Consider the following 144179-nt stretch of genomic DNA (forward strand, 5'->3'; position numbering starts at 1 on the left):
AGGAAAAGGAAAAGGTCTGAGAGTCACTGTTATAGAGGATTTCTGAAACTATGTTGAAGAATGTGTCACTCACAGGCAGCGCCTAGTCACTGAAGAGTTTTGAGCAGGGAGGTGCGAGATTAGAGGCAGGCTTTGGGAAGAGTTATCTGGCAATTTGTGGGTTGATAGACAATGAAGGGGGTGTGAAGATAGAAGAGTCAGGGCTGTAAGAGTGCAGTCAGAGCAGTGAGATGGTGGGGCCAGATAGGGGAAGCAAGCAAAGGCTATAGCAGAAGTCACGAGACAGGCAATTGGTGGGACTCCCGGGCTCTGGAGAGGAAAATGACCAGCGTGTTCCCTACTTGACCAAGAGAGTGGTTATGCCATTAACAGAAATTAGGACGCCAGGACAAGGGCGTGCTGTGACTTGAAGATTTGACATGTTCACCTTGAGATGAAATAGTGAATTTGACCAACAGATAGTTGGAAATGTGAGCTTGGAGTTGGAGAGAGGTCCGTTCTTGCTGGGCACGTGGAGTTGAGTGATGTTTGAGACTGTGGGAGATTCTGGGAGAGATAGAGATTGGGAAGGCACAATAGGGGAAGGAGGCACCAGTCCTAAAGATGAGGGAGAACTCAGAGTTTGCAGTGTCTCCAAAGCCAGGAGGGATGCACCTGAAGGAATGATGGCACCCAGAACGCCTGTGGTTGGAGGCTGAGAGAGTTTCAGTGGTTTAGAGATGAATCAGGAACCTTCCGTGCAATTTTACCGGAGTGGTGACTGTGAGTCAGATCACAAGGGGCTGAGGAGTGAGTGTGGGCTGAGAAAGTCTAAAGAGAAGTTTGGCAGCAAGAGAACAGAGTAAGAGAAGGTGCTAACCTGCCCGGAGAATGGATCAACTCTCCCAGGATGAAGACATTCAGAGAAAGAACAGACATCCCAGATACACTCGCTGTTAGGAGTCAGGAGGAGAAAGCCTGGGAAAGAAGAAAGGATTGATTAGTGTCTAGAAAATGAAAGTGGCTAGAATGTGAGGAAAAAAGAATGGGTAACTGTCAGGGACAGCAGAAGTGAGGGACACCTGGACGGGGGAGATCGGGTCACAGCGTACGCCAGGATTCTATTCCTGCCCTTCCCCCCAAACCCCCCCCCCCCCCACACACACACAGCTTATATGTGCAGAAACCTTTTACAACAGTAAACTTTTAAGAGCAATTTCCTCTGAAAAGTAGAACTTAGGGAGATTTTATTTTTGTATATTCCTCTGTATTATTGGAAAGTTTTTTTATTTTTAGTCATAAGGCTGTAATTTTTATAGTTAAAAATATTCATCATTTTTAACAATCTGTGCCAAGGCCACAATTTTGAACAATCTATACCTGAGAATGAAGAAGGAAAGAAGGTGTCTCTCACTTGCTATGCTATATATTCATACTTTAGAATGTCTTAATGTGTATTAACTTCTTTTATAATTTACAGAGTTTAAGGATTTCAGAATATTGTCACAAAGAGGAAAAACAGTTGTATTCTGTGGTGTTCAAAGTTTGGTCCTGGGCGTGAGGATACAAAGTCCCTGCCATTGGTGAGGAGAGATGGGACATAATGCAAAATAGTTTCTAAATTCCAGCTGCACAGAGAAGCAGCCTCGTGGGACTGACTATAAGGCTACTGGAACTGATAAGAAAAAAAGGAATTTGAAACTTTCAACAACAGTTGTCAGTAGGCTTCTGGAGAAGCCAGGATTTAGACGTTCAGGAAACCCTGGGTGCTGACGCAAAGGAGGCATTAGCGTCAAGAACTCATCTGAAATCATTGTTGGGACAAAATGTTATGGAAAAGCCGTTAGGGCCTGGCTGGTGTGGCTCAGTGGTTGAGTGTAGACCTATGAAATCCGGGTCAGGGCGTGGGCTCAATTGATGTTTCTCTCTCTCTCTCGCTCTCCCTTCCTCTCTGAAATCAATAAAAGTATATTTTTAAAAAGAAAGAAAGAAAAGTGGTTAGGAGTGTGTGCTCTGGAGCCATAGTGCTGCCTCTGAGGCCTGGCTCCATCTCATTTGTGTTGGGTCGTCCTAGACAAATTACTTAACCTTAAATGGGGGTAAGCATAGTATTTCCACACATGTTTTCACGAGAATTATAAACATTTAGTAGTGTGCCTGGCGTATGGTCTGCACTCCATAAATATTAGTGTAGTGTGTATTACTACTCATCAGATTGCATCTATATCTATTATATTTTAAAATATAAATGCAGTAACCATGGACCTCTAAGAAGTCAATTAATATTTACAGCCTACTCTGTATTGTGTATGCTAATGGTACAATAACATATCATGAATATATAAATTCGTTACCACTAAACACTTACTGAGAATACAGTGCTTGCACATGTGCCAGAAAATGAGTATTATCCTTTCCTTAAATGCTAGATGGCAAGCAAAATATAAAAAGATACATGACAATGCAGGTCAGCGTATGCCACATTCCAAAAACATGATCTGGACCAAAGTGGTTCTGGAATTTGAAGGTTGGGGAAGTCACTGAGGACAGAAACAATTAGGAAAGACATTGCAGAGATAAGATTTGAATGGACTTGAAGAATAAGTAGGACTTAAGTAAGTTAGGAGAGGAAAAGGCATCTTGGGGAGGAATGAATATGGTTTAAATGTAACATGGTGTCTGATATGTCTCCTGGACCAGCCAAAGGACATTAGTAGTTAAAACTGGTGTTTAGTTAACAGTAATGTGTTGATGTTGTTTCTTCTTAATTTTGACCAATGTACTATGATAATGAAAGAGGTTAACATAGGAGAAACTAGGTGAGGAGTCTATAGGAACTCTGTACTACCCTTCCCGGGTTTTCTGTAAATCTAAAATGATTCCAAATCAAAGCTTACCTTTAAAAAGGTAAACAAATATAACGGACGCTCAGAATGTGGTTAGGGAAATAGTGGTAACTTAAGAGGAACAGGGTGGGGTAAGGCCTAGGCTGCAGAAGACTTTGAGTGCCTGCATAGGACTGAGCCTCAAAGTCTTCGATGTTACCATCTGCATTGGCTTGTGTTGGCTCAACTCCGCACTCCCTAGAAAGCAACACAAATAACACACTAACATTTCCCCTCTAACACTTTCCTCAGTTATTAAAACACTAATGCTCGGTAAAACGACAAGCTGTTAGGAGGGGAGACACAAGCGATCTAATGAACCCTCCCTTCCTCACCCCAGCCCAAGAGCATTCAAGTCCTGAATAATGATTATCACTCGGCCTCGCTCAAAAGCATAGTCTTGGGAGCAGACCTTTCTTCACGAAAAGTTGGTGCCGGAACGGGGCGCCACTGCCACTGTCCAGCCAGGAACAGTTCCGTGGAGGATGTTTCTTGTTTGTAGAGAAGCGTTTAAAACGCCCTCCAAGTTATGAACATTTCAAGGCAACCAGGCAGTCCTTGCTGTGAAAGTTTGTGTGTGGATTTAGTTGACGGTGCACAAAATAGGCCGGTGTGTGTTTGTTGCTTAGCAACATCTGCCTTATCCCTTTCTGTGCAACAGGAAGATCCCTTGTTGGGAAGTGGATGTGGTCCGAAGGCAGGGAAGATGCCAGGTGGATGGAACCCAGCTTCAAGGGGGAGACTCCTCCAGTGTGATGGGAGGCTGGGGCTGGGTCCTTCCTTAGCTACAGCCCAACGGGCGCTGTTCTAAGCATTAGGACAAATGGCTGAGCTCGGGAGTGTGATCTAAAAGAGATGGGGCCTCAGAGGTGGGGGGTGGGTTGGGGAGGGGGGGTCGGGGCACTGCTGGCTGATGGGAAGAAAAGAGCTGAATCAATAGGAGTATCCTGGCAGCCACAAACAAATGTCCTGACATCAGAATGTGTAGGACCCACCTGTAACCTCCTGTGGCAGAGATCCCAGCCACAGCATTCGTGAGCTGGCCACACTTCCTGGCTTTCTCTCCTCGCTCTGGCTTTTTGCAGCAGGACCAGCTCCTGAATGGAATAAGTCCCCAGTGTTCCTGCCCAAGTAGGGGGTCTAGGGGAGGCCTTGGGGAGTAAGTTGTGTAAGTAAAAGTGAGGCGATTGTGTTTGTTCTCCAAGCTGGTAAAGTGGATGATTCCAAATACACTATTGACCTGAATTTCTACAAAGTGAGTCATTTCCCTTATGGCATTTCTTAAAATTTCTTAAATGTTTTCTCACAACACCTGCAGACAGCCCAGTGTTTCTGGGACTATGAGAAGCAAAGCACACAGCCTATCTATGAGAAAAATGGACTGTCTTTGCATGTAATATAATCAGAGCTTTGAGAACAGGAAATCCGTGTGCGCTAATCTGATCCTTGACACTTCTTGTTCCTTACGTTCCAGCATGCCGCTGTCTGAAGTCACCTCGCAGGACATTTGCAGGAGTGACGAGGTTGGCCAGTCCATGAAAGCAAGAGTTGCGCATTGCTTCCTGATGTGTAAGGGGGCCTGGTGGGTGCTCAGTAAATATTTATTGAATAAACAAATGAATCTAGTGCGCTAAGGGACATGACGGTATCCAAACACTACAATGTAGGAGTGAAGATTGATGAAGGTTCATTTCTGTCTATTGAAAACACAATTAGGGAGGGAGACGTTTCCTGGGAGAGGCTTGCAGAGAGGAAGGAACACATTAATACAAATGCACTGGGGAGAAAGCTTGTGTGATGCAGAGCTTCACTATAGGACCCTTTAAGCTACATTGAGCCAAAGAACATTTGCTGACTGATGGGGATCCCTACCTAGAGGAAACCGAGAGCTTCTAAGAAAGGGAAGGCAGTCTCGATTTTCTGGGCCTGGTGCTGGATATTCCAGCACGTTAACAGTGACAGGCATAGGAGATAACATTGTTCCCCCTTTTTATTGAATTTCTTGGGGTGACGTTGGTTAATAAAATGACATAGGTTTCAGGTGTACAATTCTATGCTACATCATCTGTGTATTGTGTTGTGTGTTCACCATCCCAAGTCAAGTCTCTTTCCAAGGGAGCCATCGTCTTAAGACCTATTTCAGATTATACCTTTTCCTGCCTTGTGGGTTAGTTGACTTTGTATAATGCATGTCCAGGAAGTAAGCAGGTCTTCAAAGAAAATAGTTTTGTCTGTGAGGGGTGTGCACTTTCTCCCCCATTTGCGTGGGTTTTCTCTGGGGACTCTGGTTTCCTCCCACATCCCAGAGACGTGCAGCTCAGGGGAACTGGCGTGTCTACATCATTCCAGCCTGAGTGAATGTGGGTGTGGGTGCACCTTGGGATGGAAGGGCATCCTGTCCACATTGAAGGCTGCCTGCCTTGCGCCCTGAGCTGCCGGGAGAGGCTCCAGCCACCTAGACCCTGACCTGGAAGAAGTAGCCTGCAAAAGAATTCTCTCACTTGTTTCTATGCATCTTTCCTAAATGTAGGTATAGCTCACACTTATTTCAATGTTTAATATTAGGAGTTTGGTGATGTTTTTGTGAACAGAAGTATGCTGTGGAAACTTAATTCTTCATATCAATTAGCCTAAGGTAAAATTGGTTTTGTTATGTGTCGCTTGAAGTCATAGTTTCCAAGAACCTATTGAAGACCTTAAGTAAGGACTTACTGTCACAGAGAATTTGGGGAAAGGAGTCTTCTGCTCTTCTCTCTATAATTTTAGGGGCCACCCTGTCAGGAAGGCTTGAGGTCTCTAGACTAAGTGAGCAGAGACTACAGAAAACCCGCGGAGATGGTACAGAGTTCCTATATACCCCTCCCCTAGTTCCTCCTTATGTTAATCTCTTTCATTATCATGGCACACTTGTCATCAGTAAGTTGGTTCCTGAGTGTTCTGAAATTATTCCAGTAGCATGTGCATTGATTTTTCTCATCAACATTATAACAAAATGACAAGTTGGTCCACAGTAATCCTATGCATTGGTTGCTCCAGACCAGGCTGCTGTTATTTCTCCAAAAGGCCTGGTTTCTTTTCACGGGAAATGGTATTTACAGACCACAATCTGGATGTTGAAGGTGTTCATTAGTAATTGTTTCTAGGACTTTCCCCTCAAAAGAGTCAGAGAATATGTATTTTTAGATAAAATACTTCATGAGTTCACACTGATATTCCCATTTCAAAATGAAAACTAAAGCATCTTTAGTTAAATTACTAATTTCATTGCTTTTTTCTTTTTGTGAAAATCATGGTTTGCAGCAAAGTTAAAATAATTACTTTTATTATATGTTTTAATGATAATTTCAGAGTAAAAATGGCAAACATTACCAATTATATTAAATACTGAAAATAGTTAAAGATGTATTTAGTTTTCTGTCCTTAAATTATATCCCAGTAGGAATTTACAGTCAGATTACTGTAAATTTAGAGTCATTTGAAATAATTCCTCTCTGTGTATTTGTCAGTCTTGATTTATAGTTAGGTTCACCTGTTTCATTTTTATTTTAATTTTTATTGATTTTTAAAAAATTACTTTTGCTTCATAATTAGGTAAAACATTTCCATGGTTCCAAAGTCAAATCCATAAACATGGTCTAGTATGAGAACTCTAGCTTCATCCCTGTTTTCTCCACCTTATTCTCTCTCTTCGTCTATGTGTAACTTTTTTTAAAGTTTTGGCTTATCCTCTCAGTATTATTTTGTTATAAACAAATATATATATATAGGTAGATATTCATATATATTCATTTTCTTAAAATAGATAACATACCTAATCCTCCACCTTACTCTTTTTATTTAACAAAACATCCTAGAGATTACTCCCTGCAGCATATAGAAAACAGTCCTGATTCCTTATTACAGCTCCAAAGTACCCCATTACGTTAATTCAACCAGTCCTCTTGAAAAGTATATTTAGGTTGTTTCCAGTCTTTTACAAAGCTGAAGTTTTTGAAAATGAGAGAATGACTGGTAGTGTCCAGTGAACCTAAACTAGTCAATAGAAGACAGAGATCAGTGGATTTGGCAACATGAAGGTCAATGAAATCCTAACCAGGGCTCAGTTGTATATACCCAACTTATCCAGCAGTATACAGTGATGCTAGCGAAGCCAGAATCCTTTCACTGTTATGCTATAAACAGGAATCAGATTATAGTTGGTTATGGGGTGAATGTGACAAAAAAAAAATGGAGACAACAGGAGGTATAAACTAGTCTTTCAGGAAGCATGGGTGAGAAGAAACACAGAACTATAACTAGAGAAATTTGGGAGCAAGAGGAGTTTCATTTTTGTGGCTCTGTTTTATATGTTGAATGTGTAGATGTGTTTTTAGGATGAACGCTATTAGAGCATGTTTATTGTTTGGGGGAAGGAGCTATAAAGAGAAAAGGTTTAAATGGGAGGAAAAGAAGGTGTTGCTGGCAGAGAAATTCTGTAATTCTTCATGTTTGAAGAGAAGACTCTTGAGGTTTTTGAAAGTATGGTTGGAAAATATAAACATGTGACAAGCATCTTTAAAAAAAATTCATTTCCTGAAATGTACAGACTGTCAAGTTACCACTAAGAGGCAGCTTTCACTGGCTTGGTTCTTGTCCTCTTGGAGCTGATAATAAACGAAGATTTATTTCACCACAGCTTTCTATTCTCCTTGGTCTGTCACTGTCACTAACCTCCAGTCCCAGCCACAAGCTTCTCTTTGCCTCCTGTGTAGTGGTCTTTTAACTGGCCTACCTGCTTCCACTCTTGAACCTTCTGTAGCTCCCACTTTTCTACAGAGAAGCCAGGACAACACGGCTTAAATCCTGTCTTTCCCCTGCTTTAAATCATTCAGTGACATCCTATTGCAGTTAGAAAAACTCCAAGTCCTTGTGAAGATCTAAAATGATGATCTTCTCCAGCCTCCATCTCATTGTCCACATCTCAGCTCTAAGTTCCTCCCTCAGGGAGGCCCACTCTGGCTACCCTATCTGAAACAGAACCCTGCCCGTTCCCTAAAATTATGGTCTACCACAGAGCCGGTCTATTGCCCTCATAGCTTAAACGATCACACCTTAACTTGTTGTGTGTTCCTTTGTTCATTGTTTGTCTCCCCAATTAAAATATATCCCAATTGAAAGTGAAAGTAGTACCCTGCCCTCTGTGCCTTCAACTGTGCCCAGCATACAGTAGGCACTCAGTATGCATTTGCTGACAGGATTAATATTATTCGTTGACTTTTGCCAGGACCTTCTGTAGTAATCTCCCCATTTTTTTTTTTTTTTTACCTATTATTTTCTCTCTGGTTTTACACAAAGCGTGGCTTTGTGGGTTAATACAACTGCAGAATCTTTGAAGTGGGCAAAATTTGAGTTTAAGCTCCTTAAAAAGAAAATGCAAACGTTAGGGAGCCTTATTCAGGCAAAATGGAGTATCCCTGGGTTAACTGGAAAAAAAACCTGATCACCTTGCCTCAAGTGGAAAAGTGCAACATTAGCCTTTCTTCTGAAAGATGAGCTAACGGGGTGCATGCTGATGCGGAGCGGAAGAATCCTTCGGGAAACCAGAAGAAGGGCATTCTCTGAGAGGGAACGACCCAACTACAAGGAAATTGCAGCCGGTGGCTGTCCCACTATGCTAGTGCCTGAGAATGTCTACTTCGGAGGTAAAATATTGGCAAGCCAATTTGGCCACAGGTCTAAAGGCTAAGTATTGCAAGCCACTTTATATGTCATAAAGATCCTATTTTGAGTTCCAGCTCTCTGATTTCTGGGTTTGGTTCTTTCTCTCCATACTCAGGAGAGGAAGCAGGTGTTAGTTATGGACCACCCTCCAAAAATATCCTGAACAGAGACAGTGCTCAAATGCGGTTGCTTCTGTGGGATACCCAAGCCTTATAGATTGATCGCTCTTTGATCATTGTTGTTTTTCAAATAAGATTGCTCATCGCAGCTGCTACAGTTGGGTAACATAGGCTAATGCATATTGTACAAAGAAAGGTTCTTAAAAAAATATTTTGGACAAAAAATAGATTTACTATTTTTATTTACACAGTGGGCTTCAAAGGTGACAAAAGAATTCCTGTCATGCAAGATACCATCAAAAGAAATGAAAGGAAAATTTAATGCAAAATTTCAAAGCTTCTTTTTGTCAGTCTTGTCTGTTAATCATAAAAGAAAAAGAAAAATCCAACTCTAATTTATATGAGACTTTGTTTCTGGTGCTCATTTCTAAGTGCCCTACGTTCTATTCTGGAGGCAAAACTTCCCAGGTGGGGTCATGTTCACAAGCCCGTGATATTTGCTTCTTGGTTTCTGGCTCAGCTCCGAAAATCATTCCTCTTTTTAGGGGTGGGGAGTAGAAGAAGTCAGCAGTGTTTATTGAGTGTACACTATTACAGATGTCGCCTTTGCCTGCCTTCTTACTGCCTCCCTTCAAACCAAAGGAAAGCCATTCTTTGTCCCTATCAGTGCTGTGTTTTTAAGTACCTGTTTGTGTTCAAAATGAAACCTAAAAATACTTACCTAAGGCGTTTCCTCCTTATGAGTGAAAACCCACTGATTCCTCCTTTATAACCAGGAGGGGGAAATGTTCTACTCTCCTCATTCTCCAGGAATAAATTTTGGAAGAAGAAATTACTGTAAAGGATTTTTCGTGCCTCAGGAAAGTTCTACCTTAACTTAGAAGAGCTGGCCTGTCTTAGCAGCAGCTTAGTATTTCAGTTACTATTACAGCCTCAGACAGAATGCGGAGGCTGCTTCTGCACGGCGGACTCTCACCAGAACAGGCTATTTTTACGTGGAACTTTTTTGAGTTCCTGAACAAAACGTTACAGCAGTTTTGTGACATTCCTAATTGAACGCCCCCAAAAAACAACTTGTAAAGAGAAAGAACTCATGGGCATGGATGACTCATGGCGATTGCAGGGTGGGGTCAGGGGGGACAGTGGAGGTAGAAGAGGGTATCGGGGGTATAAATGGTGATGGGAAAAATAAAATAAAGAAAAACAAAAAACTACTTGTATATTCTCTGGGGAAATACTAAAACCTAATATACATACTAAGACCTAACATCTTTATGGAATAAAGAGAGGGGGATTATTAATATGCCAAGTACTTCAAAAGATTACTTACCTCAGCTCCTAAGCCTCAAGCATTGCAGTCAAAGATAAATGACAAATATAACAAGGAAAACAAAAAGCCTCCTGTGGCAGGGACTCCTAGTTACCTACCCAGTACTCAGTGGTGTGCTGGTGCTTAACTGGCTAAAAAAAAAAAAAAAGAAAAGAAAAGAAAAGGCCTTAACTTGCGGTGTTTGCCAATATTTTGTGGTGTAAACACTCCCACTATGACCAATTTCAGACTATTGATATGTTTAACAACCACCTTGTAAAAAACCTAAAAATTTAACCATCAGCTCTCACAAACCAGAGCGAGCCATTTGGAGCACATCGCTGCATCCATCCTCCCCTTCTCATCATTAGCAGGAATTCCATTCTGTTGCATTGGCAATTTTCTAACGTTAAAAACAAAAATCATGGCATTTTCCATCCACTCTTGCAAATAGGACAGGCCATAAGACAGTGTTTAATGATGTGCTAGCAGTAGGCAGATAGAGGTCATGGTGGTGGTGATGGCCTGCCATAGATGGTGGTGGCAGTGGTGTGTTCCTTAAAGGGGCTTCAGACTCAGTTCATGCCTTTGTCCTGATCACACACACCCCCTTTTTTTTCTGGCTTGGAAGGCAGATGTGATGACTGGAGCTACAGCAGCCATTTTATAATCAACAATGAGGGAGAAGCCAAGGAAATCACAGAGATCTTGGCCTTAACATCTTTGAGTTGCCTCACCATTCCTGGAATTCCTGTTTTTGATCTCTGTTTTTAAGAGATGAAATAAATTCCTGTTTTGCTTAAGCCACAATCATTTAGGTTTTGTGTTAAAGGCTGACAAAGCCAGTCTTTCAACTTGGGCAAGCTTGCCAATGGGTGCAGGTCTAGTGGAGAGAAATTGCTACCACAAGCAAAATTGTTTAAGAATATTTTTAAAAATTGATTTGAGAGAGAGAGAAAGAGAGAGAGAGAGAGAGAGAGAGAGAGAGAGATTTGCTATTCCACTTATGCATCTGTTGGTTATTCTTGTATGTACTCTGACTGGGGATCAAACACGCAACTTTGGCGTATCGGGACTATGTTGCTGGGCAAGACAAATAATTTGTTTCTGGAATTTACATATAGTTATTAAAACTTTTAAAGACTGAACAGTCCACTAATATTTTGTCAGTGTGAGTCTACCTAAATACTTGACCTTGGAGGCAGAAATTGTATGCTCAGCACAGCACTATGAGCTTTCAGTGAAAAGAGTTTGGGCAACTTTACTGAACACATACAATGTTCCGGAAGCCATGCTAGGCTCTTCAGAGGGATCCTACTTGCTGGGTGCTCTTGGGAAATTTCCTACACGTCTTGGTGCTTCAGTTTCCTTATTTATAAAATGGAGATAACATAACTATCGCCTAGAACTGTTTGGAAGGATAAAGTAGTGCTCAAAACAATGCCTGGAAAATAGCAATCACTGAATACATATTAGTTATTATTCTCATCGTCATTATTATTTTCATTATTATTCCCCACAATCCCTGTTCGATAGGCACTGATGTTACTAGCAGGTGAGGGTAATGGCATCTATCTCCTACGGAGACTCTGAGACCAGAAAGAGAAGATGCCTCTCATATGTTTAGCATTGTACCAGGTAAATGCACAGTAAGCTCTTGCTACTGTGAGCTTGATACATATTATTATGAGCTTGATCCATGACAGCACTCCAATGAGGCTTTTGTAGAGAGACTTGTGCCAAAATATTGTATGGGTGAAAAGAAAAAAGCTAGGTTTTTGTGGGAAGAAAGGCTAGTCATTATGCATCTATCTTTGTAAATGAGCTTATAGGGTTTGATGATGATATAGGGTGTACCCCCAAAATGTATACAGACACTTTGAATAATTATAAAGACATTGCTTATTAAAATACATTTCATTTTCAAAATTGAGCTATCAGCTGTTAAAGTTTGTACACATTTTGGGGGACATCCTGTGATAATCAATGGGTCAAGCCATGAGTGCTGTGACATGCCATAGGTACAAATGCAGTGTATAGGGCGCGGCAAGAGGAAGGGAGCCAGAAGGCCTCAGGGATGAGGCTTCAGGATGGAGAAGAGACAACTCTGGATTCAGAGATTTTTGAATTGGACCTGATTCTTCCACTTAGCAGTTTTTTTGACCTTGGGCAAATTACTTAACTTTTCTAGGCCTCATCTCCGTCATTTGTTAAAGTGAGAATTTTGAGCTCGACAAAACCACACATCCCAGCTTGAAGACATATTTTTGTTGGTTTGTTTTCTATCTGGGAGATGATGTTGGTTGGGTCTTAAAGAACAGATAGGACTTTGAAAATTGGAGAGGGCAGGATCCTATACCAAGTGTGAATAAAGGATACAATATTGAAATGCTTTGGGGGAATATTGCTGCAAATTTGCCAGTGTTTGTGTGGAAGCATGAAGGAGACCAGGAGAGAATGTGGGTTGCATTATACTTGAGGGACCTTGGGTACCAGGAACTTGTCTTCTACCCATCTCAGCCATCCAGCTTTCTCTGGTCACACCACTGGATCTTGGCATGACCCCAAACTGTCCCAGCTCCATAATTTCAATTTCAAGCATGCTATTCTCAGTCTGTTCCCCAGCTTTTGGGAGTGGTTCCCAACTCCAGCAATTATATATATATATATTTAATTGTTGGTTGATTCTTGTATGTGCTCTGATTTCAGAGAGGAAGGGAGAGGGAGAGAGAGATGGAAACATCAATGATGAGACAGAATCATTGATCAGCTGCCTCCTGTACATCCCCTACTGGGGATGGAGACCGCAATCTGGGCATGTGCCCTTGACCAGAATTGAACCCAGGACCCTTCAGTCCGCAGGCTGACACTCTATCCACTGAGCCAAACCAGCTAGGGTTTTGGACCCTACTGGGACCTTCAATCCATTGATCCCATCACCTTTCCATCATCCTCCACTCCTTTCTGTTCTCACCTCCTTTCTTATCACAGTCCCCCACCGTCACTCTCTTGCTTACACCCTCTGCTCTGTAACACTCTTTTTCTCTATCACGCCCTCCTGCAAAACCCAGCCCTGGTTAAACCCAGCTTTACCCCCAATGGCTGCGGACTCTGGAGAAAAATCCACAACTATGCTGACTGGTCTTGCTCTACATTCATGACCACTAACCTCAAATAGACATTTAAAAGCACTGCCTGGCAGGCTGACCATGCTTCCAAAGTTCATATGCTCTCAAACTCTCCCAGAAGAAAACTGCTTCATATCTGCTCCTCTCTCTTCCAGCTTCCAGTATCTCTTCCACCCTCTCCATTCTCAGGGGGTCTGTGGCTATGTCACCAAGATTGAGCTATCTTGGTGCCTCATGGCCCCGTGGCCCCGCCCCCGCCCACTGGTCATTCCGGAAGGTCGTTCTGCCATCTGGTCTAATTAGCATATTAGCTCTTTATTATATAGGATAGGAATTTTGGGGTTTCATTATAATCTTTATTTTTATTTATTTATTTTTTATCTTCACTCAAGGATATGTGAATTTTAGAGAGAGAGGAAGGAGAGAGAACCATCAATGTGAGAGAAACATTGATCAGTTGCTTCCTGTAGGTGCTCCAAGGATCAAACCCAAAACCTAGGTATATGCCCTGACTGGGAATCAAACCTGCAACCTTTTGGTGTACAGGACGATGCTTCAACCAACTGAGCCACTCAGCCAGGACTCGGTTCCATAATAATCTTATGGGACTACCTGTTGTATATGCAGTTCCTGTTGACAGAAATGTCCTTATGTGATACATGGCTGTATTTATTCATTATTTGTCTTCCGTGATGAAAGCAGGGATTTTTATCTGTTTTGTTTGCCACCATAGCCCCTATGACTTAAACAGTGCTTGATTCATTCATCCAACAGGTATTTGACGAGCTCCTATAGGTGGCAGATACTGCTCTAGGCACTGAGATATGGCAATGAATGGAACAGACCCAGAGTCCTGCTCTTGTGGCTAAGTAGCTAGGTACTGATAAGTGAAACATCCATGCGGAGCAGGGAAAGAGGATATGAAGTGTTTAGGTTTTGGAGGGGTGTGTGGGGTGTGTGTCAATTGTAGATAGAGTGACTAGAGTAGTGCTCATTGAGAGGAACACTGAGTGAAGACCTGAGAGAGGAAAGGCACAGGGGCCATGTGAGCGTCTGTGAGAAGGGCTTGCGGGGAGGAAACAGCTAGTGCCAAGGTCCGGCAGTGGCAGTGTGCACAGGTTGTCCCAGGCCCTGTGAAGAGGCCAGGGTGGCTGTGGAAGTGAGCAAGGGAGACAGTTGGAGGCCAGGGCAGAGTGGTAAAGCAGGGAAGATCATGTAGGGCCCTGTGGGCATTGTAAGAACTTGTATTTTGAGTGAAATGGGGAGCCAAGGGAAGATTTTATTGTTTTGATACATGATATTAATATACAACCCACTTTCAAGTTTTCACAATTGCTCCAATAATGTCCTTTTGTTTTTTAAGAAGTCCAGTTTTCTATTACTATTTAAAGAAATAGCCCAGCCAGCATGGCTCAGTGGTGGAGCATTGACCTATGAACCAGGAGGTCACTGTTCAATTCCCATTTAGGGCACATGCCCAGGTTGTGGACTCAATCCCGTGTGGGGAGTGCAGGAGGCAGACAATTAATGATTCTTTATCATCATTGATGTTTCTATCTCTCTTTCCCTCTCCTTTCCTCTCTGAAATCAATAAAAATATATTTATTTTAAAAAAGAAATAACTTGTACAAGGGGCAAGATCAAATTTCATAGCATTTGGAGTGTTAATAATTATCATTTGGGGCTAACAGGATTGCACTAAAAAAGATCATCTATTGGTTTAAAAATTAACAGTTGTATAATGTTATTTTATAGTTTTCCCTCTCAATTCATGATCCACTCAAGGATCATACAGTGCATTTAGATGTCATGCCTTATTTATTTATTTTTTTAAAATATTTTTTTATTGATTTCAGAGAGGAAAGGAGAGAGAGAGAGAGAGAGAGAGAGAGAGAGAGAGAGAGAGAGAGAGAGAGAGAGAGAGAGAGAGACATCAATGATGAGAAAGAATCATTGATCCTCTGCCTCCTGTATGCCCCGCACACTGGGGATCCAACCTGCAACGCAGGCATTTGCCCTGACTGGGAACTGAACTGTGACTTCTTGGTTCAGAGGTAGACACTCAACCACTGAGCCATGCTGGCCAGACTGGCATGCCTTTTCTTTTTCTTTTTTTAAATATATTTTTATTGATTTCAGAGAGGAAGGGAGAGGAAGAAAGAGATAGAAACATCAATGATGAGAAAGAATCACTGACTGGCTGCCTCCTGCACATCCCCCACTGTGGGTCGAGCCTGAAACCCAGGTTTGTGCACTTTGCTGGAATCGAACCTGGGACCCTTCATTCCGCAGGCTGACGCTCTATCCACTGAGCCAAACCAGCTGGGGCTGGCATGCCTTTTTAAAAAATAGCTTTATTGAACTAAAATTCACATACCATATAATTCACCCATGTGAAGTGTCTGATTCAGTGGTTTTCAGTATATCCACAGAATTATGCAACCATCATCACAAACTAATTTTAGAACATTTTTGTTACCCCCCAAAAGAAACCACTATCTTACTTCCCCCATCCCCGCAAACATAGGCGACCACCATTCTTTCTGTCTCTACAGATTTGCCTGTTCTGGATTTTGTATATACAGCAAGTGAAAGTATACAATTTCTGGCATCTTTCACTTAGCATAAGCTTTTTAAGGTTTATACAGGTAGCATGTGTCAGTACTTCATTCCTTTTTATGACTGAATAGTCTTCCATTGTATGGAGATAGCACCTTCTATTTATTAAGGGAGTGTTCTGACCAGAGGCGTGACCTGATCTGAGTGGCATTTAACAAGGTTCACTCCAGCTGTTGTTGGAAGGAGCAGTGAATGATGAACTGTGTTAAATGTTGCTTTTAGGGAAAATAAGATGAGGCCTAAGAGTTGGCTAGTAAGTGCTCAAATAGTTTAATGAAGGAATTAGCATAGATATTCTGATCTATAATTTATAAACAGTATTTGTGTTTTATGGGATTTGTTGCATTTTCTTCCGATAATTAAACATGGAAAGCAGAAATATTAATAAAGTAGCCAATAAATAAGAATTTCAAATGTAATGTGGACATGGAAACATATATGAACAACTGGAGAGTACCATTAATTTACAGATGTCTGATATTTTCTTTGTTTGGGTGGTAATGATTCTTTTGGTTCATGTAAAATTTATTCCTCAGAATAATATTTCGTCTCTAAACATAACTCAACATTATGGTAACTATCCAAGATTTCATGCCAGCTTCCAGAGAGCTGGCCAAGAGAAAAATCAAGTCTTAACAAAAAGATATTTTCAGTGTCTATGCTGACCAGGTAGGTGAGAGTTAGTTTGTTTTTAATGGGGAGGAGGGTATCATCGAAAAGACTGTAGAAATCGGATCAAAAATTTAGAGTGCTATTGTGGCATCTGTCATTAATTGGAGCAACGAGGTTACTTACTGGAATCATTAGATCCCCCGATATGGCACAGAACACATGTATGGATTCAGGGTTTGGCATAAGCACATGCAACAATTACGAGGCTGTCCAACTCTGGATGTGTGCACCTTCTGGGACTTGCAAATCACTGGGGAATAGGTGAGGGGCAATGAAAACTAGACAGAAAAAGGCGACTCTGGAAAGATCATTGCCATCCATGCGCTTCACGTTTACTGTAGGTTCCGCTGGGCGCGGTGGACCTGTGGATGAGCATTTCAGAAAATAAACACTGACAAAGAACTTCCCTGGCAGATAATGCGCCAAATCCGCTGGCGGGGACTAAAGGAGGCAGCGGGGTGGGGGGGGAGGGAGGGGGAGAGTCAGAACGCGCCGAAGAGTTAATTCTTGGACTCCATGGGGCGGGGGCCGCTCCCCCCGCGGTCCGCGCTCGGGGCGGCGCGGCCAAGAATTTGGAGAGGATCCCTGGTCGCGCGGTGGCGGCGGCGCGCGGGTGCGCGTGTGAGCAAGCGGGCGGGCGGGCGAGTGCGCAGGGTATTGGCAGCCGAGGAGTGGAGGCTGGGCGGCTCCGACTCCCTGACGCCAGCGCGACCAGATCAATCCAGGCTCCGGGAGCGAGCGGGCAGGCGGGAGGAGGAAGGAGAAGCCGAGCGGCTCAGCCCGGGCCGAGGCGCGGGGAGGGACCCTGCGAGCTCAGCGCGGGGCAGCACCCCGCCGCCCGGACCGGGGCCCTGGGACCCCGCTCGCTCGGCCACTCGTGCGCCCGCGAGGACGGGCGCGCCGCCAACCCGGTAAAACGAAACAGACCCGAACCCAACTTTCTCCTCTGTCGCGTCCCCGCCCTCTCCCTTCAGCGCCCTGGACTTCCAGCGCCGCCGCCGCCTCCACTCGGGTGCGGGCCCGCAGGGCTGCCGCTGTCCCCGGGGCCGGGCGCGGGCCGCTGCGGGGAGGGGGCTCTTGCCCGCGTGGGGCGGATCGGGGTCCCCCCCCCCCCCCACCGTGATGGCGCCGCCGGGCCGCTCGGAGGAGCGAACCTGCCACCTTCTCCTCCGTTCGCTCCAGCCAGCCGGCAGGGCTCTGCCAGGATTCCCTTCGCGTCTTTGTTGGGTCTGTGGTGGGGAAGCCGCGATCCACGGCCAGAGCCTCGCCCCTGGCCCTGCTCGCGGCGGGACCTCCCGGCCCCCCTCCCCTCCGCCCGCTCCCCGTTTCTCTTTCCCTTTCTGCAGCCCGGCCGAGGCCGTCCGCGCGGCCCGCTGGCCCATTGTGTCCCGCGCTGGCTCGGGCCACCCTTTGGGGAGCTGGAGGGCGGCCGCCGGCGCTGCCCTTTGGGCGCTCGGAGCCGGTCTCGCCCGGGGGGCGGGGGGACACCGGTGCCCTGGGTCCCTCGGCACCCCACATCGGTTTCCTTCTCTGCCCCAACGAGCCTTTTGGGGGTCGAGGTCAAGGAAAGTTCGTCCCGAAATTCCCTCTAATTTATTCAAAGGTTTGGCGGCGGCGGCGCGTAATTTTTTTTTCTCTTCCGCCTACACCCCGTGCGCCTCCAAGTGTCGTCTCATTCCTTTCCCTTGACCGGATTCGATTGCCTCACTGCAAGTGTATTTGTGAGTTCGCCGTTGGACAACTGCTCATTTACTCCGTTCGCTGGCTTTGGGAGGGTTTCTCGGGGTTGTTTCTGTAGACGGTGGGGGTGGTGGGGGTGAGACGCCGGGAGATGTGGGCTTGTTTTTCTAGCTGCTTACTGAATATGAAGGCTGAGGGGAGAGCGTTTCCTTGATGTCCTTAGGAAGGGAGTGGGGACAGATGCCTACCGGATCTCACAACTGCAGTAGCTGCGGCTTTTGTTTATTTGGAAGCGCAAACGATTTTTAAATACACTGCGCGAGACAGCCGGCAAGGCGCTGGCTTCCCTTCTGGAAACGAGGCGCGTCTCAGCACCATCTCCCGAGAAAGCATCGTTTTCGTGAGTGCTGCGGCACCGGCCTTTCCATTGTATCGGAACTTTCAAAGTAGGTGGAATGATTCAGAAGTTGCACGATTTCTGTATGTCTTTCCTGTTGCGGACAAATGGCAGAATGCCTTTATTTCCGAACATTTCTCGCTCCAGCTGCCTGCCTGGCGTGGGTAACATGCCTACCGCATTCAGGAGCACAAGGAGAAAACTGTTCTCTGGCCAGGTTGATTTTTCACCTTGCTGCTAATTACCACTTTGCCTTTTATTGGAGGTAGGTGAGCTGTGGTGCCACCACCATTGGGAAAGAGTCTAGGCGGAAGCAGTGTTCACTGCCCCAGCATTTTCAATTAGTAGAAATATTGTGCATCCAGTGTTATTGACATGTAGGTGCCAGGCCTAAATATGTTGTCCTGATTTAAGTGTTTGTCCTCCCCCGCCCTCCCTCGGTCCCATTCGCAGTTATTTGATATTTCTGTGCAGGTGGTGTACATTTGTGTAATATTGCAATTCTTGGGAAACTGTAACCAGGGTGGAGAGAGATGATTTTCTAGAAGTGGGTGATGCCAGGGCCTCTAGGGGATCCAGGCTAGATCGAGTTTCTCCTGAAGGTGGGGATTTGTCCTTGCTTCAGTTTTGACCCCTCCAACCCTAGGTATGTAACCAAATCCACTTTTCTTTTTTTGCAGTATCCTTTGGTTTTATACCCTTGAAGGACTGATGACTTTTTGCATTAGAGAAATGACAGTTTTAGGCAATTAAAAATGTTAACCTCTTACACCTCTTGAAACTTAATTTTGTTCTGCTAAGTTCATTAAAGCATTAGGAAGAAGTAAGTCGCATTTCCCCCGAATACACTTAATAGTTAAAAAGTAAATTTCAGGTTGTAATTTTGATTTCTAGTAATGCTGGGTTAAAGATAAAACTTAACTTGGTTGGATTGGGAAAAGAATGAACTTGAATGTAATTAGACCAGTATATTTAAGCTGCAGTCGCCTACATAATCAGGGCCAAGTTGTGTGTGTGTATAAAAGATCTCATTTGTGTAGTCTTACAAGGCTAATGGAGGCATCATTGAAGCTTTATAAATAATGTAAGTTGTGTATAATGTAGAGTCCCCAGAGGCAGCAGAGAAAGCATCATTACCAGCCTTTTCAACCTGCTCGAGATCTTAAATTGATTTACAGCACTGAACTGGTGCAAAATGATACATCAGGATGACATGGGGTCAGCCTGTAAAAGTCTATGATGTCAGCCTATTAGTTCAGTCATCATAATTAAACCATATTACAGGGGCAGCTAAGCAGGAGTCTGGTGTTATGCTTCAGATATGGGTGGTACATGGATTTTTGTTCAGAGTGGAAAGGCTGAACCAGCCAGGAATGCTGGTGTTTTGGAAAGAGGGGAAGGCTTACAGAGCTCTGAATTTCTGACAAATGCAGGGGTGCTCAGTCTGCATCGTGTAAGTAGCTTTTCGTTCGCTGGTGGAGAAGCAGGTGCCGTGGAGGTGCTGATGTTGGGACCTTGGCAGCTCCCATCCCTCTCCTGAATCATGCTGCATGTGTGCTTGAATTTAAGTTGGCCTTTGGGACCTTCTAAAATATCAGAGGACCACATACTTACTGAGTTGCTCTCTGTTGATGTATCAGCTGACATGTTATTTCTTTAACTAGTCATAGGGACTCGGTCTCCACTGAAAACAAAAGATATTTGAATTGAACATATGAACAAATCAGGAAAAGACCCTCGCTTTTTTTTCTTAGATTTTTGGCAATCCTTATTCAGTTTATGGGTCCTCTCGGTCTGTGCTGCCCAATAAGGTAGCCTTAGCCACATGTGGGTACTTAAATTGAAATTAATTAAAGTTAAGTAAAAATAAATACTGATCTTCTGAGTAGCACTTTATTTCAAGTGCTCAATAGCCCCATGTGGCCAGTGGCTACCATATTGGATGATACCTATATAGAACATTTCCATCATGGCAGAAGGTTCCATTGGACAGTGCTGGTCTGGGACTTCACTTCTCTTCTTCCTCCTCCTGTACGCATCTTTCAATTACTTCTGTGTGTGTCACTTCTGCTGATGAGTTTGTGGGGTCAAAAGGAGAAAGAGACATGTCAGTTTTTGCTACTTGTTTGGATGAACCAGTTGCAGCTACTGGATAAAATGAGGTAAACTTTTCTGTGGATTACATTTATCATTCATGTCCTGGGTTCTTCTTTGATTTAGAGCTTTGGGGAGGAGAAATAATTATAGCTATTTTTTTTCTGACTTTTTCCTGTTTTCTTGTTTTTAAAACTCCTATCATTTAAGTCTCAAAACTTGACTAAGTACGGATGTACAGAAAAGAAAAACTGAGTTCAGAATGATTCACTGTCTTGCCTCAGGCTCCATAGCTAGTGATGATGATATGAACAAGGCAGTCTGACTCTAGGGCCTCCCAAATAATCCTTGTTCTGCTGGACTTCATTACTCCAGTATAGATATGACTTTGCTTTTATTTTTAGGCCTTTAGACAAATTTTGTGCTTTTCTTGGCTATCTCCTTTTAAGTGTTTGGAAGAAAGGAAACAATGTTAATCCGTATGGAAGCAGATCATAATTGGAAGAGTAAATCTGATGTAAAAACCAAATGAGTTTTATTTCTGCTTTTCTAGATCATTCCTGCCACTTTCCCCTTGTGTTTTTTCTTGTATAATCACAAGCTGATGGTACTGAAGAAGAAAGTTCTAGTAGTTCAGTTTATCTCATCAATATTTTCCTTCCCTTAGCTGGTAAACACTGCACTTTGAGATACAAATAGTTCATTGCAAACTCCTTTGGGAAAAAAATTTTTTTTTTTATATGTAATGTCTACTTTTATGTAGTTTTACAGTTCAGTTGTTCTTAACTATTTTTTTTTTTTTTTTTTTTTTTGGTTAGGGCTGTTTAAGAATCTGATGAAATCAGGGGACCTTTTATACCTTTTCACTCCCATCTTCTAATCCAAAAATGCTTGTATGCTCTGGTAAGCTTGTGTGTACACTTAAGTACACAAATTGCATGACATTTCAGGTGAAGGACATCATGGGACTGTTGTGCCAAGTGCATTCATAAACATTCAGATTTGTAATTTCCTTTATAGAGAATAGAGCTATTTAGTGTTAAAAGCTGCTTTGAGGATTTTCTAATCCAGTTGGTTCATATCAGGTTGAGCAACCTAGGCTCAGAGAAGATAGCTGATTTACCTAAAAGTCACCCATGTAGTGATCAGAAGAAGGGAAAGCCAGGTTCTGGATCACTCTACTTGTTAAGTTCTTACTTGTCTATTTGTTTTTTCTTTCTTTCTTTTGTTTTTTTTTTAATATATTTTTCATTGACTTCAGAGAGGAAGGGAGAGGGAGAGAGAGACAGAAACATCAATGATGAGAATCATTAATCAGCTGCCTCCTGCACGCCCCCACTCTGGGGATTGAGCCTGCAACCCGGGCACGTGCCCTTGGCCGGAATCGAACCCGGGACCCTTCAGTCCGCAGGCAGAGGCCCTATCCACTGAGCCACGCTGGCTAGGGCTATTTGTTCTTACCATACTCACTGTTCCTGCAGCTTTGTTCTGAGCATATCCAGTGTATCGTCATCTGGGGAGGGGAGAAAGAAGAATTTTTTGGTATGTTGACTTTTTGTACATAGCATTGTTTGAGCTGAGTAGGAATCAAGTCTGACAACCTCAGAGAGGTTTTTTTTTGTTTGTTTTTTGTTTTTCCTATTTTGGAGATGGACAAGGAAAGTCCTGCATCTGATTTAATCAGCAGGGCCTTACCAGAAGATGGGTGATTCCAGATTTGTACAAAATTCCTATTAAGCCAGGCAGTTCATATACATCTCCTGTTTTAACTAAAAAATAAATCACATTCTTAACCGAGAGCTAAAAGTTTGGGATTTTTAGGGAGGAGCTATGGGGTACTAGGGAGAGAATTGGAAAGATCTGAGGAGAAAAAGGATAATATAAATATAAAAAGGTAGAGAAGTTTGATATTAAATTATAGAATGACATTGAGGCTGATGAAGTGTTCTCTGTAATTGTACTTCTACATATGGTTTTTTTCTTTTTCTTTTTTTTTTTTTAAACTTACTATTACCGATTTCTGATAGTGGATAACAACTCAGGAACAGCCAGATGGAAGAAATGCGTAGGGCTAGGTCTGGAGGAAGGGGTGCAGAGCTCCTGTGCCCTCTCCAGGTACGCCACTGTCACCGCACCTGCATGTGGTCAGCAACCAGGAAGCCCTGGTTTTACTCACTGCTCCCAAGATTAGCAGAGCATGCTTTGTTAACAGATGGAGGCATCTCCATTTTGCCCCACACTGAAACCTCTTGACTCTCTTTTTTAAAAATATTTTTTTATTGATTTCAGAGAGAAAGAGATAGAAACATCAACGATGAGAGAGACTCACTGATCGGTTGCCTCCTGCACACCCCACAGTGGGGATCAAACCCACAGCCCAGGCATGTACGCTGACTGGGAATCGAACCGTAACCTCCTGGTTCGTAAGTCAATGCTCAACCACTGAGCCACCCCGGCCGGTCCCTCTTGACTCTAAATTCCTTTTCTGCGATTACCTGGCAGGGCAACTTTTAGTCTAATCTGGTGATCTGTCATTGGATTTGCCACAAAAACGCCTGAAATATTTTTAATACTTACTCTGGAGCAACTTGCTTAAAAAAGAAAATAGCTAAGGTAGTTAACATGAATGTACTTAAAATCTAAATTTAAATCTTCATTTTGGTGTACCTTATTAAGATGGTGTACAGCTAGTCCTATAGTCAAAAATATAGCCTTTCCAGCCACTGCTTGCTGACTTGCAGAAATGAGCAGGCCCTGTGGAAGAGTCATTGGCATAAGGGAAGCTATCTTTCAGATGGGAAAAATCAAAACGTTCATAAATAGTTCAACTCCAGTGACTACATCAGATTGGTAAGAAGGTACTAAAAACTGCAGTATTTTAGCAATTTAACATCTTTGTAATAGTTGTTCTAAGCTAAAATCAGAACTTTAGGGATGATTCCCTCTTGAAAATAAAGCATCAAACCCTCTACGATTCACGGGAACCCCTACCTGGCGATTCTCTTCTCTGCTTAGTTTCTCATGTTCAGATATAGAGCCTTATTCCCTTGTAAGAATCCAGGGCTGTGGTGTGGTAGATTGGTTTCTTAACTAATTTTCTTGACAACAAGCTTAAATTTATGGGAACACACACAGCAGCTGATTATGCATCTGTATGCTTTTGTGTTCAAAATGCAAATAAATACAATGTCATATTTGGGAAGAGGATAGAGGAGTCTAACTTTTGATTAAAAATGTATTTATATACATAATTTTGAATGCTTATTTGTAGTTTCCTCTTAATTTTAGGGCAGCTGTTCTATAGATATTTTTTTCCTACAATCTCAGATAGTTAGGGTATAGTTACTCAAACTATTCATTCATTTTCCTGTCGCCTATCTTTTGTGGTTTCTTTGCAGTGTTCTTTTGCAAAGTGGAAGTATTTCAGACCTTTATAGCTTTTTTTCTTTCAGTTTCAAACACCACAAGAGAAAAGGGAACTAATTATCTTTTAAGTGTTATCATTAGGCATTAAAATCAAATCATTATTTAGTTAGCTAAATGCAAGATCTTTTGTTTAATTAGAAAGAATGTGTCATTTTAATGGAAGAGGGATTTTAAAATATGCTCATTTAGTAATTTTGATGCAGCATTTCATAAGTATATGCTTCATTATTCAATGAATATTAGTTCTGAGTGGCTCAGTCATTGGTGAGAAGACACACAAAATGGAAAATTTAAATGCAACAACACTGCAAAAGTTGTGGCAAGGTAATAAATATAGAGGTAAGTTTTACAGACAACTCAAGTGAGGACCACAGCCACTAGCCACACGGGGCTGTTGAGCACTTAAAATGTGGCTAGTGCAACTGAGAACTGCATTTCAAATGTTAATTAACTTACATTTAAATAGCCACCTGTGGCTATCCTATGGGACAGCACAGATCTAGACTCGCAGGGGTGGGCAAACTTTTTGACTCGAGGGCCACAATGGGTTCTTAAACTGGACCGGAGGGCCGGAACAAAAGCATGGATGGAGTGTTTGTGTGAACTAATATAAATTCAAAGTAAACATCATTACATAAAAGGGTACGGTCTTTTTTTTTTTTTTTTTTTTTTTTTTTTTAGTTTTATTCATTTCAAACGGGCCCGCGGGCCGGAGTTTGCCCACGGCTGAGAGGCTGGTGAGCAGCAGCTCTACCTGACCACAGTAGGTATTCCTGATGGGGCCCAGTGCAGTGCAGTGGGAGAGAGATTCAGAAAAGTTAAATTGGGGTGAGAATTTTCGGGCCTTCGAGTGCCAGGATAAGGGCACATTGGAAATCACTGAAGGTGTTTGAACATGCAGTTTGGATTAGAGGGGGTAGAGCCCATAATGCCAGGAGATGAAGAAGAAAGCTATTTGAGTTATCCATCTGATGAGGTGGGTTTTGTGAGTAAAAATGCACTTGCTGGTTATTTGGCTACAGAGTAATGGGAGGGAGAGGAGGCAGAGATTATTCTTAAGTTTCCACCCTGAGTAGCTGTAAAATTGATAAAGCCTTTACTTAAGGACAGGGAAGAACTACTTGTAGAAGGAATATAGTTTGTGTGAATGATAAATTAGAATTGACGGGTTGCATTTAAGGTGGGGTATCCAGGTATTCTATAGGCAGGTTGGAGATACAAACTAAGCTGAAGCTTAGGGAAGGGTTCAGAACATTAAGTACAGATTGTTGGAAATGATGGTTGAACTTCCAAGGTGTTTTGAGAGAATCGTGAACAGAAACAAAGAACTGGTAGGTTGACTCTGCCATTGAAACCCACAATTGGGAATTAGGAGGAGGGGATGGTATGTTTGAAGTAGACAAAAGAAGGAACTGTGTGAAAGGTATGGGGTCAGAGGAAGCTGGGGGAAGAGGGATCCCAGAACTAGGGTCAGAGGGGAAGTGTCTCATGGTTCATGGTGAAGGAGAAACGGTCGGGTAATCACGTGAATGCCGTTGAGGAGAATAGACTTAGTATTCTAGGAAATGAGAACTAGATTCTGAAAATTCCCTTGAGTGACTTATGTTTCAAAATAGATGGGACCTCTTGATACTTGAAGGTTGAGGGAAAGAAGTTAATGGATAGAAAACAAAGATTGGTGGAGTTGGTGATCTTGAGCACAGGGGATGAAATATTAGCCATGGTAAGGAGGGAGAGTTGTCTGAGAAAGAAGCAGGATGGGGTCTCAGTTGAGAGGAAAGCAGATGGTGGAGCTCATGCCAGCTTGTGCTCCTTTTCCCAGCAGTGTGGAAGGCAGCCCCCTCACTGGGACTGTGAGGTGTGGGACTCAGCAGATGGTAGTGGAAGCTTAGAATAATGGAGAAGTTTTGGGAGAACCCTTGTAGGTGGTATGCCAGGAGATCTATGGAGAACTCAAAGTCTGAACAGTAGGGGGAAACCTGGGAAAAAACTTGATGTGGCTGTAGGGAGGACTAGGTAATTGTTGCGTCTAGGTGGCTCCATAGTAAGATTGGAGGGAAATGTTGGTAGAGTTGATTCTGGCCTAGAGATAGCAAATCGGTTAAGAAATGAGGCTCTAGAATCTGGATGTTTGGGTTTAAGTCCAAGCCCCAACACTTCCTTGCTTTTTTATAACTTTGGGAAAGCTACTTACCATTAGTGTTTGTGCCTCACTTTTCCTCATCTGGAAAAGAGAGGTGATAGCCTCAGGATTGATTGCGAATGAAACGAGTTATACTTTCATATTTCACTTAATCTAAGATGCTGCCAATTGTGAGACATTATTTCATGTGCTACTGAGGAAAAAGCTGTCAATTAGACATGACATATCTTTGATGATCAGTTTCCTGGTTTTGGAGGTGAAAATGGGAGGAGCATCTCAGTCGTTGAAATACCGACTACACAAAGGATGTAGCATGGGACGTGGCATGTAATAAACACTCAGAAAATGTTAGCTCTTTCTAAAAATCACTGTGATTTTAGAGTCCAGAATGTTAGTGACAGCAGTATTGAATCCAGTCTAGATCAGCGGGGTCACAGGTTATACGGAGTCGAATAGACTAAACGAATTGAGAAGGGTGAAGCAATGGGAATGCCGGTAACGAAATTGTGAAATACCAAGTTTGGGAATTTGTAGATGGAACATTTCCCTGACAATCGTAGGTAAAGGTTTTTAAGAGAAGTGTAGAAATTGAATGAATGCCTGTTAATGATTTTTAAGTTATTTAAATTGCCAAGAGCTTTAAAAAGTAAGTATACTGAGTTTACCAATGGCTTTTCTTATAGCATTCATTAGTGTTAAAAAATTTTTTTTTTTTCATTCGAGTAATATATGCTCAGTGCAGAAAGATCCTGGCATGGATTCTTGTCATAGTGTCAGAAGGAAAGAGGGATTGGTTTGTGCCATTTCCAGAGGTGGGGAGGTATTAATAGCCGGTTGTAGAGCCCTTCTACACGTGGCTCCCAAGGCAGAAACCATAGAGGAAAAACTTATGCATTTGACAGCATTTATGTGACCACAAATGACAAAGTGCACAGTCACAAATACAGTCTTTCAGGTAACAAATTTGCAGCAAGTTACTGTTCTTGGTAAGAAACTTTTTAAGTGAATAGGAAATACCACTCTTTGAGAAAAACTGGTAAAAGACATGAACAAGCGATTCACAAACAAACAAAATGCAAGCTGCTAATAACCATAAAATGTGCTGCTGTGTCCTGCTCCGGACTCTTCGGTGTGCTACTCTTTGTGGACCAGGAAGTCGCAGTCTGGGAAAACTGGGCTGTCAGGTGTGTGCGGTTTCTTAGTCAGCTTGCACGAACCATGAACCTGGGAGACACCAGTGCTTAACAGAGCACGTGGGAACGGCCTCCTCCTCCTGCCTGACTTGCAGTATTGGCGTTTCTTTATAGTGACATCTCCTCATTCATGAGACACAGTGTTGGTCATGGAATGTGGATTTGATGGTTGAGATGGATTCGTTTATAAGGTATTAAAATAAAGTGAGAAAAGTTCTCCCATGAAGTAAAACCACTTATAAAGGGGGGGGGGGGATTTAAAGAGTTAGGCATCAGCATTTAATTTGCTAGATTTTCTCTTAAGAATAATGGTTAGGCTTGTGGGGGTTAGAAAGGCTTTGCATGTGCTGCAATCAACAGCTGGTTGATGGTGGGACCCTTACCTAAGTTACGAACACTCCATCTTCCCTCGGCACTGAGTTCTTGCCCTGCCACTAGACAGATTTGAATTTGTCAGCATCTTCTGCCTCACCATCTTATTTCTTGTAAATGATCTGCAAATATCTCAAAGTTGGGGGGAAAGGGGCTTTTAAATCGCATCTACAAGATCAGCACTTGGCCTGTTACCACCCCTTCCAGCCCCCCATTCTTAAGTCCTTTCTGAAGGATTGACTGGAGTAGGGCCCCTAAACTGGGATGCATTGGTCAGAGCTGTTCCTCAAACTCTTTCAGTTGAGTTGGAGAGAGAGGATGAACGTCGGGGAAAGTTGGTCTTAATTTGATCAGAGAGAGTAATTTTTCATGAAGGGGAATAAGAGTAAGGCAGTGCGTGCTGCTGGAGAAAGCAGACATTTAGCCTTGTGAAAGCTCAGGACGGTTGATTGTATAGGGCTTGCCAGCTCATCCAGTGCAGCTTCCTGTTTTGCTTATTGTCCGTTGCTGGCTTTGCCGTCTGGTATAATTAATAACAGCCTCTTCTTTATTTTTCCCGTTGCTCATGTTTGTGTGCTCAGGACTTCTGTTACGTCTGTTCAAGCTTGAGGGAGTGTTGGATTGGTTTTAAATGTTTTTGTCTTAACTGTGAACCAAATGAACTTACTTAAATGACTGGCACCCAGGCTGTATTTATTTACACCAAAGAGTCTGGTCATGTTGCCCAGGTTGGGATGTTGCTTTGTATTGCGAGAGAGCCTCCTCTCAAAACGGTGCATCCCCCCTGTGGGGGTTCTGCCTTTGGTTGAGCTGATATGAATCCCGTTCAGCAGGTGTTTCATGCCTTCCTACTGTGCGCCCCGCACTGGGCTCTGTTTTGGGAGGGACAGAGAAATGTATGTCAGTTTCCGCCCGGAAGAAGCACTCTTGCTCCTAAGGGGAGACTGCGATGATATGAAAAGTTAAATGAGAAGCCATTGTTATTAATGTTATATCATCTCAGCTGGAGGGCATTTCTCTTATAATGGGGATAGTCTTTCAAAATCAAGGGATGGGGAAAGGAATCTGATGTGGTTGGTAGAGATCTTGCTTCCTGCCTGTTTCTACATTAGTTAATTCTTTCAGCAGGTTTTTGAGTGTCTGTATTTATAATTGTACTTCTGTTCATAGTGTATCTCTCATACAGCTTGATAAAGTTGGGATACGGGGCCATAAGTGTGGGACTTGCACTATGGATCTTGTACCTTTGAGGGACAATACAAACCTGCTTGTCTCATCCAGCGTCAGTTTTAATGGCTTTTATTACACTTACCTCATTAATTCTTTGGACTGAGTTCCGTGAAGGCATATGGACAGTGTGTTTATGATCTTTGTGTTAGTACAGTGGTTCTCACCTGTTGGCACATAGAAGTACATGAACAACCACCTCAGAAATGACTGGGCCTGTCCCTAGGGAACCCTCTACAAGGGTTACAGTGGAGAGCTTTTTTTCTTTTCTCATTCTTTCTCTCTCTCTCTCTCTCCCTGATGGAGAGCTTTTTAAAAAGTACCACGAGAAGTCTCATGTATAGCAGTATTATGAATATTTCCATACCAAAAAAAAAAAAAAAAAAAAAAAGAATATAGCCCTGACACCCAATAGGTATTTGCTGAGTAAACTTTTTTCATTTTGATGTTTTTTAAAACATACCAGGAAAAGTGGTATGTTGTAAGGTCACTGTGGTTATGCACTAGGTCTTTTATACCCAGACATACTAGTGATGTTTGAGGGTTAGCTGATTTGCTCTCCCACTTTTTTTTCTTGGAGGAGAAAAGAGATGGGAAGAACAGATTCGTGTGTTTGACGTGTTTTCCTTGTTGTAGAAATCAGCAATTCCTTGTGTCTTGGAGTCTAGAAGTGAAGTTAAACAAAAGCTCTTGGTGCCCGAGGCACTTAGATTACAAGGAAAAGAAGAGGGAAAGGGGGAGAGCAGAGCAGTGGTCCATCGGGCAATATGAATTAGTGGTCATCACAGCGGGGGGCAGGCAGGGCGTTTCTCCAGCCTCAGTGGGTAGAGGCCAGGGCGATGCTGAGGTTGAGAAAGCCTGGAGTAGAGGGTGACAAGGGGGTCTAGAGGTAGATAGGACATAGAAGTGGCAGCGTCACTGACTTGTTTCTGCCACACCACTGCACCCAGATCTCTCGAATTGAGAGTACTATTTTTTTTTTTTGCCATTATTTGTAGAAAGCATTGAGGTTGCCAGCTATATCGGAGCCATTAAAGTGAATATTTAAATATTTTACTTGTAATAAACATGATACTTGAAGGAGTTCTTTAACTTTTCTCTATCTCTACATTTGCTTCAAAAAAAAAATAAATGAGGCAGTAATTTTTGTTTTGCTTTTTTTATGTTTTCATAAGGGACCCTAAGAATAATCAGTGGGAATGTAATAAGGAAAGTGGATTTCTTAAAAGGAGCTTAATTTTAATGTCCCATGACTCATCATAAGAAAAGAATATTAAGAATATTATGAGCTGTTGGTGTGAAGTAATGGTGTCATTTTCCATATATCTTGTTGAGGTATAGCTTAATACTTCTTATCTGTAGTCTAGGCTCTTTAGATGAAAATGAACTTAATTTTGTCATTGCTGCCCTGATAAAACTCTTGGTTTTTCTGTGTTCTAGGAAAGTGTGTGTAAATTAAGAAGGAAAACAACAATGAAAAAATAAATAAGTTTGGAAGGGAAGGAATTGGATGGATTAAAATAAAACCATAAACCCTGATTCGGTAGCTCAGTTGGTTAGAGCATCATCCTGCTACACAAAGGTTGCAGGTTTGATCCCTAGTCAGAGTATTTACAAGAATCAACCCATTAATGCATGAGTAAGTGGAACAACAAATCAATGTTTCTCTCTCACAAAAATAATTTTAAAAAATCAATAAATAAAAATTTAAAAAGAAATAAAACCATAAAGAAATCCTTGCTTGTTACCCCCTCTGCTCTATGCATGAGACAGAGGAGGAGGTTATTTAGGGGAAACTGGGTGGTCGAGGGGTTGCCTTGGCAAGCTCCTTAACCTTTCTGCACCCAGTTTCATCATCTCGGAAATAGTCTTTACCTCCTAGGATTCTTATGAGGATTAAGAGAGTTAATAGGTATAAAGTGCTCAGAACAGAGCCTGGTGCTTCGTGGTGGTGGTAGTGGTGGTAATGACATGAGAATGATACGTGATTCTCTCTGAACACTAGAGTTGTTGGAAAATTGATGGAGACCACGGGTGAGCTGTTAGGTGAGGTCTCCCATAGAACCACCTGCATGAGAACGCTCTCCCTTTGAAGTTGGCGGTGATGGTGATGGCAATTTGTTGGGTCTTCAAACTGGGATGTGTCAGGTGTTCAGTAAAGGCTCATTTGCATATAGCCTGAATTTCCAGAGGAAGATAGAGTGACTTTTATGATAAAATATGTTTGTAAGTTTTTATAATAAAATCATTACTTTTAACTGCCATCCACTTATAGATTTTCCACAGAAATATTTGAGTCTTGAACAGGTATTTTTTTTTTAATTTATTGTGTTCTCATGCATATAATAGTTTTATTATTAGTGTTAGCAAAATGTGATAAGGAATTGAAAGCTTCCTCTGATAAAGCAAAATATATTCCAAAAGCCATGGCTAATTTTTATGAAGGCTGCTTTGGATTATCCATTCCATAGTTCACACCCATTGATGCAACTGGTCGGTGGTTGAACTCATTTGGATTTCCATTGCACAGCAGGTATCTCAGACCCCAGGATGCAGGGGAGAGGTCGTTATGGCAAAGAAAATGGCACAGGCTGTTGGCCACTCCCCCTGCACGTATGTCTTTCCTTAAACAGCCTGAACACGTCATGCGGCTCCTATCACAGTCAGCTGTACAGTATGGTTCTCCCGTCCCTCCCCCACACCCTTTATAGCTGTGTCCTTGGTGGTGTGGGAGGTATATCGTACTCATTTTCTTTCCACTGCACCTTTCTGTTGGTGGGAAGCACAGTAAGAACTGTTCAGTCACATGGTGAATTAGTGGAGACGAAAGCTGTCTTAGTAGCTGAACATGTAACGGAGGACTGGGGTTCTGGAGTCTTCTAGGAGCACTCTGTTAGGGTTCTCCATTCTGCTGGTAAGTCAGTCACTGGAGCGGTGAGTGGCCATCACGGGGCTGAGCAAGTGATCTGAGGCAGCCAGGGCCTGGAGTGATGGTGCAGGTCTCGCCGGATTCTGTAGGCGACGCTCACTTGTGTCCACAGCATTATGTTCCTAACCCGGTGAGAGAAGTCGCCATTGCCGCTTCCCGCTCTCGCTGTAGGAGCTCTCACAGTTCTGGAGGAGGCTGCCCCTCTCTGTTCAGTTTCTGCGCTGAGGTGGCCAAGTGGACGTGGGGAAGGCCAGTCCAGTGTTCGGCAGCTTGAAAACAGGATGCCATTGATTGTCATGTGGAGGAGAGTGGAACCTGGCTGATCTCAGTGTTTGTTTCAGTGATTATGTAAACTTTGATTTTCAGGCGTTATTTTATTTTTTCTAAGTAACAGATTTCTGTACTGGGGAAGGGACAGGACCAAACTGCTCCTGAGATATTTGAATAGCACAGAACATTTGTTGGGGGTAAGATTCGTGCACTGAAAAATGTGAAGGATGTTTGAATTGTTAACGGAAATTTACTTTCTGTTAATGTCACGGCATTTTGTAAAATTGAATTTTATTATCATGTTCCTGAGTTGCTTAATAAAAAAGTACATCCCCAGCCATATCATATTCACTCAGAATTAGGTCATATATTCCAACCCTGTGTACATAAATAAATTATGGCGTTCTGTACAGAAACAATTTCAGTTATTTTTTTCTTTATAAAATGATGTCTTTCTGCCTCTTGGTCATAATATTGCCTTTTGGAGCCCTGTAGACTAAATCTCTTACCAATGTTTAGTTTTTATTATTGGGGTTTTAACATTGAAAACGGTAATTGATTATTTTAAAAAAACAGTCAGCTCTCTTACACTCCCCTCCTATCTCACTCCCAAAGGTAACTGCGTGTTCAGTTTTGTTTATTTCCTTCCAGGCCTTTAAAGATGCACATATATTGTACATGTGCAGGTTTTGTTTCTATTTGTAAAATGAGATCATATGATATATGTTGTTCTGCAATTAAAAAACACTGAACAGCCCTGGCTGGTTTGGCTCAGTGGATAGAGCATCAGCCTGTGGACTGAAGGGTCCTGCGTTTGATTCTGTCAAGGGCACATGCCTGCAGTGCATGCTTAATCCCCAGTGGGGAGCATGTAGGAGGCAGCCAGTCAGTGATTCTCTCTCATCATTGATGGTTCTCTCTCTCTCTGTCTCTCTCTCTCTCTCTTCCCCTTCCTCTCTGAAATCAATTAACCCCCCCCCCCCCAAACAAACAAACAAAAGACACTGAACAATTATGGTATGGTTTTCTTTCCATGTTAGACATGAAAGTCTGTCTTCTTTTTTCCTTTTTTTTTTAACAGTTACATCATGGTTGGATGTACCATTCTGTGTTGTTAGACAATCTGGGTTATCTGGGCTGTGCATAATCTTAAGCATAGATGAAGCTGATCTGAGGCTGCCGCTTCCCTTGTAGCTCCTGGTCCTGCCTGTTTTCTTCTCACCTCATACTGTGCGGCTTGGAGGTGTGGGGATCCTCCTCATTGCCACCCCAAACCATCCTCCCGCCAGCCTCTGTGAAAACACCCAGCTTGGAGTATCTGTCAGCTTATACCACTCCCTTCCCTTCACGTTCTGCCTCACTCCCATCCTTCACCCTCATTCCTACTAGATTTTAGCTTCTAGTTGTTACTCCCTTCATGCTGTTCCTCTCATCGCTCTTGGTCTACTTCCTCCGTGACCTTTGATCCCACCTCAGATACTCAGTCCCACAGTCCTTCTAAAAATTAAACCGATTTCTCCAAGTTTATGGTTAATTCTTTTATTGATTTACGTAAGCAGGAAAGTGTATTTGTTCATGGCTCTGCCTTCAGAATACCTCCAGCGTCTGACCCCTTCTGCTGTCACAATCCAAACCCTGATCATCTCAAACTGCAACAATTGCTGCAGCTTCCGAACTGGTCTCCCTGCTGCTTCCTGCTTCCATCCTTTCCGCCTGTTCCCAACCCAGCAAGCCCTGCAGTCCTGTTAAACTGTCAGCCAGGGCATGACTTCCATCTCTCCTCACATCTCCCAGCGGCTTCCATCTCAATTTAGAGGGAAAGCTAACAAGTCCCTGCGGTTCCTATGTCTGCTCCCCTCACCTCTCCGACCTCACCTCCCACGTCTCTCTCCTCACTGTGTTGAGTCCCATTGGGCTCCTTGCTGTTGGAACAGGTCGCCACATTACTGCCTCCGGGCCTTTGCACTCGCACGTCCCCACGTCCAGCTGCCTGCCCTGTGCTTCCCCAGAGATCCGCGTGTCTCCCCCCCCCCCCCCCCCCCCCCCGCAGGCTTCCATTCGAATGTCACCTTCTCAGTGAGGCCTTCCATCACCCTTGGAATGTAGGTCTCCTGAAGGCATGGACTTCCTAAAAATGACTGCTTTTGTCTCTTTTGTTCAGTGCTCTGTCCCAGTGCTTTGCATAGTGTCGGGCGCAATATCAGTGTCTGTCAAGTGCATTGAATGACTGTAGTGCTTATCCGTTTTTCTTTTTATCGTTTTTTAAAAAATGAAGTTAGAACTTCACTGAACAGATAAAAACTAAAGACAGAAACTTTTTTTTGTGGGGTATTTTTTTGTATATACAAAATGTTAAAATCAGCTTTCTTATTTGTGAAACTGCTCTCAATAAAATGTCACCTTTTTCAGCTTGTTAAAATTTTCAAAGCAGTTTCACATATTTATATTTAACCTACCCAGTGGGGTAGGTAGTGGAGTCAGCATTTTGTGGAAAAGCAAATGGGGGCTCAGAGAAGAGTTCTTTTGCTCACAGTACAGCTGCTAAGTGGAAAGCTGCCATTGCAACCTGCTCCTGATTCTGAGGGAAGGACTCTTGTTTCCTCATTTAGGAACATCTTAAAACGACAGAAACACGGCAGGGGTTTTATTTTGAAAGTCTGGAGAAAGGAGCTCTGATTTCTTATTCCGGATTTAGCCTGCCTTTTGTTCCCATGTTGAAAGTACGTAAAATAAATGGTTAACTTTAAAATTCCTGACAATGACAGATCAACAAGTTTTATTTCTCTCACCTGTGGAGGAAGTGGCCTCCACCCAGTTTTACTGAATTAGGAGGGAAGTGATTTTTTCAAGTGATAAAAAAGAAATAAAATTCCATGCTCTTCCCAGAGGAGGAGTTCAACAATTGGGAGAATGGTGTGAGACCATATGTTGGTTTGTAAAAGGATATAACTTGTAAAGATGTTTCCTTTGATGCCTGTGATGAATATGGATGTGTTTCCCTTCTAAAGGGTCCAGATTAAATTATTCAATTAGCTCTGCACTGAAGGATCTAAATATAGGGAGAGGGTTCAGGCTGTCCTGCCTCGTGAATGTCCGCTCACCCCTACAGATGTGCAAGTTTGTTGTCATAAACAGCACCTGTGAGTTCAGTGGAACAAGAGAAAAATGTTCCAAAAAATGAAACAGTAATTTTTTTTTTTTTAAATAACGGATAGTTTTTTCCGCCTGTTCCATTTTTCCTGTGAATTTGGCATGTGCATTTTTTTTTTTTTAAAAAAAAACCTGATGAATAGGCATTAATATCTATTCTGGTTTAAAATGTAGATCAACCACTTGCTAGAACATGGCCTCAAGAAAGTTACTTAACCTCTGAACTCAGGTTTATTAAGTAAAGTCGAGATAACGATACATACCTTAGAGAACTCCTGTAAGGAGTCAGTAAGATGTTTGTAAAAACAATCAGTATAATGCTTGTGTAAGTAATAGCTCAATTAAACTAATTTCACTCGCTTGCTAATGATGAACCATTCATAACTGGCCACTCAATGGAAATTTACCACATTTAGCATTCTTTGTCATCTGTAGCATTGCTGTGCTATGATAACAATGACTCAAAGAGAAGTCTTTTTTCTTAGAGACAACCACTGTAGACGTCTCCCCTCTTGTAGTCAATGCAATTAAATTCTAAAATGCCTCCGGTCTTCCGTGTCCTATGTTTGAGGAGTGAGCACTTGCGGGTCAGTGACTCAGCAGTGTTTGAGATGACTAGAGGAGAAGTTTGTCAAGGTGAGGTACTTGGGAGCTGGCTCTCTCGAAGGCCACCCTGTGCTAAAGGACAGTTTCCCGTGACAAGGCTGAATTTAAGAAAGGGGATTCAGTGGGACTAAGGAATGCCATACAACTTTTGGAAGAAGTGGCAAGGAGATAGAGAAAGAAGCCAAGTTTGTGTGCTGACGTTGACAGGAAGAAAACTTTTAAGCGCCTTCAGTCTCCTTAAGTAAATAGCCAGTTCGCCAATGAAACATAACAGAACTGACACTTGCTGGTCTATATGGAATCTCTCTGACTAAGAAATTGGCCAGTTGGCCTACACACAGCCCAGTTTTATCAGGATGGACGGACAGACTTGTGTATGCAGAGCAGGACACGAAAGCATTCCTGTCCTAAAGAATTTTCTAACACAATGAAGATATACTGAGTAGCATACTTGGCACTCCTCAACTATACTCCTAAACTGTAAGCCACATACAGGTCTGACCTTGCAGACTCCTGTAATCGTGGCATCCCTTGCTGCGTTTTCATCAAGGGAGCGCTACTTTTGAAATCATTTGACTGAAATGTCACAGCTAGTGATGAACGGACATGTGGTAGGTAAGCTAGCATTCAGGGTCTGCGGTACTCCCTTTCTTTTGGATCCCCGAGATTCCCATTCACTTAACACTCTGTTGAGACACCACATGGCAGCTCTTGCTAGCATGTCACTCAGTCACACCTGAGAGGCTGGGAGCTGTGTGTAAAGGCAACAGTACCTGCCTAATTGCATCACTCAAAAGGCTTTCAAGTGGCTTGTCCTCCCTCCCACCTTCAACCCCCCATCTCTCCAGATTTGGGAAATTACTCTCTGAAAAAAATAAACATGTTCATGAGAAAATGGCAAACTAGTTATTGTGCCAGCAATCACATGTTTAGAAAGTTGGGAAATGTTTGGAAGTAACCAAAACAAGGCTTGATAGTAAGGGGTTCCGTGAGGTGAAATTTGACTCTAGGTGTTGTTGACAGCAGGGCTTTGCTGATGCTTTGATTTGAAACCCAGGGGAGTTCTGTGATCCCCAGAGGATCTTCACATTGCTTTCTCGCGTAGGAAGATTGTTTAAGTACGTTTTCTTTTTCTGAGGGCTCTGTTGAAGTAGAGTTCCTTTTAGTCCAGCTGCCAAGCAGTGCAGTAGGTTGTTTCACAAGTGCTTTGGAATCTGTGAAAGAAATGGAGAGAGATTTTATCTATTCTCACTTTTTTTTCTTGTTCTAAGTCCTCCACCCCTTATTTTGGTTGGTGATGGGCTACCTTTGGTTATTTTGGACTACTTTTCACCCGTCTGAAATGGAGAAATGTCGAAAGTCAAGAGCCAACTGCTCTTTTAAAACAGGAAACAGAAACAGAGGCGCTTCACCTGTTTTCTCCTACAATACCAATATTTCAAAAGCAGGCTAGTTACCAGTTGGGGTAACTGGGGGAAAGAAACATTTGAATATTGTTGAAACCAAATCAGAGAGCATTGTTACTTTGGGGTGTTTTCTGAGACTGAAATAGAGAAAACCCATCTCTGTTTTTATGTTCATTGTAATGGCATTATCCTGTGTAGCAAAAGTTAACTTTTTTTTTTTTCTGTCTGCCTTTAGTGTCAATATGTATCATTTTCCTTAAGGATCTGTAAAATAAGTAACCTTTCATGCTTTTATTAGGAACTGTTTCGTGTTGGTACCATTTTTAGTTGTACTCTTAATAGTCCATTTTGGAATAATGAAAAATTACATTACAGATCTTCTCCCATGTTCATCTTTTTCTCCCTTTGTTGATGTTTTAATTTAGCTATGCATGCTCATCAGGCCTTGAATCCTATCTAAACTTGGATGTTAGGATAGATTACACATACCTTTTCATAATACTAATTCATATCGCCACCAATCACTTTATGCAACACGTCTTTTCCATCTCCTTAGCATTCCCTATAGTGATGTGTTGTAGATATAAAAATGCTAAACTACAAAAATCATATGGTTTGCTTATGATTTCTCTGATGCCCTGCTGTAGCTCTTCTTTGGAAACTCAAATCTTACTTTTTCTGTTTATTCATAAGATTATCTGTTTAAGCCCTAGCCGGTTTGGCTCAGTGGATATAGAGCATCCGCCTGTGGACCGAAGGGTCCTGGGTTCGATTTTGATTCTGATTCCAGTCGAGGGCACATACCTTAGTTGCAGGCTCCTCCCCCATCTGGGCCCTGGTTGGGACGAGTGCAGGAGGCAACCAATCAATGTGTCTCTCTCACATTGATATTTCTCTCTGTCTTTCCCTCTCTCTAAAAGTCAATGGAAAAATATCTTTGGGTGAGGATAAAAAAAAAAAAAAAAAAAAAAGAACCAAGGTCATCTGTTTAAGAAGAAAGCTAGTGGTATGAGTCAGGAAGTGTGCACCGGTTTATTTGCTTACTTGGAAAAATACTCGCTTCCCCCAAAAAAGGATAAAATATTTTTATAGAAAGATAATTTTATAAAATTGTCTTTTTTTCTTAAACGACTCATCCAAATGTAACCATTTTCAAAGTAAAGTTAATCAATACCTTGTGATTTTAGTTCCTTGGTTCTTTTGATGTTTATGCTTTGAAGTTTCACCTTTAGAATTAAGATAATGAACCAAAGAACAAGAAATGAATTTTAAAAAGTGAGTTGCTTGTGTCATTGAAAATAGATCATTTACCTTCTATTTTCAAGGTAGTAGGATTCTGATTTTTTTCACCCCAGTCACTTTTTGGAGCATATATTTTATGTTAATTTTTATTGAATAATCTAATTATTCTTTCAATATTTAATGGGATCACTTGAATCCCATGCCAGTGCAAGATATGTAAAGTGGCACTGGTCTGAAGCTACAGAGGACATTGGGTCATTATCTGTCTCCTCTCCTTCTCATCCTTTTATTAACGGTACTTGGTTTGTAACACTTGGTGGTGGCTAATCTCCTACCCGTCGGCCCCCCCCCCCCGCTCCCCACACCTTCTTAAAAAAATATATCTTCAGATACAGATCAAAGTAATTTCCTTTTAAAACTTACCGTGGAAATTGGGATCCGAACGATAAGAAGTGGCAGAGGGTGTGTTTTGTTGATAGTCACACAGTCAGATAATTACGAGTGTCTTCACTGGAAGAGGGAAGATAAAGAAATGCCCATGGTGGTCCAGTTGGCTACTTAGGTTTCCTTTAAATATAAAGCGAGTTGCATGGCAGTTAAAAGCTTGTTAAATTTTTTTGCTTTTTTTCCTTTTAACATTAAGGAACACCACATAAGTTGCAAAATTAAATATCCAAGTCAAAAGGCGTATTTTTCTCACTTGGCTTCTGGCAGGGCTCAGAGAAACCCTTCTCAGGAATAGGACCCACAGGGAAGGGCTCCAAATTGAGAACCCTGTTTTAAACTCCCATTTTCATTACTTCTGAAACCAGATCGCACTACAGGTCCAGCCTGACATGGAAGTAGAGATTGTGTGTGGCCTGAGCTCCTGAAATTGAGTTTTGTTGATTTGTAATTAGCAAATTACATATAGAAGCTTTAAACATTTATTTTAAAGTTATAGTTTTTCATTAAAGAGTGTTTGGAAAGTTTAGAAAAGTAAGAGAGAGAGAGAGAGTACTAACCTTGCATACCCAGCCACTGTTCATATTTTGGTGTATCTGCATAGTAGTTTATGTTATAGATATCACTGTGTTCTGCTTAAGGGTTTTCCCCAGTTATTATGTAGTTTTTATAAGCATAATTTTAAAGGGTTATATAACAGTTTATTGAATGAATTGTACTATAGCTTACATAACTATGTTCCAATTATTAGATACTTCTTTTTCCCCCCATAATAAATAATGCTCTGATGAAAACCTTTGTACAAAAACTTTTTACCTTTTCTAGTTCAGAATATTTCAGACTAAGTTTCTAAAAGTGAAACAAAGATCTCCATATTTTATGGAGGCTTCTGGGGGGTTCTTTACTAGATTAATGGTTTTTTCTTTTTCTTTTCATTTTTTTGTCAGTGTGAAATGTTTGTATTTGGAGAAGCGGGAAGGAAATCTCTGTTTGCTGACTCATGTTTTTATTTTGCACTTTAAACTGATAAGGCCACTTAACTTTTGACATAAACTAAAGCAGGAAGTACAAAAAGGGGCAGAAAAAAATGAGTTGTCTTGCCAAGGACAGAGTATCATGGACTTATTTGAATTCCTACTGGGAGGTAGATGACCTGTTTGACTTGTATATATTAGAAAAGTGCTTAACTCAGAAACACACAAATTAGTGATCAGCCTGCATTTTGGGTCATCTGTGCATTTATATGCAAAGGGTATGATCTTGGCCCTTTGATTTTTGTGAGTGACATCAAGACATTCACCCCCTAACTGGCCCCTGCGGTACTTTGAAGCAGTATGTTTTGTTTCTGTTTTTTGTCTTGTCTCTGTATGGAGATTTCCGGTATTGAGGATATCACCTTAGCTGTCTTTCTAAAGCATAGATCTAGTCATGTCGATGCTCTTATTTAAAACCGTCCACTAGTCTACAGAATGAGATGTATCACAGGCCCTTCACAAGTCTTAACCCTGCCCTTCTTATCAGTCTTGTATTATCTCCCACCATCTTGAACCCTAGCATTTCTATTGTGTGTCTGTTAAAACTAGCAATTTAGAAAAGTGGTTAGCCCTAGCCGGTTTGGCTCAGTGGTTAGAGTGTCAGCCTGTGGACCGAAGGGTCCCGGATTCGATTTTGGTCAAGGGCACGGTCAAGGGCACATACCTGGGTTGCAGGCTCCTCCCCGGCCCGGGTCCTGGTCAGGGCTCATGTAGGAGGCAACCAATCGATGTGTTTCAATCACATCGATGTTTCTCTTTGTCTTTCCCTCTCTCTTCCACTCTCGCTAAAAACTAATGGAAAAATATCCTCGGGTGAGGATTAACAACAAAAGCGTGGTTACTAAAAGAAATTGAGGCTGCCGAGCCAGACGCATGGGTTCAAACTCTGACTCTGCCTTACGGCTGTGTACATAAACAACCTCGGGCAAGTCATACAACTTTCTGCATTCCCCTTTCCCTAGCTGTAAAATTAGTGGTCACAACAAACCCTCCAAACTAGTTAATAGATGTGAAGTGCTTGGAACACATTCTGTCCGGTAATGATTGCTCAAAATGTCAGCTTTGTTGTTTCACAGAATTCTACCCATCCTTTAAGGCCGGTCTATTCCTTCCTCGTTGACGAACTTCCTGAAATCCTGGAATTAATTGTTCTCTCTTTTTTTCCTGCTTTTCTATGTTATTGGTGCCTCTTTTGGAGCTTTCACCGCATAGCATCATAGTTAGGCACTGGCTCTTGCATTAGAATGTGAGCTCCCTGGGTGTGTAGACATCTGTGCCTCTGTCCTCGGAGAAGCGCCGTGCTCAGTACAGCGATATTGGGTGAATGTCAATTTGAAGTTAAAACACGGGTCTGAAATGGGGGTTCTTAATCCCCTGCCACCCCCGAACACATGTATTAGTGTAACAAACCCTTCAGTGATAGAGCTTCAAGTAACCTCGAGTGATTTTCCAATAACTCATCCCCTCTACTTAAAAATCATTGGCTAAACTATAAAGAAGCAGTTTTTGGAATAAAAGAAAATAACATATAGAACAAGAAGAAATATATTCCCTTCATACATTGTGACTTGAGGACTAGACAGAAGTTGTCTTTCTTGTTCTTTTGCAAAGCTAACTTTTAGTATATGATCATGTCAGTAGGTACACTCTGACCAAGTGTGACTTTTGATAATAGCATCATTTTGTTTCCTGTTAAATGAAAATAATACCAGCATGAAAAGAACTGGTAAATTTGGGTAAAAATCTTTACTTTAAAAAAGGAAACTACTGACTGCCACAGCCTATTCAATAATATTCATATTAGGTAATATTTATTCATATTAAATATTGAATAAAGTTGAAGCCCCACACTTGGCCTTCTGATTTCTCCAGGGAGCTAAACATTTGTTTAGAATCTGCTGTGTGCCAGGCACTGTGCTGGACTCCAAAGATAGGAAGACAGAAGATTGAATTCCTTATTTTATAATGAGAAAGATGTGTAAATGACCACAGAGTAGCTATGGACATGCACAGTGTGCTGTGAAAGCTGTTCATAATCATTATCTTTTTTAATTTCGAGGATCAGTAATGATTTTCCCCTTTTATTTGTTATTGATAATAAATGCCTTCTCTTTTATTAACCAATTTTTCTAGAGGTTTATTCAATTTTATTAGTCTTTTCAAAGAACCAACTTTGATTTTATAGGTTTTCTCTATTCTTTTTTTTTTTTTAATAACTACTGTCATTTCCTTCTACTTTCTTTGGATTTAATTTAATGTTTTTTCTTGTGGTGGATACATAGAACATTGGTTTTCAACTTTATCTTTCTTTTCCAATATTTGCATTTAAGAGTATACATTTCCCTTTAAGCATGGTTTGAGCCATATCCTACAGGTTTTGATTTATCATATTTTCATAATCATTAAGTTAAAAAGGGTTTCTAATTTAGAACTGAGGTTTCTTTTTGACCCATGGATTATTTAAAAGCATAATTATTTTCGATAACAACATTTTGTTACTGATTTCTTAGTTATGCTATGATCAAAGGACTCATTCTGTATGGTTTTGCTCTGTATGGAGATTTGTTTTATGGCTCATTATATGGTCATTTTGGTTAAATATTCCATGTGTATTTGAAGGTATTTTGCACTCTACAGTTCTTGGATACAATGATATACTCATATGAATTGGATCAAGTTTTTAAACACGTTGTTAATCTTCTGTTATCTATTGATTTTTGTTTGCTTGTGTTATCAGTTACTGTGTTAATCTTCCACTAGCTTGTGGGTTCTCTTTATTATTTTCATTCTGTCAGTTTCTGCTTTATGTATTTTGAGACTGTTACTATGTGCATAAAAATTTGATATGTTCATGGTGTCGGGATTGTGATATATTCATGGTAGATTAACTCATTTAACATTATGAAATGTCCCTTTTTATCTCTGATTATGCTTCTATTTTGAAGCCTATTTTGTCTGATTGGCTAGCTTTGCCAGCATTTTGGTAAGAATAACCATCCTTCCTATCAACCTTTCTTCACCCTTATATTTAATCTGTGTCTCTCATAAGTACACTGTGGTTAAGAGAAGCTCCCCATCCTCACCCCCATCTTTTACTTACATATTTAATCTGTTTATATTTAAGTAATTGCTGATACTTTGGAGATTAGATCTAAATTGTATTGTTATTTATTTGTCCCATCCACTATTTGCTTCTTTTTTCCCCTTATATTCTTTGTATTAGTCATATTTTAAAAAATAATTTACATATTTTAAAACTACTATTACCTTTTTATAGTTTTTAAATTATTCCTTCAGTGGTTGCTTTATTATGACATGACTAAAACATATCAATAATAATTTAATTCTTTACTGTAGCCTGGGTAATAGAGGGAGCTTAGAACACCAACCTCATTTAGCTCTTTCTGCTTTTTTTGGGTTATGCATCTTAATTGTATGTTTTAAACACCAAAGCGATTCCTACTATTGTTTTGTGACATCAGTATTCATTTAGACTTACCCTTACTTACCCTTCTGGAACTCTTCATTCTTTCCGGCAGTTCCTTGTTTCTTTCTAGGAACTTTTTCCTTCTGCCTGAGGAATTCCTGCTGGAAGCCAGTTTTCTCAGATTTTGTTTGTTGGAAAACATCTTTATTTCACAATCATTTCTTTGCATGATTTTTTCTACTAAGTATAGAATTCTGAGTTATCAGCTCTTTATTTACATTTGGCATGCTAAGGATGTTATTTCATTGTATTTATCCTTTTGGGGATTTATAGGGCTTCATGAATCTGTGGCTAGATGTCTGTTGTCAGTTTTGGTAAAGCCTTGTCCATTATCTACAAATATAGCCTCTGTCACTCTTCTCTTTTCTCATCACCTTGATCCATTTTAGTATTAAGATGATTCTAAGCTATGTTTTAGTATAAAAACTGGTCCATGTCATTTTTGCCCTTATGGGTCTGAACTAAAAGCCTAGTGCACTCACCAGGCCTTCTTAGCAGGCCCTCAACTCCATTTTTTTTTTTTTTTTTTTGTCTCCACCATAAGATTACTGAAATCTCTGCTTGGGTCTTTAGCCTCTTTCAAAATGGCTACTAGGCCTCTTGCTATTCATAGCATAGGCTTTGCAAATGCCTTGAAAAGAAAAGCAATGAAGAATGCTCAGCTCACTTCATTGCTTTTTCCTTTTCTCCAATATCTTGGCCACTATGGTCCTGAGTACCTTGGTTGCTTTTTAAAAAATATATATTTTTATTGGTTTCAGAGAGGAAGGGAGAGGGTGAGAGTAACATCAATGATGAGTGAGAATCATGAATTGGCTGCCTCCTGCACGCTCCCCGCTGGGGATCAAGCCGGAAACCCCACCATGTGCCCCCACCAAAACCAAACCATGACCTCCTGGTTCATAGGTCAACACTTAACCATTGGGCAATACCGGTTGGCACCTTGGTTGATTTTTCATGCCATTAAAAACCAGGCCCCCACCCTAGTTTGTTTGCATTTTATACAGCTTTTAGAGTAATCTTTGGGAGGAGGTTGGTTGGATACATGCTACTGCACCTTAGCCAGAGTTTGTGTAAAGTTATCCTCTTTAATCTTTCTCACCGTTTGTGCTTACGTCTGGTTAAAGGTAACTAGAAAGTTTAAATGAGACAACTTCACTTAAAGAATTTGGTAAAGTATGTGTTCATGTGCATCATTCTGTTCATGGCCATAGAAAGCAAATTTGAAAAAGTGTGAAATAAATTTCTTACCTTACATATCCTGTGGCCAATAGACATAGGCTTGTTCATTGAATAAGTACCCTAAATTGTTGCTACATTTATGTGGTAAAAATATAACTACCTCTCCTTTTAGCATTAAAAATACTTGAACAAATGAAAACCTTTGTTTTTGTTGATTCAGGTGTGTCTTAAAATACACTTTTAGTGCTATAAATGAATCTAAATATAAAACATTATAATATCTGATGAGAACTTGAACTGTTTTGTACTAAGGTGTCTATTGCTTCTGTATCAGAAATCATGTAAACGGTAACACACTACTTTTTTAATGTATTTATTTATTTATTTATTTTAAAATATATTTTTATTAATTTCAGAGAGTAAGGGAAAGGGAGAGAGAGACAGAAACATCAACGATCAGAGAGAATCATTGATTGGCTGCCTCCTGCATGACCCCTACTGGAGATCGAGCCCACAACCCGGGCATGTGCAGGAATCGAACCATGACCTCCTAGTTCATAGGTCGATGCTCAACCACTGAGCCACACCGGCCTGGCAGTAACACACTACTTTTAAAACTGTGTCTCAGTTTATTCATCTGTAAAATGACAGTGCTTTTATTAGCTAGCTGAAAGGATTATTTAAAGGATTAAATGCTGTGTGTTAGTCTGCTTGAGTTGCCATAACAAAGTGCAGCAAGTCCTTGAATGACGTCATTTTGTTCAACGTTTTGTTATAACGTTGATGAGATGCCATACAAATTCTTGTTTGTATCAGTTAGCCTATGGTAAAAATCGGATTCCTTATACATTGTTTTGCTTAAAGTCGCAGAACGTATCGAGAACATTGCATGAGGCCTTACTGTACTATAGATTGTGTGGTTTAAACAACAGACATTTATTTGTCACAGTTCTGAAAGCTAGGAAGTCCAAGATCAAGGTCCCAGCCAGTTTGGTTTCTGGTTTTCTCTTCTGGGCTTGCAGATGGCTGCCTGCTCTCTGTGTCCTTACATGGCCTTCCCTCGGTGCATGGGGAGAGAGAGAGAAAGAAATACCCTCCCTTCTTCCTGTAAAGCCACCATTCCTATCAGATATTACCCCACCCTCATCATCTCATTTAACCTTCATTATTTCCTTAGCGGCTCCCTCTCCAAATATAGTGATGTTGGGGGTTAGGGTTTTAACATGAGTTTTAGGAGAGACATAGTTCAGTTCATATCATACTATAATAGATAAAAGCACTTAAAATCATACCTGGCCCATAGTAATTCTTTAATAACTTGTGGCTTGTGGTAGAGATGATTTTCAACATTTTTTTTTCTTTTCCCTTTTCCAGGTACTGACTCTGGGTTACCTTTTGAAACACTAGGAATGGTCCTTCCTACTTTTCAGCACCTCAAGACTAAGAAGCTAAGGAGAGTCCTATGTAAATAAAGGGAAAGCCCTCCTCTGGTCCTTTTGCATTTGGAGGCTCCTGTATCTTACCATAAACAAGGAGTGTCTGACTGGTGCCATCACCATGAACGTGACAAGTTTATTTTCCTTCACAAGTCCGGCCGTGAAGAGACTTCTCGGGTGGAAGCAGGGCGACGAAGAAGAGAAATGGGCAGAGAAAGCGGTGGATGCTTTGGTGAAAAAACTGAAGAAAAAGAAGGGGGCCATGGAGGAACTGGAAAAGGCCTTGAGCTGCCCGGGGCAGCCCAGCAACTGCGTCACCATCCCCCGCTCCCTGGACGGCAGGCTGCAGGTTTCCCACCGCAAGGGACTGCCTCACGTCATTTACTGCCGAGTGTGGCGCTGGCCCGACCTGCAGAGCCACCATGAACTGAAACCACTGGAATGCTGCGAGTTTCCTTTCGGCTCCAAGCAGAAGGAGGTGTGCATCAATCCCTACCACTATAAGAGAGTGGAGAGCCCCGGTAAGCGAGTCTTTTCAGTGTTGATGCGTGTAGCAGATTCGTGTGGTTTAAAACGTCAAAATAATTCCTCTTCAGTGGAATTTTGCTATGACATATTCCCTGTAGAGGATGTGTATGAATTATGTTCTGCAGTGGAATCATTTGATGCGATTACTTTATAAGATATTTCTAGTTTTTTACGTCTTACCTTTTAGGGGGGTCTATAGTGAAAGATACGCTACTTTAAAATTTGTACGGTTTTGCTCTCAAATTAGAGTCCGCATTGTGGACATTTGCTCCAATTGGAAAGTGATTAGGCAATCTTAAGCACTTAGGTATCTCATTGTCAGATTGGAACCGATTTTGTTGATGGATGAATGGTTACCAAGAGTTCCCAAATGAGTCTGTGCCTTAGAGTCACATGACCCCCCCTCCCAGAAATTCTGGCTCTTGTATAGCCTGGTAATCCATGTTTTTAACAAGGTGGTGCTGATGTAGTTTATTAGATTGTGTTTGCTAGGTCATGTCATAACATGGTTCTCAAGTAAAAGGCATTCTTTTTTTTTTAATGTAGTATTTAAGACATACAAACAGAGTTTAAAGACTGGGGAATAATATAATAAACATCTCTGTACCTATCACCCAGTTTAAGAAATAAGAGATTATAAATAAAACTGAAATTACAGTTTATACCTCTCTGATCCCATTCTCTTCAGTAACTACTATTCTGAATTTGATAAAATTTTATGGTTAGCACTAGAGGCCTGATGCACGAAATTCTTGCGAGGGGTGCGGCCCTCGCAGCCACATCAGCTGCCCTGGCTTCGTCCAGAAGGTTGCCCGGAAGGTCGTCTGGACAGTCGTTCCACTGTTCGGCCATCCGATCTAATTAGCATATTACACTTTTATTATTATAGATTCCTGTTCATGCTTTTTAAGTATAAGTAACAGTATTAGTACATATGAATTCATCTTGATACCTATTTTGTATACTTACGATTATCTATACTAATAAAAGCATAATATGCTAATTAGACTGGGCAGCCAAATGACCTTCCGGATGAAGCCAGGGCTGTGAGGGCCAAGGCAGCCGGGCCTGCAAAGGCCTACTCTTGCACAAATTTCATGCATAAGGCCTCTAGTTCTATAATGATATTGGAGGATCCTTCTACAATTTATTATATTCATTCACCATTATGTTTTTATGACTTCTATTTTATACACTGTAAGATTACTCTTTGAGTTCTGTGAAAAATCCCCTGGAGATTTTATTGGAATTTCACTGATTTCATTTGGGGCGGGACTGACATAGTCACACCTTGTGCATAATCTTTTCTAAAGTTATATAGGTCTTTTTAAAAATTTTCTCCATAAAGTTCTTGTACATCTTTTCTTAGATTTATTTCTAATCACTGTTTGGGTTCTATTGTACCTTTTTATAAGTTATATTTTGTTATAGTTGCTCTTGTTGGAACTGCACTTGCTTTTTACCAACAACCTTACTGGAATTCCCCTTATTCTAATATAAACATACTACTTACTGCTTGTTATACCTGCTGTGATGTTAATTTAAAAAAACCAACAATACACACACACAAAACTCAACTCAAAGAAACATGGTCTTCTTTTAGCTAGAAATTGAGATGGAGCAAAGAGTTTTGGAGAGTAAAAAATAGTGTATAAGTAGTACAGTCATGTGCCGCATAACAGTGTTTTGGTCAACAATAGACCACCAATATGACACTGGTCTCATAAGATTTTAATGGAGCAAAAAAATTCCTGCCACCTGGTGAGAACTCCACTGTCATTTCACTATCAAAGTGGTGTGTTTCCCTCCAAACATCACTCTTTGACCCAACCATTGTATCAAGGAGTTACATAAGCTTTTAAGGCCTACAACCTGAGGAGGACCTGTGTCCAGGCTGTTGCTAAAACCGAAGGGAACACTGAGAAGACACTGATGCAATTCTGGAAAGATTACATCTATGATGTTCAAGGTTTGCTTAAGAACCTTGCTTGGGTTTAGGGTGATGTCACCCAGGAGTCTATGAATGGCATCTGGAGGAAAGACACTCAGGAGGTTCATTCATGACTTCAGAGGATTTGCCCAGGATGAGGTAGTTGCAGAAATCAACAAGGCTGTGGCTGAGATGGTAAACAGACAACCTGAATGTGGGTGTGGATGAGGGTGACATTGAGGAGCTCCTGGAGGAATGGCTAATGAGGAGTTGTTGGAAGTGGAATAGGAATGCATAGCTGAAGAAGAAGCAAGAAAAAAGAAGAACCCCCAAGGAAACTCACAGTGAAGGGTTTAGCAGATGCTTTTGCAGACCTCAGCAGGTGCCTTAAAAGGCTCCTTAAGAGATTTGTACTCGAACACCGAAAGGTTTGGATGGTGCATTATCTGGTTACAAGAACATCTGTGATGAAGAAAAGAAACAAACCAAACCATCATGGACATATTTCTGGAAAGAGCGACACCTTCATGAGAAGAGCGACAGCCGGGTCCTTCAGGAGGTGTTCCAGAAGAAGGCACCGTTATCGTAGGAGAAGACAGTTCTATGGGTGTTACTGTCCCCGAAGCCCTTCCAGTGGGACAAGGTGTGGAGGTGGAAGACGGTGATGTAGGTGATCCTGACCTTGTGTTGGCATAGGCTAATGTGTGTGTTTTTGTCTTTAACTACAAAGTTTAGAAAGTAAAAAAAAAAAATTTCTTTAATTCTAAAAATAAAGCTTATAGAATAAAGACATATATCAAGAAAATATTTTTGTACAGCTGTATAATGTGTTCTGTTTTAAGCTAAATGTTGTTTCAAGGGTTGAAAAGAAAAAAATTAAAATGTTTATAAAGTAAAAAGTTATAGTAAGCTATGTTTTATTTATTATTGAAAAAAGGAAAGTTTTAAAAATAAATTTAGTGTAGCCTTCGTGTACAGCATTTATAAAGTCTTCAGTAGGGGATAGCAATGTCTTAGGCCTTCCCATTCACTCACCACCCACTGAGAGCAACTTGCAGTCCTGCAAGCTCCATCCAAGGTACATGCCCTATACAGGTGTATCATTCTTTATCTTTTCCACTACAGTGGGGCCTTGACTTACGAGTGTCCCGACTAACAAGTTTTTTGAGATACCAGCTGTCTCTCAGCTGATTTTTTGCATTGAGTTGATAGAGTAATTTGAGTTAACGAGCTCCTTAACGAGCTCGGTCTCGGAACGAATTTAAACTCGTAAGTCAAGGCCCCACTGTATGTTTTTACTGTACCTTTTCTATGTTTGGATTCAGACATAGTTACCGCTGTGTTACAATTGCCTACAGTATTTTTTACAGTAACATGACGTATAGACCGTAGGCTGGACCCCGTAGCCTAGGTGTGCAGTGGGCTGTCCCATCTAGGGCTGTGTAATTCAGCGGTTCTCAACCTGTGGGTCGCACCCCTGTGGCGGTCGAACGACCCTCTCACAGGGGTCGCCTAAGACCATCCTGCATATCAGATATTTACATTACGATTCATGACAGTAGCAACATTACAATTATGAAGTAGCAACGAACATAATTTTATGGTTGGGTCACAACATGAGGAACTGTATTTAAAGGGCCAGAAGGTTGAGAGCCACTGGTGTAAGTTCACTCTGTGATGCTCACACAATGACAGGATCTCCTAACGATGCATTTCTCGGAACGTAGACCCGCCAAGAAGTGAGACGTAACTGTGTGTACAAATAAGATTATTTAAGCGCGTGATCTTAAGAGTCTCTCTTTCTGCAAGTGTTTGGACAGTTTATAGGAAAGAGAAAGTTCATGCAGCTTCTGAAGACGATGGCCCTGCTGCTGATGTAACAGGTGACTCTTTCCTTGGACGTTGAGTAGCCTTAGAATCAAGGCTGCTCATTAGTGGTCGGGGTGAGTGTGGGTTTTCTTTTCCTTTACCAAAGGAAATGCTGACAGCGGTTAAGGAAGTCATCTGACTGTGGTTGTGAGGAGACCATTCCGCTGCTATCTGCTGCTACTAAAATGGCTTCACGGAGACTTCCTGTCGTTAAGCTTTTTTCTTTTCTTTTTTATGTGTTTCACATGGTTCTTGAAAATTATCTTCTGTCCTTTGAACTTCATTAACTTGAAAGGCCATGTTGAACCTGAGCTTGAAATTCTGAGATTTCCATTTTGATCTTTAAAGTAACACCCTGCAGTTAGCATCCAGGTGCTTTCATTTTCAGCGTAATGGCTCCCAGCTGCTGGAAGAATGAAATGCACCTAAAATCCTCTTCACCTGTTGCCGGAATGTGGGTTTCTGACTCTGGCTGCTTCGGTCATTATGTCATTTGTCACTCGGTGAATTTTACCTCGAAGAGGAAGTCTTTACATTACAGGAAAGGAGGAGGAATTGGTGGCTGCCAGGGGCTGAGGAGGGGAGTGGGTGTGGCTGTCAAGGGCACCAGGAGAGATCCTTGGGTTGCTGGACATTCTCCGTGTCTTGATTGTAATCAGTGTCAGTATTCTGATCCTGAGGTTGTTCTGTAGTTTTGCAAGGTGTTGTCATTGGAAGAGGCTGGGTAAAGGGTAGGCCGGATTTCTCTGTATTATGTCGTACAGCTGCATGTGAATCCACAATTATCTCAACTTAAAAAGTAGTGATTCGGGCCCTGACCAGTTTGGCTCAGTGGATAGAGCATCAGCCTGCAGACTGAAGGGTCCCAGGTTTGATTCTGGTCAAGGGCATGTACCTTGGTTGTGGGCACATCCCCAGTAGGGGTTGTGCAGGAGGCAGCTGATTGATGTTTCTCTCTCATCAATGTTTCTAACTCTTTATCCCTCTCCCTTCCTCTCTGTAAAAAATCAATAAAATATATATATATTTTAAAAAAGTAGTGATTCGGGCCGTACCCGGTTTGGCTCAGTGGATAGAGCGTCGGCCTTCGGAGTGAAGGGTCCCAGGTTCGATTCAGGTCAAGGGCATGTACCTTGGTTGCAGGCACATCCCCAGTAGGGGTTGTGCAGGAGACAGCTGATCGATGTTTCTAACTCTTTATCCCTCTCCCTTCCTCTCTGTAAAAAAAATCAATAAAATATATTTTTTAAAAAAGTAGTGATTCGGGAAGAAGCAGGTAGTTTAGCTCTTGACTCCGACAGTCACACCCCTGCTTTTCCTCCCGACAGCGTTGTGCTTGGACATGCAGCAGAGGTGCTCTGTGCATACTTCATATTTTCACGCACAGAATATTAAAAAGACATGACGTACTCAAGGATCGAGATGTAGTGCAGTTAATATTTTTAAAAATCAAAAGTCAATATCTTTTCTAAAAAATGTGTTTCTTTTATATTGGAATGTTTTTACTTGAAGCAGCGGTGACAGAAACTTCTATCTTATCCAGGTGATTGGGTTTTCTTTTTTCTGTGTTGGTTTTTAAGTCTTGCGTTAGTGCATCCATTTGGAGAAGTATTCGTTTATCTGAGTGGTGCTATCTAGGAGTCTGATAACTGAAGTTGTAATTCAGATACCAAGATAGGATCACTACAAGTGCTTTGAAGATTTGGGGTTAATTAGCAACAATTTTAACTATTAAAATAAAACATTAAGATATGTGTATTCAGGGTTCTCCAGAGAAACAGAATCAATAGGATACAGATACAGATACAGATATAGATACAGATACAGATACAGATACAGATACAGATACAGATACAGATACAGATACAGATAGATCAGAGGAGGTTTATTATAGGCTTTGGCTCACATGAGCATTGGGCTGAGGCATCTCACGACCTGCTGTCTGCAGACTGGAGAACCAGGAAAAGCTGGTGGTGTCACTCCCAGTCCTAGTCCAAGGCCTGAGACCCAGGAGCACCCGTGTCCCAGGGCCGGAGAAGATACCTCAGTTCAAGCAAAAAGAAAAAGCAAATTTGCCCTTTCTTTGCCTTTGCATGATGCCCACCTGCATTAATGAGGGCAGCCTCTCTACTCGGTCTGCAATTCAAAGACCCTTCACAGACACGTCCAGAAATAGCATGTACCATCCATCTAGGCATCCCTTAGCCCAGTCGAGGTGACACACACAGTTAGCTATCACTCTGTGTTCGTCTACATCTAAATTTCTCTTCAAACATTTATGGCACACATACTACTCCTCAGGAACTGAGTCCACCCAAGAACGACTGGCATGTAATAACAGCACAGTGTGCCAAGCTGTAGAATAGAAGCACGGACAGGGGGTGCAGCGAGATCTGACAAGCCTGAGAGTGGCCGCTCAGAAAGCTCACTCAGCTCACACATCTGGGCATTGTGTTCCAGTCTCCGTGGTGGTGCAGACATACAGGTATGTTTCATTGCACAGAGGATTTAGATCAGTTTATAAGAAGATATACAATAAGGTAGAAAGTAGTACTAATAAAGTAGACCAGGGAAAACAGATTAAAATGGAAAGTCAAGGCTAGGAGGAAATTGAGCACATGTGTGTTCCATAAGTTACTGTGGTGCGGATATACTGCTGTGGGTAGTAACTATACTTTTCTAGTCCTAGTCTGGATGGTTCTCTAAGCCTCTTGGTGAGGGAGGTGTGTATGACATTGGGATGAAGGAAGAATGTTTTAAAAGCTCTTAAGAGGTACAGATCCAGGCATGGTACCTGTGGGTGGGTGGTGGGGTAGAGCCACAGAGGCTGTTTGCAGAAGCTTCCTCGGGAGGGACTCCTGGGGTGCGGAGAGTGTCCCACCTGAGCACTGACTCTCGCTCAGTCCATCAGCGCTCCAGTCTCCATCCCGGTGGAAGTTCTGTTTTGACACAGTATTTAGTAGCTACTTCTGTCTCTTATCCAAGCTCAACACTCAGCCAAGTGGGCATGGAGTTTAGATGGTGAATTGTTCTCCTAGATACTATCATTGGTGTTTGGCTTGTGTTTGATAATTTCATCATTGTCATTTACAATAATACTAGAACAGATGAGGTAATATAATCATGAGTAGGATTTTATATGCAAGTATGTATGTATGTATGGATATATATATATATATATATATATATATTTAATATGAGTTTTGTGTGTGTTTTTTTTAACATTTTATTGATTTCAGAGAGGAAAGGAGAGGGACAGAGAGATAGAGACATCAATGATGAGAGAGAATCATTGGTGGGCTGCTTCCCACATGCCCCACACTGGGGATCGAGCCTGCAACCCAGGCATGTGCCCTGACCAGAGGTGGAACCATGACCTCCTGGTTTATAGGTCAACAATCAACCACTGAGCCACACCAGCCGGGCTATACCCAGATTTTTTAGTGGATTCCATATTTTAAACCTAAGGCAGAATGTGAAGTTTATTCTGATTTTTTAGTACATTATTTGGGGCATTGGTTTTGTGTGTTTTTATTAATAGATGAACAGATGGAAAGTTTTAGCAGCCACTAATTGTTATTTTTACATAAATTACATACATGGAAGCGGACATCTAGACAGTTATGTGATTTGTTTCTGGGTTGACATTTTCTTTTGCTAAATCTACTCCAATTTGAAATTTTAAGACTGTTTGCTACAGATTATACTAAGCATCTTTCTCCTACTTTTGCTTTCCTGACCTTTATCCTCTGTTTCATTCGTTTTTCTGTCTCTGCAACATTAGGTGGGCAAGAGCAGCTATTTTCAGATTTTGCTGGTTTATTTAAAGTTCAGCACTCTTCCATCCACCACTGCTGGTTTATAGCACCAAAGGAACCACAGCCCGTGTTAGAAGCAGCACACACACACACACACACACACACACACACAATGATGGAAAAGAACAATTTTGAAAACCATAGAAAAGTATTTGTCATGATAAATGAAAGAAATGGTGTATACACTGATTGCACTTATGTGAAAATTAAAGAAAAAGCCTGGCTAATACTTCCAAGTCCGCCTTTGGGTGAGATAATATTGAGACCTATGAGTCGTGCTTTAGGGCTTATTTTGCCCAGAGGTGGGTCATCCTCAGCCAGTGAGTTCTGGTCGGGTCGGGAACGTTTCATGTGGCCGGAGTGAAAGAGCCACAGGCGACTTGCCCGTGCTGACAGCGCCCGTGCTCTTGATGGACACTTGGGAAGGTGAGAGAAATGGAAGGCGAGGTGGGCTGATGCGGGGGCCTCGGGCTGAGGATCTCGGATGTCCTCGCAGCCTCCTTGGTACTAGGTATCAAAGGGCTCATGGAAAAGACTGGAGATGTCTTTCTCTGAAATGTATGTCCACCCCCTTGTCTTTTCCCATTTCAAAACGCGTATGTTCCTGTGAAAGACTCGGCATCAGGCCTCTGCCCTGATATTTGGGAAAATCAGATTCCTTTAGGGAGGGGTCAGGGGAGCAAAGAGAGGAGATTGATTGCAAAGAGCTGAGCTCACGGACTGTGGGCAGCTGTAGGGTCCCATGAGCCCTGCGTTAATAGTCTCAAAAGGCCTGAAGAGTGCTCTTGAGAGTTAAAAAGCCCAAATGTTGTTAATTTGCCAGCTTGGCTGTGGATTCCTGTAGTTCTTAGATGCTGGTTTGGGGGTTAGTTTGAGAAGCTGCAGACTCCCATTTCCCTGCCTTTAGCCTGTCTGGGCCTCCACAGTGTCCACATTGTCAACAGGGATCTTCCCGGTGCGGGGGCGAGGGTGGGAAGATGGGAGAGCAGCACTCACCTGCGTCTCACCCCTTCCCCTTGCATCAGCGGGACTTCTCCATCCCTGTGACCTTCAGCCCTGGCCTGCAGTGCCCCTCGGTGCAGGTCTGCCTTTCCTAACGCTGCTAGGGCTGCCGCGGGTTATGCAACCAGAAGTCAGTAACTTCCCTGATAAAAGATCTAGAGTCTGGAGACACGGACTGTGTGTAAATACAAAGATCCAAGTCAACAAAGGGCTGTCTGGCAATTTCCCCCCTCCAGTTCTTCGAACGGTTGTTTTATGCTCCGGAATCTTAGCACACCTTGACAATGGAAGGTCCGGTTTACGCTCTACCACACCACTGCCTCATCTCTAAAACAGCTCTCTGAGGCATGCTGCTGTTCTCCATTCTTCACTCTTCCGCACGAAAAAGCCATTTCTGGTCTAAGGAGTAAGTGGTCTGGCTCATGTGGCCGCATCACTGTCGCCTGACCATCTGCCTGCTTGGCTGTCCGGAATCTTCCGTCACAATAAGGCAGGAAGAGAGCCTGTGCTGCTTATAAGTGATATTGGGGCAACTTCTTGTAAACTAAAAGTAAACATATATAGGACAACCAAGTGGAATCGCCTTGTATGTTTTTTCCTTTGTTTCCCTGTAATTTCCCTAAATCACATCAAGCTAGCGCTGTAGCAGATTCAGCAGGATTTTTTTCCTTTGAGCTTCCCTAAAGTTTACCCAAGGCCTAGTGGTGTGCGAGACAGGTATTTATGTAAAGATCAAGTGAGGCAGCAGTTGTGGGTAAATGCTGTTGAAATATGTAAGCTGTAGCTTTTACTTAGGAAAAAAAGAACAGCTAATTTAAAAATGAGTTGTTTTGAAGAGAGAAAGCTGATGGGAGCTTGTCATAAGGACTCGGGGGTGAGCCCCTGGCTAAGTCAGACAGTTGAGCCGCACAGTAATCAAGGACAGAAATGAATTAGAAACCCTTGGGGGTAACAGTAGGACTCCATGCTGATAGTAAGTAAATGGGGACGGGCGAGGAGGGCTCTCGCTCACTGTAGAATGCTGTTTGCCGACTGGTGAATGTGGAGCTTTTAGGAAATTCAGGACAAATAAAAATATTTAAAGGAGATACATATTTCTCTTTGGTCTGGAAAATCTCAGGTCAGAAGGCCTGGATTAAAATTTTGGCACTCGATATCTTTGACCTTGGGCCAGTTTCTTGTCCTCGTTGAGCTTGTGTTTCCTACCCTGTGACACGGGGGGAGAACATATCTACCGCCCAGGGTTGTGGCAGGGATTACATGGTAGAGGTACCCACAGGACCATTGCTGTGCAGCGAGGTTGTCACACAACTTGTCGCTGGAGAGGCTAGAATTCAACTTCAAGTCTAACTTCAAAATTCATGCTCTAACCCCACACTGTGCTGCTTCCCTTTAATCAATTTTTTTTCTCTTTCCCAAAGGGGCAGGGTACCCATAGTTTTTAGTAGGGGAGCATGTGATCAGAAATGCATGAATTTGGGGTTGATCATGGTAAATTGAGAGTGTCCACACCTGTGCTTCGAGTTTTCACGGAGCCTTGATTTATTTCCCGTTGGTCAAACTTTATCATTGACAACTAGTGTCTATTTCACGGAATATTTTTAACAGAGTCAAATTTGAATTCCAAATGGGAACTAATTACATTCAACTGCATTTAGAAGTTAAGCCATGCTGCCAGGTGTGACTCCTGGGGATGGTTATTTCCATAAAAGTAGTCTTAGTGTAATAGTAACCATCCCGCTGTGCTTACTATAGCCAAGGAACTTGTTAAAACATACCTGTGTGACATTGAGAGAGACTGCATAGCACAGTGGTTAAAGCACCTAGGTTCTGAAGCCAAGCTGCCGGGGTTTGAATCCTGTCTCCGATGGTTACATATACATAGGGGAGTCACTTCACCTCTACACCTCAGCATCCACTTCTATAAAATGGAGGTAATGACAGTGCCTTTGTCACTGTTGTTAGGAGGATTAAGGGGGGTAATATTTACTACAGCACTAGGCATATAGTATAAGCACTATATAAATGTTAAATTAAAAAATCTGAGAAAATACTATTCCATTTTACTAGTGAGAGGTGAGGTTTAAAGAATAAATTGAAAATGTGCCCAAATGAGCAAAGGATACGCAGTATGACACTAGCAGATGGAAGCTACGAGAAGCTTGAAAAGGCTGGGTGAGAGTGGGGTGAGATTGGGGCAGGAATCTGGACGGGGTCGTAGAGGATGGACTGTGGGTGTGTAGCTCACAGACAAGAGCTGTTTCAAGGAAACCTTCCGTAGGGTGCACAAAGAAGGAATCTGGCCTGGAATGATCTAGGACGTCGGGCTCTCAGAAGTTGAGTTTGATTTAGATTCTCTTTGACGTAAATTTCATGGCTTTCTTAAAGCTTCAAGATGCTGTTGTTAGTGAATACAATTTATTTCTCTGCTTATATTTAAATTGTGTTCATATGTTTGTCTTCTATTCATGTATTTGTGCTCAAGAGTAATGGATGTTTGCCTAGAAAAAAAATACTACAAAGTTGCTACATTTAGGCAAAACTATCTTAATTTTTAAAAGATGCCTCCCACCGAAAGAAAACCCAATCAAAAAAGTGGAAGAGAACTTTATAAACAACTTCCACAATCTCTTCCCAGTTTTGTAGCACTGAGTAATGTAGTCTGGTGGTTATGACCTTGCTTCAAACTCTGGCCCTCAGGGTAGCAGCTGTGTAACGGTGGCTGTGCTGCTGAGCTGGGCTGAGTCAGCTTCCTCCTGTGTTGCGAGGGTTCAGCCATCTCTTGGAAACTCCATGTGGGGAGGGACAGTGGTTGTCCCTCTGCGGTGCCCTGCACAGCGCCTCGCCCGCAGTTCGTGTTCCATGGGTGTATGTGTCATGCTCAGTGAACTTTATCTAATACTAGAGGCCTGGTGCATGCAATTTGTGCACTCAGTGGGGGGCGGGGGTCCCCTCAACCCAGTCTGCACCCTCTCACAGTCTGGGAGCCCTCGGGGGATGTCCGACTGCCAGCTTAGGCCCGCTCCCCATGGGCAGTTGGATATCCTTAGCTCTGCCGCGGAGGTGGGAGAGGCTCCTGCCACCGCCAGATTATGAGAGGGCTCAGGCCAGGCCAAGGGACCCACCAGTGCACGATTGGGGTTAGGAAGGGATGTGGGAGATTGGCCAGCTGGGGAGGGACCAAGGGAGGGCTCCAGGGCGTGTCCGGCCCATCTCGCCCAGACCCAATTGGCCAGACCCCAGCAGCAAGCTAACCTACCGGTCAGAGCGTGTGCCCCATGGTGGTCAGTGCACGTCATAGCGAGCGGTTGAGCGGCCTTAGCATATCATTAGCATATGACATTTTGATTGAACGAACAACTGGACACTTAGCATAATAGGCTTTTATTACATAGGATTATTTCAGATCTCCCTGCCATCGCCTCACCACCAATAAGAAAACAAAAAGATCAAGTGACACCACTTAGGGATATATATTTTTAATTTAACCTCCATTAAAGGTTCTGAGAATCTTAGTGTAAAATTTTTCTGATATATCCTGAGATCGGATTTTTACTTCCTACATATGCTGTATGTGATGCTGTTAACATCTAAGTGGTCTTGTCCGCTCCGTCACTTCGTACTTAAAATGTTTCTGTGCTTGTCACTGGACACATATTGTCTAGGGCCATCTGTCTGGTATCAATATTACACTGGGCACAGCTGCTTTGCCCGCTTGTGCCATTCCCCCTTCAACCTGTCTTCAAATGAGAACTGCTGCCGCTGGACTGGCGGTCGGGCCATTCTTGATTAGCCCCGGCCACCTTTCCACTCTTAGGTGACCTCAGTGGTGTGTCCTGAGACCCAGTCGAGACACAGTCGGCACTGAACTCCGAATGCGGTGGAGCTGCAGATGCAGGCGCGGCAGCATTATCATCAGCCAGGAGACTTGCACAGCGGGCAGGGAGGGCCCTGGAGTTCAAGTCCCTTGCTTTTGTGTGTGAGGAAGTTGAGACTCTGAGAAGTCAAGTGATTTGCTCAAAGTCACAGAAGTAATGATTATCATAGCCAGGACCAGAACTTGGGTGTCTGGACTCCTCACCTAAATGCCTGTTCCGAGTCTTCAGAACTAAAAGGTGTTCCTGTGCCCCTGGGTAGCAGATAGCTCTTTTCCATGACATCTGTGTCGACAGACGCAGGCAAGGACCTGGCAGCGTTGCTATAGAACTCTCTTCTGTGTTCAAAGAAAGTGTGTCCATAAACATTTGGTGGGTCACTTGTGGGCCTTAGTCTGGTTGCTGCACAGCTTTACCACTGACAACGTGGGTGTTGGGCGTTGGGGTTGGAACGTGTGGACTTCCTATTTCCTCGGTTACATATTTACTGACAACGTGGTGATCCAGTTTCAGACCGTACTTCCCAATCTCAAAAAAGCTCCCCGGTCTAGAGGGTGTACGGGACGCCCTCCAGGACCTAGAGGGTGTATGGATGCTCTCCAAAGCTCAGCCCCTCTTTCCAATTTTAGCTGTTTCTTTTTCATTCCTCCTCCTTGTGCCTTGGCAACGCAGAAAAGCCGAGTCCAACAGCAGAATCACAAATGTCTCCTGAAACTCGCTTCCTGAAACGAAAATATCTCCTGAAACTTTCTTAGTTTGTTTTTTTTCTAACCAAAAAGGGGTTTTATGTATTTATTTTTTTAACCGAAAGAGATGCATAAACACTTTGAAAAGCAGAGGTGCCTCACTGAGTAAAGGCAGAAATCTGATTTCCCCCTCCTGAGAGGTCAAGAAAAGAAAGGAAGAATGCTTTTCCTCCTTCTAAAGGCATGCAGCAATTGGAGATTTTCAAGGGACTGAGGGAGGGTGGTGAAATCCCCGAGGAGGAGCCTTTTCTCTTCCAGAATACCTCTGCGGAGGGGGTGTGGAGCTAGCGTAGGGTTTTTACCAGGATTAGAACTCCCCAAAATATAGGAGCAACACACACAGTCTGATTTTAAAATGATTCAGATAAAAAAGAAACGTACAGGCGTAAAGAAAGCCTTCTAATATTGGCTGCTTCTTTCAAAGGAGATTCTTTGCATTCAAATGAACCAGTGGGAGCCGCCCTCAAAGGGAAGCCGCAGCCACAGTCCTTCTGTGACGCTGCCAAGCAGGAGTGGCCCTATTCAGGGCTCTGAAGACAAGGGCCCCGGGAGACACCGCGCTCCCAGATTTCTGTTTCCATAAAATGGAAATAGCCTGACACACGGAAAGAAAAGATTAAGAGGAAGGCATTCCTCACCCTGTCTTCCTGTTTCTGACCTGAGTCAGGCCTAGAGTTTGCAAATCCTCATTCCATTTTTTAAAAATAGTTATTACACTATTATTAACCGTATTCCCTATGCTGTACTGTGCCAGGCCCTTGCCTGTGTTCATCGACACAGACCTAATGGAAAATAGCCAGCTGCTACCCTGTGGTACCTAAATGCTCATTCTTGGAGCTGGATCGTCACCCTCCCACCACCACCACCACCCCGCCCCAAGAAATAAGAATCCCATGTAGATGTGTTTAAACGTGGATAATTAGTCTGGATGCTTATTCTTTCCTTGGCCACCAGTAGAAAACAGATTTCTTAATGATCTCTTCCCTGAAATACTGCTGAAGGGAAAGGAACAAACACTGGGTGGGGTGGAGAGAAATGTCTAGACGAGCAGCTGCCTTGTCCTGTAGGTGCCGCACAGGTGAGAGGAGCCTGGGCTTCTTATTTGAGAGCAGCTTGTGTGTGTGATGTGGGGGGCACGGGGGACTTACCCCTGCCTCACCAGCTTCTGGGTACCTCTTCCACAGTAATGCTTCTTTCGAGGGCTGGCAGCTGCCCCAGACCCCAGGCTCATCTCTTCCCTCTTCTGAAATGACTTCATTATTGTTTGTAGTTTGAAGAGCCATAGTATTTATTGTTCAAACCAGGACACCTTTGAGCACGACAAGGGTCACCTGTGAATAATTCCATCAGAGAACAGGTGCACATTGGGACTGTCCCAGGCAAACCAGAACATAGAGACACCCTACTTAGAGAAGTTGTCAGACGGCACAGATCAGATTTGATAATGATTCACTTATTATCCATCATCAGGGAGTTAGGTGCTTATCATAACTGAGCTTATTAAATTAGAGTTTTCTCCTTTAAATGGAGTGACCTTAACTTTAATTTGTCCAGAGACATTCTGGAATTTGTTCTATTCATCCATCTCTTAAGCAGGCCATATAGAACAGAGTGTAGCATTCCTAGACACCTTGAGTCTTTGAGACCGTAGGACACCACGGTTGAGAGCGCGCATTGCCTTCCCAACTCTTGAAACTTTCTATGTGACTTCAGGTGAGTACCCCTCAGCACTCTTATTTGCAAAGTGGTGTGATGTGTTAAGCATGGTTCCAGGCTTATAGCAAATAATTGTAATCGTGTCCATGTGAATTTTGTGTAATACAGTGATCCCCTAAAATCAACCTGGTATGTTTTTCCTTGCTTCCACATAAATCCTCTTAGTTCTAGAGTTTAGCTTGATATCTTATCTGTCTCCCTCCTTGCCATCATCCGCCACTTTTTACTGCAGTTTTCTGAGAATTGTGACACTGAGTAAATAGGAAATCCACACATCCCAACCAGTGTGCCATAATTGCATACCCAAAGCCATGGGTAACATGGACCGTCTTCCTGGAGTGTCAGTTTTACTTGATTGTAAGTTATGTAAAGTATTTTTGTATTTGAGAAGTAGAGAGGAGTAGAGCATAACCGTAAAATGTATGTGACTTTGGTGAGATAGAGAGAAATTTCAGTGCCATTCCATAATTCCAGGGGAGCCGCTGGGACCCCCTGATTAGTGTCTTCTCCTCTGTCACTGACGTTTACTTGGGTGGAAAATGTTGAGAAATACTGGGGACATGTCTCTCGGAAAGACTGTGTATCTTTCTGTTCTGCTTACTAACTCTTAACGGGGCCATATGACACCCTGTATGTCTCCAGTGTTATCTCCACTTTAACACCAGGCTTTCTGCAGCTCTTTCCCTTCAGTATCTTCGGTTGGTTTTCACTGTGAGAGCTGACGTATCTGTGCCAAGAACCGGAATTCCTTTCCTGGATGAGGATTCTGAGTTGGGAGATGTACATTTAGAGCCCCCAAGGTAGAGCTAGTGGGAAAAACCGTTTTAGTTGGGGAACGTACTGTGGAGAGCTCAGAGGAAGAACCTTGCAGACGGGATTGGAAAAGGAATAGATAATAGGACATTTTAGCCATTTAAAAAAATCGGTAAAGGACCATTTTAAATTGCCTCTTTACATTCCTTTTTTGAATGTTTTATTAAGGTAATGCTTGGCATAGAATACACTACACATTTTTAAAACGTCCAGTGTAGCCGAAACCGGTTTGGCTCAGTGGATAGAGCATCGGCCTGCGGACTGAAAGGTCGCAGGTTCGATTCCGGTCAAGGGCATGTACCTGGGTTGCAGACATATCCCCAGTAGGAGATGTGCAGGAGGCAGCTGATCGATGTTTCTCTCTCATGGATGTTTCTAACTCTCTATCTCTCTCCCTTCCTCTCTGTAAAAAATCAATAAAATATAAAAAAAAAACAACAACAACAAAAAAAACGTCCAGTGTAGTTAGTGTTGGTGTATACCTCTGAAAACATCACCATAACCTAGATCATGGACATACTCATCACCCACACAAGTTCACTCCTGCACCTTTGTAGTCTCTCCCTCCAGCCCTTGGCCTCTTCCCCAGGAAACTACTGGTCTGTTTTGTGTCACCATACATTGGTTTGCATGTGCATGAAATCATATAGCTTGCACTCTTTGTCAGCCTTCTTGCAGCATGTTACCTGGAGCTTCATTCATGTTGTGTGAATCAATATTTCATTCCTTTTTGTTGCTGAGTAGTGTTCTATTGAATGGATATGTAACGGGATTACAAGTGGATACTTCCTTAAACGCACACACACACACACACACACACACACACACACACACACCCTTAGTCTTATAGTCCTAAAGTCAGCTTTTTTTTTTTTTTTTTAATTTTTTTATTGAAGTTATTGGGCTGATATTGGTTAATAAAATTGCATAGGTTTCAGGAGTAAAATTCTATAATACATCATCTGTATATTGTATTGTGTGTTCATCACCCCAAGTCAAGTCTCCTTCTGTCACCCTTTCTCTCTCCTATTAAAGTCAGCTTCTTAATGGGAAAACAGTAGAGGCATTTTCACCAAGGTTAAGAATAAGTCAAGGAAGTTAACTATCTTTACTACTTTTTAACATTATATTGGCAGTACTCACCAATGCAATTAGACAAGAGAAAACAACTGAAACGGGAAAATTAAAACTGTATTTGTTGGTGACATGATCATTTATCTTGAGAGCTCTCTAATGAATCAAAGGTAAAACTAACTCAGACAACAAAAGAAGTCACCCAGGCAGTAGGAAATAAAAAGCTAACAGAAATATCATAAATATCAATAACCATATATGTCATTACCAATTAGAAGATATAATGGAAGAGAAAACCCCATTTAAAATAGCAGCAGAAAAGATAAAACATTTAAGAATAAATTTGAGAAATTTAAAACCTATGGTCAGTGTTATATATTGAATTGTGACCCTCCCCCTCCCCCCAATTTATATATTGGAGCCCCAGTCATAAGTACCTCAGAGTGTGACTGTATTCGGAGGTAGGGCCTTTAAAAAGTTAAAATTAGGCCATTGGAGTGAGCTCTAATCCAAGCCGACCGGTGTTCTTATTAGAAGAGCAGATTCGGACATACAGAGAGACACTAGGGGAAAAAGCTCTATGAGGACACAGCAGAAAGCGCTCATCTGCAAGCCAAGAGGAGAGGCCTCAGGAGAAACCTTGACCTCGGAACTCCAGCCTCCAGAACTTTGAGTAAATAAATTTCTGTTGTTTAAGCGCTCGGTCTGTGGTATTTTGTTACGGCAGCCCTCACAACCTCATACAGACCAGAACTATAGAACACTCCTGAAATACACAGAAGTCGTCTTGAGCAGACCTTCCTAGTTCTTGACTAGGACACTTCAACATAATCAAGACATTCATTCTTAGTAAGGTAATGTATAAATATAATATGTTCCCAATTAAAGTACCAATAATACCTTTTTTTTCTGAAAGTAGACAAAGTGATAAGTAAAGTTCATATGGAAAAGTAAGCATGCAGCATTGAAAACGACGAACTGTGAGAGGGGACTAGCCCTGTCTATATTAAAACATACTATAAAGCCGCTGTAATTAAAACAGAGCGGTACTGGGGCACAGACTAGAATAGAACGGAATGGAATGCCTAAAAATAGACCCTAACATGTATGGAACTTTATGAGAAAAGTGGTATCTCCAGTCACTGGGACAAAGATGGGCTTTTTAATGGTGTTGGGGCAACTGGCTAGCCATTTGGAAAAAGATGAAATTAGATCTGTTCCTCCTACTATAAATAAAACTGCACTCCAAATGGATCAGAGCTCTAAGTAAAATAAGAAACTTTATATGCACTCCAAGAATACATGGGTGAATTCCTCCTTACGATCTGGGTGTAGGAGTGAGCTTTCTATGAATCAAAACCCACATACAGTAAAATAAATTATTGATAAATTTGCAGCCCAAAAATAAACTTGCACAGAAGCAAAATCAAGACAGGTTTTGATAAAGTATTTGTGACATATAAATATATCATGGGTTGACATCTCTAATATATATTTTTAAATGAAAAATTACCCCAAAATGGGCAAAGGACACAAGCTGACAATTCACACACACACACACACACACACACACACACACACACACACACACGATATTAAAATGTCCTCTGAACTATCAACTTTCACCATATTAAGAGAAATGTAAATTAAAATTGCACTAAAATACCATTTGTCACCCATCAGAGTGTCCAAAAAAAATCAAAAGCTTGACAACATAGTCTGTTCTGGAAGCTGTGGGGAAAAAGTCATCCTCATATGTTGCTGGTGGCAATGCAAAATGCTGCCACCCTAATAAGGGGTACTCGACAGTAGCAAAATAATACCTGCATTTACCCTTTCACCCAGGATTTCCATGTCTAGGAATTTATCCTGGAGCTACACCTTGCACAGTACAATATATATGTGCTGGCTTATTCGTTGCAGTATTATATCTGATGGTAAAATATTGTAAAATATGTAAATGCCCAGCCATGGGAGATTGGTTGAATAAACGATGGTGTTATTAGCTGTAAAGACAAATGAGGAAGATCTTTATAAATTAAAGTGAAGTTAATTCTAGGATATAGTGAAAAAAAGCATAGTAGGCTGACTTTCATTTTTAGGAATAAAAATGAAATAAGAGAGCATATATTTATCCTGGCTGGTGTGCTCAGTGGTTGGAGTGTTGGCCCGCACACCAAAAGGTCTTGAGTTTGATTACCGGTCAAGGGCACACACCCGGGTTGCAGGCTTAATCCATGGCCCCAATGGGGGGCACATGCGAGAGGAAGCCAATTGATGTGTTTCACATTGATGTTTCTCTCCCCCCCCCCCCTTCTTCCCTTCCACTCTCTCTAAAAATCAGTGGGGAAAAATGGCCTCAGGTGAGGATTAGCAACAAAAAAAGTAAAAGAAAGAAAGCATATATTTACGTATTTTATTTTTTTAAAGGAAGGATAAATCAGAAAAAAATGAAATTGATTATCCTTTGAGGAGGTTAGGTGGAGGGACTAAGTAAATAATTGTAATATATATGCATAATAAGATGCTATACACACCATGGGTGGGTTTCACAGACATAATGCTGAACCAAAGAAGCTAGATACATGAGTCTGTATGATTTCATTTATATGAAGATTTGTGCATTTTAGGGTAGATGTGTGATACATCAATACATTTTTTAAGTTTATTAAAAGATACCTGTACCTATGTCAGCAGTGGCAAAATCATCTCAATAGTCAGAGGTGAGGAAAAACGTTATTTTTCTTGTCAAGTTCATCGGATGCTAATTTATTGTAGCTGGTAGCGCACTTCTCCCAGTGATTAGCAAAAGCTGGTCAGGCTCACCAGCAATGTCCACTAAGGATAGCACTGTGCCTGGGAGCCAGACCACTGCACACCACACAGCAGTTACCGGAACACTGTGCAGAGTATCAGTTTGGGGTGCAGGTGTGTGTGTGTGTGTGTGTGTGTGTGTGTGTGTGTGTGTGTGTGTGTGTTGGGGGTTAGGGGTCCTCTGAAGGGTTAAAATGGAGAATTGATTCAAATTGCTGTCTGGTGCTACCTTTGTAGGGAGGGGTACAGAGGCCATATTTGCCCCCTTTTAAAGGTACCAATCAGAAATGAGGCAATAGCTAGATGACCAAACAAGGCAAGTTGTAAAGTGGTAACTTACCATAAGCTGCAGCAGCTAAAAGAAAAAGAGAATGTTTGATTGCATAAACAATTTAAAGGCAGTGGACTATTTCATAGCATGAGTTTATTTTGGAATATAGATTTCTTTTGGTGTAGGGTGAGCCTTTAAGACTGTTGGAAATTTTTTGTTCAACAAAACAAAGTAGATTACACTTCAGGTGGCTATTGAAAGGTAAAAGGTGGACTTATTCTTTTAATGACTTGGTTTGGGCAGATTCCATCACTGTGCTTAAAAGAAAATACATTTATTTATTATATTAACAGGGTTTGTTTCTAAGGGGTCCAATAGTAGGGACATCACATTGCTACAGGATTATGTAAAATTTAAGATACAGCGTATGAGAAACTTTTAACATTTTTCAGCTCATGAATAAGTGATGATCCAAGTGTTAAGAGCACTTTTTTTCCCCTTGTAGAAATGTTAGAAATTATGGATAAATTCCCTGGATAGCCCTCAAAAATCTACTTAATTCCTAAAGCCTCTAAGTATTGTTTCATTGGGAAAATAAATTCTGAATCCTAACTCCCAGCAACAATAACAGATTTTAAATGTCTTCCTCTCTCCTCCCATACAGTTTACCAAATGGGTTGTTTTTGTCTTTCTAGCCAAGGCCACGGAACAGCAGGGATTCCAAGGGCCTTTGTTACTGGGGAGAGCCATCTGGTGACCCTGGCAGGAAGCTAGGCTCTAACCCTGGTGAGGGCTCTGTTTGCCAGCCCTTCCCCTGGACTCTCCTTGTACTTGTAGGGGCTCTGCTGCTGGAGATTTCCGACCATGCTAATTATTAACTCCTTAGGCTCCTCACACACAGAGCTTTGAGGCATGGCTTGTTTTCTTTCCTTCTCTACTTATACAAACGGTTTTGGCCTTAAGTATTCACCTAGCAAAATGTGGATTGTATAAAATGTCTTTTTTTTTTTTTTAACCTACCAGGTAGTAAATAGGATGACTGATAAGTGGGTAAATACACTAAGATCCTTAGAGAAAAGATGTTCCCAAGGTACAGTCATGTTCCTCAGAACACTCTTGGTCAACAACAGACCACACATATCCTATATAAGAAAAGGCTAATATGCGCATCAGCCGAACGGTGGAACAACCACTCAACACAGGAGCTGTCCCCTGGTGGTCAATGTGCTCCCACGGGGGGGGGGGGGGGGGGGCGCTCAGCTGGGAGCCTCTCCTGTCTCCGTCTCCATAGCAGTGCTAAGGATGTCCGACATCCCCCAAGGGCTCCTGGACTGCGGGAGGGTGCAGGCCGGGCTGAGGGACCGCTTGCCCCCCCCAAACCCCCCTCCCCCCCGCATGAATTTCGTGCACTGGGCCTCTAGTGTAAGATTATAATGGAGATGAAAACTTCCTGTCGCCTAGTAACATCATAGTGGTTGTGATGCGGTAGCAAAACGCATTCCTCACATGTTTGTAATGACGCTGGTGTAAACAAACCTACTGGGCTGCCGGTCATATTAACGCGCATGCCATTACAGTGTTCCCTGCTATTAAGTGGCATGTGACTATGACTAGGATAGGGGCGGGCAAACTTTTTGACTCGAGGGCCACAGTGGGTTCTTAGACTGGACTGGAGGGCCAGGACAAAAGCATGGATGGAGTGTTCGTGTGAACTAATATAAATTCAAAGTAAACATCATTACATAAAAGGGTACGGTCTTTTTTTTTTTTTTTAGTTTTATTCATTTCAAACAGGCCATAGTTTGCCCACGGCTGAACTAGGAGGACACAACTTAAAGTCTGTCCCACAAAATATCCTATTTTGTCCAATTAACTGTCTTCATTGGCATTTGGATTTATACTGTTCACTGTATTTACCCTCTCACCTTTATTCACTTCCTTTTGGTTTAAAGTGAGTTGGGTCCATTTAAAACATGTATGGTGAATAATTCATATCATTAATAGGTATTATTAACTCTTAAATGTCAAATCTTATCAGCCAGGGATATAAAGTGGACTCGTCAGTGATGACATATGTATGCTCTTAACTGTGCTTTGGTTTTTAGTAAATGAAACAGTTGAGAATAGGGGAGCCATACCTTGTTAACCCACAGGGATGTATTTTGCAGACTTTCCCCGACAGCCTGTCACTGCCGCTCATCTTCACCATAAGTCTCCAGTGATTCTAAAGGGACAGTATTTCTTTTTTTAGCGCATTTGTTCCTGAGTGAAAAATGGCTTTTCATTTGGATGGCGCTTTCGAGTGGGCAGCAGGGCAGGGTTCAGATAATTTGTTACGTACAGGTTATGCTACAACTTTATCGCGATGTTGTTATCGATTTCCATCATTCTCATTTTCGTCTTTTTCTTTTTTTTCCAGTTCTTCCTCCAGTGCTGGTCCCGAGACACAGTGAATATAACCCTCAGCACAGCCTCTTAGCCCAGTTCCGCAACTTAGGACAAAATGAGCCTCACATGCCACTCAACGCCACTTTTCCGGATTCTTTCCAGCAGCCCAACAGCCACCCGTTCCCTCACTCCCCCAACAGCAGCTACCCCAACTCTCCTGGAAGCAGCAGTAGCACCTACCCTCATTCTCCCACCAGCTCTGACCCAGGAAGCCCTTTTCAGATGCCAGGTAGGTTGCACTGTTGGGGGCTGTTCTGTGGGCAGTTCCCACAGTGTTATCACAGTGTGGGGAGAAGCTGGTGTGCCTGGAGGGAGAGGGTGTCCGCTCTGGTACATGGCCCTGTGCTCCAGGGCTCAGGACCCGACTGGTTGAAAGAAGACCTCATCGCTAAGTCATAGGCACATGTCTTGTTTTATTTGTCAGGCACAGATGCTCAAATAAGTTTTGTGTTTTTATTCTGAAGGGCTTCGAAACAGCTGCGTCTTCCTGGGCGTGGCATCATTGTTAACAGTCTTTGCTCTTGATAAAAGAAAGAGAAAAATAGTGTGTTGCACACATTTGCTTTAGGGGAAACACAGGCTCCATCAGCATCATTTCATACGTGGAATAAAAACCCCTGCTGCAAGTGCAGCCTCAGAAAAGATATTTCCTGAGGGATCACAGTCCCCTTCTTAATTAAATTCATTTAAGGGGTGATGTAATCCCAAGAAACATATACTTTAACAACAAAGGAATTGCAACAGATGTACTGGAAACCATCTGCTTGTTTAACTTAGCAAAGACAGAAAACAATTATCCTCCTTTTTCAGACTTAACTGATGGTGTAATATTTATCAGAATAGATGATTAATTAGGACATTTTGTTTGTCAAGTTAATAGGTTAATAAGCCAGCACCTCAGAGACCAAAAATGATTAGTAACGAATTTCTTGCCAGTAGACCTCAAGAAACATAGTCGAAATAAAGATATACTTGTCATCTGCATACTTAACCTCTATGAACGAGTGGGCAAGCATGTTCATTGGGCCACTGAAATGTTTTTTTTTTTTTTAAGTAAATTTGAATTCGACATCAGCGCGGGTATGTCCTCAAAAATTGAAAAGTGGTCCACACTTAATATTGCTGTCTGGAGTTTATGTATCTATTGCTTCCTTTTATTTTAAGCCTGGTTACTTTGCATTGTTTTGCTTGGTTTTCAATGCAAAACTGTTTCAGATGAGGGTGGGAGATTGACTAGTTTAAAAAATCAAGCTAATAGCATCTGGTGACTTCTATCCACTCCCTTTCAGACCCTTTGTGTGTGGTGAACAGGATAATAGGGAGGAGATAACTTCAGAAGGCTTTTGAGCAGTGGCAAACCGGGGTGGGCCCAAGGGTGAAAAACTGGAAGGTTATTGCTTGGATGTACACTTCTTCCCCGGCTGCCGAGGGACGGAGGCTCAGGCCCAGCAGGGGAAATGTGAAGAAGAGGAGGTGGAGGAGGCACTTGTGGGGACGGTGGGCACCACCGGTGGCGTCTGGTCCCTCTCAGTGGTGCTGATGCAGTGGGTTGCCCATGAAGTGTCACCTGTGTGTTTGGAGAAATGTGTTGTCTTTGGTCTTGGGGGAGGCTCTTTGTCTTCCTTCCTGACTGGAAGTGAAGCCAAGTCAGTGTTCCAGGTGCAGGGAAGAAGCCGAATTAAAAGAAGCTGGAGAAGGGTGAAAAAGGCAGCCGGATAAGGTCCCCACAGCCCTGTCTTTGTGCTCCGAGCCCTTGCTCGTTAACAGCTGGACCGTGGGAAGTCACTGGGTGCTGTGATTCAACCTTGGAACAGTCAGTCTTGGGAAATCGCTGCGGAACTCTAGTGGAGCCCAGTTAGTATTTGCATTTGAGGGTTGCCCGAGTGGTCTAGGGGACCTACCTAAGTTAGCGTGGGTCCCTAGGGTGAGACTTTGTTCCCTGCTCTGCCCCGTGTGCTCCATGGGCTCACGCTAGCCAGGGAGTAACTTGTTTTGGGGAAAACCATGCTCTTTGTTTAAGAATACAGAATACCTGTGTGATGGTCTTTGTTTCCGAAATCAATATTGTTTGCTGCCTCTTATTTGCCAGTTGGCTATGACTTTCCAGAGGAAACATATATGTAAATTCTGAAATAAAAGATAGCTGTGATAAACGGATTTGTTTCCTCTTCCGCTATTAGGGGTTTTAAAATTAGTGATTATTTGAGGGGGTGGGAGAAGGTGGTCCTGACAGGTCGCCTAAAGTCTTGAAAAATTAAGTTCAGTCAGAAAGTTGAGTAATGAAACTCAGTGGTGATTCCCACGGGCCCACAGGTTGCATGTAGGAGACCCTGAAGCCCCTTTCGCTGAGAAGTCCTCTAGAGCCTTCAGAGGTTTCCATCTACCAGTGCGAAGGAAAGGCAGAGGCCCGCTCAGCGTGGGTTGTACCCAAGGTGGTTTAAATGCTCGTCCGAGTGTGTTCCAATGGCACCATCCCAGACTGGCAGACCACTTCCGGGACTGGCACTCAGTGCTTTTCCTCCCCCTGAGTTTTGACTAAAATTGTGTAAGATCACGAGATGGTAGCAATCCTCAGAAAGTGCACAGCAGTCCAGTGTCCGGAGCCTCCAGTCTTCGGAAAGGGTGGTGGGAACAGCAACTTAATCTCTCACGAATTTCAGGACAGAAGAGGATATATATGTTTTAAGTGTGTGTGTTTATTAAGGATTTAAAAATTATGGGTTTTTTTTGTTTGTTTGTTTCTTTTCTTTTTTTACTTTGTAGCTGATACGCCCCCACCTGCTTACCTGCCCCCTGAAGACCCCATGACCCAGGATGGCTCTCAGCCAATGGACACAAACATGATGGCTCCTTCACTGCCCCCCGAAATCAACAGAGGAGGTAAAGGAATTGCCGCTGATTCCCTTTTGAGAGTCTCAGGTTTATCTGCCCAAATGTGGCTTTCTCTCACAAAATTGCATTAGTCTTTAAAAAGATAGCTATTTGAGGAAGACAGAGCACAATAAGAGGCTCTGCAGAAACAGTTCCTTGGGTTACAGGTAAGTCTTTGCTGTGAAGAACAAACACACTGATTTAACTAATGAAGGCCGACGTGTAATTGAGCAGTCATGTTTAGAGCTTCCATACTTAGTAATTCCGAAGTGGTGAAGAAAAAAGAGTATTTTTAAGTAAAGGACAAAGGGGCATTGAGAAATGATGATCATAACAATAACCGAAGTGGAGTTTCCACGGGTGATTTCCAAAACTAGGAGTTCATGTCACAAGGCTTTGGAGAAGAAGGTTCTTCTGTAGCTGGGATAGATAGTGATCAACCCCCTCTATTTTCCAGCCCCCTCCCTCCTCCCTCCATGCACAGGGCAGCTGGCACAAACCATACGTTCGCTTCTTTCTTGCTTTCTGTGTTTGTTTCTAACCTCGCTGCTAAAAGAAGTTCAGGCGCATGTCTTTCCTGTCTTCACCCGGAAGAGCTCTAAGCAGAACGAAGGTTCTTTGTCTCTCAAGTAGAGGGCGGGTCTGTTTGCAGCTCTGCATACTCCTTGGCCATGACATAGGGGAGGACGCCATCCTTCCTCCAGGGCTGCAGTGCCAAGTGGCTTAAGGGAGCAGGGAGCCCGGGTAAATGAGTGCTGGGAAAGTCTCTGAGCATCGGTAAGAAGTCACGGCCACGCCGTTGAGTAAAGCTGCTCCCACAACCTCTCATGGAGGACAGTGCTGCACAGGTGCACTCGGCACATGGCCTGGGCCATCGAATTTGTGCAGACCTTACACACATTGGAGTTGAAATGCAATTCGATGACTAGATATGTCTTAGGTCATTCTCATCAACTTTATAATTAAAATTGAGGACACCTCACACTTTGTCAGACTTGCTTGTATTTTTGAAGTCCTTAAAATTTGATGGTAAACTCACCCTTTCTTAGATATGCAGTGTGATAAACTGGAATGTACACCTTTTTTGTTGGCTCTGATGATCTCTAGAACATCCTCTCAAACATATGGTTATGAGCCAACAAAGGTTCTGGTTGGAGAAAAGAACTCCTGTCTCACACATCTTTGGGATTTTTATTTGGGGATCAGGATTGCAGGAAAGGATGGCATATACAGTTATGAGCATGCTGACCTGTAAATATTATTGTTAAGTCTAAAATGTCTGATTTCAGGAAATTGACCTTTAAATTGTTTTAAAAATTTTTCCTTTAAATAGCTTTAAACATTTTCTCCATTAGAATAAGTTTCTAGTTAATTTTTTCATGAGGAAGGAACGTTGGCCTTTTTTGTTGCTGTTGTTTAATTTGGAGTGGTTTTCCTAGAGCAGGAGTCAGTACACTACAGTCTCCAGGTTAATTCAGACTCTTCCTGTTTTTATAAATAAAGTTTTATTAGGACACACTGTGTTCATTCATTTCTTATTATCTGTTGCTGCTGTTGCACTACTAGGGTACTGTTGAGTAGTTGCCATAGAGACCACGTGGCTTACAAAACTTTTCTGGCCTTTTATAGAAAAAAAAAATCGTCAACCTCCAACCTAGATGAACGTATTTTGAACAACACTGATAGTTGATAAAGCATCCTGTTAATGATGTTGCAGCCCTGTTTAAGATTTGACACTTGTAAATCACTAGACTTTTGCTCTTTGAAATATAGCAAATTGACAAGGGATAATTGCTTAGCAAGCATGTTTTCAGCTCACCCGCTTCAGTGTATAAAGCAGTTAATGTTTGTGTGGTTTTCTTTTCTTTTTTACTAAATTTATTGGGGTGACATTGGTTAATAAAATTATATAGATTTCAAGTGTACTGTTTTGTCTGTGTCTATGAGTTTTTGCTTTTCTTGTTTGTTCATTTGTTGCTTTCAGTTTTATATCGCACAAGAGTGAAGTCATATGGTTTTTAGCTTTTTTTGTCTGATTTATTTTGCTTTAGCATGATATTCTCAAGATCCATCCATGTTGTCGCAAATGGCAGTATTTCCTCTTTTCTGTGGCTGAGTGGTTTCTTAACGATCATTTTCCTTGTTTTCTGTACCGAATTCTAAAGTAAAGTGCATTTTAATATTATGGAGGTTGATGTTAAGAACACAGAAGTACTTGCCTCCAATTCGGATTTTCTTTCCTTTTTTTTAATGATTATATATTCAAGACCATAAACCTCAGATCGTTACGTACTGGCATGCTGGCTATATCTGGTTTGTATTCCTGGAATCTCTAATGCAGTGGTATAAGAGGTTTTACTACAGAAGGAACTTATCTTTAGAACCTTCTAGTTGCAAATATTTAGAAGCATGTTCTGTTTGGAGATTTGTGAGTCTTAAGAGATTTGACTTAACAAGCTGCATCCTGTCAGTAAAGTTGGGTAATTTCCATTGTTGGCCCATTCTGGGAATGGAGAGACAAAACACACCTGCTCTGCATGACTTAAAGCAAATATAAGGAAGTTAGCATGAAATCTGGATGAGAGAGATATGATTCATTCTGTGCGAGTTGGCCAGCTGGCACGATTTCTTCCTGAGTCTGAGGACTGGAGCAGAGCTGTAGCTGTGATGGTTATTGGCAACTTAACGTGAAGTAAAGGAACTTCTTATCAATAATTAGAAACTGATTTTCATTGCTCTGGAAAAGCATCGGCATGCTAAGGCTTGGTTGAAAGTAATTCCTTTCCGTGCCAGCACCTTTGGCATATTTCCCATCCTCTATTGTTCTCTTCCCCCTTGTTTTTTTTTCAGCTCACTTACCACTTGTTGCCTTTCTTTAGATGGTGAGCCAGGGTCTGTAATGGGGGTAATTTCCATTTTGGCATATCACAGAGCATATTGTGAGTGTTCCGCACACGCTGTGGGTATGCTTGCCTAGCTGGCATTTTGGTTATCCAATAGTAATTAGAGAAAATTATTTTCCAATGAAAGGACAATGTTGCACCTAGTAAGGAATACTAAGACATCATAGGTACACTCCATACCCTAAAATAGCAGTTGCTTCTCCATTGGTCCTGAGCCAATGTTACAACACAGTTTCAGTTTTTCGAGCCCAGGGCACCCACCGTGATTCACTAGGAGCTTTTCTCTCTTACAGATGTTCAGGCAGTTGCGTATGAGGAGCCAAAACACTGGTGCTCTATTGTCTATTATGAGCTCAATAACCGCGTGGGAGAAGCGTTCCATGCCTCCTCCACCAGTGTGTTGGTGGACGGTTTCACCGACCCTTCCAACAATAAGAACCGTTTCTGCCTTGGGCTGCTCTCCAACGTTAATCGGAATTCCACTATTGAAAACACGAGGCGGCACATTGGAAAAGGTGAGTTTCCACTTTCACCTCTTTTGTCTGTTGTGTTCCTGTCCCCCCAGAGCCTCTGAGTCTTTCCTGTAGCAAAACTAGTGTAGCAACGCCAGATAATGTGTACTTGCTTCAGTTTGTAAATATTTTCCCAATGCTCATTACCAGGAAGTCCACCTTCCAGTCAGCGATTTCTGTGGCCGACCCACGCGTAATAATTAGTCGTCATTAGCAGAAACAGTGATTTGCTGTTCGGGAGCCCTGGTCTATCTTGTGTTTTGCTGCAGAATAGGATTGCTGTTAAACAATTACTTACCACCTGAAACGAAAAGCAGATTAAAATAAGTAAACCTAATGTATGTCAGACAAATACCGTAACTCACTGAGGAAATAAAAAGAGTGAAATAATCCCAAACAATTTAGGAATGGATAGTACCTTGCTATCTATCCTCAGTCTGGGCCAGGTAGGGTAGCGTGATTGTAAGCAAACCCTGAACTGTTTGTAGTAGACTTGATTATTTAGTAGCAATATGAATGAAACAGTTCTGAAACTTTCGGATTCGATTGTAAGATTGATACGGAATGTGTGATGTGGGGAGCCTGGGTTTTCACTGGGAAATAAGAGACATACACGTGTGGAGGACAGCAAAGAAACGAACCCTGTGGAAGTATCAGTGTGAAATCATGATTTTAGTTATGTGTGTATGTGTGTGTTCATACATGTTTATGATCTCATGTGTGTGTGTGTGTGTGTGTGTGTGTGTGCGTGTGTGCGCGCGCGCAGATATAGATGCATCTGTACATGCAGGTAGTTTCTGACCTGTCTGCTGAAAGGGCCAACAGGCTAAGATACCCAGGAACCATAAACACGTCTAGTGAGACACCTCTAACACTATTTCCCACTCAGAGGAACCAGGGCTCCTTGGAGAAAGGGCTGACTCCAAGGCTGGGACAGACAGGCACCAAGTGAGCCTGGAACATTCTGTTGTGTCAGAAAGTAAAGAAATGCTTATGAAAATGATGGGCGCATGGCATGGGAGCCAACTCTAGGATAATTTAAGCACCAAAATAACTAAGTAATGAGTTTCAAACCACTGAAAAGCAACAGCAATCCAGAAATCCATGCTAGTAATGAATCGATAAATGAATGGGGAAGGCTGACTGGTAAATGTAGACTGAGTGCTAGAGTTGGACCGTCATCATGTGGTAGCCATCAGGCAACACTCATCCATGGATCCTAAAAATAGAGAGAATTTTAAAATGAGAATCAGGATCTGTGCATGGTCTTAAAGTGTCTCCTCACAGACAGCCCATTCGTTTCAAGGGAGAATAAAGATCAGTGATTACGCAGTGGAGGAATTGGACAACATCTTGACTGGGAGATCAGAATGATCATCACCAGTGAGAGACAGATGGGTATCCTATACCTCCAGATGTGGTGCCCTGAGAAGGAAACATCACCTATGCCGAGTTCCAGCTGAGAATGCAAATCTGCACCTAATAATCAGGAAATGTCAGACAAACCCCAAATAAGGAGCATCCTGTTCAAAAGGGTGAGGAGGGACTGTATTCTCCCAGAATATCAATGTCAAAAGACGAAGGTGTGAGAATGTTCCAAATTAAAGGAGGCTAAAGGGATACGATAGCTCAGTGTTATAACCTGACCCTGGATGTGATCCTGTACCATCCAGGGAAAACATATTATAAAGGACATTATGGGGATCAACAGGCAAAATTGGAATAAGAGTGGTAGATTAAAGTATTATATCAATGTTAAATGTGCTGGCATTGCTAATGCATGGTGCCTGTGTAGAAGAATATCCCTAGGCTTGGGAATGCACACTGAAGTATTTAGGAGTAAAGGGCCATGATGAAATAAATGGCTCAGGACGAAATTTTATTTACACACACACACACACACACACACACACAGTGCGGCAAAAGTAGGTTTACCATGGTAATACAATTAAATACAGCCATAATCTACACTAATAAAAGAGAAACCTGCAAATTGGTGTCACTCTGCTATGCCCACCAGCCAATCAGAGTGACTATGCAAATTAACCCAATAAAGATGGTGGTTAATTTGCATATGCAGGCGCGGAGCAAAGACTGAAGACTGAAGAGGCTTGGCTTCTCTGCTGCGGCCAGACTGAAGGCCTGGGTCCCAGGTGCCAGAGTAAAACCTGTGCCGGCAGCCAGGGGAAGGAAGGCCTATTGCGCGAATCTTTGTGCAAAGGGCTTCTAGTTAAAAAATAATAATACAAGAATAAACTCCGGTACTCACAACTGTAAACCTACTTTTGCCTTATTCTATGTATAAATATCAATCTAAAATAGTCCCGTGCTAGAATATATATATATATGTATATGTATGTATGCATGTATGTATGAGTAGGTGTGTATAGAAGAATAGAATAGAGGGATGTACAGATGATAAAGCATGTGGAGTAAATTGTCACAATAGATAAATCTGGATGATGGCTATATGGCTTTGATCTGTTTTCCTATTTCTGTGTGTTTGAAATTATTTCCAGAGTAAAGGTTTTTTTAAATGACCTATGAAATTTAGAACAGTGGATCAAATTAAAAGGTTATTTAATTGATGTTTAAAAGACATTTGAAATAAAGTTTAACATTCAATCCTAAGGAAAAAAAAAAAAAAGCAACAACTCTCAAAGCAGGAATGGATAGATAGTTCCTTAACCTGATTAAAGGGGGCGGAACCCTAAGCTACACATGTAAAGATGAAATGCTAGAACTTAGCATACAAATACCTTTCTATGGCTGTAAACCCCTGAGATTGCAGATAAACACAATTTTGCACACATTTGGGATAGAGGGACATAGTTTTCATTACGTTCTAAAGTTGGCCATTGCCCCAAAGTAGTAAAAAGCCATTGTACTCTGGGACATTCCTATTAAAAATTAGGAAGAAGATGAGAATTCTGGGAATGCTGTTATATAAAATTGTTCCAGATGCCTTGACTATTGTGGAATTACAGATAATGGCAGTAGGCCAAAATGATCATTATTTGCAGATGATATGATTAATTAATTGGTTGCTGATATTCTTAGGATAGATTTTGGGGGGGATAAATTCTTGAAGTGAAATTAGTAGGTCATAAACTCGATGTACTTTGCTAATTTACTTTCCAGGAAGCTTTTATTAATTTCCACTTGAACCATAAGTTTCTGAGTCCCTTTCCTCCTTCGCCCATATGTCAGTATTACTTATGGTCATTGTGTCAATTCAAATGATATGATTGTTTATTTAGAAACTTCCAATAAATCTGTTTTTAGAAATTATATGTCAGTTTCCTTTAATCTGACAATAATCAGTTAGAAAATACGCTAGAGGGGGGAATGACTTCCCAATAACAACAGAAAACACACATTTTTTTGGAATAATCTGAACCAGCAATATATAAGATTTATGTTAAGAAAATCAAATGTTATTGCAAGAGAAAGAAAATTTGAATAAATAAATAGGCATTCTGTGTTCCTTAAAGAAAAGGCCTAATATTGTGAAAATATTTTGAGGATATTCATTCTTCCTATACTTTAAGACAATCCATTTCAGAATCACAATGTAGTGTTTTTTGAAAGTTGGAAAATGTTTTCTGAATATTATAAACAAGTGAAAATAGCCAATTTTTTTTTTTTTTAGTGGGAGAGTAAAGAAAATATACTTGATGTTAGGGTTAATAAAACATTATGAAACTACAATTAAATCAGTGTGTAGACAAAACAGTGGAATAAATTAAACTCAGACTACACAGTATTTTAAAATTTAATGTATGATAAGATCAGTTGAGTATTCTTCTAATGGGCCTGCAGTAACAATGCTAGCTTTGGGGTGAGGCTCGGGGGAGAAACCCTGACCTCATTCCATATATGCAAATAGATTAATGCGCTGAACTTTTTTAAAAAAAAGACAGACTATTAAAAAGTTAGGAGAAAATGTATTGGATCAGAGAGAGAGAAATTTTCTAAGCATTTAAAGCAACAGAAAAGACCACAAGGGGTTTGACTACTTAAAGACTTCAAACTTCTGTAGGTTAAAAAAAAATACATAGACAAAATTAAAAGGCAAAGGACTAATGGGGAAACAATTAAAATATATGTGCAGTTCATAATAAATAAAAACCCTAGAGCCCCAGCAGGATAAATAGGTGAGAAATATGAACAGTAAATTCATAAGAGAAACACAAGTGGCTAATAAACATATGAAATCATCATATCAGCCTCACGTATAAATTAAAACAGTATTGTTTTTCAGCTCTTAATTAGGGAAGCTTTGTTTTGTTTTAAACTCAGACTCAGTACTGGTACGGGTGAGACGAGAAAGGTACCATACACAGCTGGTGAGCAGGGTGTAAATTGATGGAAGCATCCTGGAAACTCATTTGGCAGAGTGAATCAAAAGTGTTTAATCCAATGATTTAACTTCTAGGATTCTCTCCTAAGGGTATTATAAAAAAATGATCCAGAGACATTTATCATAGCATTCTTATAATAGCAGAAAATTAGTGTGAACACAATGGTCCAGTAATGGGAGAATCGTTAAATAAATGTTGTATCCCTACAGTCATGTAGATATTTCAGATGTTTGCAAAGAAAGTTTAATGATCCTTAAAACCTCATACAGTGTGTCACACTGTTAACAATTCTTGCCTCTGGGTCACTAAAGAAAGGAAACTATTGTCTGCTTTATATTTTGTCTCACTTTCTAAATTTTCTAAGATGAATATTTGTCACTTTTATAATTAAGGGAAAAAGTAAAAACAAACAAAAAAACACAGAACACGCCCTTAAATTTTCTCTAGATCAGACAGAAAAATGGGCTTTTGCTCCAGCCACTATTGAATTGCTGCAGAAGTCTTAGCCGTTGTGTGCACACGTACACACAGCACATAATATTTCCTGTGAGACGGTGGTTGTAGCATTGACTAAACCATGCCAGAGTTACCTGCAAGGTAGCGAGATCACTTGAAGCCACATGGGATGGGACCCTGTTCTCTGGGTGGCCTGTAATAATCTTCCTAACTGGTGTGGGGCTTCGTCAGAATGGTTTTTTCCCCCTTCCCTTTTTTTAAAGGCTGGGTAAGATCAATTTCCTACACTCCTGGCACTCTGGATCTCACAGGAAAAGGTTCAGAGCAGATGGTAGTTCAGTGAGATCAGATTGCACACAGTTTGGATTATTTTTCTAGTGTGTGCTTTTTTTCCGGGACCTTACCTCTGACAGCTCTCAGCCATACTTCCTCCACCTGTGGTTTCCTAGTTCTTTTGCGTCTCGATCCTCCCTTCTCCTGCCCTAAACACTTTCAAACAGTTCAGCTGCAAAATAAATGCTAACAAGCTGGTGTGGTGAATCTGTGCAGGATCCCTTAATAAAGTCCAGCTTTATTGTGCTGTATTTTTAAAGCAGGAATTGCTTTCAGTCCGTGGCCACACAGGGCATTAAACACTTACCAGAATGAAATTGCTGCACTCTCTTACGGAGTTTTAAGAGACTTTGTTATATTTTTTTCCTTAGAAACCTAAACATGCATGTTGACAGATAGGCACTATGTTGACTAATACAGTTAACTAAGATTCTATCAATTGTGCAAGACTTGGGGAGAATATCTATTTACCTAATTAGCCAAAGTTCAGATCCATCTATATTCATATGTTGCATAAACTCACATGCTTTTCAGCTGTAATAGCTGACTCCGTGCTCTGTCTTCCCACAGGAGTCCACCTTTACTATGTTGGAGGGGAGGTGTATGCCGAGTGCCTCAGCGACAGTAGCATCTTTGTGCAAAGCCGGAACTGCAACTACCATCACGGATTTCATCCCACTACTGTGTGCAAGATCCCAAGCGGGTGCAGTTTGAAAATTTTTAATAACCAGGAGTTTGCTCAGTTGTTGGCACAGTCTGTGAACCATGGCTTCGAGACCGTCTACGAGCTCACGAAAATGTGTACTATACGCATGAGCTTTGTGAAGGTGCGTGAGCCCTGATTCCTCCGGTGGGGGTTTAACACACCTGTGCTGTGCTTTCTCCCAGTATATCAATCTGTCTCTTCTCCATACATGTCCGTGGAGGCCAGCTTGTTAGCTAGGCATTTGTAAACTTAAACAAGGATGTCAGTTATTAGGAGAATATAGCAGGTCCTCGAATAATGTCATTTCATTCAACGTAATTTTGTTGCGGTATTGACAAGACACCATAGAAACTTAACTCTTGTTTATATCAGTTACCCTATGAAAAATTGGTCATTTCACTTAAAGTCACAGAACATTAATAGAGGACTTCCAGTATCATTGGATTATATGAGTGTGTGTGTTACATGTCAATAGTAGCAGGCTTTAATGCCTTTCCCTTACTTGAATAGCGCTATCTTAGCTATGGTAATACCATTAGTAGGTTATGTATTATACTTAAGATACATAGTTTAAATGCTTGGTTGTCTTATAAGATCAATTCAGTCAACACACCCCCTTCCTTTACTTTTCATTCTATGTTTTTTATGATGGTAACACCTCTTGCTTTTGTTTTAACAATAAGCAAGCAGTGTTTTTGTAAAAATAAAGGTTCATCACACTGGGGTTTATTTTCAGTTGGTCAGTATTTTTAGTGGTTCCAGTAAACCCTATGAATTTTCTTTTAATTCAAAAGTTAATAAGGCCTTTGCCCAAAGATAAATAGATGCCTTGGCTCTAAGACTGTATGGTAAGGTAGGAGGCCGGAGAAGGTGAGGGATTTTGCTCACAATAATTGATCTCCTTGCTGCCTCCTCTTTTACCTCTAAGAAATAAAAAAATTTTAAGATGCCATTGAAATGTAAAACATTTAAGTATCTGATTCAGTTTCATGAGTCAGTAACTTATTCTAGTGACTGACTGCCTTGTTGCTGAATTCTCAAAGGTAACTTTTTATCCTCTGTTACCTTGAGAAACAAAATTAATTATATATTTGGGCGAGGCAACCACCTTTCATGTCCTCTCTTCAGAAGCTCATCTGACTTGTTGTTAAACCTGTTCTGTAATGTGTTTATTACAGAGGGCAATTTGGGAAACTGTGTTAATCATCTTGTGGATCACAGATATCCGTCCCCAAGTATCTTTTTTTTCCTACTTCTTTGAGTTATATTAGCAGATTTTCAGTGTGTTCTCTTGGTGTTGTTTTTCTCGAAACGTAATTCCACAGCACTTCATTGCTGAGTCTGGTACCTTTTTAATATTAAAAGAGGGTTTTTTTTTACCTTTTGAAGAAGTTTACCTATATGTTTTATACCTATGTGACTACAAAGACCTTCCTTGTCCACTGTTAACATTAATATTTAATTTTTGACTTTGATTTTGGCTAAAATGAATTTTAAAATGAGGACAGTGCTTTTCGTTTGCTGTTTTTGTTGGTAAAGAGGAAAGAATCCCTCAAGAGGATGCGATCCAAGTTCTAGCTCAGTCTGCCATTTTAACGATGTGGTTCAGGCACAGGGATTTTTTTTCTGATCTTCATAGTCCTCATCTTTAAAATGGGTGCATGGAGTCAGGCATTGTGGTAGTCATTGTGAGGTCCCTGGGTGAGTCTGTTATTACTGAAGGACCACTCTACAAGAATTTCTGACTCTCTTGCTCAATTGACTTTTTCCTCAAATTCATTTCATGTTGATTACCCAATCAATTTTAATTATTTTACTTTTACACATTTTTAATTATTTACTTTTACACACGTCAAAACAACCTTTACACTAATAAAAAGTGTTAAAACACAAGGATATGCATTAAAAATATATTAGAATTTATTCATTTAGCAAATACTTTGAACACTTTTCCAGAGAATTAACACAGAGATGGAAAAGTACCTAAAATCTCTAGCTTCAAGATGCTTATGGCCTAGTGTATGTTTAATTATAACGTGGTCAGTGCTGGAATGGAGAGTTATATAAGATATAATGGACATAACGGGGAGTCTGGATTTGGAGAGTTAAGGATAAATAAATCTTGTTTTAAAACTCCTGCTGACATGATAAAGGGCAGCGGCTTATATATTAGCAACAAAAAATGTTCACTACCTTGTTCTTTATCATAAAGACCGCAACTTTGCCCTCTCACACTTCGCATCTTAGGGGAACAATATAGAACATTTTACTAATATTAATAGCCAGTCTTGTACTGTTTTTAAGGTGATCAGTTTTGGACTTTAATACAAAACATATATTTTATAAATTATTTGCACAGTAAACTCCCCCTATCTGAAAAATCCAAGTCCACTCAGGTGAACAGGTACTTCTCTAGGGCTTTTGCTTTGTGCCAATCACTCAGTGGATGTTTGAGATAGAAGATAAGTAAGATCTAGTCCCACCTTCAAAGATAGAACCCAGTCTATTCTGCTATTCCGCATGAAACCAGGGTTTATCAGAACGTCATATTCCATTGGCTACCACACCAGTGAGTTCCTCATCATTGCAATAGCAAAATTACTTTTCCCTTCTGCACAGTGACTTTCTTCTTTGCAGCCTTAGTGTCCTGATTCCGCAATCCTGAAGATACCTGGCAAGCTCCCTTCCTGTGCAAATGAAAACGGAATCCATAGATTCAAGGCAATGATTAGGTTTCAACAATAGCTTTTGGATACTTACGTACTCCTGCCAGTTTTGCTTAGAGATTAAAAGTTCAAGAGCCCTGTGTCCATAGGCGGACTTCCAGTGGTTGGATAAGAAGGAACAGACTGTCAGTCTGTCTCACATACTTCCTTCTTCCTTATTTTTTTTGGCGATAAAGTGAGAATTTAATAATATCTATTACAATACTATTAGTAACAGAATGGGCAATGAAAATGAAAATTTAACACTATTAAAACAGCCTTATAATGTATTCTAAAACTTTTATTCCCCAAGACCAAGACTTATTAATCCAGAATCCATGGATGGGCTTTGGGGAGCTGGGAACACACCCATTCCCTGAAAGCGCCTGCCAAATTGTGTGTGTGTGTATGCGCCCAAGCATTCGTCTTGTGGAAAGCATCCATATTTTTATGTCTGATTATGTGAGCTCTTTTTACTTAATAAGTTTAACCACTGAGTTAAGCAAGTTAAATGACCTCCTACATGTTCGTTTCTAGGGTTGGGGAGCAGAATACCACCGCCAAGATGTTACTAGCACCCCCTGCTGGATTGAGATCCACCTGCATGGCCCCCTCCAGTGGCTGGATAAAGTTCTCACTCAGATGGGTTCACCTCACAATCCCATTTCGTCTGTGTCTTAAACGGCCTCAGGCTTCTGCCTCTTGAAAACTTGAGCCTTGCATGTACTTGAAGGATGGATGAGTCAGACACGATTGACAACTGACAAAGGAGCCTCGATAATACTTGACCTCTGTGACCAATTGTTGGATTCAGAAATTTAAAACACACACCAACAAAACACCTTGGTAACATACTGTTGATATCAAGAATCTGTTTAGTTTACATTGTAACAGTCTGTTGTAAAAATCACCGAAAATGCATACTTTTAGCAGGACTTTGTGTATAGTTAAAGGAGAGATGGCCAAGCCAGGGACAAATCAATTGGAAGACTGGTCCTAAGAGATTCTTTTGTGTTTGGCACTTTAAGGTCATCGTTCGGCAGAAGTTTAGCATTAACAGTCTTTCTGGAGTGTGTTTTTATCAGGTTTAGAGCCCATGTGGAGTCTTCTTTTCATGGGTTTTCATAATATTTTAAAACTATTTGTTTAGTAATGGTTTTTTTTTTTTTTAAGTAATGGTTAATCTTGATGATATACATAGTAATCTTTCTAAAATTGTATGCTGACCATACTGCTGTCAGAATAATGTTAGGCATATGCTCTTTGCTAAATATATATGTACAGAATATTTGGAAGCTAAGAATTGATTAGACTAGTGGCTTTAGGAGTATTGGAGGGGGTGGGGGCGAGGGAAATGACAACTACAGATGTAGAATATACTGTAAAAATTCAGTTTGTTGCTTTAAAGAAACAAACTGATATCTGAATTTTGCTGTGTTTCCATTTTTTAGAGATTTTTATCCTACTTTTTTTTTTTTTGGCATCTTCTAGTTCATTCGCTCCAAAAAAAACAGTTATGCAGCTGGTTAATTCATGTAATTGTGAGAGCAAATGAATAATTCCTGCTATTCTGAAATTGACGGCAAAAATGTTTAAATACCAATTGTATGGAATGCTTGAATTTAATAAACAGTTTTTATGGAGTTTACAATTCAGAAATAGGCTTTAATTCTCAAGTGAATTATTTGCCAAACCTAGTAACTCTGCTAACTATTTGGAGGATTTAAAGAACATCCCTGCTTAAATCCATTTTAGACTTTTAAAACTTTTTTGTACTATGTTTGGTTTTATTTTTCTTCTGCTAATCTTTTATATTCACTATGCTCTCGTACATTGAGTACTTTTATTCCAAAACTAGTGGGTTTTCTCTACTGGAAATTTTAAATAAACCTGTCATTATTGCTTACTTTGATTAAAAATTTGTTGTTTCCTTTTTTCACACACTAAATTTTATGATCCATAAGATTCACTACTCTTTAGAGGGATTTTCTCAAAGATTCTTTGCTAGACGTAACAAACTAAATCACTTCCATAGAGACAAGAATATTGAATCATGAAGAGAACAGAGTTGCTTTAAATCAGAAAAGAAAGGACATGTGGAACTTTAAAAATTAAGAAAGAGAAATTAGTAAAACCCGGAATTCCTAATCTAAATGTATAAGCTTTTTTATCTGATGAATTATAGCAGCAGCAATTATTGGTGGATGCCCTTCAGTCAACCAAAAGTATCCCCAATTTCTAAACTTCGGGTGAGATGAAAAGGTGGCTGTGAAAGGACATAACATTGGGGAGGAATGAGAGCCAAAACTGCAACAAATCAAAATGATCACAGTGGGTCCTTAACGTTGTTTTGTTCAATGTCACTTTGTTATAATGTTGATGCAATGCTGTAGGAACTTAACTTTTGTTTATGTCAGTTAATCTCTGGTAAAATTGTGTTCATTATGTGCCATTTTGCTTGATGTCACAGGACTTACTGACATTAAGTGAGGACCTGTACTTTTGCAATCTGCTTGGCCTGGGATCCTATCTCTCCCATCCTCCACCTCACCCCCCTAAACAGTTTGCCTACAAAGGATGCAGATTTGAAGACTTCAATTCTTCTTTGGCCAAATAGATGCAATTTGTTCCCCTTGACGTTTTTATGTCTCTTTCCCAGAATTATTACCAGCCCCCCTTATTCCCTAAACTATGACTCAGCAGAAATGTCCACTGCATCTTACTGTCTCCGAAAACATCATGGTGCAAATGGAGAAAACCCTGAATAGAAGACCTACATTATAACACAAATTCATGCGTGTCCCTGCTGTGAACCTCCATTTTCCTTATCTGTAAAATGGAGATGATGTTGTGTTCTTACCACAAAGTTGAGGTGAGGATCTACTGGAATAAAAATATGTGTGAAAATACCTTGGAAATATAGCTGCATGTAAGTATAGGGTCACTGTTTTCTTGAACCCTCCCCTGTACTCTGTTTTTCCGCTTACCTGCTACGTCATTCCTAGTACAGGTGATCTGGTTCGATGGTAGTGATTAGTGAGATATAATAAAAGAAGGATCAATAAATTAAGACTATTGGACTTTAACAGTAAGGTGTAACTGGAAATTGTCTGAAAATAAAGAGCTCAGGTCAGGATTTCTCACCCTTTTCCTCGTGAACAGCTATTGCACCGACCTTGATGAGATAGTTATGTCAGTTAATTGCATGTGGCAATGCTGGTAGCTTGTAGATCTACCAGATAAACCCCAAGATCATCCCGTAGATTGAAACATACTAGATTGGGCCTTAGGAGCTTGCAGCATGGTGCATAAATAGCCCTTTTATGCTCAAAGGCAATTACTTGTATATTTGGTAAGATCTTAGTGAAGACCATTGTCATCAGCCATAGGAAGCCGTTAAATCTGGAAGTTTTCAATTAAAGGAATGAAAAAGAGCAACTATATGAAAGAAAAAAAAAGAGCAGCTAGTTCAAACAAAACCAAGCAATGTGAACTGTTTCATAGCAGATGTATTATCAGCAACTAAGAAATGACAGGGTGATAAGAAGTGGAGTGTTCTAGAGCCACCCTGGCCTCACTTTGTCACCTGGTAGTAGTTGACCTCAAACAAGTTTCATGACTTTTCTGCACCTGTTTCCTCATCTGTGAGAATAGAGGCAATAAAGCCTAACTTATGACATAGCTCCATATAGATCATTTCTATAGATAATTTTCTTTTAATCAAAACAATACTTGCTTACTAAAGATTTTTAAAGTCCAGGAAAAACCAAAAGGAGAAATTAAATGTCACCTGTACTAATCCTCTATGATTAGTTTATCCTTGAACTAGGTGATTATGACAACTTAGTGTAGATATTTGGTGTGCTGTAGGAAATTCGGGTCCAAAGGTTAGTTTTAGTAGTTCCGTTTGTTAAGCAGTTGTTGGCATCAATCCCATGCCAGCCACTGTGCAAGGTGATAAAAGTGAGAAATCCTCAGACCTGCCCAGCGGTTCTCAACCTGTGGGTTGTGACCCCTTTGGCGGTTGAATGACCCTTTCACAGGGGTTGCCTAAGACCATCCTGCATATCAGATATTTACATTACGATTCATAACAGTAGCAACATTACAGTTATGAAGTAGCAACGAAAATAATTTTATGGTTGGGTCACAACATGAGGAACTGTATTTAAAGGGCCAGAAGGTTGAGAACCACTGGACTAGACAGTGACACACTACTGTGTCTGCAAGGGCACAGAAGGGATCATAAACTGGACCAGAAGAGGAAGGGAAGACTTTTCAGAGCTAAGTGTTAGTGGTTAGTGTGCTAACTAGGAATCTTACAGGCAAGGGATGGGAAGGGGAAGATGTGTACCAGGCAGAATGTGGGAGAGCCTGGCACCTTTGGGAACAGTACTGCCGTCTACCTGGAGTGTTGGGCAACTAATGATGATGGTAAATGAAATAACGGACGGGTGGAGGCCAGGTCATTAAAGATCTTGTGTATACTATTCTAAGGAATGGGATTCCTTTCCCCCTAGGATTTTGGGTCTTAAAGATCTGAACCTAGAAATGCTTGAGGTCACCCGGGGATCAAACAGTGCAGGGTCCAGGAGAGAATGGACAGTGAGGCACACATCCTATATAATAAAGCTGTAATATGCAAATTAACCATCACACCCTCACAAGATGGCTGCCTACGAGCAGGCTGGCAGTGGAGTTAGTGAGGGACAACCAAATGACTGAACAAGCAGGCTGCATGGGGCGACCAGGCTGGCAGGGAGGTTAGTGAGGAATGACAAACAACTGAAGAAGCAGGCTGTGTGGGGCGACCAGGCCAGCGGGGGGGTTGGGAGGGACAGTTGGGGGCGACCAGGCCATCAGGGAGGGCAGTTAGGGGTAACCAGGCCGGTGGGGGGGGGTGCAGTTGGGGGTGACCAAGCTAGCAGGGGGGGCAGTTGGGGGCAATTAGGCTGGCAGGGGGGGCAATTGGGGATGACCTGGCCAGCAGCAGGGGGCAGTTAGGGGTGACCAGGCTGGCATGGGGGGGGAGCTAGGGGCGATCAAACTGGCACACAGAGGCAGTGAGGGATGATCAGGCCAGCAGGCAGGTGAGCGGTTAGGAGACAGTGGTCCAGGATTGTGAGAGGGATGTCCAAATGCCAGGTTAGGCCCAATCTCAGGGCCTAAACCAGCAGGCAGACATCGCCCAAGGGGTCCTGGATTGGAGAGGGTGCAGGCTGGGCTGAGGGGACCCTCCCCCCCCCCCCCATGCACGAATTTCCTGCACCAGGCCTCTAGGATAAGGAGCAAAGAGCAGCTAACAACATAGGAAGGAACCACAGACGCTAAGGGGAGAGTTTTAACAAGGGGCTTAACGAACAAGGTGAGCAGTATGGGATTGAAAAGGATGAGAATTTAGGAAAGGTTTACACTTGGTCATTAGGAAGTCTTGGTGAGGAGGAAATAGAGAGCATGGATTGTGGAGAGAGAAGTGGATGTGAAGGAAGGCGGTGTCAGAACAAAGATGAAGTGTGCTTCCGGAGTGAGGTCATCCACTAAAAGGGGACTGAGGCTGGGCTGGGGACAATGGAAAGGTCAAAGCTATTGCTGGGAAGAGAAGAGCCAACTAGCAATAGGCTGGAGAATTGTGGAGAGCATCAGTAACACGGCTGAGGTGGGTGACATGGCCTCCAAATAGGCCCAATCTACATGGTTTTGTAATGGCTCTGGGATTTGGGGTCAGGATCAGAGAAAAAGAATGTAAAATTTCTAGAGTTGAGGATTAACAACACAGTCCTGAGGAAATCCTAGGGGACTAACGATCATCATTGGAATGTAGGTCTATGTGGTTGAGACTAAGACATGAACTAAGGACAAGAAGCCAAACAGGAGTTGCAGGGAAGCTGAGATGAGAGCAAAGAGCACATTCAATGTGAATGACCCAAGCCTTCTCTCTTTACTTCACTCAGAGAAATTTCGAATTCTCAAAGACAATAAGTCCTGAGCCAAGACCCTCCATGAAGGGTGCTGATATGGTGCAGAGGTGTGAAGGTTATTCATTGGAGGGGAGAAGAATCAAGGAACAAAGAAGTAGGCTAAGAGGAGTTGTGGGTTTGCTCATCATTACATCACCAGATAGTACTTAACCCATAGTAGGCACTCCATACATAATGAATGAATGAATGGCATAGTCTAGCGCAGCAGTTCTCAACCTGTGGGCTGCGGCCCCTTTGGGGGTCGAACGACCCTTTCAGAGGGGTCGCCTAAGACCATCCTGCATATCAGATATTTACATTACGATTCATGACAGTAGCAACATTACATTTATGAAGTAGCAACGAAAATAATTTTATGGTTGGGTCACAACTTGAGGAACTGTATTTAAAGGGCCAGAAGGTTGAGAACTACTGGTCTAGCGGCATGGACATGGAAGTCATTTGGGATGATGCAGAAGACACTGAAAGGTTACAGTGGAATTAGGGCAACGGAGAAGAAGATGCAGTGGGGAAGAAACAAACCATTAAGAATCCAGAACTGAGCACGGCTCTGAAAAGGAAGGACACCTGGAAAAGAAAGCCAGAGAGAAGCAGGAACATCTATCGATCCGCCCGGGAGTCAGGAAAGGAGCGATGCGAAAGGTGAAGAGCTTCCTTCTCCCAGCGCTTGGCAGAGGCTGGTATTGTACCAGAGCTTCGTACTTTTCACAGATTTAATCTTATGCCATCTGTGTCTTTTATTTATTTTTCTAAAGTATATTTCCATTGATTTTTTACAGAGAGGAAGGGAGAAGGATAGAGAGTTAGAAGCATCGATGAGAGAGAAACATCGATCAGCTGCCTCCTGCACACCTTCTACTGGGGATGTGCCCGCAACCAAGGTACATGCCCTTGACCGGAATCGAACCTGGGACCTTTCAGTCCGCAGGCCGACGCTCTATCCACTGAGCCAAACCCGTTAGGGCCCATCTGTGTCTTTTAAAGATTCTCTATGGCCAGGGTTTGGGAAGGATTTCTGAAGACTTTCCAGCTCAGTCCGGAGTCTTTGTGATACAGTAAAATAGAGGAGGAAGCCAGGAAAGAGGACACGGGCGTGGGGAGAAGAGGAGGAGGTTGGTGGGGCGCACCGGACGGAAAGCCGAGGCTCCCGAGAGTTTTCTTTCTCGTATTTCAGGTTACGGGCCAGTTGCTTTCCCAGACCCTACCATGTCAGTAATCATGTCCGTACTGACAATTACAAAACCGTCACAGGAATATAAAGCACAGCATAGGGAATATACTCAGAAATATTATGACTACGTATGGTGCCAGGTGGGTAGTAGGCTTAAAGGGGCATCAGTTTGTAAATTATATAAATGTCTAATTACTTTGCTGTACACCTGAAACTAATAGAATATTGAATGTCAACTGTAATTGAAAAATAAAATTTGAAAAAAAAAGTCTAAACTAAGGTCAGACTCAGCAAGCGGAATGAGTGGAAGGCAGTGAGGCGGTCCCAGGGAGACGAGCAGGACAAGAATATGGCCATCCCCGCTGCTGTGGGATGTGGGGCAGGCTCCCCCTCTTCCAGAGCGCACGGAACCCCCGGAGCTGGAGAAGAGCACGTCTCTGCCAGCTCTAGGGACTTTTGGGGTATTTTCTGGGCTGATACAATACCAGCTGAGTCATTGAGAACAGTCGGCATTTCTTAACAGACTATGTTTCATTTGTTGCCTGCATTGGGTCTACAGCATTTTCTTACACTAGCAGGACTTACTAATAAGAAGTAATTTGCCAAGTGCTTGGCAAATTATTGTGCTAGACTTAACATTTTATTCCTATGAGGTTTCCCCCAACATAGAAGAGGGACTGTTGGCCACAATGTGAATTGGTTTCTTTGTTACAAATACGTTTCTTGTTCAGGGAGAATTGGGGATTGTACAAATTATAGGCAGTTTACTGAAAAGTCTATTTTTTATTGGGCCTGGTGACTGTGTAGCAGGTACAGTTTTATAACCGTCACGTGGTTTTTAAGGCAGTTGCCCCTCAGAGGGTGCTGCTGGGAAACCTCGGGCCTGCCGTTTCCAAGCACTTGGAACGGAGAACGTTGGATGGATCTGAAAGCGCGGTGCCAGCGACTGGGAGGCCCCAATCCATCCGGGTCTGAATGTAGCACGAGAAGTAAAAGCCAGGGATCTGTTATAGTCAAAGGCTTGGGAGCAACTTCTCTAAGAAATCCTTTGTAAAAATCGGACAATTTGTAAATTCCTCCCTTGATCCGAAAAGAAATAGAGTAACACAGCTCCCATCATCCCTAAACTTAGAATAAGTTTTAAAAGGGAAAAATAAAGAAAAAATTGAGCCGCTGTGACCCTTTATGTCTAGACACAGCGGTGAGAACATGAGAGAAAATTTTCTTCTTTCGTTTGGCTGTGGGTCAGGGGGAGGCCGGAATAGAGTCGCCTCCACTGCATTTTCATGCCACGCAGATGTGAGCGTTAAGAGTCTGGGTACATGTTCTCCAGGCTTGCTTTTTATGCTGGCTCATCACTTTTTAGGTGTGTCATCTGAGGCAAGTGAGTTAACGTGTGAGCTTTAGTCTCATTATCTGTAAAGTGAGAAAATACAATCACGCTCTCCCAGGTGTGTGATGGTGTGCTGCATACGAGATCCTTGGCACAGAGCCAGGCACACAGTAAGCACTTAATAGTGGCTTGCTTGCAATGATGATGACCGAGAGGGTTTAAAAAATACAGGTCTAGTAACCTCTAATGAGTGGAGGTGGAGGAGCCTCAGTAATGTTGGATAGTTATGCTAGATGACTCAAAACCCAGTACGAATGTTTTAAATCCCCACAGCAATGATAGTCAATACAGTAAAGAAAAATGCAGTGAGTCCGGCAAGAACAAACACACACACACAGACAAAAAACAAACAAGCAATGCTCAGGGTGCAGCGTAGCAAATGGTAATAAAACATAAGCCTCGTCCATTTTCCCAGACGCTTCCAAACAAGAGTCCCATCCGCGGCTCCTTGACTGAAGAATCTTGGTCGGATTGTATTACAAGTTTTATCCTACTTACTAAGTACTTGTGCTTTTAGGGGGGGGCTTATAAATATAGATTTTTTTTTCACTTACTCCCTAAGCCACCTCTAATTTATAGACTAGCTGCTCTTACCCTTGTGATTTCCAGTGTTAAAATAATTTCTTTATTCCTGGTTCCATCATGGGTTACTCTCCCTTGCATGTTTGCCACACCTGATCCCAGACCTGGACCAGCTCCCTGCATCAGTCTTAGAGCGCCATTAACCCCAAAGGGTTCCAGCTGTTTTTCAGTTCTTCCGTTCACACACATTTGACTTCATCTGGGGAAAGGATGCCCCACTGGAAATTCCCATCCAGGGTATGCCTTCGCCACAATGTTAGCTTGCTTATCCCTTTGCAGGCGAGGAGGCATTGGGTAGTGTAATTTTCTCTCCTCTGGTCAGGACATGGACGTACTAGTATATGATGTCTAACTGGGTGACCTGGCGGCCACTCTGCCCTGGGCGTCTGCCTAAATACACAGCAGATTCTACCATTTACAAGTCATCATATGTTAATCACTCATTTGTATCTAATAAAGGCCATTAGCTCACATCCCTACCAATTTTCCTACTCCACCCCTGTATATGCCTAAATATATTTAGGAACTTTAATTAGCATAAGTTCTTTTGAGAGGAAGGAGGCAAGAAAAGCCCATTTAATCTTTATAGGATATGTAATTCTGCTTAAACATAAGGCATTAAATGTAACACCACTAAGAAATATTTCTGAGCTAATCCCCACAGGACAGTAAAATGCCTTAAAATTTGAACCAGAGGGATGCCAATCCCTACTCGGCCATAAAAAAAGGTGGACCTACCTAGAGGGTATTATACTAAGTGAAAAAAATCAGTCAGAGAAAGACAAATACCACATGATTTCACTTATAGGAGGAATTTAAAGAACAATATAAATGGACAAACGAGACAGAAACATACTTATAGATACAGAGAACAAACTGATGGTTGCCAGATGGGAGGCAGGATTGGGGGACTGGGTGAGAAAGGTGAAGGGATTGAGAAGTACAAATTGGTAGTTACAGAATGGTCACAGGGATGGAAAGTACAGCATAGGGAATACAGTCAATAATATTGTAATAACTCTGTATGGTGCCAGGTGAGTAGTGGAAATGTCAGGGGGATCACTTTGTAAAGTATATGACTGTCTAACAAGTAAGCTGCACACCTGAAACTAATACAAAATAATATTGGATGTCAACTGTAATTGAAACATAAAATCAAAAAATACCAATCCCAATGGCTTGTGACATTGCTCTATCTTTAAGATGGGGGGAGGGTTTTTATATCCATTCCAGACACTAGCTTCTGTCTTTCAGGAAACCGGGAGCAAGGTGAAGGAAGGAAGACAGAAAGGCTTTGAGCCAGAGACCTGCATCCATATTCGAGTCCCTGAACTCCCTCCCTGGTGATCTCTGTGACGTGCTCCAAGTCCTGTGAGGCTGGATTTTTTTTTTTTTTAAATATATTTTATTGATTTTTTACAGAGAGGAAGGGAGAGAGATAGAGAGTCAGAAACATCGATGAGAGAGAAACATCGATCAGCTGCCTCCTGCACATCCCCCACTGGGATGTGCCCACAACCCAGGTACATGCCCTTAACCGGAATCGAACCCGGGACCCTTCAGTCCACAGGCCGACGCTCTATCCACTGAGCCAAACCGGCTTCGGCGAGGCTGGATTTTCTCACTGTGAAATGGGAGACATATTCTTCAGGTACGATGCGAAGATTAGGAACCATTACGTAAAGTGCTGCCTGTCACCTGAGTTGATGCCCGATGCATAGTAGCTGCCATTATTATGTTTGGTTAAGCTGGCAGGGTGATTTATTTTTTAATTAATATATGTCTATTTGGAAATTCATTGTAACTGCTTTCAAATTCAAAAACATTAAAGGTGCATGGTGTGAAAGTTCTAGCTCAATAAAACTAAATTTTATTTTTAATTTAGAAAATGGAATCTATCGAATTCCCTTAGAAAATATAAAAGTGATTTTTAAACTGAAAAGCCTCAGTGCCTATTCTGAAGGTGACCAGTAAATACTGGTTAATGGACTTCATCTGTGGTTTTTCATGAGCACACTATGTGGCCTGTCCTTAATCCAAACATTAATGACCACTTTCGTGTCGTTGTTATGATAATCATACGCCCTGGGAAATAGTTTGAAATTCATGAAAAAAGTACATCCTCATGTTTTGACACATGGGTACAATGAGTTCCAAAAATTGGGTTCCTAAGCCAAAACCAATGTCATCATCAATCATTAAATAGTCCCATTCAAATGGGTGTAAAACGTCAGTGTTCCTCTTACTGGAGTGAGTACTGGCGCGCCTCAGCTACGGGTGTGGGAAGCCCCGGCTCTCTCCTGCTGCCCTTTCTCTTCCAGGCTCCCACCCCCCACAAGGCCACTGCCTCCATTCTCCAATCCATGGAAAGAAAGAATGAGCAAGGTGAGGCCAGGCAAAGCATCTTGGTGCTAATATGTAAATAACATTCATAATTCGAGAACATGTAAAACTGTAAAGTGTTGCATTATGAAATCAAATGTTTAGATATTTGAACCAATATGGTGGCATGAGTGGCACCCATACTCACCATTTCAGAGACTGCACATTAGTGCTGACCGAAAGTAACATTCACAATATTTGATAAGCTCTTCTTTTCCAATTAGGTGTATTTCTTACTAGTAGTTAGAGTCTATTTGTTGGCATTTGGGGTGGCAGTATAACAGCTCAAATTGGGGTTAAAAAGAAACATCATATTGAAAGGTCAGATGACTCCCAGCAAACATTGGTTACTAAAAAACAAATTATCTGCATCAAAAATTGGCATATAAACCTAGCCAGTGTGGCTCAGTGGTTGAGCGTTGACACATGAACCAGGAGGTCAGGGCACATGCCCAGGTTGCAGGCTTGATCCCCAGTAGGGGGCATGCAGAAGGCAGCCAATCAATGATTTTCTCTTATCATTGACTTAGAGGCCCAGTGCACAAAATTCATGCACGGGTAGGGTCCCTAGGCCTGGCGGGCAATCAGAGCCCATCAGGCTTCCCCCGCCCACACCCCTGCCTCCCTGCCTCCTCCTTCCTTTCCTCCCTCAGCGCCCCGCCGCCACCACCTCTGGTCGCCTACCATGTTCCACGTTGCCCCCTGGTGGCCAGCGCAGGTCATAGCAAGCAATCGAACTCCCGGTCTCCTGGTCAACTGCCGAGGGGACACTTTGCATATTAGCTTTTTATATATATATAGGTGTTTCTATCTCTCTCTCCCTCTCCCTCTCTCTGAAGTTAATTAAAAAAAAAAACTCAAAAAAATTGGCATATAAGCATAGAGCTTAGGTGAGTAAAACTTTTATCTAGAGAGTATATACAAAGGGAGATGTGTAAAGAATGTTAACCTGTCTCACCCCTCCATCCCCTCTAATGCATCCTACATCCTCTTTCTAAAATACCATCACATTTCTCAACCCTGATGAAAATCCCTCAGTAAGTCCTTATCACATAGGTGACATGGGCGCCTGTCTCCTAGTGTGTGCCTGCACAGGGCCCAGCTTCAGTCGCACTGGAAAACGTGTCATCCTTACCCACAGCAACCACTCACCTCACACAGACTCCTTCTGAGAGGCCCTTCCACTGCGGCCTAGAAAATTCTAACTCATCATAAAAAGTGTTTGCGGCATCACCTCTTCGGGGTAGCCTCCTGACGTCTGTCTCAGGTGGCTCTGGGTGTCCCCCTCACTATGCTTCCATAGCACTTGCGACATATCCCCGTGGTAAGCCATAAACACTTCTACTCTAATTTTCTCCTTCTTTGCCTCCACTCAACCAGCAGCTGTTCCTTACAGGACTGAAACTCATTGATCTTAGGATCTGCAGTATACCCTCGGGCTTGCAATGCAATAGTAAAATGCTGGTCTGAATGAAAGAGGGAATGAATCTAAAGCTTCATAACTCTTCTTGCTGGAGGAAACTGATATCCTAGACTGCAATTTTAAATATCATTTTTATTTTTTTTAGAGCTGGACACAATTCACTTTTTCCATAGAGGAGGCTCACTCTGAGCCGGAATGGGAGACCTGGACTTTCTTTCCTTGGATTCACAGGTTCCACTTCTTTAAAATATTGCTCAGCAAAAACACAGGTGATGCGTGACGGCAGGTGAATATTTATGCATGTTAAACCCAACAAGGTTTATCCAGGGTATTTGGGACCGTACCGCTACAATGGGGTTTCCAAGAGGGGAGGATGTGGCCCCGCAGACAGTTGTGGGGGGAGAGCTGGAGGGACCAGGGAGAGCACGTGGCGCACAGGTCCTCCGATGGTCCATGCGTGGGCATTAGGGGTGGGGGGTGAGCCCCTGAAATTGCACATGACATGTTTTGTCTAAGTATTGAGGTGTGTGTTCCCTGGGGGTGGATGGGCCCATAGCGTTCATTAAAGCCTGAAAAACCATCTGAGACCAATAAAAGGGTAAGATGTAGCCCAGGATCAACCCTTCCCTTTATGAAGGAAACTGAGGCCCGGGCAGTTGGGTGGCCTGTGCCTGGCACCCAGTTCCCAGGGACCTTCCCCTGGCTGGCCCAGTTGACACCCCATCAGAGAAGCCTGATGCTTCTGGCAGTTTCCTCAGAAAGGCTTCTTAAACTGATGGCCGTGTTCCATGTGTCCTAAATTAAGTATCGTATCAAAGGGCGCCCCTTCAGGACCGGGGTAAGGACTACGCGGCTTGCATTTGGTCTCCGTTCTACACCAGATTACGTAACTGCTACGATTAAGTGCTATTGGACACTTTTCATTTTTTGCTCGACACACACTCCGGAGACACCTTTGAATTTAGTTTAAATTTGTCCTGCAGGTCAGAATGCACATTTTATAATAAAATTACTGCGCTGTGCTGGAGCTTTTAAAATGGCAGTTTCGTAGGTTCTTCGTTTCTAAAATTGTCATGGCTTGCTTTATTTATACATCAGCCAAGTTACTGAGCTCCTTTAAAGGGACTATGTACTTTGTAACGCTGTTTTCTCTGTTGGAAATGACTGAGTTCCCGGGAAAATTCTTGTTTCGACTCCATGTTTATGCCCTTTGGTTTGGAAGAGTGAGAAAGAGGGGCTGTTTCTGTTTCTGGTGGAACTCGTCCCTCTTCGGTTCCTGCCTTCGTGCACTTGCTGACAAAGGGGACAGGAATGGTCTAGCATCAGGAGTGTTTTCTCGGCTCTTGAATAATAGCCAAGGAGAGCAGGAGGTGCTTCCCAGGCCGCACAGCTGCCCCTGGTGATGGTGATTCTACTTAGAGCTTGGGATTGTTGCTGAAGAAGTCTCATTCGGAGTGTTCCGTGGCGGGGTGAGGGGAGGAAGCTCCCAGTGGCAGAGGAGCTCAATGACATGTAGCACCACCATTGTGAGACTGAGTTGGGGGGGGGGGGGCGGGGGTGGAGACCTGTCCCTCTCTAGGATTTCCTAAAAAAGACTGGCTCGTACAGAGGAAGAAAGGCCAGAGGGAAAATGAGAGGCACATGATGTAAATGTGGAGAAATACAGCATTGGTGCTGTGTACACAGTCGGGACAAATGCAGGTACATGGCCGATGCAGAACAGAACCCAGGGAGTAGGAGGGGGCATGAAGGAGACATGAAAGCCCAGACCAAGGGCAAAGCAACACAGGGCAGAGGAGGAGCAGGAGTTCAGAGCTGATGGCAAAAGAGGATCAGGAAGAGTGTGATGGGGGGGCAGCCAGCTTCCTGCTGTCTGCCCTCCACTCCCCACTCTCTCACTGGACCCTCCTCAGCCCATCCTGCACCTGCAAAGATACCCGAGGTACCCGCTTGCTGTCCCGCCTCTCCAAGCTCCCCTTGGAAGCATATTCCTCTTGCTTCCAATCATTCATTCATGTATGTGAGCATTTATTCAGCTAATGTTTGTTGAGAATGGCTTCTGGCAAGAGTCATGACTTCATCTATCTAGCCTTGGAGCAGGGCTGCCAGGAAATGGCGACAAGGAAGTGAAACCTGGGACCGTTCCAAGAGCCTTAATCACCTGCAGTGTGCAGTTACATCCTAATAGAACTGGGGTCACTGGCCAAACGGCCCCCTTTCCCCAGGCTCCTTCACACGGTTGCCGAGTCGCTGTTTCATCTGAACAGACGAGTCTGTATGTGTGAGTGGACAATTGGGTGCCAGGCAATTGGAGAAATGCCCTGTGATATTGATTAGGAGTTGGTTGTTATGTAATTACATTATTCTTGATCCATTTTCCACCGTTCTTCCCCAATCTCCAAGCCAGCTGTGTGTACTACCATGCTGATCGTTGGTCCACAAACCCCAACCCTGGGGGCTTCATTGAGAACACAGGCAGAAGACTGGGTGGTAATCCTGCATTCTCATTGGAAATAACATGATTCCTACAGTGCTCTCTTTTGTCTAACTTCCATCTTTTACATCTCTCACAGGGACCTTTGTTTTTAAGATTTTTGCTTACAAATCAATTGTTTAACTTCTTTACAAAGGCAACATGCACATGATTAATTAACAGCTAAAGAATACAGACAGTCATAAAAATTACAAAGCAAAAATCCTGGACTCTGCTCTTCCCTTTCTTAATTTTGCTGCCCTGAGGCAGCCATTGTTCCATCTGTGGTTTTTGGGTTTGTTTTGGTTGCCATCTCCACAGCTCTAAACAACAAGCTTCTACTTCTGTTTCTTGATTTATCTATTTTAGGCCTCATTTGTTGATTCCCTCCTGTGACATCCCCTTCTCGCCTCTTCCCAGGGATTCCTGCTTCCGTCAGTTTGCCCTCAACTTCTCCCAACCTTGTGGCCTGAACCTCTGTGTGTATAATGTTGAAGTTTCTGGCATTTAAACTGTATTCCACAGAGTCAGGTCTCCTGTGATTGGCCCACAGGTTGATTCTAAATATTCCAAGTCAATAGACACCATTTATATGATCATAAATCTGTAAATGGTATCTATCTAGAGCAGTGATTCTCAACCTTGGCTGCACATTAGAATCACCTGGGAATCTTTTTAAAATCCTGATTTCTGGGCCTCATCCTCCGGAAATTCTGTTTCTTTGTTACGGGGCGAGGCCACAACATTAGTAACAAAGAAACAGAATTTCCGGAGGATGGGGCCCAGAAATCAGGATTTTAAAAAGATTCCCAGGTGGTTCTAATGTGCAGCCAAGGTGGAGAACCACTGGTCTAGACTAGAGCCAGGTGGTGAGCTCGGATCACCCAGCCTCCTCTGTGGTTCCATGATCACAGCTGTGTCCTCCAATGGAAGATGATTTGAGAGTAAAGTTTAAATGGATTCTCCTGTTGTGGGCTCTTCCATGTCACCAAAATCACATTTAACTTTAGTTTCCTTTTTATTTGGACCCCAACTTCCTGATAATGGGATTTTTTTTTCTTGTAGTTTCTGATTCCTTTTCTTTTGTATGCATGTAATGAGTTTTTTGATATGTCAACTTCCTAGGCTAGAGTCCTGTTCCTAAACTCTAGTGCTGCTGTAAAGGGATTGTAAAGGGATTTTGAAGATTTAGTTACAGTCCCTAATCAGCTGATTCTAAGTAAGGCTGATTAAACTGGGTGGGCTGAAGTTTTCCTCAAAGAAAACGAAGAAATTCTCCTGTATATTGCAGCTTGAGCCTGTGCCTGTGGGGTCAAGCCTGCCATGACCTTCCCTTTCTGAGAACCTCGCCTATGGATTTCGGATTTGCAGAGTCAGCCCCCATAGTCATGTGAGCCAGCCAATTCCTTGTAACAAAGCAATCATCCTATCTATCTATCTATCATCTATCTATCTATCATCTATCTATCTATCTATCTATCTATCTATCTATCTATCTATCATCATCTACCTACCTACCTACCTACCTACCTATCTTCTATCATCTCTAACTGGTTCTGATTTTCTCCTTCAACCCTTCTGTCCCTTTATTACATTTTCAACTTTTACCATGTCTTCATCATACTATTTAGTATACCAAATCCCCCCCCCCTTTTTTTTTCTGGAGCCCTCCCTCATGGAGCTGTTCCCCTTCCCCTCCAATCTACAGAAGTCACTCTCTAGGTCTGACCAGGCACATTCCCAGGACTTTACCTTCACTGCTCTCATAGATCGAACTTATGTTTTCTGGATTCTATATCGTCCTCTTTGTTGGTTTAGGTCCTCATTTTGTCAGAGTGCAGCTAAAAGTTACTTCCTGCTGGGAGCCGGTCCATGCTTGCTGTTTCAAGGGACCTGGCATATATGGCATACTGTTCTTAATATGTTTGCTCACCTTCTTGGCACTATGTGTTTTAACCAAGGTCTCTGAGAAAGGTTGTTTCCCCAGGTAGGGATTTTCCCCTGAAGTTAGGGAGGGAATAAAACCTCTTAACTAAGTGCCAGGCGGGTAATTAATCACTTTAACTACGAACAATCATGCTTAAGCTACATAATCTTTACTCCCTGGAATGGAGATAAGAAACGCCCTAACCTTTGTAATAGAGATTGATAGGATTGAATCAACTGGTATAAATACAGATGTAACAAGACAGCAAGACACAGAACTTAGAAGAGAGAACCAAGAGAGACAGAACCTACACAGAACGTTCTCTAGAGACAGAAGAACTTCGCTGGAGAGAACATGGCAAAAGATCCTGGACTGAACCTGACTACAGAAATTGGCAAGAGAACCTGACTAGAACCTGGTGACTGAACCTGGCTGGAGAACCTGGACAGAACCTGGCTGGAGAACCTAGTGAGGGAACATGGTTATAGAACCTGGCTGGGGAACCTAGCAAGAGAACATGGACACAGAACCTGGCTGGAGATCCGAAGCAGAACTTTTCTGGAGATCCAGACCAGAACTTGGCTGGAGATCCTGGCTGGAGATCCTGGCTAGGCTGCTGATCAACTGAACGCTGTCTCCGTGTCATTCCTTCTTCGCTGACTCCGTCCACGCCTTTGGGGACCCCTGGACCCGCTGGGGTTGGACCCCGGCAACTTCCTTTAAAAAAAATGAAGGTTAGTCCTAGCTGGTTTGGCTCAGTGGATAGAGCGTCAGCCTGCAGACTGAAGGCTCCCAGGTTCGATTCTGGGTTGGATTCTGGTTAAGGGAGTGTACCTTGGTTGCAGGCTCAATGCCCAGGCCTGTTTGGAGCACATGTGGGAGGCAACCAACTGATGTGTCTCTCTCACATTGATGTTTCTCTCTCTCTGCCTCTCCTCCTCCCTTCCACTCTCTCTGAAAAATCAATGGAAAAATATCCTCAGGTGAGAATTAACAAAAAAATATAAATAAATTAAAAAAAGAAGGTTAGCCTGGCTGATGTCGCTCAGTGGTTGAGCATCAACCTATGAACCAGGAAGTCGTGGTTTCGTTTCCTGGCCAGGGCACATGCTGGGGTTGCAGAATCCCCAGTATGGGGCGTGAGGAGGCAACCAATCAATGTCTCTCATCATTGATGTTTCTCTCTCTCCCTCTACTTCCTCTCTGAAATCAATAAAAATATATTATAAAAAATGAAGGTTAACTTTGAAAAAATGTTTTATGTTTTGCTGTGCCCCTTGAGGGATAATTTGGGCACAGAATTCCAGGTTGAATATAATTTGTGCCAAAACCTTTGAAGGCACTGATAGAGTTATTTCTTGCTATGTAGGATTGCTGGTGAAAAACTGATGCCAACCTGTTAGTTTTTTATGACCTGTTGTTGTTGTTTTTTTCCACTGAAAGCTTTTGGGATCTTTTCTTTGTCAGGAAGACCCATTTTGGGCTTCTGACCTCCAGAACTGTTAAGACAATAAATTTGTGTTGCTTTAAGACACTAAATTTGTGATAACTTGTTACAGTGGCAATAGGAAACCAATACAGATTTTTTTTTGGTGAGATGTATTCATCTTTATCATCCATTCCTTTAGTTAATGCTTTATTTCAGATAGCATGTTTCAGTTTCCAAGAACTATTGTTTCTTGGCTGTTTCTCTTTTTATAGGATTCTATTCTTACACTATGGATATACTATCTTCTTTTAGCTAGTATATCTCAGAGTGTATAGTTTATTTATTTTTAACAAAGCCCTCTTTGGGAAAAACACAAGGTCTCTTTTCTAAGTCCATATAAATATCCTTAGAAATGGCCTGAGTGAGCTGACAAATTGACAGGGGAACTGTATACGTGATCACTAAACCAACATAGATGTAAGAATTTTGCCCGCTCTTTTCCTCAAAGTGTGTCATCTTCAATCCTTTGGTTTCCAGCTTGTGATTATTCTTGTTCTTGACTAGAAATGGGTATGGTTTGGAAACAGTCACTCCTCTAAGTGAATCAACTGCCTATGTATTTTAAAAATAAAAATATGCACATCCATCTTTTAATTTCATAAGTCTCCTTGATTATATTCATACTTTTAATTCCTCCTTTGAATTAAACTCTCCAGCCTTTAGGAGCTTTGCACCAGTGACCCACTTGGTCCTCAAATATAAGGGAGTTTGTTATTTCACTAGAGGAGCAGTCCCTCTCATCATGGACAGGGTGAGAACTCAGGTGTTGTTTAGCTAAACTCACAGGAAATGCTGCTCTACTTTGGATGATACTGAGGCAGTCAGGAGACATGATCAACAGGCTGGTGTGGGGGTGGGGGGGAGCCTCACTGGGGTCAGGGAGAAATGTCTCCCTTTCACCAACACGTTCTTTCCTCCCCAAGGAACAGTGGTTCTGCCAGCAGAATGCAGCCCTCAATCCCTTTTGATATCCAAGGGCCTTTGATATAGGAACCTCATTACAAATAGGGTTGTGGGAGGCACATGGAAATACTTAGGTCGCATCATCTGTGGAAAAGAGTGGTGTTCTCTACAGATTTCAATTAAAAGCCAAATTCCTTTCTTGGAAGAAGTTTTGTGCCTTCCCCATTTTCTATATTAAACTTTGCATTCCAGTTGGTAACCACCATTTATAGTCCAGAGCACACAATGAGACAACAGTCAACGAATAAATAAACACACATGAGTGGCTAACAGGTGTCTAGAAATTACAGTAGTTTTTCAGGATTCATCTAGGAACTACATGTATTACAGGCAAATATGTTAATGACACACATAGCCTTGATCAGCTGTGGCTACATCTAAAGATTCAAAATGCAGCTGTGGAGGGATTAGGAAAGGCTGACCAAATCCTTTTTGAAAAATTATATTAATGTGCAACATAGAAAAGATAAAATGAAGACATTGACGTATTTCCTGAACCTGCAAAGTCTATGCCAATAATTCAGGACTGCTTTTTAATATTATACATGCATATTTACAAATATGTAATTTTTAGCTATTAAAAATTACACTGTGAATGAATACTTATTGGCATGGGAAGAAGCTTGTGGTAGACAACTTAACATTAGATTAAAAAAGCAATGCGTACTGAATGGCCTCTTTGTAGTAAATAAATGTGTATATATTTATATTAAGAAAAGAACAGTCCAGCTGGCATGACTCAGTGGTTGAGCGTTGACCTATGAGCCTGGAGGTCATGGCTTGATTCCTGGTCAGGGCACACGCCCGGGCTGTGGGTTTGATTCCCAGTGCGGGGCATGCAGGAGGCAACTGATCAATGATTCTCTCTCATCATTGATGTTTCTCTCTCCCTCTCCCTTCCTCTGAAATCAATAAAAATATATTTTTTAAAAAGGGAAAAAAGGGAGCTGAATTGATATCTAGAAGTTATTAACAGTGATTACCCTGGGTAGTAGGATCATGGGTGTTTTGTTTTACTCTTTTAGCTGACTATATTTTCTAATAAGAAGAAGAATAAATGTTGCTTTAATATAACAAAAAGTGTTAAGATCATTTGGCGGCAACTGAGCCACTGCTAAACTTTAGTGATCACATAAAACATGAGTAAGAAGCAAAAAATAATAAAGGGTTCCTTTCATTCTGATACCAGTTCCAATGTGTAGGGTTTCCCCCACCACTGAGCAATTCTCGGGTACCAGCTGGCGGTCCTATAATTTAAGTGCATTCTAATACTACTTGGAGAAGGAGTCAGATCCCACAGGTTAAGGGCTCAGTCCCTCAAGGCTGTACCCGACCCTCACCTCCCTGGTAAATTCTATTTTACTCTCTGTCTCTATGAAGTTGAATATCCTAGGTAATTCACATAAGTGGAATCATACAATATTTGTCCTTTTGTGTCAGCCTTATTTCACCTAGCATAATGTTTCCCAGGTTCCTCCAAAACAAAAGAGTTTTCAATTAATAATAATTATTAATACTTCATATCTGTGAAAGGGATGTGCTGCTTGTAATCTTTCGCCAAGGTTTCTGTAACCCCAAGAGATAGCTTGAGGCACGGGTTAGAGCCCATGTCACATCCGGTGAGTTTCTTCTCTTACCTGATTTCTACTGAAATAGAAAGTCCTGATCATGATCATTGGTCATCAGAGTTAGTTCTTTCTCAGCACTAAATCAGGCGCTAGGTTAAAAAATATGTACATATCATGTGGAATGTGCTCTGTTTCAACCTCAGAGATGATGTAAATGGGGTCCTACTCCATTTTGATTTCATTGGCGTTGGAAAGCGCTTCTCCAGTTTTGGGGACAGCATTTGTATTCATTTCTTCTATTTATTTTTTGGGGGGGGGGGGCGGGACATGACATAGAACTACATTCCATAATGTCTTGGGTTTCCACAATGAATGAAAAAATCAAGTGTTAAAATCAAATTTGTTGATTAATCTATTTAAACCATAGTTTGTCTTAAGAAATTCTAATAGCCACAATATTTAAAATAATAAAATTTATACTTCGACATGATAGACAGAAGCTACTAAAATATAGAATATAATCATTGAAATATGCTTCTTGAAAAAACGACTTTTTAAAAAATTTGGCTTTGCTAGTGTCATGAAGAAATGCTTTTATCTCATCCTTAATTTTCAAAGCTTGTTAAACACTTTCACCTCGATAAACAGTTTACTTCTGTGTAAACTAGAAGGCTTGTTCTTACTGCCAGATTCTTCACAAAGCATGCGTCAAAGATAAACACTCGCTTGTTGACCACAGTTTGAACATATAAACTACTTTCACCAACCATGTTCTGGGGATGATGAAACCATGGGAAAGGGGACAAGGATTTTTTCCAAATAAGTAAATACTCTCTCATTGCATGCATTACTGTTGCTGTCGGTCTTTGCAGCCTACATCATGGCTCAGAAAATAATTGCTGACTCGGGGGAAATCTCCTTTCGAGTGGGGTGGAGCCACAAACTCACCAGTAAGTCACTGAGCACTTCCCTATTGTATGTTTCTGCACAGTTCTGTCAAGTGTGGACTGATACTGTGCACATCTGTGATACTTTCCAAATGTAAGCCAAATATCTGCTAGCATGCATGCATGATTGACATTGCCCTTCTGTGCTGTATGCCATTAATATTATATGGTGTACAACAGTCCACATTGATTATGGAACTCCTAGTGGCTAAAGTTTTTTCCTGAGCATGGTAATTTTCATTAACCTTATAGCTGGATTTATAAACTTTTAGCAATAGTGTGACTTCTATTTTATGTGTGTGTGTGTGTGTGTGTGTGTGTGTGTGCGTGCACAACTTTGACTAGTGTTTCTTTAGTTTTGGTCTCTTCTCCACCTTTAAATGACAACATTTATCAATTTCATATTAGGAAGCATTATTTTTTGCTTGTTCAGGAAAAACTCAATTGGTTTATCAGAAAGGTCATGGTCCTTTGAAAGCAATGCAAAAGCTCCAGTGGCTTCCTGCCATTCTTTAACAAAGTTTCGTAAGAGACAATGCAATAGAAACTAGAGGCAAATTGATTGCTGGTCTGATAAAATCCAATTTTCACATATTCATCAGGATTCACTGGGTCTAGCACACAGCTTCACATTCAATATCTACACTGGACTCCTGTTCACGGTTTACATTTACAGTGTTGGTCTGTGGTAGTCACATTACCATTTTACACTTTACTTAACTACCTGTAAGCACCTGATTTATTTCTCTGAATTGGCTATCCTAACACACAGTAAAAAATGTAAAATTAACAGATGTAAGTAGCATTTCTATATAGAAAATTCAATAGTCAAGGCCAAGTGAACCATTAATTGAATGTTCGCTGAGATGAACAACTTCTAGGAACATAGTGATTATTAAATAGGCAACTAGATTTCTATAAAATATAATGAATTAATCTGAACTTTCAAATTTAAAAATGAACATGAACTTAAACTGTTTTCTTGCTCCTTCCTGCTACAGATAGCCTGGGGAATACCGATGATCCCTGGTCTGCCTGTGAGCAGCAAGTCCCATCGGGTGTGATTTTGGGGTGTTGGGATGACAGTTGCCTGCTGTCCAATATAACTCATCACCCAACCACCCTGATATCCAAAGTCCCCATATCATTAGTTATTCCCTCTATGTCTTCAAGGTAGCTATGGCTCATAAATTTCAAGGTGAATTTCATTAAATATCATGAAGCTCACAGCATACAGGTGGGCTGTAGGTATTGTCTGTATATAAAATAGACACAGCTGCCCCTTGGAGCTCAGAATTCAGACCATAAATAAATAAACTGCAAACTACCAGCTGTGAAAATGATGAAGGAAAACAAAGATGAGAGGAATAATAAAGTGGTGGGTGGGGGTGGGGACATCTCATTTAAATTGGTGGGTCAAAGGCAAGGGCTTTGTGAGCAAGTTCCTTTGATATCTTCAAAAAGGGGGATAAGCCATGAGTTCTTAGCATATATTCTTTTTTTCTAATAACATTTGTGTAGTGTAGGAAGACCTTGAGACAACATCCATTTTTTCTTTCATTCTACTATTATTAGTGCTTACAATGGTACAGGCACTGTTCTAGGCTCTGGGTACAGTTTGAATGAGACAGATAAGATTTCTGTTCCCAAGCAGCTGTTGTTCAGCTGATGTTCCTCCAACTATGAGAAGAGAAATACAGCTAAACCCTGGAGTAAACTATTTAAAAAGCTTATGAAGCATTATTTCATCAATGATGCAAGAGCAACATGAGGATAAGAAATACATCCTTGCCCAACAATACTTGACTGTAATCTGATTGGATGTTTTATCCTATGTGAAAAAAAAAAAGCACAACTGGTATCAGTCATAGCTGGTCATCAGCAATGTAGAAGATATAAAAGCCTAAAATGGAGCTGGTGTATCAGGTATTATAGATTGATGACACTAGCCATTAGTATCATTTTCTCTTCTGATTGAAATTTGGCCTTAAGTGGAAATTTACCTATAGAGGAAATTATTGATAAGTATATGTTATATTTTTATAAACAATCAGTAAATTGGTATCTGGTCACACAAATTAGTCTCCAAGAGTGTGTTTAACATGAGTCTTTACCTGAGAGGTTATAAATCAAGCCTGCAGGGCCGAAGGCTGGCTCTGGATGGAGCAGTCAGCCCCCAGGTACTGCCCCCAGCACCCCTGCCATGGTTACCAGCAGGCTTTCCCCTTAAAATTATCAGCTTTAGGGTAAATTCTCTTTCTAATCAGCAATTTGCATTAATTAACAATGATGAGGTATCTGGGAGGCACTTCATCAACTATTCCTAGGAATATAACAATTTAGAATGTGAAGTAGAAAATGGTTATTTAAAGGTTTATAATAAACCAGTTTAAAAAAAATTCACTGATATTCTAAAGAGCTATCAAAATAGATTGGAAAATGTAGGAGCAATTGAACTTACAACTTCTGATTCTATCAGTAGGGACACAGGCTAACACAGCCAATGGAGTCCTTCCACTTAAATAAATAGACATTTTTCATTCATCCTAAGAAGCAGAAATAGTGTGTAAGATCAACTATTGAGTCTTGTCTCCCTTTCTTATGAAGCTGAAAAGAAACAAAATGAACATATTTGAATTTGATGTAAATAGGACTAAGAATATTTATCATAAACAGTTGAATATTGATCATCTGAGCCCAAAGCTACTTTTTCCAAATTCAACAGAAATACAGAATTTGATGAATATTGAATTATGCTTCAAGGCAACTGCTCATACTTTAACATCTGCTTTTTTTCCTAAAAATTTCTTTCTATTTTGAAATAAAAGTCCATCACCAAATACAATTTAAGAAAATACATTGCATTGCTTTTCATCTCAGCTTAGGAAATAGCTTTTGCTTGCTTTTATGCCCTCATCCTTAGCAATTTTTCTCTTGAATGAGAGGGAAGAAAGTGTAACATTTCTGAAGAAATATAGCAAAATACAGGGTACCGCTAAAGAAATATGGTCATGTCAGATATATTGCACACATTACTGTCAAGTTAAGACAATGTGTTTAGAGACATCAAATTAGATTACGGTAATTATTTTGGAAATTAATTTTTTCATTTTATGGAGCTCTGTATAAACGAGAATATTTAAATACCTGAAAATATTGATTTTTTTCCCTAAACTTTGACCTCACATTTGGATCACTGGTTGGGACAGTGGTGGACAGTAGAGAGAGTAGGGGAGGGTCAATTTTAAAAATATTGATGCCTCGTACCCACCTGAGATTCTAGATCCCTAGTTGATTATAATCTGCCGTCAAAGTTAAGAACTACTGCCCTACAGGGCTGACGGGCAGCCATTGCTGTTTGCTCTGCCACAGTGATTCCCTGAGACCACGCCCCACGCAATTTACAACCCTACCCAAGCTGTGCACAGAGCCTTTTGCATATTAATGGACTGGCCTTTTGCAATCTAAAATCTAACAAACTGCAGCTGGGTCAGAGATCCCCAGCACTTCCAAAAGAAGGCCTGCATTACTTCACAGCTAGACCTCATCTGGGCACCTCCAAATCCCAAACAAAGAGGAGGAATCTGCAGATCTCTCTATAGCTCCTGCTGGGTGGCCTTAGGCAATGGCTGACTTTGCACCTCCTTGGAGATCCAAGAGCCAGTGTACCCAGTGGTCAGAGTGAGACCATACCAGAGTACAACTCTTCGCATCCATAAGAGACACACTCAGGGGGCAGACTCAGTGAGCAACAAAGCCCCATTGAAGCAAGTCCTGCCCCTTAAGGGTGTCTCCAGAACAGCAGTTCTCCCATTGTAGACACAACTGGTCCTCAAAGCCAATTGGCCTGGAGGTCAATTCCTCCCAGTGATACCAACAGCAATCAAGGTTTAACTACAGCAAGACTGTGCACACAGCCCACAAAGGGGTGCACCAAGAGTGTCCACTTCAGGTAATTAGGGAGGCTGAGCTACTGGGCCCTATAGGACACCTAGCACAGAAAGCCACTCTATCAACACAGGGAAGCAGCCAAAATACAGACAAAGAAACATGTCACAAATGAAAGAAATGGAGGCAAGCAAACTACTGAATATAGAGTTCAACACCAGGTTATAAGGTTACTTAAGAATCTTCTAGAAACATCCAAGAAATTTAGTGAGACCCTCAAGGATATGAAAAAGGACCAATTAGAAATTAAGCATACACTGACTGAAATAAAGAATAATATACAGAGATCCAACAACAGACTAGAGGATCCCAAGAATCAAGTCAAAGATTTGAAATACAAAGAAGCAAAAAACACCCAACTGGAAAAGAAAAAAGAATCCAAAAATATGAAGATAATTAAGGAGTCTCTGGGACAGCATCAAGAGTACCAACATCCGAATTATCGGGGTGCCAGAAGAAGAGAGAGAGCAAGATATTGAAAACCTATTTGAAGAAATAATGACAGAAAACTTCCCCTACCTGGTGAAAGAAATAGACTTACAAGTCCAGGAAGCGCAGAGAACCCCAAACAAAAAGAATCCAAAGAGGACCACACCAAGACAGATCATAATTAAAATGCCAAGGGCAAAAGACAAAGAGAAGATATTAAAAGCAGCAAGAGAAAAACAGTCAGTTACCTATAAGAGAGTACCCATACGACTGTCAGCTGATTTCTCAACAGAAACTATGCAGGCCAGAAGGGAGTGGCAAGAAATATTCAAAGTGATGAATAGCAAGAATCTACAACTAAGATTACTCTACCCAGCAAAGCTATCATTTAGAATTGAAGGTCAGACAAAGAGCTTCACAGATAAGGAAAAGCTAAAGGAGTTCATCACCACCAAACCAGTATTATATGAAATGCTGAAGAGTATTCTTCAAGAAGAGGAAGAAGAAGAAAAAGTTAAAGATAAAAAAATTATGAACAACAAAGTGACAACAAATACATATCTATCAACAAGTGAATCTAAAAATCAAGTGAATAAAAAACCTGATGAATAGAATAAACTGGTGAATATAATAGAATCAGGGGTATAGGAAGGGAGTGGACTGACAATTCTTGAGGGGAAGGGGTGTAGGGTGCGGGAAGAGGCTGGACAAAAATCATACACCTATGGACAAAGACAGTGGGGGAAGGGGAAAGACATGGGGTGGGGTGGGAACTGGGTGGAGGGGAGCTATTGGGGGGGGAGAAATACAACTGTAATAATCTGAACAATAAAGATTTATTTAAAAAAATAAAAGAACTACTGCCCTAAAAAAGAATTATGGTAATGTAACTATCAAAATCCTAGACATTCCAATGTTGGTTGTTTGGTTAGGTTGGCAGACAAAACAGTGGCTACTTAAATTTCATGTAAACAAATACATATTTTTATAGGAGTAAAGTAGCTCCTCATGGAAAATTTGAAAACACATCTGCATTATAAAGAAATGGGGGGAAAAAGGTTGCTCTAGTTCCATCACTCCAAGGCAATTGCTGTTAACTAGTTTTGCTTGTTTCCTCCTATTTTTTTCTAGAATTTTGTTTCTGAACATTAATGCTTCTTCCTTTCATAGTAGTTTATACCTTGGCTATTGCAGGGAAAAGAAACAGTAATGCCTATCCTGGTTTGAAAGGAAGCAGTGATGTCTACTAAAAGATTCTCTACAATCTTTTACTCACTGGCTTGTGCTAACCCATTTGTACTTACTGGGGAATCTTACTGCAACACTTATCCATTTGACCCTGGAACTACATCACTACACAGCTGGTCGCTTTCTCTCTCTCTCTCTCTCTCTCTCTCTCTCTCTCTCTCTCTCTCTCTCTGTACGTCACCTGCTCTCATTTAATTCATTTCCTTTGGTGCTTTCCTTCCTGTGGGAAGTCTCTGACATCTGTCCCACATACTTCTTTATGAATACAAAGGCTCATCTTTTATCTTTTTATTTTTAACTTTTATTAGTCAATTAATCTTCCCCTTTTTGTAGTTGTGATCTTTTCATTCTATATGTTTTAAAAAAATACCCTCTAGATTGTAATTCTTTACAGCTGCTTTAAAAAAAGCCATTTTATTTTTTAACACTTCTAATTCCATTCTGTTGACATTTATATTTAGGTTTGAGCCCAATGTCAAATACTAGAAGCACGGGGCTTCTCACCTCATTGGCACCATCATGTGGTGAAATTGTGTATCACATTGGAAAGCGGCTGCATATTTAAGGCAGGCTGCCATGATATCACATTTTATACTGCAGAGATTAAAAACGAAATTGGAGAGGTCATACAGAGTTGGGGAGTCTGAAATAATCCGGTTACTTTAGTAACTGCACAGCGAAATGGGGGCTAGTAAACACCAGTGGTTAAATATGTGGACACTGGTGTTTAGTTACATGATGAACTCAAACCATGGCTCTCCCACTTATTTATATAAGGTGGACACACTGGTTAATATCCTTGAGCCCAGTTTCCTCATAAGTACAAGGATACCAGAAACATCTATCTCACAGGCATGTTGAGAGGAACTATTAATTGCATGATCATAGCACAATGGCCATCAAATAGTTCCATAATATCAGCTATGATTAACTGTTAGCAAACCATCATATTTGGTTTTCCCTTTATGTTCAAACCCAGAGTAGAAAGAGTATCAGAGCAGACATCCCCTGTGGTTTTATAAAATTATACCAAAATGATAAATTATTTTCAGAATGATCAGAAGCAGCAAGTAGCTAAAAAATAAAAATAAACTGCCAACAGTAGACTTTGAAAAACACTTAAAATGCTTTTTTTTTTTTTTTTTTTTTTTAGAAAAAAAGGAAGAAAACTTCTGGAAAGAATGGTCTTCTAAACTACTACATACTAAATCTATGGCTAAATTAACCACAATTGATAGTCAAATAAGTAATTATGGGAGATAGTAACTTATAATCCTTTTTGAGGGTGGAACAAACTTTTTAATATTAAAAAGGTTGATAGTGCCAAATCCTTTCAAAGGTCTTTTTAAGAGCAAAGTATACTTTTATAAATCCTTGAAAGAGCTGTAGTTTGGACAAATCTGGATGTTAGAAAATTTTCTATTTGAAAATGAATTTTAATGATTTTCTTAGAGAAACAGAATGAAAAGGTACTTAAAATCAGTGAGAATAAAGCATGCGGGGTTACTTACCCCCTCTAAAACCATGCGTCTTCTTTAAATGGAATGGGTAATCTTGCCAGAACCAGAATCTTACATTTAATTTCCAAACTGTATTTCCCCAGACGGTTAGCATCGTTCAATGAATTTTTGTTATGCCATTATGCAAATGTAGTCTATGCTCATTATCTTTCTACTTATTAAATTCATCAAAAGCTGCCCAGGAACAGATTTTCTGTTTTGTCAACTACACCCACAGTCTTGTTCCCAGATTTTTTCATCAGTATTTTCAGAATGTGATGGGGAAAAAAGGAGGGGGGAGGAATGATTTAATGAATTTCAAATATGCTGTAACTGTTTCAGTGCAATACTCAATTACGTAACAGCCATCTGTGGTTCCTCCCAGCATACCCCCATCTTGGGCAATGCCAGGGTAGTGCAGTTGGTTAGAATGTGGCATTAACATGTCCACAATCAATTCCTATGTGGTTCAACTGGCTCTGCAGAGAAGAAAAATGTCTTTGGTGTCAACCTGAACTTCTCAGGCCAGCAGTCTAAAGCTGTGCCCTTAATTATTGAGATTTGGGGATTTTCCAGGCATCCCGTATGGGTTTCTATTTTTATTTCATTGTGGTCAGAGAATACATTTTGCATAGAGACTTGTTTTCTAGCCCAGTATGGTCTTTCTTGGTGCATGTTCTATATACATGAATGTGGTATACCTCTCCATTTATTTAAATCTTTCATTTCAGCAATGCTTTGAAGTTTTCAATGTAGCTCCTGCACCTCTTTCATTAAATTTATTCCTAAATATTAATAATACTATTATAAATAGTATATTTTAAAATTTCATTTCCTAGTTGCTGCTTGCTAATACATAAAATACTGAGTTTTATATACGGATCTTTCATCCTATGAGCTAATTTGAAGGATTAATTCTAGTAGAGTTAAAAAATTTTCTACATGGATAATCTATTCATCTAAGGGCAACTAAAACTTTAAAAAAGACTTTGTATATAGACAACTGTGACTAGACAGCTTTACTCTTCCTTTCTAATATTTACACCTTTTACTTTAATTTTTGCCTACTGCACTATCTACAACCTCTGATGCAAAGTTAAATAGAAGAGTAGGCATTCTCACTTTCTTCCTAATCCTAGCATTGAATATTTCACCACAAAGTAGCTATACGTCTTTTGTAGATGTTCTTTATAAAATAAAGTTAGTTTTCTTTTATTTCTAGTTTTGTGGTTGTTTTCATCATGAACTGGCAACAAATGTGTCAAGTGCTCTTTCTGAACTTACTGAAATGTGACTTTTTCTCCTTTAATAATGTGGTACATTACATTGATTTACTAAATGTTGGGCAAAACTCGCATTCTTGGGAAAAACCCCAATTGGCTACTGTATTTTATTCTTTTTCTATATTGCTGTGTTCAATTTGCTAGTATTTTGCATATGATTTTTCTTTTATATTCATAAGTGGTATTCATCATGATTTCTTCCCCCCTAATGTCTTTGTCAGGTGTTTCTAGCAGAGCTATGCTGTTATAAAATGAGTTGTATAATATTCTCTCTCCTCCGCGGTTTTCTCAGTTTCTATAAGATTGACATTATGTGTTCTTTAAATGTTGATAGAAGTCACCAGTGAAGTCCTGGACTTTTCTTTGTAAAATGTTTTTTTTAATTATAAATTCAAATTCTGTAATAGATGTACAACAACTCAGATTTTCTATTCTTTTGTCAATTTTGGTAGGTTTTGTTTTTCAAAGAATTTGTTCATTTTTTCAAAGTTATCAAATTTTATTGGCCTAAATTTAACATTTTCTTCTTATAGTTTTAATTAGAATCTTTCAACCTCAGAAAACTGCTGTGGGGGACTGTGTGCACTGTAGAATAGCAGCATTCTGGCCTCTTCCCACTAGATGCTGATAGCAGCCTCCCCAGTCCTTAGACGTTGCCAAATGTTCCTTGGGGACATAACGCCTCTGGATGAGAACCACTGTTTTAATGTCTGTAGAATCTTTAGTGATCTTTCATTCCAGATACTCTTACTTTGTCTCTTTATTTTTAAATTAGTTTTTTTTAAAAAAATATATTTTATTGATTTTTTACAGAGAGGAAGGGAGAGAGATAGTCAGAAACATCAATGAGAGAGAAACATCGATCAGCTGCCTCCTGCACATCCCCCGCTGGGGATATGCCCACCCAGGTACATGCCCTTGACCGGAATCAAACCTGGGACCCTTCAGTCCGCAGGCCGACGCTCTATCCACTGAGCCAAACCGGCTTCGGCTTTAAATTAGTTTTTTAAGAGCTTTGTAGGATAAACAAAAGCAGGCTATGCCTCAGATGTAGCCCATGGATCATTTTGCTGACTTTGACTTAGATCATTAACTCTTCTTTTCTTTTTAAAAAAAAAATATATTTTTTATTTCAGAGAGGAAGGAAGAGGCAGAGAGATAGAAATGTCAATGATGAGAGAGAATCATTGATTGGCTGCCTCCTGCATGCCCCACACTGGGGATTGAACCCACAACCCAGGCATGTGCCCTAACTGGGAATTGAACCATGACCTCCAGGTTCTTAGGTCTACGCTCAACCACTGAGCCATGCCAGCCTGGCAACTCTTCTTTTCTAATAAAGGAATGAAAAAAGCTATAAATTCTCCTCTAAGAATACTTTATCTGTTGTGGCGAGCCGGCACGGCCATGGCATACTCAGCCCCAGGGTGCCTTATGTGCCATGCCAGCTCAGCTCGGTTCAATGACCCTGAGTGGGGGTGGTGAAAGGCTTAGAAAAGACAGACAAGAGAATGAAGGCTGGGTCTCGGTGGGACGCTGCTTCCGAACGGAGAGACAGCGCCGACGCCCACAAGCCGTGTCTTTATTTCATAGCAGATGCCACGAGGCAAAGTAAGGGCGTGATCGAGATGTTTACAACATTCTCATGGGTTTCACTCCTACTCAACTACATGTACCTGAACTCTATCAACCCACATCACTCAGGCACATGGGGCCACATGTTAGGACCATATAGCTGTTGGCTAGAATTGTGCTGGGAGGGCTCTGCCCTCCAAGCTGGGACTTGCACGTGACAATGAGAGGACTGTGCCCTCTCATCGGTCCAAGGCTTGAACCTGTCCGAAACACTGTAGCCGCGCCCCACAATTTGTATCCCATAAATTTTGATAAATTTTGAAATGTTGTGTGTTAATGGATATTAACCAATGAATGGCTATAAAGAGTATTGTTTATCTATGGAGATAACAAATGAGCATTTTTTTCATAACAAACAGAATTGCTTACAAATGGATTTTTGGTTTTGTGAGGGGCAAGCAATGAAGAACAATATTAATATAACTATGTAATAAAATGTAGTCACATAAATACACTCTCCCAACTAGTTTATAAATTGCTATACATTCCTACAATCTGGCAGCAGTATTCTTTTTGCTCTTCTAGCTAAGAAAAGTCACAATCTATCACCTGCAGAACATTTACCAGGACACAAAAACTACAAGTTCACGGCACCTTATGGAGTATTAGTTTGCTGCCACCTGCTGGGAGGCAGGAATGGGTTTCTAGCCTCCTTAAAGGGCAAGAATGATGACCTTAGAAGTTGTAAAACTTTGCCCATCCCATGAAACAAAACATAATTCAGGTACCTTTGGGCCTGGAAGAAGTCAATATTAAATATGTGTTAACTGATTGTTTATGTTACCAGGAAGGCTTCTGGTCAACAGGAGGCTATTACTAGTTAGGTTTTGTGGGAGTCAAAAGTTACACTGGGATTTTTGACTGTGCAAGGGCCTTGTTCAAAGGCCAACTGTATTATTCATGCAGAACCACAATTAAAATAGCACCATATTTTCTCTCTACATACACACTTTTTTTTTTTTAATTTTAATTAAATCTTTATTGTTCAGATTATCACATTTGTTCCTCTTTTTTCCCCCCCATAACTCCCCTCCTCCCGGTTCCCACCCCACTCTCCGCCCTCACTCCCCACCCACTGTCCTCATCCATAGGTGCACGATTTTTGTCCAGTCTCTTCCCGCATCTCCCACACCCCTTTCCCCCCCAAGCATAGTCAGTCCATTCCCTTTCTATGTCCCTGATTCTATTATAATCACCAGTTCATTCTGTTCATCAGATTATTTATTCACTTGATTCTTAGATTCACTTGTTGATAGATGCATATTTGTTGTTCATAATTTGCATCTTTACCTTTTTCTTCCTCTTCCTCTTCTTAAAGGGTACCTTTCAGCATTTCATATAATCCTGGTTTGGTAGTGATGAACTCCTTTAGCTTTTCCTTATCTGTGAAGCTCTTTATCTGACCTTCAATTCTGAATGATAGCTTTGCTGGATAAAGTAATCTTGGTTGTAGGTTCTTGGTATTCATCACTTTGAATATTTCTTGCCATTCCCTTCTGGCCTGCAAAGTTTCTGTTGAGAAATCAGCTGACAGTCGTATGGGTATTCCCTTGTAGGTAACTGAGTTTCTTTCTCTTGCTGTTTTTAAGAGTCTCTCTTTATCTTTTGCTCTTGGCATTTTAATTATGATGTGTCTTGGTGTGGTCCTCTTTGGATTCCTTTTGTTTGGGGTTCTCCACGCTTCTTGGACCTGTAAGTCCATTTCTTTCACCAGGTGGGGGAAGTTTTCTGTCATTATTTCTTCAAATAGGTTTCCAATATCTTGCTCTCTCTCATCTTCTGGCACCCCTATAATTCTGATGTTGGTACGCTTGAAGCTGTCCCAGAGGCTCCTTACACTATTCTCGCATTTTTGGATTCTTTTTTCATTTTGCTTTTCCGGTTGGGTGTTTTTTGCTTCCTCGCATTTCAAATCATTGACTTGATTTTTGCGCTCCTCTGGTCTGCTGTCGGGAGTCTGTATAATATTCTTTATTTCAGTCAGTGTATGCTTAATTTCTAGTTGGTTCCCCAATATAAGATCGAGGGTCTCATTAGTTTTCTTGTAGATCTCATTAAGTTTATCGGCGGCTTCTAAACAGTTCTTGAGAGACCTTAAAAGTGTGGTTCTGAACTCTATATCTTCCATTGACAATTTTGTCCTGTTTCTTTGTCTCCGCATTTTGTTATGCTTCCTGGGTGCACCCCCTAGTGGTCTTTGTTCGCAGTCTTATAGTTAAACCTTGTTGTAGCTAATACCAGGGAGGGTTTGACCTCCAGGCCAATTGGCTATGAGAATCAGCTGTGTCAGCAGTGAGAGAACTTCTGTCCTCTAGGGAGGTGCTAATCTAGCCTTTGCCTGAGGCTATCCGGCAAATGCCTCTGTGCAGGGCTTGGGTGGGGCGGGTCGCACAGGATCAACAGGGTGGGGCGGAGAGAGCAGTTATGGCGGCTCTCAGTCCTGTCCCCAGGGGCTCCGCCTCTCTGAGTCCCAGCACCCGCTGCAAAGCTCAGAGAGAAAGCTGCACTCGCTCTGACCGAAGCCAGACAGTCCCGCTTCTCCCGTTTGAGTCTGGGTCCCTAGAGACTCACCTGTATCTGGAGCTCAGAGTCTGCGACTCCCTCCCGATTGAAAATGCCAACCGCGCCCTCCGCCGCCAGCCCGCTCCGCGCACTCCGCACCTCAGAATTTGCCTTCAGCACTGCGCCTCCTCTGAGTGTCCGTATGCGTTTCTCTTTCCTCCTAGTTGTGGGACTTCCACTCAGCCAGCGTTCCTGTGGTTCTTGGTGATGTCCGTTCTGTCTTTTAGTTTCACTTTTGAAGTAGTTGTTCAAAGCAGCAAACTCCAGCGTTAACCTATGCTGCCATCTTGGTTCTCCCACACTTTTTTTTTTTTGACTATCTGAAAGCAGTCTGCAAGTATCATGACTTCACCCCTGAACACTTGAGCATACATCTCCTAAGAACAAAAGCTAATAACCACAATATCATTATCATATCTGAGAAATGTAAGTCATCAATATATCTATCATGCTTTTATGTTCAAATTTTCCCAGGTGTCCGTAGATTGTCCTGCAAAATTCATAATCCTATACAGTTCACAGTTGGCTTAATGGAGATGAGTGCTATCTTTTTGTGTTGTCTTCCATGATATTGACATTATTGGAAAGTCCAAACAAATCACATTCTAAATTCATCTGAGAGCCCTGGCCGGCGGCCCATTTGGTTGGGCGTGGTCCAGCACCCCAAAAGGCTGCTGGTTTTATTCCCAAAGGCTTGATCCCCAGTGGGGGATGTGCCAACTCCACAGTGATGTTTTGCTCCACACTATTTTTCTCTTTTTCCTTTCCTCTCTTTCTAAACTCAATTTTAAAAATCTTTTAAATAAATTAATTTATCTGAGTGTTTCCTTACAGACTAAATGTTTTTGGCAAGAATGCTACATAGGGGTACTTCCAATAACCTCACAGCAACAGGTTTGTGTTTTTCCCATTATTGATGCTAGAAAATTTTCCCGATACTTATTAACATTTTGCAAAAGACTACTGTTCTGTGGAACATAGTCTAGGGAACACCTGTACAAGAAAAAAAGGTGAAATGCACTGAAGTGTTTAAGAGTTTGTAGACTAAAAAGCAAGTAGTGATTAAAAATCAAACTGAGCTTTCACAAAATTTAACTTACAACACACACACACACACACACACACACACACACACACACACACAAAATCAACAACCCAGTTGTACAGAAAAGCAATCCCAACGTAAGGAAATTAACTAACTTCTCCCAGATTCTATCCTTATTGTAGTTCCAGTGTTCAGGAGCTGAGGTTTGAAAGCAGGTCTGATTGCTTCCATGTTCTTTCCAGACCCTCTGCTTCATTTCGACTTATCTAATTTTTTACAATTGACTATTTTTTAAAATGTTTTTATTGATTTTTAAAGAGAGGGCACACCCCCCAACTGGGGAGGAGCCCATAACTGGGCATGTGGCCTGATGGGAATCCAACCAGTGACCTCTTAGTTCATGGGTCCACACTCAACCACTGAGCCACACCGGGCACAATGGACTATTCTTGGCTCTACTATTACTCTGGGGTAAAAGTGGTGGTCTTTTATTTATTTATATATTTTATTGATTTTTTACAGAGAGTAAGGGAGAGGGATAGTCAGAAACATCGATGAGAGAGAAACATCGATCAGCTGCCTCCTACACACCCCCCACTGGGGATGTGCCCACAACCAAGGTACATGCCCTTGACCGGAATCAAACCCGGGACCCTTCAGTCCGCAGGCCGACGCTCTATCCACTGAGCCAAACCGTGGTGGTCTTTTAATAGAAATAATAATGAAGACACTAAGAAACCGTTTTATTGTTCTATATTCAGTAAGAATCAACCTATGTCAAGTAGCTGACGAAGGCCTAACTCCTCGCAAATGTATGCAACTATGCAAATCGTATGTGAAGACTGGGGTCTCGGTTGCAGATACTAATTATAACAGAGCCCCCGCTTATGACCTGTTCTATTGGCCATGACTTGATCCTTGCTATTGCCCACCGATGCCGTCATGGTTCCATTACACCAAACATTCTGGAGACATCAGTTTTCCTTAAAAATCCCAGAACTCAGGTTTTACGACTTATTATGTAATCGAATAGGTTTTCAAAATATTCGTTACCATTCTGCCCCCCGCCGGGAGGTAGCAAATATTTAAGTATGTTCGTTTTTATCTCCATTTCAGGCGAGAGCCTTTCCCCCCAGATGACTTTCCGAAGGAAGTGAGCGCGAGTCCTTGCTTTTGGTGCAAGTTCAGAAATTTAATCTATACGAATGGGTGACTTTTAAAAGAAACAACGGACAGGCCTTCCACCTTTAGAAAACACGCCAGGGTTAAAAATTTTGCGTTCTATTTCGGCGGCACGCTGAGTATTTTTTGCAGCAGGCTGGAAACTGCCTTGCGGAGTCTGAGTCTCCTTAATCTCATCAGCTTGTCCAACGTCCCATGTCTCGCCCTCGACCCCAAACGTTCAGATTCTCGGGAGCGGAAGGAGGAGGTCTTCGGGCGCGGAGCCCGGGCTGGACTCCGGCTCGGTCTCCCCGGCATCGCGAAGCGCCACGGCCCGGGGAGGTGGGCGGGGGGGTGAACGTGCCCCTCGAACCCGCAGGAGAGAGACCCAATCTGCACTTGCCGAAAAGCGAAAGCCACCCGAAAGGCCGTGCGCCGCCTCCCCCGCGCCACTTCGCGACAACTTCCCTGCGCCCGCCACAGCCCCGCGGGCCGTCACGTTACACGTCCCCGCCACGCGCCGGAATCCCGCGGCCACGTCCGCCGGGACCTGGCCACGCCCCGAGCTGCCACTCGGCTCCCAGCGCCCGGCAGTGGGCGCTGCGCCTGCGCGCCGCGGAGAGCGCGGGGCGGGGCGAACCCGGTCGGCGGAAGGGGCGGGGTCGGGGCGGGGCTGCACTTCCGTGGCCTTGGCGGGTGAGTATGGGGCGGGGGTTGTACGCTGCCGGAGTCGGTCCGCTGGGGGTGCCCAGTCGACTTCGGGGGCGCCCCCTGGAGGATCTGGGGTGGGGGAAGGAAGAGAAGAATATCGCATGGGGTGTGCGGGGTGTGTGGACGGGCAGGCGTCGGGAAGATGGGCGCAAAGGGACGGTTCCCTGTTTGTTTCTCCTTAAGGACGAGCTCTGAGAACAGTGCGAGTGCATCACCTGGGGCAGGTTTGTGAGCTCACCTGGTGCACAGTAGGGCTCGCCCCTTGCCGCTGCAAAACCCGGCGAATGGTTCACCAGTGCATGGGCCCATGAAAAGCACGGTAGTCCAGTGTAGCTACTGCCAGAGGTAAAATTAAAACGCATCTTGTATGAAGGGAAATCCAGGATGTAACAGGGTTTAAACAGCTCCTAGGTCTGTCAAATACTGTGCCCGCGGGCTAAGCCTCTTCCAGCAAGCATACTGTATGCAGATAATTGGCATTTCTCATTAGAGCTTGAAAGACAACCTGTGCCAGATGACATTTCTTTAAAACCTTTCTTAAGCGTTGTGCCCTAGTACACGTACTTTTCGAAAACAAAATTCAAGAAAGGCTATTGTATCTTTCCAAGTTGATAGAAAACCAAACATTTCCTGAAGGTCTGTGCAGGTTCTAAAGCATTTTGGGGTCGTCCAGGATGCCCAGAATATTCTTCTATGTAGTAAGCACTTCACATCATTTTTTTGTTCAACGCAATAAGAATTAAAAAGAAAAACAAACAGTTCAGTTCTCTGAAGGCTTGTATTCTATTGGAGACAATAAACATGTGAAAAGTTACATGACCATAAGAGAAGGTAGTCATGGTTTGAGATATTCAGAGTTGTCTGAAGAAAACCTGTGCCTGCCTTGGAAAGTGGTGGTGAGTGCTTGAATCATTTGCCTCTCAGCTGATTGTTGCCATGTGGGAATAATCCCCAACACAGGCTGAAGTATATATTTCTATGTAATTAAAAATTTGTTTAAATGTTATTGGCAATCAATTTACTCACACCTCCTCTGTGAGCCAGAAACAGCCAGTTTGTGACTTCTGCAGATTATCACCAGAGTATTCAGAAATAATTGGTATTAAAAGAGGAAAAAAATTACTTGAAACGGTTGGTCAGGTGAGGATTTAAGAAAACAATGGGATTTAAGCTGGGTCAGACAGGAGAGGTGTCTTAGAGGGGGGAGGACATAAAAGGTGAGTAAAATCTCAGCTGGGAAAGTCAGTAGAGATAATGAGTAAACTTTCCCTTGAATAGGTCTGAGAAAGCAAGTACAGTAACTGGAAGAAAACTGGTTTGGGAAACTCTACAGGGCCAGGCTGGACTTTATTCCAGGTCAGCGGTTCTCACATTTGAACATACATTAGAGTCATCTGGAAGGCTTATGAAAAGAGATTGCTGGCCCCCACCTGGAGAATTTCTGATTGAGAAGGTCTGGGGTGGGGCCTGAGAATTTCCCTTTCTCATCAGTTTTCAGTTGGTGCAGATGCTACTGGTCTGGGACCACACTTTGAGAATCACCCTCCTAGGGTGTGGGGAACTGCTGGAGGAATTTGATGTGGATAAGATCAATCGCATTCATGGCTCAATATGAATCTTACTGTGAAGCCCAAGACAGGAGACTGAGAGAGAGAGAGAGAGAGAGAGAGAGAGAGAGAGAGAGAGAGAGAGAGAGAGAGAGAGAGAGAGAGAAAGAGAGAAAGAAGGTTCCTTACAGTTAATTAGCACCTGTTTGCTGCCAGGCCCTCCGCCAGGCTCTCGCATGCACACTATTTCATGTGATACTCACTGTGACCTTGATGTGTTGGTCTTAATATTTTCATATGGAGAGTGGTAGAGGTTGCCCAGGTCTCATAGCGAGGCCAATCTAGGAGCTCCCTAAGACTAGTTCAGATTTGGACTAAGGTAGTAGCAGTAGAAACGAAAACATTTAATGGTGATGGAATTTAGAAAAATAGAGACTTCCCAAGCAGATTGAAATGTAAAAGTAAAATTTGGGAAAGTGATAAAGGTCAAGTGGACAGGGAACTTGAGAATGTTCCCTGCATGAGTTCAGTGTGTGTTCTGTTACTCTTATATAACAGTGACCTATTTAAAAGTTGCTTGTTTAAAAAGTCATCCTGCTCTACCAAAATTTCCTGAAATTATTTGAAAAGGAGAAAGTAAAGCCTTCTTTGAGCCTTCTTTGGGGGTGGTGGGAGATGCTGAATAGATTAATGCACCTGACTGCTTATCTTCAAATCAGAAGTGATTAGCATTGAGAAATGGAAACACATGGTATAACACTGCATTGACTGTGTGAACTGTGCTGTGCCTCGGACACTGACCTAATGTATTGGTTTTGGAAATCCGGTATGCTCGTACTTGCCAGAGTAGTTATTGAAATTGAAAATATTCATTGGATCAATTTCAAGACAAATATCCCAAGTCAGACTGGCTGCTGCTGAGCAAATTTTTAATGAAGGAAAATATCCATATATTGAAGCCAGACTTTAACAAGAAAGTTCTTAGAATAAATATATATTTACTTTAAAATCTAGAAAAAGTGTATGTATTCAAACATCGATGGACTGAATTATTAAGGTAATGGAGTTATTGACCTGTACAAAATTATAGCATACGTTCATTCATTTATTCAGTGAGCAATAAAGTTTGATGTGGATACAAAGATAACTCATTGTCTAGGCAAGACTGATTTTAAAAAATGATCACAAAACAATGTGATCATTGCTATACTGGAGGGATGTGACTGGTACGGGGTGACAGGAGTGACAACTGAAGGGGCGCAGAAAGGAGCCCAGGGAACTGTTGTAGATCAGTGCCAGTAATGGAAGGTGAGTTAATAATGGCTGTAGAGATGGCTGTAGTAGATTGGGGTTTTCATTAAGGTTGTGCCTATTGGTAGGTTGCAATCTACATTTAAAAAGTAGAGTAGAAAAAAGACAAGGTGTGTCACATGTAATAGGGGTATGTGAAGTTTTGTGAAACTTGTTTCAGTTATATGACTCTCTGTTGACTGATGAGTGTATTTCTCGCTATGGACTGTGGTCAAAGTTTAAAAGCCATTATAGTAGAGAAATGTGGGAATGAGGTTGGAGAGAAGGGAATGGATATAAAAGATATTTGGGGGGAGAACAAATGTGAATTTTAAAATGCTGCTATCCATGTGAACTCTCTTGTAGGGGAGAGGATGCACTTACCAACCCATTTCATTATTTTTGCCCAGTTGATGTTTTCCATTGTGCATTAATACATTGACATCTGGTTTATTAGGAATGGCAGAGCTTTGAGGTATCTTACTGAATGTTGTAAATGCTTTAAAATTTCTCTTGTGTTTTGGTAGTGCTCAGCTTAAAATCATAGATAGGATGAAACTATATTCCCAGGAATCCTGGAAATTCATTGGAACAGATTGATTTGATTATTGGCCAAATTCTTTGATTTGTTCCCATAAGGAAGTAGGAATAGATGCTTAGTTACACAAGCAGGTGGGAAGTTGTCCTCCCTACCTCTGATTTTGCCACTCCAGTAGACTTAGTTTGTTGCGCCTGTGACATATATATAAGCCTAGAAAATTGCTCATACAGGCTGAGTTATATTGGCTTTTAAAAAATTTATAGACTCTTTTAAAGTCTGATTGGTTAAGTTAATTGGTTCATATATGTTATGCTTTTAGTTATCAGGTGTGAATTATTCTTCATGGAGAAAAAAACATTAAACAGTTTTTAGGAACTTGGTCTGTTCTGTCACCTAATACATTATTGGGATCTCCTACGATAAGGTTTACACAGAAAACGTAAGCAGCCTGCCATCATCATTCCATATTCAAAGGTAAAGGGTTATTTGGTGTTCCTTTGATGTGAGGTGCCCCCACTCCTCTTTTTATACAGTAACCTAGAGTTGAAACCCATAGTTTTTCCCAAGTTCTGCCACTAGTTGAGAGGCCTTGGTCAGTCAGTGTGACCTTCCTGAGCCTCCCCTGTAAAACAGAATCTCATCTGCGTTGTGAGGCTTAGCTGAGGAAATGCACGCACAATGTCTCACACATAATAAACATTCAATAAAAGGCAGCAGCTGCTGCTCTGCCATTCAGATGGTCCACAGATTTTGGGGCACCAAGAGATTTGAAGGTATAAAAACCTAGAACTATGTACACCTGGATAGCTTTTTGGTTTGGGCAAAAGAATGGAGTAAACTGGTATCATCCTCAGGAAAGATTAGCAGAGCCCCTGTGCATGACATGCAAATTGGTGAAGCATTCCATATTTTCAGGGCTGTACAGTAGGTCCTTGGGTTACGTCAGAGATCAGTTCCTACGGTGCGATGTATCGCGATTTTCGTCGTTAAGTCAGAACCTCCCTACATAAGCACCTAGTCACTCACATGGAGCACATACACAGCAGAAATGAAGTGAAACAGCAAAAACAATTTAGGTCAACACTCAACCACTGAGCCACGCTGGCCAGGCCTAGCAAAAACAATTTAAAAGAAAGATAAAGATTCCTGACCTTTACTTGTAAATAAATAATAAAAAACATAAAGCACATATGTACATACGTCAAAATGACGAAACTTTTTTTTATATATATGGGAGATGGCGACATAACCATGAAAGGACGCACATTGAGTCCGACATAACCTGAGGACTGTCTGTAACATTAAACTTTTTTTAAAAAAATTGTATCGTCCTTTTTCTGTCTCTTTTCACTTAAAGACCTTTTAAGATTTGTGTTGGCATCAAAGGGCAGAGAACTTTACAATCCCAAACTATGATGAACTCTGCAGTATAAACCGTAAACTTGCCAGATGGTTGACATGGATTTTTCTGAGAAAGACTGCAATTAAGTAGTAAGAAATCACTATTTTAAATGTTAGAGCAATCTGTATACTATTCATTAGATGATTTTTATTTGTCTCATTTACTTAGGGAATGTTATTTGCTTGCATTAGCATAAGTGGGCATATTTTCACCTAGTAAAGCTCTTGTTATTGGGCTTTATTCCTTATAAACTTGTCTTTCTGTCTTGGAAAATTAATGTGAAAGATACCTTGATTCAAAATAGGGAATTTAAATAGTGGAATATTTTTAGTCAAGATTCTCAGGTTAAGATTATTTTTTTTAATTAAATCTTTATTGTTCATATTATTACATTTGTTCCTCTTCCCCCCCCCATAACTCCCCTCCTCCCAGTTCCCGCCCCACCCTCCTCCCTCACTCCCCACCCACTGTCCTCATCCATAGGTGCACGATTTTTGTCCAGTCTCTTCCCGCATCTCCCACACCCCTTTCCCCGACCAAGAATAGTCAGTCCATTCCCTATCTATGTCCCTGATTCTATTATGATCACCAGATTATTTATTCACTTGATTCTTAGATTCACTTGTTGATAGATGCATGTTTGTTGTTCATAATTTGTATCTTTACCTTTTTCTTCTTCTTCCTCTTCTTAAAGGATACCTTTCAGCATTTCATATAATACTGATTTGGTGGTGATGAACTCCTTTAGCTTTTCCTTATCTGTGAAGCTCTTTATCTGACCTTCAGTTCTGAATGATAGCTTTGCTGGATAAAGTAATCTTGGTTGTAGGTTCTTGGTATTCATCACTTTGAATATTTCTTGCCATTCCCTTCTGGCCTGCAAAGTTTCTATTGAGAAATCAGCTGACAGTCGTATGGGTATTCCCTTGTAGGTAACTGAGTTTCTTTCTCTTGCTGCTTTTAAGATTCTCTCTTTGTCTTTTGCTCTTGGCATTTTAATTATGATGTGTCTTGGTGTGGTCCTCTTTGGATTCCTTTTGTTTGGGGTTCTCTGCGCTTCCTGGACCTGTAAGTCTATTTCTTTCACCAGGTGGGGGAAGTTTTCTGTCATTATTTCTTCAAATAGGTTTTCAATATCTTGCTCTCTCTCATCTTCTGGCACCCCTATAATTCTGATGTTGGTACGCTTGAAGCTGTCCCAGAGGCTCCTTACACTATCTTCGTATTTTCGGATTCTTTTTTCATTTTGCTTTTCCGGTTGGGTGTTTTTTGCTTCTTCGCATTTCAAATCTTTGCCTTGATTCTTCCGCTCCTCTGGTCTGCTGTTGGGTGTCTGTATAATATTCTTTATTTCAGTCAGTGTATGCTTAATTTCTAGTTGGTTCTTTATCACAACATCGAGGGTCTCATTAGATTTCTTGAGGATCTCACTACATTTATCGGCGGCTTCTAGACAGTTCTTGAGAGACCTTAAAAGTGTGGTTCTGAACTCAATATCCTCCATTGACAGTTTTGTCCTGTTTCTTTGTCTCTGCATTTTTTATGCTTTCTTGGTGCACCCCCTAGTGGTCTTTGTGCTCAGTCTTGTTGTAGTTAAGCCTTGATTGTTGTCAGCAATACCAGGGGTGATTTGACCTCCAGGCTAACTGGCTATGAGAGTCCACTGTGTCTGCAGTGGGAGAGCTTCTGTGCTGGATCTCTAGGGCGGTGCTAATCTAGCGTTTGCCTGGGGCTATCCGGCAAATGGCTCTGCGCAGGGCTTGGGCGGGGCCGTTCCCCGGGGATCTACAGGGCGGGCAGAGCGAGCAGTTATGGCTGCTCTCAGTTCCGTCCCCTGGGGGCTCTGCCTCACAGAGTCCCAGCAACCGCTGCAAACCTCGGAGAGAGAGCTGCCTTTGAGTTCCGACCAAAGCCAGACAGTCCCGTTTCTCCCGTTTGAGTGTGGGTCCCTAGAGACTCGCCCGGATCTGGAGCTCAGAGTCTGAAACTCCCTCCCGATTGAAAACAACAACCGCGCCCTCCGCCGCCAGCCCGCTCCGCGCGCGCACTCTGCACCTTAGTATTTCACTTCAGCACTGCGCCTCCTCTGAGTCTGGGTATGATATTCTCTTTCCTCCTAGTTGTAGAATTTCCACTCAGCCAGCCTTCCTGTGGTTCTGGATGATGTCCGTTCCGTCTTTTAGTTGTTTTTTGAAGTGGTTGTTCGAGGCAGCAATCTCCAGCGTTAACCTATGCCGCCATCTTGGTTTCTCAATCTCAGGTTAAGATTATTACTCAAACTTTTCTTTGTAGTAAAGCAGTTCAACATAAAGTAGATAGAGTATCCATTTATGAACCTTTAACAAAAATTATTAACCAGTTACCATGTGCCACGCATTGTGCTTCTAAGGAAATTAAGAAGAAGATATTGTCCTTTCTCTGGGAGGATTATCAGCTGGGTGGAGGGATGAGATTTGGTGAGAGAGATCTATAAATAGATAAATTAGAACACAAGAAGACAGATAGGCTACCTGAGATGTGAGTAAAGGCTTTGGAGCATCGATGGCCTAGGTAAGGTGGGGGAAGAGTGTGTTAGGAGAGCTGATATTTGAACTAAGTAGGAATTTGACAGGCAAGAAAGTGGAAGATATACATTCCCGGACACCTATTTTTGTTGCAGCATATAGGTGTTGTTGTTGTTTTTTAAATCTACCATGCTTTAAAATGGTTACTAGCCATTAAGATGATGATTCTGATAGAACCTCTGTGCATAGGAACATAGCTAAAACATGATTATCACTTTTTTCACTTTACACATAGTTCTTTTTACTAGGTGTTTGAGTATATAGGCTAATTTATATCTAATTTAGAAAATGTCATAAATATACATTGATTGTAATACCGATGCTCACAATAACTGGTTAAATTAGAAACTCATCACGTTTGATTTTCATATAATGAAGAAATATAAATGCAGAATGAAGGAAGTTATAAGTGATGGCAAAGATAAAAATTAAATCATGAATAGTTACTAAATATTTCTCATTAAAATTATAAAAATTCTAAATTTTATCTTAAAGAGAGTTTTATTAAATAGTAGGAGCCCAGTGCGCGATTTGAAATCATGTGGTGCCGCCCACCCTTGAGTCGCCGTCAGGCCCTGCCTCCCTCTCCGGCCCTTGAAGCAGCCGTGACCACTGCTGATCAGGCCCTCCCCCAGCACAGGCGCATGAGGCCCCTGCCGCCCCACCCCCATTGCTGCGCGCACAACCTCCTCCTGTCCGATCCACCTGTTATGGCGTCCTGGTTAATTAGCATATTTCTCTACTATATATATATATATATATATTTTGCAGCTGTATTTTGTTTATTTTAAATGTCCTTTTGAGTGTTTGTGTCAAGGGTAGTAATGAATGTTTTAAAATTGTTTTTTAGAAACATTTTTACACATTTTTAATACATTATCCCTTTAGAATAAGACTTAATTTTGTACAAACAGAAGATGCTACTTTTTCTCCCACCCAAACAGAAAAATGATGAGCAGTTTTTGTTCTAATAAACCAGTGATGGCGAACCTATGACATGTGTGTCAGAGGTGACACGCGAACTCATTTTTTTGGTTAATTTTTCCTTGTTAAATAGCATTTAAATATATAAAATAAATATCAAAAATATAAATCTTTGTTTTACTATGGTGCAAATATCAAAAAATTTCTGTAGGTGACACAGCATCAGAGTTAAGTTAGGGTTTTTCAAAATGCTGACACGCCGAGCTCAAAAGGTTCGCCATCACTGTAATAAACAAACTTAAAACATTTCTTTCTTTTCCTAATAGAATGTTATTTAGCTAAAATTATTTTTGTGTTGATGGGCCTTGAAGTACAATTTAGAGGTACTTTGGAGTAATAAAATAATCTATTTCATTGTGTTCTGAGGTACTTGAAAACCAAAATTTTCAAATAATCATAAACCCAAACTTGGTAGACAATATGTAAGTTTTTGTTTGCCACTGCAAACTTGGTCTATGGTCTCATTTTTTACTAAGGTTTTATAAATTGCTATAATAATAATAAAAGCTAACATTTATTGAGCTCTTACTGTGTGCTAGGCACTGTTCCAAGCTTTTTACAGGAACTCATTCCATTCTCACAGCTATCTATTCTCTTCCTTTTCTCTTACCAGAAAGTTGAGGCACAGAGTGGTTAAGAGGCCCACGGTCATAATAGCTTAAGTGGCAGAGTCTCGGAGTTACTGAGGTTCATGACCTCTGTATTTTCCTGACTCTCAGCAGACTGAGCTTTCATTGTCTAATACACTTTGAAGTAGAGAAGGTCAGTAAATTTAAGTAAAGGATCGTCAACTAACCCCATAGTGGTTCAACCTTTAGTGTGCTTACGTAAAGAGATTCTGATTCGTGGGGCTGAGAACGTGCATTTTAAATAAGCACCCAGGCGGTTCTGACTGTACTTTGAGACACACCGATCTGGTTGGGATACAGTCCTCACAGCTCATTTCACATGAAGGCTTGTTGTCATTTGCGTGTGTATGTTAGGCCATTCTTTGCAAATATCTGTGTTCCAGCGTGAGTCTATTAAATACATACTCTATCTAAATTTATACCTCAGGTGCCTGCACTACTAGTCACATATATTGTGTTGAGACTAGCTATCATCAGAGGGATTTTTTTTAAGAAAACATTTTGGCTCTGGCTGGTGTGGCTTGGTTCAGCATTGTCCCGTGCTTCAAAGTCACCACTTAGATTCCCTGTCAGGGCACATGCCCGCGTTGCAAGTTCCGTCCCAGTAAGGGGATGTTTCTTTCTCACATCGATGTTTCTCTCTCTCTCTCCTTCTGCCTTCTCTCTCCCTCTAAAAACAACAACAACAAAAAAAAAACCCAAACAAATAAAAAAAATTTAAAAAATATTTTGAATGAGCTTCAGAATAGGGTTTGATCCAAGAAAATTGTTAAGGTGAATGTAAGATCTGTAGTCAGAAGAAAATAAGCATGACGTAAAATTTCTGCCCTACTGTTTTTGTGTGTGTGAATTTGTTTTCTGTTTAGAAGAAAACTTGTATGTACATTGCCCTTCACCGTAGAGCAGTCGTTCCATGATTTGGGTTATTCAGAATATTCACTGTAGGCAAGGAGGGGTCTTCTCTCTTAAGTTTGGTAAGAAACTTTAACCCATTGGTACTACCAAGAACCCTGATTATGTGTGTTTTAGAATATGGCAAAAAACACTAAGCCTTGTAGTTTTACTACTTCAGCATCTTAATTGTATGTTGAACTGGCAAAAATATGTTGTTGTTGTTTTTGTTTTTAGGGTGTTACAAAGCACATTGAGCCAAAAACCGTCCGGTGTTTTCTTCAGCTACAAACAAAATGAACATCCCAGTGCTGCTCCATCCTCACCAGTGCTTCCTGAAAGGCCTTTTGCGAACAGCTTTCCGACGTTACCACTTCATCTTGCACTCAAGAACTCATCTCAGATTAGGAGGCCCATGTGCTCGGCTATCTGATTCTCTTGGACTTCCTTGTACAAAGTGGATGCTGCTGTCCAATGGTTTAAAGAGACAGTTATGTGTACAAACAACTTTAAAGGAACATACAGAAGGACTTTCTGATAAAGAACAAAGACTTGTGGATAAACTTTATACTGGTCTAATCCAAGGGCAAAGGGCCTGCTTAGCAGAGGCCATAACTCTTATAGAATCAACTCACCACAGGAAAAAAGAGCTGGCCCAGGTGCTTCTTCAGAAAGTGTTGGTCTACCACAAAGAACAAGAACAATTAAATAAAGGAAAACCACGGGCATTTCGAGTGGGTCAGTCTTTTCTTTTTCTTAATCTGTCCAGGAAATACTTTTCTAAGTTTTCTCTTTAAAAAAAAAAAAGTCTGAATAATTTGTGTTCTAATGGGGATTTTTGTTCTTTTCAGAATTTTGTTAGGATTTTTTTTTTTTGTCTAAAGTTTTGCATATGTCTCCTTTTTCCCCACTTGACCCCCCCACCCCCTGTAGCCATTCCCACCCTTGGCAAGCCCCCACTGCCCCAGTGTCTATGTCCATTGGTTTTGCTAATATGCATGCATACAAGTCCTTTGATTGCTCTCTACCCCACCCCACCCCCACTCCCCTGCCATTTGTCTCTGGATCTATTCTTGTTCATTAATTTATGTTGATCATTATATCCCACATATGAGTGAGATCATGTGATATTTATCTTTCTCCAACTGGCTTATTTTGCTTAGCATAATGCTCTCCAGTTCCATCCATGCTGTTGCAAATGGTAAAAGTTCCTTCTTTTTTATAGCAGCGTAGTATTCCATTGTGTAGATGTACCACAGTTGTCTTTTTTTTGTTTGTTTGTTTTTTTTTTTATTGATTTCAGAGAGGAAGGAAGAGGGAGAGAGAGATAGAAACATCCATGATGAGAGAGACTCATGGATCGGCTGCCTTCTGCAAGCCCCCCACTGGGGATCAAGCCCACAACCCGGGCATGTGCCCTTGACCAAAATCGAACCTGGGACCTTTCAGGTCCCAGGCTGACGCTCTAACCACCTAGCCAAACGGGCTAGGGCCACAGTTTTTTAATCTCATCTGCTGATGGGCACTCAGGTTGTTTCCAAATCTTAGCTATTGTAAATTGTGCTGCTATGAACATAGGGATGCATATATCCTTTCTGATTGGTGTTTTTGTTTTCTTGGGATATAGTCCTAGAAGTGGGATTACTGGGTCAAATGGGAGTTCCATTTTTAACTTTTTGAGGAAACTCCATATTGTCTTCCACAGTGGCTGCACCAGTCTGCATTCCTACCAGCAGTGCACGAGGGTTCCTTATTCTCCACATCCTCACCAGCACTTGCCTTTTGTTGTTTTGTTGATGATAGCCATTCTGACAGGTGTGAGATGGTATCTCGTTGTTTTGATGTTAGGAATTTTAAATGTTTTTTCACTGTAAGTATTAGTCTTGGTATACTGAAAAAAGGATTTCTGGCCATTTGAAGCAGGCTCTGTATTTTAAAAGAATAGCATAAGGCCCTGGCCAGGTGGCTCAGTTGGTTGGAGCGTCATCGCATACACCGAAAGGTCGTGGATTCGATTTCCAGTCAGGGCACATACCCAGGTTGCAGTTTTGATCCCCAGTCAGGGTGAGTAGGGGAGGCAACCAATTGATGTCTCTCTCACACATCAGTGTTTCTCTTTCTCTCTTAAAAAAAAAAAAAAGAATAATACAAGTTTTCTATTGGCAAGAATTTTGTTATGTCTCCTAGACAGAAATATGAATAGGAAGAACTGTTATCTAGTTTATTTCTTTGTCTTGGTAGTCCTTCAGCTTACTAGTCTAGAGTGAATTCCCAATTTTTGTGGTTATATCAATTATAATCATCCTTGTCACATTTTAAAATTCTACTTCTTGGCTGTTTCATTAGTCTTTCTAGAGGCAAGTCTCACTTCTCTCAGACACTTTTGTTAGAGTTTCTGGGAGTAGTTTGCCTCCAAGCACAACCATCTCATTACCAAAATGTATTTTAAAGGGGAGATCATATTTATTTGCTGTCTAAAAATATTAAATGTTCACTTGATTTCTTGAGTAGTTGACTTGTTTCTGTAATTGCATATAAGCTTGTTGTATTTTTGAAATTATGCATTTTAAAAACAGTTTAGATATGTTTAACCATTAGGAATTAAGTCAGTTTTGGGTGGCATAAGAGCTGTTCATGATGGCAAACTAGGTGATTCCAACCAACCTCTCACTAAAAACAATTCACAGTGGTGGGCAAAGTGCAGGGATTTTGTGAGGAGTGAGTAAGTATACTTAAAAATTGACTGACATTACACTTTTATGTTTCAGTTTATTGGTGATATGGGGACTAAAACCTTTTAATTTTTAGGGTAACAGGGCATAAATGCTTTAAAGATAATTTTAAAAAGAGTGTTACTTTTCACACATCTTACATCTTATTCTTCTGCCCTCACTGAGAATACTACACAGGGTGTTAATAATCTTTATGCAGACAAACTAGCAAACTCCCAAAGAAATTTTAGTGCTGACAAAGTATTTATCTCTTAGGCTTTAAAGAATCTTTGAAGAAAAAATGTCCCAGAAATATGTGGTGTTAACCAGTAACCACACATGACTGGCAACTTGCCATTTCTCAGTGCCTTTTGGGTTCTTCCATTTTGCTCTTATGAGGCCGGATAAACCTGTGTCTTTGTTGCAGTTACTTTATTCCCATTATAAATAAAAGCACCAAATGTTTATTGGGCACCCATAGAGAGGTTTAAGACAGAGATCTGCCCTGAACCAAGCATACTATGTATGCCATACATACTTTTGAATATAGTTACAATTAAATGCTTATGTGTTATATACTTTATTGAACATCCACTTACATATCTTTTACTTTATGCCATGAGCTGTTTTAAACATATTGTCAATATTAACTCACCTAATCCTTATAACAACCTGAAGAGATAGGTGCTGTTATATCCATTTTATTGCAGCACATCCTTATGTATGGAAGGGTTAAGTAACTTACCCAAGATTACATAGCTCATCAAAGGCAGAACTAGAAAGAGAACTGGCGAGTGGCTCCTGAGTTTGTGCCCTTACCTGCCATGCTTTACTCACTCTCCAAGTAGGGGAATTTCCCCTCTCTCTCCCTCTCTCCCACCCTCCCTTCCACCCTCCTTCTCTTCCTTCCTTTTATTCAGTAAATATATATTTTATTTAAGTGTAGTTGGTTTACAATCTTATAGTAGTTATATTAGTTTCAAGTAGTTATATTTGTTCCAGTGTAGTGATTCAACAATTTTATACCTTACAGTGTGATCACCCCACTAATTCTAGTAATCATCTGTCATCGTGTAAACTTATCACAATATTAATGGCTGTAATTCCCCTTTCCCTTTTCACTCATTCCTCCATCCTCTCCCCTCTGGCAACCATCCCTTTGGTCTCTGTTTCTATGAGTCTGGTTTGTTTGTTTGTTTATTTGTTTGTTTTTTAGTTTTGTGTGTGTTTTTTGTTGTACTTTTTTTTAAAATTCCACATATAAATGAAACCAGTTTGTCTTTTTCTGCCTGACTTATTTCACTTAGCATAGTACCCTCTGCCTTTCTTAAGACAAATAATTATTTTCAGGATTCAGTTTATATTATACTAGAGGCCCGGTGCACAAAATTCGTGCACTCGTGTGTGTGTGTGTGTGGGGGGGGGTCCGTTAGCCCGGCCTGTGCCCTCGTGCAGTTCGGGAGTCCTCAGGGGATGTCCGACTGATGGCTTAGGCCCGCTCCCTGCCAGCAGTTGGACATCTTGGACATCCTTAGCACTGCCGCGGAGGCGGGAGAGGCTCCTGCCACCACCGCTGTGCTCACCAGCTGTGAGCCCAGCTTCTGGTGCACTGACCACCAGGGGGCAGCTCCTGTGTTGAGCGTCTGCCTCCTTGTGGCCAGTGTGCGTCGTTCTGCCGTTCGGTCATATTGGCCTATTATTACATAGGATTCTTTGAATTATGGGCGAGATGGGAAAAATTTATAAGTAGAAAATTATTTTCTCAATCACTAGCAATTTCTAGAATACTGAGTTATTTTTTCTAATGGGAAGATAAAGTGTACAGAATATGGGTAGGTGTAATAACTACTGATCATGATGAGAGGTAGGCAGATGTTGTAGAAGTTCAGCACATTAATAACATAGGTGATGCAGTCTGTCCCAAAGATCTACATTATAGTAAAAAGGAGATCACATTTTGTAATTTTAAAAAATGAATTTGGGGCACATAGGGAATTCAGAATGGTTTCCTTCCTATATCTCTATTACTTAGGAACTAGATAGATAAATGGATTTTTGTTTACTGCTTTCGGAAATGTTAAAATACAATAATGGTTTTAATAAATTAGGAGACACAGAAGGAAGTTAACATTTTAATAGAAATCATCATTTATTTTATTAAATCAGAAGATCTCTTTCACTGTAGGGTTGTCTGGGCCCCCTGGTGCCGGAAAATCAACATTTATAGAATATTTTGGAAAGATGCTTACTGAGAGAGGGCACAAATTGTCTGTGCTGGCTGTGGACCCTTCTTCTTGTACCAGTGGTGGTGAGTATTGCCAACTCTTCTTAAATTGCAGAGCAGGGGCTTGGGGGGCTCCCTGTTACAAGTTAGTAGGAATTGGCACAGTCAGGTGACTTCTACCCTCGAGCTGAGTTTGGCCTCACTGAAGGAAGGGAGTTCTGGGGGTGAGGTGGAGGCTGAAGGAGGTATTGGGCTCTACAGCCAAGGTTAGGCCAGGAGTGGCCTGGGTACTTAGAGAACTAGGAGAACACTGCCCCAAGTTGAAGATAATTAAAAGCAAATTTCATCTCTTTGTTTATCACTCCTGAGGCGAGGCCCCTCTTCCCTCCTGTTTTTCTTGGTTGCATCAGCTTCTACACAATTCAGAAAATGGGTCCGTCCTCATTCGTTATTTTCCTCTTATTGTTGTAACATCTCTTAAGCTTAAACACACACACACACACACACACCTTATAGCTTTATAACTTGTCACCTGTTTACATGACGTGTTCAGTTGAACAGAAAGCTCTTAGAGGGCCCATTAGTGTCCCACTGCCCCACCGCAGCACTTAGCATAGTACACTGCTCACGGTGCTCGCTCAGCAATTACTTACTGATTCGAGGTCATGCAGTCACTCAGTTTAATTTGCAGCTCATCAGAGAAAATGAATAAAGGTAGTTCCCCAAAGGATCATTTAAGGAAAACATAAAGCGTTCTATACAAATAGGAAAGGTTTTTCTTCTCTTACCCCCTATATGATTTAAGCTTCTCACATTACAGTTTCCCATTGAACAAGTATCTCAGTGCCTACTATAGGTGAGGCATTGTGCAAGGAAGTACTGTATCGTCCAACAGTGAATAAGACACAGCCCTCCTGGCCTTATGGAGCTTTATTTCTTATGAGAGAAACACAGGCCATTACAAAGTAGTGTGTGTTGTGAATGGGGAAGTATCGTGTGCTTTGTGTGGAATTGTTTGCTTTGCATTCTGTGGGTTTAAGGCTAAAAAGTAAAGAGGATATAATTGTATTTCTGGGGCTTTAGATTAATAGAGAGGTTGACAGCAATTCATGTTACCACCCATTGAGAAACTTGGCTGAGAACATTCACAGTTTTTGATTCGCTATAATAAAAGATTAATTATAAAATAAAATTTATGTTTACAAGGTTCAGGATAAAATTTATATCAATGTAGTGTCTTCTTTATAGTCTAAGAACTTTTTTAAAGGTATATACCTGAATGAAGAATTTTTTATAGTGGCCCTCATTTCCATATAGGTGAGAAGACTACCCTCTCCCCCACCCCCACTCCCCATAATACTCTAGAATACTTGCAATAGCAAAAGAAAATAATAGCTTGGGCCCTAACCGGTTTGGCTCAGTGGATAGAGCGTCAGCCTGCAGACTGAAGAGTCCCAGGTTCGATTTCGTTCAAGGGCATGTACCTTGGTTGCAGTCGCATCCCCAGCGGGAGGTGTTCCGGAGGCAGCTGATCGATGTTTCTCTCTCATCGATGTTTCTAACACTCTATCCCTCTCCCTTCCTCTCTGTAAAAAATCAATAAAATATATATTTAAAAAAAAGAAAATAATAGCTTGGGGCAATACTAGCAGAAATGGTGACATAAAATAGTCTGATCCAAGTTGCATAGCTATGTGCTCTCAAACCCAAAATGAGGGTCCCTTTCCCAGGTAAAACAAAATATAGACATTGAAAGAAAAAAATAAACAGAGATACACAGCATACTATAAGTACAGATTTCTACCTCACAACTACAACAATATATACATTTGAAAAATAGCATTACATTAAGGTTTGAGAAGCAAACCTTGTGCTTTGCATTCACAGACGTCCTGCAGCAGCTTTGAGACCTTCCTAAGGGCCTGCACCCAACAGTTTTGGATTCACTGGCGAAGACAATTACATGGGAGAGTAATTTCATAATGTGGAGCTCAGTGTGTTAGGATCTACAGGACAGTGATTCCAGGCATAGCTTTGGCAGATTGTTGACTTACAGAGAGGATTTCATGCAGAAAATTACTTTAGAAAGAAGTTTCAAGTGCAGTAAATAAGGTAGTTGAGACATGTGGTGAGTCTGTGCTCCAGAATTAGAACCTATGAGAACTCTACACTGGGACCATAAGGGAAAAGATCGTGTTTTTAAGCAAGTTCTCAATGTTTAGCATCAACTTTATGTGGGAAAGTTAGCTCTTGGGCAGAGTGAAAATGGAAATTCAGGTTAGAACAGCACTACATTCTCAGATGTTAATATGTGGCTAAAAGAAAGATGTTCAAGGTGATTTCCGTAGTTCCAGAGTTTTCCGTTCTGCAGAATTTGCAAATATTGATGTTTGCCAAAATACTGCAGTAAATCACCATAGGAATTAAATTAATTGCCTACTGTGGACAAGCATTCAGCATACAAATACGTAAGACATGCTCCTGTGGGCGGGAGCTGACGTTACAGCCAGGCTTCTCCACCTTGGCACTGACATTCCTGGTGTCAGCAGCTATCCTGCACGTTGCAGGATGCTTAGCAATATCCTGGTCTCTACCCACCCGGTGCCACCAGCACCCTAACCCCCAGTTGTGACAAGTAAAAATATCTCTAGGTATTGCCACATTTCCTCTGGGGCAAAATCACCCCCAGTTGAGAGCCATAAACATAATGTTAAGATGACAGTAAAGAAACCACCCTGGCTGGAATGCAAGGTTGGTTTGGGGCCTAGTGGAAGTTGAAATTGGTCAGGCCGTGTCGGGCTGAAGAATCTGGATTTGAACTCTAATCCAGGGGTAGGGAATGTCCAGCTTGCATACGGCCCGCAAAATCATTTGGTCTGGCCCTGCCAAGGTATTAGGGGTGGGTTAATTAAATGTTTGACCAAATATAGTAGGCTAATTTTTAAGTTGATAATTTTATATGGCCCTTGAATGATGTTATAAATATCCAAATGGCCCTGGGCAGAAGAAAGGTTCCCCATCTCTGCTCTAGTATGTGGGAAGCCATTATAGGTTTTGAGGGGCTCGAAATGCTAAAAAAATTACTTGTGGAGCATTGTATACACTATGTGGGGGAAAAGCTCAATGATATGAAATACAACTTGAGTTTTGGGGATAAATGTCATAAAACATTTGGCTCATTGATCACTGGCCCTTATAAGTGTTCCGTGATTGTAACTGTGTTTTAGGATCACTCTTGGGGGATAAAACCCGAATGACTGAGTTATCAAGAGATATGAATGCATACATCAGACCATCTCCTACTAGAGGAACTTTGGGAGGTGTGACAAGGACTACAAATGAAGCTATTCTGTTGTGTGAAGGAGGGGGATATGACATCATTCTTATTGAAACTGTAGGTGAGTGTGATTTTCTGCTTCCTAACAAAATACTGTTCCAGTGAACTCTATAAAGATGAGTGACAACTAATTTCATTGGTTATTTCAAAGATATTGACTAAGAACATAATTAAATTCAAGATGTCTCAGACTGTATAGAGATATGAATATATAGGCTATAATCCTGCCCTTAGAGAGAAGAAAACTAAGCCATGTATCTGGATAACTGTTGCACAGGTGATGGGTTATGAGTGTCAGAGGAGACCTGTAAGTGTCAGGATGACCTACGGAAACGGTACTTTAACATGACACCTATTTTGTTTAAGCACATTTCAGAGGTCTGCAATGTCCACTAACCAAATTATTATAGTTGGGTGCCTGTTGAATACAGGGCCATGGTTACTTCATTTTTATATTGCTATTGCACAATTTTATGTGGTGAAAATACTGAAATAGAAACCCAAGAAATTAACATTCTTGTGGAGAGACCATCCGTTATGTTACTGTGTGATAAACGTTGGTGACACAACCTGATTCAGATTTGGGGTATCAGGGAAGACTTCCAAGAGGAGGTGACAGTTGAACTCAGTCTTGAAGGAAGAATTGGAGTTACATAAAGTATGGGCTAACGGGCATTTGCAAAGACAGAGGAGCCAGGGAATGTGGTCCATTCAGAGGACGGAAGTGTGCTCAGGATGCTTAGAGCCGCGAGCATGAAGACTGGATGTGAATAGAGATGGGGCTGGAGGCTAGGAACTCTACCATCTGAGGCTGGATGGAGGGAAAGTTGCCCTAGTGGTAACAGGAGAATCCAGGGAGAAGAGGACCATAAAAACCAAGTGTATGCCCGGTCGGTGTGGCTCAGTAGTTGAGCATCGGACCATGAACCAGGAGGTCACAGTTCAATTCCCGGTCAGGGCACATGCCTGGGCTGTAGGATGGATCCCCAGTGGGGGGGGGGGGGGGGGGCGCGTGCAGGGGGCAACCAATCATTGTTTCTCTCTCATCAATGTTTCTACCTACCTCTCTCCCTTCCTCTCTCTAAAATCAATAACAATATATTTTAAAAAAACCCAAAACCCCAGAGTTGCATTTGGCTGCTTGTCTTTGAGACTCAAAATAACTGTGATTTAAATGAGAAAGAGGTGTATTTCTTTTGCAAATAAAAGAAGCTTGGAGGCAGGTGTCCTGAGCAGATATGGGGGCTCTACTGTGCCCTCAATGCCCCATTCTTAGCACTTAGTTCCCAAGGTTGCTCACGGTTCAGAGATGGCTGATGAAGCACTACCTGTCACATCCATGTTCCAAGTGGAAGGAGAAGGGGGAATAAGGAAGGGAGAAGGCAGGCAGAAGAGTGTACACCTTTCCTGGAAACCCCATCTATGACTTGCTTCTGCTCGTTAATCACCCGTAGCTGAAAGGGGCTCTGGAGAATATGGTCTCTCACCAGGTCCATGGTCTCCTAGTAACACTGGGGCCAGGAAGTAGGGAAGAATAAATGCTGAATGGGCAACTGCAAGTCTGCCACACTGAGGAAGGAGAGAGTGTTGAGAGGGGTTTAATGGAGCAGGGGATGTGGAAGTCCTCTGTAAGTGGATTGAGATTAATGTGAAGTATTTGGATGAAGACCATGAGCATGTATTGCAGTGGTTCTCAACCTTGGCTGCACATTAGAATCACCTGGGAATCTTTTTAAAATCTTGATTTCTGGGCCTCACCCTCCGGAAATTCTGTTTCTTTGTTATGGGGTGAGGCCCAGAAATCAGGATTTTAAAAAGATTCCCAGGTGATTCTAATGTGCAGCCAAGGTTGAGAACCACTGATGTATTGCTTTTTTTTTTTTTTTTTTTTCCCCTAGAAATTTAGCTCTAAAGAGAAGGTGGGAAATCTGGTGATGATTGGAGGAGGTTGAGAGATTTGGTCTGTTTTTTTGTTTGGTTTGGTTTGGTTTTCAGACGAGAAAGACTTGAGTACAATTCACATGATGTGCTGAGGGAGAAGAGCCTGTAGACACAGGCGAGGTTAGAGACAAAGCAGAGCAGCCCAGAGGAGGGCAGAAAAGGGGGTCACGTCAGCCAGTGCTTATAATGCTGGGACTGGAGAGGAGGCAGGAGGCAGAGCTTGTTTCACATATGCTTATTTGTGGAGGGGGAGAGGGAGCAGCTGGAGGGGGAGAGGGAGAAGCTGGAGGGTGAGAGGGAGCAGCTGGGGGGGGGGAGACAGAAGCTGGAGGGGGGGAGGAGAAGCTGGAGGGGAGAGGGAGAAGCTGAGGAAATTCTTGCTGTCATTTCACTGTGCAGTAGGTGCCAGGGTCGTCACCATGTGAAGAAATTATGGGACACTGACTGTATGGCCACTGTGAGGAATGGGAAGGAGCTGACTGAGGGGTTTTAGGGGCGTTGCTTTTACAGGCCGTGAGGAATTTGCAGGAGACATTGGAACCCCTGAACTTATAGTAGTGCTTTAGATCCTCACTTGAGCAGTTTCTCCAGGCGCCTATAGAGGCCAGATAACTGCACTGACCCATGGGTAGGAGTTTGCAGGGCTGGTGTAGAAGGATGAGAAGGCAAGAAAACGTATTGGCAGGCATAGTGCAGGTTAGAATCACAGTGCTCGAGCTGCTCACTGGTGAAGGGAAGCCAGGGAAGCCACAGGAGTGAGGGGGGAGTGGAGGCCTCAGGGTTCCCCATTCTTTCAGAGACCGGAGACTAGTGGGAAGGACAGGAGAGGCGGGAAAGAGGACAGGTGTGCTGGCAGCGTGAGACGTGTAATAAGTCCTGCAGAGGTGGGTGTTTAAGGTGGGATCGGGTTGAGAGGCTGATTGAATGAGGGAATGAAGCGGAATAGAAATGATGGTCAGTGTAGTTGAAAAAGTCAAATTACTGTGAACATTTTAGTGTATGGTTGTGATTTAAAATTTCAGGTGTGGGTCAGTCGGAGTTTGCTGTTGCTGATATGGTTGACATGTTTGTTTTACTGCTGCCACCAGCAGGAGGGGATGAATTGCAGGTAATTGTTTTGACTTTTTTCTCCCCAAAACACAAAGCATACCTCTCTGAAAGTGCAGTTTCAAATGTGTTTTTTTTTGTAAATTAAGTTGATATTAGTGTGGGGAAAGAAACAGCTGCATCCACATTGGCTGAAATACTTGTCAAAGGCAGATTCTGTATATTTTTCCCAACTATAGTAATAGAATTTATGACCTTGAGCTAATGATACAATTTAGATGTTTTCACATGGAACATGGGAGTGATGTCATATATGGGCAGCTCCGGCAGGAAGGGACCACTGTCACATGGTGTTTGAAGTACAGTTGGCTCAGAAGTTCCTCATGAGATACCACTTTGATTTTAATCAGGATCCCACTGTCATGGTTTATGGATTGTAAAATAGGATTCTCGCTTTCCTCCTGCAATGTAAATCCGGCACTGACTCCCTGGAGTTGGCAGCCTACCCAGGTGGAGGCCACTGTCCTCCAGAAGATGCCCTCACTCCAGACACCAGCAGCAGGCCTTGGGGTTCCCAGCCCACCCACGGCTCTGACCAACTGGCCACAAATGTGGGGGGCGGGGGGGTTCCCACAGGCTTGATGATTAACTAGCATGACTCACAGAACTCAGGGAAGCACTGTATTACAGTCACAGTTTTATGATGATATAAATCAGGAGCAGCCAAACGAAGAGACACAGGGAGAGGTCTGGAAGGGTCCCAAACTTGAAGCTTCTCTGTCCTCAGGACACATTCCCTCCTGGCACATTGATGTGTATCTCCTGCCAGGGGGTTCACCTGTGAATCAGTGTCTGGGGTTCTTATCAGGGTTTCTTTACATAGACGCACACCACTCACCAAGTCATTGTCCACATGACTGATCTCAGCCCCCAGGTTCTCCCCCACCCCCATCCTTCCCCAGAGGTCAGGCCTAAGGTCCAACCCTCTCATCACAAGGTTGCCCTTTCTGGTGTGGGCAGCTCCCATTCTGAACTCAGAATAGTCCAGGCACCCATGGAATAACACAAGACATACCTATCACTCAGGAAATTCCAAGGGTTTAGAGGTTACTTCCCAGGAACCTTAGACAAAGAGCAGATAAATTCTTTATTATACAGTACCTCCCTCCCAATTGTATAACTTTTAAAAAATAGTGACAACAGACTATGGATGCTGCAATCTAGAAACATTAACTATTAGATTTAATCATTAGAAATTACGTTTAAAAATATTTGAAAAGAAATATTGCTCTTAGATGGAAAAATCTACATTTTCCCAATAAGGTTGGCCTTAGATTTCCAGTGTTTTTATGCAATGTAATTTAAATCAAG

The 144179-nt window shown here is 41.7% G+C and overlaps 2 protein-coding genes across 5 annotated transcripts in view; both read left to right on the forward strand.

Annotated features, from left to right (window-relative positions):
• Positions 1 to 17081: 17081 nt before the first annotated feature.
• On the forward strand, positions 17082 to 85802 carry SMAD1 (SMAD family member 1). 2 transcript variants are annotated; one of them, XM_036312986.1, is made up of 7 exons: positions 17082 to 17322; positions 46068 to 46650; positions 69005 to 69262; positions 71797 to 71913; positions 75101 to 75322; positions 81043 to 81299; positions 84421 to 85802. In XM_036312986.1, the coding sequence occupies exons 2-7, from the start codon at positions 46251 to 46253 to the stop codon at positions 84562 to 84564; spliced, it is 1398 nt and encodes a 465-aa protein (XP_036168879.1). In that variant the 5' UTR covers positions 17082 to 17322; positions 46068 to 46250; the 3' UTR covers positions 84565 to 85802. The 2 variants fall into 2 exon arrangements, with proteins under 2 accessions (XP_036168879.1, XP_036168880.1); XM_036312987.1 differs by lacking the exon at positions 17082 to 17322 and adding an exon at positions 18240 to 18537.
• A 35855-nt stretch (positions 85803 to 121657) lies between these two features.
• MMAA (metabolism of cobalamin associated A) overlaps positions 121658 to 144179 on the forward strand; it is a 24713-nt gene continuing 2191 nt past the window's right edge. Inside the window, exons 1-5 of one of the 3 annotated variants that reach the window (XM_036315112.1) lie at positions 121658 to 121685; positions 131786 to 132286; positions 136445 to 136567; positions 139711 to 139881; positions 142784 to 142869. In XM_036315112.1, coding sequence (XP_036171005.1) covers positions 131845 to 132286; positions 136445 to 136567; positions 139711 to 139881; positions 142784 to 142869 — 822 coding nt within the window. In that variant the 5' untranslated portion in view covers positions 121658 to 121685; positions 131786 to 131844. Of the gene's footprint in view, positions 121686 to 121815; positions 122046 to 131785; positions 132287 to 136444; positions 136568 to 139710; positions 139882 to 142783; positions 142870 to 144179 lie in introns of those variants that run through there. The other 2 variants (XM_036315110.1, XM_036315113.1) reach the window with 2 other exon arrangements.

This window comes from Myotis myotis, unplaced genomic scaffold (genome assembly GCF_014108235.1).
Source record: "Myotis myotis isolate mMyoMyo1 unplaced genomic scaffold, mMyoMyo1.p scaffold_m19_p_6, whole genome shotgun sequence".
NCBI classification, from domain to species: Eukaryota; Metazoa; Chordata; class Mammalia; order Chiroptera; family Vespertilionidae; genus Myotis; species Myotis myotis.

Bases quoted from the DNA above. Each gene is read 5' to 3' on its own strand.
- SMAD1 (XM_036312986.1), top strand. From the start codon at position 46,251: ATGAACGTGACAAGTTTATTTTCCTTCACAAGTCCGGCCGTGAAGAGA. The intron at 71,914-75,100 runs GTAAAGGAATTG...TCTCTCTTACAG, and splicing joins CCCCGAAATCAACAGAGGAG to ATGTTCAGGCAGTTGCGTAT. The intron at 75,323-81,042 runs GTGAGTTTCCAC...GTCTTCCCACAG, and splicing joins GAGGCGGCACATTGGAAAAG to GAGTCCACCTTTACTATGTT.